Consider the following 141568-nt stretch of genomic DNA (forward strand, 5'->3'; position numbering starts at 1 on the left):
CTGACATAATGATTTTAAGGGACAATGGAGCCCCTAAGGTGGATATATCTTGCCTTCCCTAGGAATTAGGTCTTTGCCACAACTTTTGCTCGAGCTTCTCCTCAGAGATCCAGCAGACTTTCCCCATTGCCAGAGGACAGTGGTCTGGTAGGAGGTGGGAATCTCTCCCTTTACATTGATTTCCCTTGGGTTCTGGGTTCTACCTCCAAGGAAGCCCTGAGATCTCACTTTTGAGATTTTGTTTCTCCCTCAGTATAGGGGCAGGGGAGGTAGAGTGGCCTTCCTGATGGTGTGCTTCTCATTAACCTCATAAAATCTCAAGTGTCTGCAGCAACACCTCCACCCAGGACTCTTGCCCCTAGTTCACAGCACATTGGCCTCTAGTAAATTGATCTCAGCAGGGCACTAGGGAGTGGACTCCAGCCTGGGCCAGCAGGTCTGCCCCAATCTTCAGGTCATTGCCCAGCTCTGAAAAGCTCCCAGAGGCCTTTGCTGGCCCTTTATCTTGCACTCAAACCTGGGAGTAGAAAGGCACCAAATACTGCACTGCTTTTGTACAGGATCTCTGGCCCCTTATGCTAGCTCACAGCCTAGGAATGCTTACAAAGCTTCCTTCAAAGGCCTCTTTCCTGAAGGACCTGAGCAGGGTGTGGAAACATGCTACTGTAACTTTGTTGCCCCGACCCAGGACTCCTTTTCCTTCACCTTGGCCATGCACAGAGCTTATGACACATCAGGGGAGCCTTTAGCCCAAGTGCTAATGGCAGGATTCAGTTGCTGAGAACTGGGGACTAATGGCTGGCCCTGGGCTGGCACCTTAACCGCAGTGATGGCAAATGATTTCCTAATATGTGGCTTTGACTCATCTGGCTATTAGGGGAGGTCTCTGAGAACCTGGTGAGATCTGGGAAGGCCAGGCAATGAGTGAGCAGCCAAGGTGCCTTGAACGTAGCATTTGCCAGCCAGAAAGGCTGATGTCCGTTTTTATAGGAGAATTTGAGAAGTCAGTACTTGAGTAGCAGGCATGAACTTCACAAGCCAACAATTCAGATGTGCAAAAATATCACTTTACTTTCCTATAACTAAACTTAATTTCTGACACAAGCCTATGACATTTTAAAGTAACCACAGCCCAATTTGGTGATTTGTGAGTGGCTTTGGGTTTATAGCTCAGTCACAGTCAGGATTTTGACCGGCCTTCCCTCCCTTCCCCACCACCCCCATCCAGTCTGGGACTGATTCTGAGTGCCACAGGATATTCAGTGGAGCAGCAGGTTCTGTCTCCCATTTGGTGTCTGCCTAATGCTGGTCCAGGGATGTGCCTATGACCCCACCTGTTGGGTCATCTACCACTTTTCTCAGCCAATTGCTGTGTCCTTACCTTGGGCACAAGCAGGTGGTGCAGCTCTTCCGGAACTTTCTCCTCATGAAATTTCCAGTGTCTGCAGCACCTTTCCACCCCTCCCCCGCCAATTCTTCACGCCTCGTGTACAGAATAGTGTCTGCTGACAAGGCGAGGAATGCAGGAGGTCTGGGGCAGCAGGCTGGGGAATCTGCACCTTTGTACTGAGAGTAGATAGGGACCAAATGCAAGGGATACACTGGATCCATCTGTAGTAGTCTCTCTCTGCCCTATCTCCCCCACCCCATCTTGTTGTGAGGCATTTCTATGAGCCTCTTGTCCCCCAGGGTTCCAGATGGGGTCCTTTCTACCTGTTTCTTTGCATTTGTGAACCTTAGGGACATGCTAGCTTCATACCCCACAACTGTTCTCTTTTCTGTGGCCATCTGCCCACCTCCCACTGAGGGATCTTCTCAAATTCTGTATGAGGGGAAGGGGGAAGGGAATGAGTCCCCTGCCTCCTGCCCCCATCTTGTTTGTTTCACACCTGGATGAGGCTTTTGAACCTAAAACCCAAGAATTAGATGTCTGGGGAGAGAGGAGGAGTCCCAGCTGGCTCCTGTGAGTGGGTTTCAGAGATGAAGACCTTCCCCTCTGCTTCTCCTCCCTTAATCATTCATTAAAGCCTGAAATGTCTTCTGGTGAACAGTTGGAAAATGCCACACTCCTGGCCCCTCCTCTGCTTCATCCCTTCCTCCCTCCCATCTTCTGCTTTCCTGCCTTTCCCAGAAGCTTCTCTTTTTAACGCTTGCTTTTTCTTCCTTCTTTTCTTTTCTTCTTCTTTTCCCACTAACCTCCTTTTATAATTTTCCACACTTACTTTTGTTGCCTTGAGGGCTAGGGAAGTAGGGGCCCTGTGTTGTGTTCTAGGTGACCCGAGGTAGGTCCTAGGAGTCAGTGTTGCCTGCCAATAAGGGGTGTGGGAACCTCAGAATCTCCTTCAGCAGGCTGCACACTGCTCTCCAGAGCAGATTCCCAGGACACAGGTCTAAAAGCTAAGAAGCCATGGTGGCCTTTCTTCCCTGGGGTCCAGTCAAAACTGTCCCCACTCCCAGTACCCTGTGCTGCCTCTGTGGCCCAAAAAAAAGCAATCTCCATTTTTTCTCTGTTAGATCAAAGAGAACACAAACAGGGAAACTTGTATTTTAGCAAGATCATGAAAAACTGAAAACATTCTCAATCGGGTTTTCTGGGGTTCAGAACCATGTAAACAGCTATGTTAGTGCCTTATTAATGGCCTTCTACACTGATACCAGAAGAATTTAAAATAATGGCAGAAAAGCCAACTGTGGGCTTAAGAAAAGAAGGTCATACTTTCACTGTGGCTTCTCAGGAGGCAACAGTAAACCACATACAGTGCAAACTCTGTAGGGGTGAGGTGAGTTTTGAAAGGAGGCAGGAGATGGGGAAAGGGAGTTGGGAAAGGAAGGATGTCCTGCGTGGGTCCCAGGATGCCCACTGAGGCTGTTCCTTTGTGTGAAGGAAGCCTGTGCCTGGATGCCCAGCCACCCTGAGGGGTTCTGGTGCCTTCTCCATCATGTCCCTAGTTACTGCCTGCTGGTTGCAAACTGGCTTTCAGGCTAAATCTGGGACTTGTGCTTCCAGAGCCCATGACTCAGGAATGATGTTGACATTTTAAAAGTCTGCTGGATAACAAAATCAAAGGAAAAAATCATGTTTAATGACATGAAGACTATATGGAATGCACATTGTGTCCATAAATAAAGCTTAAATTGGTAAAGAGCCACACCCATCATTTACATATCATCTGTTTTCTTTCCTCCCACAAAGGCAGAACTGAGTAGTTGTGACAGAGAATTTCTCCCACAAAGCCTAAAGTGTTCACCACCTTGCCGTGTGCAGAAAAAGCTGGCTCACCTACGGGTAGCCCACCAACACGAGGCTCAGACCGCATAGTGTTGGCCCACAGAGTGTTTTAACTTTGAATTAGCTGCTAATTAAACAAAATTTCAGGTTATGGTCATTCTGGATTTCTAACTGAGTAGGGACTGCCTCTTTTAGAAGGGCACATACTCTCTGGCTCCCCACCCCAGCCCTCTCAGCTGCCCATAGCTAAGGTGGAGCATTGGTTGGTCATCACCTATTCCAGTGGTTCTTCATACAGCTTATTCTGTGCCCCTACTTCAGACATATGGCCTGGAGGTATTTTGGGAGGGTGATGCTGGCATCTAGTGGATAGAAGTGAGCTACCTCTTCCCACTCAACATTCATAGGTGTTCCCACCTTTTTTTTTTTTTTTTTGTAAATTTAAATTTTGTTTTGGACTCTACTATGCCAACATCAACAACAACAAAAATCTCTTAATACCAATTATTTGTGTCATTCTTAATTCCTTCCTGATACGATCTGCATATACTTATATACGTGTTCATCTAATTGAATGTCATACATTGATTCTATTGTATTTTCCTTTAGTTTCATGTACTATTTCATGTTTAAAATTTCATGCATGAACATGGTTCATTGTGGTAGTATTTTGAATGGACACTCAGAACTCCATGGTGTGCCTGAATATTATGGTTTGCCAAGGACCCTTTCTTGTTAGGATTGTTTTAAATGTCTTCTTTGTATAGAGACCACCTTCACTAAATTCTGTTCTTTGTACATTTTCTTTTCCTACCTTTGTCCTAACTCCTTGGGGACTCTTTCTAAAGGTGGAATTTCTGGGTCACAGTTTTATGGTTATTGTCATATATTGCACATCTGTGACCCCCTTAAAGGCTGCACTGATATTTTCAATATATCCAGGGGTATCTGGGGCATCCTTTGTCCTTGCTATTGATAATCAACTGTTTATTGCTGTAAGCTTGGTTTTGTCAATTTAATGGATATGGTTACTGACACTTCATAGTTATTTGTGTTGCTTAAGTCATTGTGAAGGTAAGCTTGTCCCATGTATATTTATAGTCTGCATGTCTACCTGTTGACATTATATAGTGTTCTACATCCAAGCCACTGGGGCATTGAGAGACCAGCTGAGCTGCTAGACATGAGAGGCACTTAGCAGGACTTTACAAAATTGATCAACTTCGTCATTTGGCTGACTATTGAAAATATGTGGGTTTTATAGGACATTTTAAAAGAAACACCACATTGATGTCTTTCCTGAATTAGTGACAAGGCCTATTTGTAATCACAATATGTGGCATTATTGGTGTCTTGCACTCTTGGAGGGAGGGTGCCTGGACTGATTATGACAATGTCATTAGCAGTTCTTGTCCCTCTGCAGCTTTTACTGGACACTGGAGTCAGCAGAGAGAGCATTGACTCAAAAGCAGAAACATCCCCAGTCCATGTTGGCGAAAACCTGGAGATGCCCGCATCTGGCTGCTGAGAAAGGTGTGGGAGAAACGCCAAGGGAGGAAGTCCTCAAAAGCACGAAGCCAGCAGTCAGCAAGCCTCAGATGGTTAGTCAAGGCAGTCTAGGCGCACCTACTACTGATTTCGTTTTTAGGAGCGGGATTCTCTTTTCTGTCCAACTTCACTACATATGTGGGGTAAAATAACCCGAGGCCTGGACTTTGAAATGGAAGTCAAAATGTGCAAAGCAGAACAGACGCGCAGAAAACTCTGAATGATTATAATAATGCAGAAGACTGGACTTGTGTACCAAGAGAACCATCTCTCTGTATACTGTGCATGCTGTCTCTTCCACATATTGTTCATAAAGCCATACAGTATATAATGCATGTGCATGGCAGTTCTGGCCTCCTAAGCAGAGTATGAAAGCAGGGTTACTATAGTGAGAATAGCCTTTAAAACGCTTTACCGTAAATGCATTGGTATTTCTGTCTTTCAGGTAATAAAGCTGTAATACCATTTTCATGTAAAGCTATACTTCTAAAGTTGTACCCACTCAGGTATTTAAAATGAGACTTCAAAATGCAAATATCCAACTTTGTTAGAGATCGAGGGAGTCTCTTGGTTATGGGACACACAGAACAGCTACAGGTGACCAGGAATCAGACTTAGGGAGTTATTTTTGCCAACATAGCTTCCGCTAGGGATGCAGCTGGGCCTCACACCTGAGTTCTCTTCGATCTCTCATGGCAGAATTTTTTGTTTTGAAGTTTATTTATTTTTGAAAGAGACAGAGACAGCATGAGTAAGGGAGGGACAGAGAGAGAGATAGAGACAGGGAGGCAAGTAGGGAGGGAGAATCCTAAGCAGGTTCCGTGCTGTCAGTGCAGAGCCAGATGTGGGGTTTGACCTCACGAACCGTGAGATATGACCTGAGCCGAAACCAAGAGTCATTCGCTTAACTCACTGAGCCACCCAGGTGCCTTTCATGGCAGCAGTTTCAACCTCCCAGCTCCTCAAACTCCTTCAGAGTACTCTCAGCAGATGAGGTGGCCCCCCCTTCATGGAGGATGCACCTCCCGCCCATCTCTCTTCTCTTCAGGTCAGACTTGGGGAAGGTCTCTGAGGCAGAGGTGGCCCTGCTCTTATATTATACATCCCTCCCCACTGGCTCTCTTGTTCTTTCAACTTCTCCCTCCTGAGAGATTCCTTCCCATCATCTTCTAAACATGCTCAGGTCACTTCCATGTTAAAAGAGCACAAAGTATTCTCCTTGATCATCCTCTCCCTCTGGCTGCCTGCTGGCTGTCCCCATGGATCTGCCTGTGGTTTCAGGGTAGAGTGGGCCATATCCCTTGTAGCAGTAGGGAGGAAATGACCAATGCTGAAACCTCTAGGACATTCAAAGACTGGAAGCCTCGTTTCCCCAGGTCACATTCTTGTGGGATTAGGACAAAGGCCCAGTAACAAAGCAGGCATTCTCTGGTTTATTCTCACCATTGAGACTCCAGAACCCAGGCAGCAAAGCTCTCTTTTCTAGGGTTATGTGGCTACCTGGTTCTCCCTCCTGCCATCTGCTGTGTCCCCAGCTCCTGAGGGGCTATGTGGAGCCACAGTTGTGGTTAGAGTGCCCAATTGTGTGGGACTGAGGCATTTTCCAGGACATGGGCCCTGCTGTGATAAAACCCCAGAGTATCAGGTAAACCAGAATAGTGTGATCCTATACTGCAGCTCTGGGCCTGTTCCTTCTTTTAAAGTTATGTACTTGTGCTGGTGTTTATCTTCATTTTGATGGGTCCACTTGCCCCCAGACTCTCATCCAGCTTGTGCTCTTTGACAATACCCTCAGGGAATCCTCTAACTGGAACATAAGCTGGCGGTATATGAGTGGCCATTCCTCCCCATTCCTTGGCAGGCTTGCTCCTGACGTTCATCACCCTCCAGTAAGGCTCCAGTGTCTCCGACTCCCCGACCCATTTCCATAATGCTCCTTGTGACCCCAGCTGCCCCCTTCAGTATACCTGGTCATGTCATAGAAAATTGCCCCTTGACACATTGATTCCTTTTTTAAAATTATTACAACAGCAGTGAAATGAGCTGTCTTCTGGCTTCACCCCTGTAGCCAGTGTCCATTTTGACCTATTTTTGCCATTAAGCCACCTGGGTGTGGGACCACAGACCTCAGTGTTTGCTCTGTTCCATCTCCTAGGATGACCTGGGCCCCACATCCTCTCTGAAGGGCACTCGTATCACAGAAGCATTTGCTCCTCCCAAAGGACCAGAGCCCTGCCAAGCCTTTGGCAAAGCCTTCTGTGTACAACCTTGTTCTCACTTGGAGGCTCTGACCAGCCCCCTCAAATGAAATTGGTGAAATGTCCCCTCCCCTGTAATACAATGAAGAATAGGGTGATTTCTGGCTGGTCAACTGCCAGAACTGTGGTTCAGGAGTTGGAGAATGTTGATTGGGATGATATATGTGCTAAAAACTGGACCCCCTGAGAGCTTTCATAGACCCTAGAGAGCCTATATACTGTCAAATATATTGAAATTTCCACATTTCACATTAATTATAGTATCTTTACCTAAAAATTTTGTAAGGGTTTTTATGTTTTGTTTTTGAAATTATTTGACTATTGTAACTTTATGATTTAACTTCTCAGCAGTCAGCCTGAGAATCTTTAGGGAATCTTTAGGGATTCTTGTGACTTGAGAAAATTCATCTATTCTAATCTAATTTGCAGATTTTTTACCAACATATATTTTTTGGAATTGATTTTTTTTAAGTTTTTATCTTTTTTCCAGTTAGTTAACATACAGTATTATATTAGTTTCAGGTGTACAATGTAGTGATTCAACAATTCCATATATCACTGGTGCTTGTCACAACAAGTGCACTCCTTAATCCCCATCACCTATTTTACCCAACCCTCCACCCACTTCCCCTCTGCTAACCATCAGTTTGTTCTCTGTACTGAAGAGTCTGTTTGTTTCTTGGTTTGCTTTACTCCTTTTTTCCTTTTGCTCATTTGTTTTCTTTCTTAAATTCCACTTATGAATGAAATCATACAGTATTTGTCTTTCTCTGATTGACATATTTTGTTTAGCATTATACTTCAGCTCCAGACATGTTGTTACTAATGGCAAGATTTCATTCTTTGTATGACTGAATAATATTTCGTTGTATGTATGTGTGTATATAAATGTATGAATATATAAATATATGTGCATGTATATTTATAAATATGAATATGAATATAAATATAAATATATACACACATACCACATCTTCTTTTTAAAAAAATTTTTTTTAACATTTATTTATTTTTTTGAGAGACAGGGACAGAGCATGAGCTGGGAAGGGGACACAGAGAGAGGGGGAGTCACAGATTCTGAAGCAGGTTCCAGGCTCCGAGCTGTCAGCATAGAGCCTGATGTGGGGCTTGAACCCACGAACCATGAGATCACGACTTGAACCGAAGTTGGCCGCCCAACCGACTGAGCCACCCAGAAGCCCCTATACCACATCTTCTTTATTCCTCAATGGATGGATATTTGGGTTGCTTCCATTTCTTGGCTATCGTAAGTAATATTGCTATAAACATGCAGGAACATGTACACCTTTGAATTTGTGTTTTTGTATTCTTTGGATAAATACCAAGTAGTATGATGGCTGGATCATTGGGTAGTTCTACTTTTAACTTGTTGAGAAACCGCCCTGTTTTCCACAGTAACTGCATCAATTTGTATTCCCATCAGCTTTGCAAGAGGGTTTCTTTTTCTACATATATTCACCAATATTTGCTGTTTCTTGTGGGTTTTTTTGTAGACACTGACAGGTGTGAGGTGATAGATCATTGTAGTTTTGATTTGCATTTCTCTGATGATAAGTCATGATGGTATCTTTCCATGTGTCTATTGGCCATCTGGATATCTTCTTTGGAGCAATGTCTCTTCATGTCTTCTGCCCATTTTTAAATTGGATTATTTATTTTTTGGGTGTTAAGTTGTATCAGTTCTTGATATATTTTGGATACTAACCCTTTATGGGTATTATGCAAATATCTTCTCCTGTTGCATAGGTTGCCTTTTAGTTTTGTTGATTGTTTACTTCACTGTGCAGAAGCTTTTTGTCTTGATGGAGTTCCAATAGTTTATTTTTGCTTTCGTTTCCCTTGCCTTAGGGGACCTATCTAGTAAAAAGCTGATATGGCTTGTGTCAGAGAGATTATTCCCTGTGCTCTTTTCTAGGATTTTTACAATGTCTCACATTTAGGCATTTAATCCATTTTGAATTTATTTTTGTGTGTGTAAGAAAGTGGTCCAGATTCATTCTTTTGTATGTTGCTGTCCAGTTTTCCCAACACCATTTGTTGAAGAGGCTGTATTTTGCCCATTGGATATTCATTCCTTCTTTGTCGAACAATAAGTGGCCATATAATTTTGAGTATATTTCTGGATTTTCTCTCCTGTTCTGTTGATCTGTGTGTCTGTTTTTGTGCCATTAACATACTGTTTTGATTATAACAGCTTTGTAATATAACTTGAAGTCTGGAATTGTGATGCCTCCAGCTTTGCTTTTCTTTTTCAAGGTTGCTTTGGCTATTTGGGGTCTTTTGTGGCTCCATACAAATTGTAGGATTGTTTGTTTTAGTTCTAGAAAAATGTTGGTCTTTTGATACGGATTGCATTAAGTTTGTAGATTACTTTGGGTAGTACAGACATTAAATAGTATTTGTGCTTCCAGTCCATGAGCATGGAATGTCTTTCCATTTCTTTGTGTCATCTTCAGTTTCTTTCATTAGTGTTTTATAGTTTTCAAAGCACAGGTATTTCACCTCTTTGTTTAGGTTTATTCCTAGGTATCTTACTATCTTTGGTGCAGTTGTAAATGAGGTTACTTTCTTAATTTCTTTCTGCTGCTCCATTATTGGTGTATAGAAATGCAACAGATGTCTGTACATTGATTTTATATCTTATGACTTTACTGAATTCATTGATCAGTTTTTGCAGTTTTTTGGTGGAGTCTTTCGGGTTTTCTATATGTAGTATCATGTCATCTGAAAATAGTAAAAGTTTTACTTCTTCCATACTGATTTTGGTGTCTTTATTCCTTCATCTTTTCTGGTTGCCATTGGTAGGACTTCTAATAGTATGTCAAATAATAGTGGTGAGAATGGACATTGCTGCCTTATTCCTAACCTTAGGGGAAATACTCTCAGTTTTTCTCCATTGAGTAGGATGTTAATTGGGTTTTTCATATATGGACTTCATTGTATTGTGTATATTCCCTCTAAACCTACTTTGTTGAGGGTTTTTATCATGAATGGGTTACGCTTTGTTAAATGCTTTTTCTGCATCTATTGAAATGATCATATGGTTTTTATCCTTTGTCTTACTGATGTGATGTGTCATGTTCATTTGCGAGTACCGAACCACACTTGTAACCCAGGAATAAAAGGCACTTGATTGTGGTAAATGATTTTTTTTAATGTATAGTTGGATTCAGTTTGCTAATATTTTGTTGAGGATTTTTACATCTATATTCATCAGAGATAGTGGCCTATGGTTTTTTTTTTTTTTGTGTGGTGTCTCTGTCTGGTTTTGTTATCCAGGTAAGGCTAGCTTCATAGAATGAATTTGGAAGGTTTTCTTCCTTTTCTATTTTTTATAATAGTTTAAGAAGAATAGGTATTAACTCTTATTTAAATGTTTGATAGAATTCTCCCATGAAGTCATTTGGTCCTGGGCTTTTGTTTGTTGGGAGGTTTTTTTTGTTTGTTTTTTGTTTTTTTTTTTTTTTACTGGCTTAATTTCTTTGCTTGTTATCAGTCTGTTAAAATTTTTTTATTTATGCTTGTTTCAATTTTGGTAGGTTATAGGTTTCTAGGAATTTGTTTCTTCTAGGCTGTCCAATTTGTTGGCATATAGTTTTTAATAATATTCTATGACAAGTTTTGTATTTCTGTGGTATTGGTTGTGGTCTCTCCTCTTTTATTTGTGGTTTTATTTATTTTACAAAGAACCAGCTCCTGGTTTCATTGGTCTGTTTTTTTTTTTTTTAATTTTCTATAGTATTTATTTCTGCTTGAATCTTTATTATTTCCTTCCTTCTGCTGGCTTTAGGTTTTGTTTAGTTCTTTTTTCTAGCTCCTTTAGGTGTAAAGTTAGGTTGTTTATTTGAGATTTTTCTTCTTGTGCTAGGCCAGTGTTACTATAACCTTGCCTCTTGATTTGCTTTTGCTGTATTTTGTTCAAAGGTTTTGAGCCATTGTATTTTCATTTGTTTCCATGTACTTTTTTATTTCTTCTTTTATTTCCTGGTTGACCCATTCATTGTTTAGTAGCATGTTCTTTAACTTCCATGTATTTGTGGTCTTGCTAGATTTTTTTCTTGTTCTTGACTTGTAGTTTCATAGTGTTGTGGTCAGAAAAGATGCCTACTATGACTTCAATCTTTTTTAATGTGTTGAGGCCTGTTTTGTGGCCTAATATGAGATCTGTTCTGGATAATGTTCCATGTGTACTTGCAAAGAGTATATATTCCACTGTTTCAGGATGGAATGTTCTGAATATATCTTTAAATCCATCTGGTCTAATGTATCATTCAAAGCCATTGTTTCTGTTGATTTTCTGTTTAGATGATCTATCCATTGATATAAGTAGGGTGTTAAAAGTCCCTTACTATTATTTTATTATTATGGATTATTTCCTTTATGTTTGTTACCTACTTTAATGTATTTGGCTGCTTCCATGTTGGGTACTTAATATTTACAGTTGTTATATCTTCTTGTTGGACTGTCACTTTATAATTATATAGTGTCCTGCTTTGTCTCTTATTGCAATCTTTGTTTTGAAATCTCTGGGAAATGTGGTGTGAACAGGGGTTTTTGCTGGTCTTCTGGGGGCGGGGCTGCTGTATTGTGACTGAGGCAAGCATGACTGAGAAGGGCAGTCCCAGCAGAGCACACGGTCTGGTGCATGCAGGTGACTCTGTGTTTGTATTGAGGGGCAGAGGAAAGAAATGGTGCTGGCCAACTCCTTTGCTCCTGGAGAGGTGTCTCTGTGAACTCTGATCCTCAGAGACATGCTCAGAGAAGAGCTAATAATCTCCCCATTCTGTACCAGGTATTCTTCAGATCGCTGATTCCAGGCTGTCTGCCCCAGGATTGTTTGCCTGCCTTCTCTCCAGGAGGAGCGCAATGCCCTTCTAGGTTTATTCTAGCCAAACCTAGAATAAACTAGGTTTTTTCTAGTTTATTCTAGACCTTTAAAACTCTAGGCTTTAAGCCCTGATGGTTATAACTCAAGAAATTCAGCCCCTCTCTTTTTCCAAGCCAATGGCTTTGGGGACACATTCTCCTTGTGTGTTCCTATGTGTGCTCCTCTAGCTCTTGCCCTTCTCTGTGACCCTGGTTCCCTCCTTTGGGAAGGAAGATAGTTCCCTATCTATTTGTCTCCAGATATTTTTTTATTTCCTTTTTAATTTTTTCATTGACCATTGGTTATTTAGTAGCATATTATTTAGCTTCCATATACTTGTGTTTTTTTCTTTGTTTTTCTTGTAATTATTTCTAGTTGGTTCATACCATTGTGGTTGGAAAAAAAATGCTTGGTATCATTTCAGTCTGCTTAAATTTATTGAGACTTGTTATATGGCCTAACATAGGATTTATCCTGGAAAATGTTCCATATGCTTTTGATCAGAATGTGTACTATGCTGTTTTTGGATGCATTGTTCTTTATATGTGTTAGATCCATCTAGTATAACTTGCCATTCAAAGCCACTGTTTTCTTTTTGATTTTTCTATCTGAATGTTAGTGAGTAAAAATCCACTTCTGTACTACTGTCACTTTCTCCCTTTATGTCTACTTCTCCTTTTCTGTATTTAAGTGCTCCTCTGTTGGGTTTATAGACACTTAAAAGTATTATATCCTCTTGTTGGATTGATCCCCTTATCATTATGCAATGCCCTTTATTGTCTATTTTTACAGTCTTTGTTTTATTTTATTTTAATTTTTTTTTCAACGTTTTTTTATTTTTGGGACAGAGAGAGACAGAGCATGAACGGGGAAGGGGCAGAGAGAGAGGGAGACACAGAATCGAAAACAGGCTCCAGGCTCTGAGCCATCAGCCCAGAGCCTGACGCGGGGCTCGAACTCACGGACCGCGAGATCGTGACCTGGCTGAAGTCGGACGCTTAACCGACTGCGCCACCCAGGCGCCCCTACAGTCTTTGTTTTAAAGTCCATTTGTCTGATACAAGTCTTGATACCCCAGCATTTTTTTTTTCAATTTGAATAAAATATCTTTTTCCTTTCCTTCACTTTTAGTCTTTATTTGTCTTTAGGTCTAAAGTGAGTTTCTTGTAGGCAGCATATCGGTGGGCTTCTTTTTTTTTAAATCCATTCTATCAATCTATGTCTTTTGACTGTGACTGGAGTATTTACACCATTTACGTTTAAAGTAATCATTAATTGTTATGCACTTAATGCCATTTCATTAATTGTTTTCTGGTTGTTTTTGTAGTTCTGTTCAATGTCCCTCTTTTCTCTCTTAATTTGTGATTGATAACTATCTGCAGTGTTATTCTTGGCTTTCTTTTTATTTTGTGTATCTGTTTACAGGTTTGTTTTGTAGTTAACCATGTTCATATATTACGTCCTAAGTGTATAAGATGTCTATATTAAGTTGATGGTCACTTAAATTTGAACACATTATGAAAGCAATACATTTTTACTCCTCTCTCTCCACACTATTTGTGTAGAATATCACATTACATACTTTTGTTGAATCTCCTGATTTTTTTTGAAAAATTGATTTTACTATTTTTATATTATAACCTTCATACTAGCTTTATTAGTAATCAGTCTTCTACCTTTATCATATATTTGTATTTCCCAGTGAAGTTTTTTCCTTTCATAATTTTCTTAATTCTAATTAGGGTTGTTTCTTTTTGGTTAAAGTAGTCCATTTATAGTTCTTAGAAGGCTTGTCTAGTGGTGATGAATGAACTCCTTTAACTTTTGTTTGTCTGGGAAACTATCTGCCCTTCAATTTTGAATGACCCTCTTGCCAGTTAGACTATTCTTGGTTGTTGGTTTTTGCCTTTTGCATTCTGAATATATCATGCTACTCTGTTCTGGACTGAAAAATTTCTGCTGAAAAATCAGCAGACAGCCTTCTGGGGCTTCCCTTGTATATGACCAGTTGCTTTTCTCTTGATTTTAAGATTTTCTTTCTTTAATTTGTACCATTTTAATGATAATGTGTCTTGGTGTCACTCTTCTTGGGTTCATCTTGTTTGGGGCTCACTGTCCTTCTTGTATCTGAATGTCTGTTTCCTTCCCTAGATTAGGGAAGTTTTCAGCTATTATTTTTTTCAAATAAGTTTTCTGCCCCTTTGTCTTTTTCTTCTCCCTCTGGGACCCCTATAATGTGAATGTTTACTTGCTTGATACTGTCCCAGAGTTCCTTTACTCTGTCATCATTTTTTAAAATTCTTTTTTTTTTTTTTTTTTACCATTTAGTTTAGGTGCTTTCTACTATTCCCTATTTTTCAGGTTACTCATCTGTTCTGCATTTTATAATCTGCTGTTGATTCCTTTTAGTGCATTCTTCATTTCAGTTATTATATTCTTTAACACTGGATGGTTCCTTTTTATATTTTCTATCCCTTTTTTGAAGTTCTCACTGAGATCATCCACTCTTCTCTCAAGTTGAGCAAGTATCTTTATGACCATACTTTCAACTCTTTGTCAGGTAGATTGTTTATCTCCATTTCATTGAGTTCTTTTTCTGAAGTTTTTTGTTCTTTTGTTTGTAGCTTATTTCTCTGTCTCTTCATTTTGTTTGACTTTGTTCCTATGAAATAGGTGAAACATCTGTCTCTTTGTCTTGAAGGATTGGGCTTGTGTAGGAATTCCCTTGTGTAGACTGCATATGCCTGGCAGCTTTGATTGATTGGCTGGATCTAGGCAAATGTGGGCCAGGGTCTCTCCATGCTGGGACCACCCTGCTAGGATGACAAGAGCTATAACCAAGCATGGGCTGAGGCATTCCTCATAGGGGCTGTTATGTTGGGATGGCTGGAGCTGAAATGGGTGTGACCTGGCAGATCCTAGGGTGCTCCATGCCAGGCCCACCCGAGAAGGATGGCTGGGGACACGGCAGGCACTGGCCAAGGCCCTTTTTGCGAGACACCTGGAAGGATGGATGGAGTTCTAGTGGGTGTAGGCTGAAGATTTCCCACTGTGTACCTGCACCAGGGCAGCCTTAGTGGGATGGCTACAGCTTGGTGGCATGGGTGAGGGTGTTGCCTTGAGGAGATGGCTGGGGCTGGTATGGGCTAAGCGACTGGAGCTCACTGAGGCAGAAAGCTAGCTAGAGTGCTTGGACCTTACTTCCATCTGCATTGTCAAGGTGGAGGGGAAATGTAAACAGTATGCTCACCAGCACCTCCAACTCTGAAGAAAGTTGCAGCAGCTCTCACACTATTTAGAGGATGATCCAGGGTTGTAAACTGGTTTCCTTCACTTATACTGTACTTGCCCTTTAAACATATGTTTGTTTGTTTGTTTGTTTGTTGTGCCCCAGGTCAGATGAATCTGTGTGTGAGCCCCTCAGTGATATCTCTCCCTACTGCACTTTGTGGCATTGGGGCTGGGGGTACTGTCATTATTGCGTCCCCATGTCTCCTATTGCTCTCTGTGTAGTCTGTCTGTCCTTTGTTATACAGAAGCTGTTCATTCAGCCCTGAGTTCTTAGGGAGAAGTTTCTCTATATATGTGTATATTTGGTGAGTCTGTTGGAGGAGGTCAAGGTCTTGTTACACTGGCATCTTGGACCCTTCTTAATATGGACACTTTAACAATATTCTTCCAATCCATGAGCGTAGAATATCTTTCCATTTATTTGTGTCTTCTGTATCTTTCATTAGTGTGTTACAGTTTTCATAGAACAGGTCTTACAGCTCTTTGGTTAAATTTATTTATAGCAATTGTAAATGGAATTATTTTCTTAATTTCTTCTAGTTTGTTATTAGTGTGTAGGCATGCAACAGATTTTTTAGATTGATTTTTGTATACTGTAGCTTTGCTCAATTTGTTTAAGAGTTTTTTGATAGTCTTTAGGGTTTTCTTTATATAGATTTATGTCATCTCAAATAGTGATGGTTTTACTTCTTACTTTTTTATTTGAATGCCTTTGATTTCTTTTTCTTGCCTAATTGTTCTGGCTAGGACTTCCAGTACCTTTTGAATAAAAATGGCAAGAGTGGACATCCTTGTCTTACTCCTGAAGAAAAAAAAACTTTCACATTTTCACTGTTGAGTATGATATTAGCTGGGAACTTGTCATATATGGCCTTAATTATTTTGAGGTATGTTCCCTCTATTCCCATTTGTTGAGAGTTTCTTTTAAGTAGATGTTGACTTTTGTCAAAATATTGATCCTTCTGGCATCTTTGGATGCCCACTCAATCCCACTCAATCATGGTGTATGATTTTTTAATGTATTATTAAATTCAATTTGGTAATATTTTATTGAAGATATTTTTAAAAATTTTATTTAAATTCAACTTAATATGCTAATTCACCATCTCTCCCATTCAAGGACTACCCAGGCTGGACCCTGTTTAGCTTCTGAGATCAGACAAGATTGGGCTCATTCAAGGTGGCATAGCTACAGACTTGTGGGGGATTTTTGTATCTATGTTCATCAGGGATATTGGCCTGTAATTTTCTTGTAATGTTGTCATGTGGTTTTGGTTTCAGGGTAATACTGGCCTAGTGAAATAAGTTTGGAAGTGCTCCCTCCACTTCTGAGAAGGATTGGTATTCTTTGAATGATTTATAAGATTTATTAGGGAAGCCATCTTGTCCTGGACTTGAGTGTTTTGGGAGGTTTTTGATTACGGACTCAATCTTCTTACTACGAATCAGTCTGTTAAGATTTTCTCTTCGTGATTTGGTCTTGGTAGGTTTTATGTTTCTAGGAATTTATCCATGTCTTATATGTTGTCCAATTGGTTGGTGTATGCTTATTGTTATTATAGATAAGGTAAATGAGGGTTGTAGAAGTGGTACAAAGTTAGTGTGCCTCTGAAGCCCATGCTGATTCTAATGGATCTTGCATCATTTGTTCATTTCTGTGTGGGTCTATCTGTGTAACTGGGGATGGCTAAATTTGGGTGTGGTGTGAACCTGGCTGTTACTGAAAGCCTGGGGAGCAGCTAGGCAGGCATCCCACATTTTCCTATCTCCTATCACTACCATCTTCCTTGATGCTTTCCACAAACAACTTCAGATGAGGCCTGCAGTCTCAGAGCAGTGTTCTTGAAGGTTATGCAGTTAACACTGGAACATAGGAAGGAGGGATAAAGGCAGATAGTGATTGGGCAGGGGTATTGAATACAATTGTCTTAAAAAAGGAAATGAGCTCTTTATTAGCTCTTTGCCATTAGTGGTTGCCTGTAGACACCTTTGGGTGAAAGTGAGGTGTCATCTCACCTTTGTGAGGTTCCCTATCTAGTCATACCCAGGAAACCCTTCCTGCCTGTTGGCTTCATCCTCCCCAACTAGTGGGAACAGCCAGAGCTATGGCATAGACATAAAACCCCTGAAATAAAAAAAAATTGACTCCCCAAGACAGAAACCTGCCTGCACTAAAGAGGGGAGACAGGGCTTGGTGTCATAAGCCAGGGACCTAGAGCCTTAGGCTTCCCTCATTATCTTCAGTATGTTTCTCTTTAGACACATCATCCATAGCGTTAAAAGGACTGCAACCTGTCCTTCACCTCCTTGGCTCATTTACCCAGATGTACTTCCTTTCCCTCTTTTCTGCTAGGCAATGTGGCTTCTGGGATGTTTCATGAGCTGTCTTTGCCTTCTTGTTGTTCTCCAGGACTAAGCCCCTGTCAGTCTTCATCAACATCAATGAAATTTTCCATAACAGTTTCCCATCCCAAGCTTTACCCTCTCTTGTCCATTCCTTGGTCAAATGCTAGAATAATCTCCTCACAGTAATTCCACTTTACCAGTTGGGGAGCCTGAAATGCTCCCAGTCTCGTGTGATGACAGAAAACCCAGAGCTATCAAGCAGGGCAGTGACAAGGGAGACACCTGTTCAAGCCCAGGATCACGTACGTGCACTGAATGCCTCTTTTACTTACATGTCACGATGGCCTCCTTTTAGCCCCAGGCCTGTCACCAACTCCTGTCTTTCCTACTCAGTTTATTTCTAACTCTTTGTGCTGTGGGAGGCCCTAGGGAGGCTGCCTGATATCTTGAAATCCTGACACTTGGATTATGGCATCAGGAGAGACTCTCACCTGCAGAATTATTTGCACAGAGCCTTGTTGCTTGGAAATGGGACTGGTTTGCTTTCCATGATTCTGTTGGAGAAGAGAGAATTCTGTTCAAATTTTGCTTCAAATTCAGTAAAAAATTTTGCAGGTAGGTACCAGTCTTGAACCTTCCTCCATTGAGGTTAGAGATCTGTGATTACAAGGCATACCTGTTTCTGTCCTGGGAGTAGAAAAAGTGCAGGATAATCTCTCCCTCACATGTGACTCTGGACTGAAGATCGGTTTGACTGTGGCCAGCTTGGGAGTAATGGAGATATGACAATAAGGGTCTTTGATTGCTTGAGAAAATCACACTTTGGCTGTCAGCAGGAAGTAGGACCCACAATAATACCTGCATGCTAGAGAGGTCAACAAAATTCCTTTTGTCCAGCTTTGAAATTTAAATCTTATATGACAGATTTATAGTCGAGTCTGACCGTAGCAGTGAGGCAGCATTACCTTGAGAACAGTGTGCATATACGTGTCCCTCTCTAACTCGTCCATGCCCATAACTTCTTCAGAGTTTTATAGGGAGTTTTTTTCTTCCAGCAAGGCATGCCTGATGAACAGATTTTTGCCTGAATATAAAATGAGTGTTTTCCTGAAAATAATTTCCCAGAAAAGTGTCTCTTATTACAGATTATCTCTCAATTACTTTGAAAATAAGAGTGTTTGGGAAAGACCCATTCACCAAAATGACCTCAATCATGCTTAGTTCGGGAGTTTTGGTGGAGATCACCGGAAGAATTGCCATAAAAGGAGCCAGAAGCAGGGGCGCCTGGGTGGCGCAGTCGGTTAAGCGTCCGACTTCAGCCAGGTCACGATCTCGCGGTCCGTGGGTTCGAGCCCCGTGTCGGGCTCTGGGCTGATGGCTCAGAGCCTGGAGCCTGTTTCCGATTCTGTGTCTCCCTCTCTCTCTGCCCCTCCCCCGTTCATGCTCTGTCTCCTTTGGTATGATATCACTATTAAATATATTTGATTTAAATTTAAACAAGTTTATTAAAGACCCTTTTATTTTTTTTTTTTTTATTTTTTTTTCAACGTTTATTTATTTTTGGGACAGAGAGAGACAGAGCATGAACGGGGGAGGGGCAGAGAGAGAGGGAGACACAGCATCAGAAACAGGCTCCAGGCTCTGAGCCATCAGCCCAGAGCCTGACGCGGGGCTCCAACTCACGGACCGCGAGATCGTGACCTGGCTGAAGTCGGACGCTTAACCGACTGCGCCACCCAGGCGCCCCTTAAAGACCCTTTTAAAAAGCAAATGGTAAGCAGTTACCTTACAGAGATGATACATATGCACATCTGAGATAATTGGGTAACTGTTAATATTAACACAAGTGGAAACTTAAGACTTAGCAAACTGTTTCCAATGACAGCTTCATCACACTGTGTCTCAGACAACTACGTGGAAGTGACAAAGATGAGCCCTGGAAAACCATGCTGATGATTCAAAAAGAGTTACTGGTGATGACAAGGAAAACTATTATCCATGAGCATGCAAAGATGTGGATAGAGTTATTTTATGAGTGAAAAAGTCAATATTTTATATTCCTGTTTTGGATATTGTCTAATTTAAAACAGCAACTATAGGTAGACATCCAGCTCTTTAATCAACATTTATAAAATTTATACATTCATGTTCAAAAATGTTCTTTAGATCTCACTGAAAAATAGGGAGATCATTCTATTTGGGGCTGCACTATATTCAAGCCCTGAGGTAACTAAGAACCTGGTTTACTCAACCCCCACTTACTCTTTTTTAAGGCTAAGGCTAATCCTAAGTGTTTATTTCATCTTCCTCTCCAGAAAATAATTTCTTAGGACAGGGCTATTGTCTTTTTCTGCTATAACCCTTCCAAATTGAGTTTTTCCCTCTTGTGGTGTGGGAACATTCACTTGTCTGTTTTCTCATGGTCCTCGTCTGTGGAATGAGGAGATAGAACAAGATGTTTATAAGGATCCATCTTGAGTTTTTGTTTTTCAACTCGCTGAGTGTATATGTTACTTTAAAAAAGTTTTTAAGCCCTTGGTGGATAAGAATGGGAATTATTATTATTTTTTTTTATATGAAGTTTATTGACAAATTGGTTTCCATACAACACCCAGTGCTCATCCCAAAAGGTGCCCTCCTCAATACCCATCACCCACCCTCCCCTCCCTCCCACCCCCCATCAACCCTCAGTTTGTTCTCAGTTTTTTTTTTAAAATTTTTTTTTTTCAACATTTATTTATTTTTGGGACAGAGAGAGACAGAGCATGAACGGGGGAGGGGCAGAGAGAGACGGAGACACAGAATCGGAAACAGGCTCCAGGCTCTGAGCCATCAGCCCAGAGCCCGACGCGGGGCTCGAACTCACGGACCGCGAGATCGTGACCTGGCTGAAGTCGGACGCTTAACCGACTGCGCCACCCAGGCGCCCCTGTTCTCAGTTTTTAACAGTCTCTTATGCTTTGGCTCTCTCCCACTCTAACGTCCTTTTCTTTTTTTTTTTTTTTTCCTTCCCCTCCCCCATGGGTTCCTGTTAAGTTTCTCAGGGTCCACATAAGAGTGAAACCATATGGTATCTGTCTTTCTCTGTATGGCTTATTTCACTTAGCATCACACTCTCCAGTTCCATCCACGTTGCTACAAAAGGCCATATTTCATTTTTTCTCATTGCCACATAGTATTCCATTGTGTATATAAACCACAATTTCTTTATCCATTCATCAGTTGATGGACATTTAGGCTCTTTCCATAATTTGGCTATTGTTGAGAGTGCTGCTATGAACATTGGGGTACAAGTGCCCCTATGCATCAGTACTCCTGTATCCCTTGGGTAGATTCCTAGCAGTGCTATTGCTGGGTCATAGGGTAGGTCTATTTTTAATTTTCTGAGGAACCTCCACACTGCTTTCCAGAGCGGCTGCACCAATTTGCATTCCCACCAACAGTGCAAGAGGGTTCCCGTTTCTCCACATCCTCGCCAGCATCTATAGTCTCCTGATTTGTTCATTTTGGCCACTCTGACTGGCGTGAGGTGATACCTGAGTGTGGTTTTGATTTGTATTTCCCTGATAAGGAGCGACGCTGAACATCTTTTCATGTGCCTGTTGGCCATCTGGATGTCTTCTTTAGAGAAGTGTCTATTCATGTTTTCTGCCCATTTCTTCACTGGGTTATTTGTTTTTCGGGTGTGGAGTTTGGTGAGCTCTTTATAGATTTTAGATACTAGCCCTTTGTCCGATATGTCATTTGCAAATATCTTTTCCCATTCCGTTGGTTGCCTTTTAGTTTTGTTGGTTGTTTCCTTTGCTGTGCAGAAGCTTTTTATCTTCATAAGGTCCCAGTAATTCACTTTTGCTTTTAATTCCCTTGCCTTTGGGGATGTGTCGAGTAAGAGATTGCTACGGCTGAGGTCAGAGAGGTCTTTTCCTGCTTTCTCCTCTAAGGTTCTGATGGTTTCCTGTCTCACATTTAGGTCCTTTATCCATTTTGAGTTTATTTTTGTAAATGGTGTGAGAAAGTGGTCTAGTTTCAACCTTCTGCATGTTGCTGTCCAGTTCTCCCAGCACCATTTGTTAAAGAGGCTTTTTTCCATTGGATGTTCTTTCCTGCTTTGTCAAAGATGAGTTGGCCATATGTTTGTGGGTCTAGTTCTGGGGTTTCTATTCTATTCCATTGGTCTGTGTGTCTGTTTTTGTGCCAATACCATGGTGTCTTGATGATGACAGCTTTGTAGTAGAGGCTGAAGTCTGGGATTGTGATGCCTCCTGCTTTGGTCTTCTTCTTCAAAATTCCTTTGGCTATTCGGGGCCTTTTGTGGTTCCATATGAATTTTAGGATTGCTTGTTCTAGTTTCGAGAAGAATGCTGGTGCAATTTTGATTGGGATTGCATTGAATGTGTAGATAGCTTTGGGTAGTATTGACATTTTGACAATATTTATTTTTCCAATCCATGAGCAGGGAATGTCTTTCCATTTCTTTAAATCTTCTTCAATTGCCTTCATAAGCTTTCTATAGTTTTCAGCATACAGATCCTTTACATCTTTGGTTAGATTTATTCCTAGGTATTTTATGCTTCTTGGTGCAATTGTGAATGGGATCAGTTTCTTTATTTGTCTTTCTGTTGCTTCATTGTTAGTGTATAAGAATGCAACTGATTTCTGTACATTGATTTTGTATCCTGCAACTTTGCTGAATTCATATATCAGTTCTAGCAGACTTTTGGTGGAGTCTATCGGATTTTCCATGTATAATATCATGTCATCTGCAAAAAGCGAAAGCTTGACTTCATCTTTGCCAATTTTGATGCCTTTGATTTCCTTTTGTTGTCTGATTGCTGATGCTAGAACTTCCAGCACTATGTTAAACAACAACGGTGAGAGTGGGCATCCCTGTCGTGTTCCTGATCTCAGGGAAAAAGCTCTCAGTTTTTCCCCGTTGAGGATGATGTTAGCTGTGGGCTTTTCATAAATGGCTTTTATGATCTTTAAGTATGTTCCTTCTATCCCGACTTTCTCAAGGGTTTTTATTAAGAAAGGGTGCTGGATTTTGTCAAAGGCCTTTTCTGCATCGATTGACAGGATCATATGGTTCTTCTCTTTTTTTTTGTTAATGTGATGTATCACGTTGATTGATTTGCGAATGTTGAACCAGCCCTGCATCCCAGGAATGAATCCCACTTGATCATGGTGAATAATTCTTTTTATATGCTGTTGAATTCGATTTGCTAGTATCTTATTGAGAATTTTGGCATCCATATTCATCAGGGATATTGGCCTGTAGTTCTCTTTTTTTACTGGGTCTCTGTCTGGTTTAGGAATCAAAGTAATACTGGCTTCATAGAATGAGTCTGGAAGTTTTCCTTCCCTTTCTATTTCTTGGAATAGCTTGAGAAGGATAGGTATTATCTCTGCTTTAAACGTCTGGTAGAACTCCCCTGGGAAGCCATCTGGTCCTGGACTCTTATTTGTTGGGAGATTTTTGATAACTGATTCAATTTCTTCGCTGGTTATGGGTCTGTTCAAGCTTTCTATTTCCTCCTGATTGAGTTTTGGAAGAGTGTGGGTGTTCAGGAATTTGTCCATTTCTTCCAGGTTGTCCAATTTGTTGGCATATAATTTTTCATAGTATTCCCTGATAATTGTTTGTATCTCTGAGGGATTGGTTGTAATCATTCCATTTTCATTCATGATTTTATCTATTTGGGTCATCTCCCTTTTCTTTTTGAGAAGCCTGGCTAGAGGTTTGTCAATTTTGTTTATTTTTTCAAAAAACCAACTCTTGGTTTCGTTGATCTGCTCTACAGTTTTTTTAGATTCTATATTGTTTATTTCTGCTCTGATCTTTATTATTTCTCTTCTTCTGCTGGGTTTAGGCTGCCTTTGCTGTTCTGCTTCTATTTCCTTTAGGTGTGCTGTTAGATTTTGTATTTGGGATTTTTCTTGTTTCTTGAGATAGGCCTGGATTGCAATGTATTTTCCTCTCAGGACTGCCTTCGCTGCGTCCCAAAGCGTTTGGATTGTTGTATTTTCATTTTCGTTTGTTTCCATATATTTTTTGATTTCTTCTCTAATTGCCTGGTTGACCCACTCATTCGTTAGTAGGGTGTTCTTTAACCTCCATGCTTTTGGAGGTTTTCCAGACTTTTTCCTGTGGTTGATTTCAAGCTTCATAGCATTGTGGTCTGAAAGTATGCATGGTATAATTTCAATTCTTGTAAACTTATGAAGGGCTGTTTTGTGACCCAGTATATGATCTATCTTGGAGAATGTTCCATGTGCACTCGAGAAGAAAGTATATTCTGTTGCTTTGGGATGCAGAGTTCTAAATAGATCTGTCAAGTCCATCTGATCCAGTGTCTCATTCAGGGCCCTTGTTTCTTTATTGACCGTGTGTCTAGATGATCTATCCATTTCTGTAAGTGGGGTGTTAAAGTCCCCAGCAATTACCACATTCTTATCAATAAGGTTGCTTCTGTTTATGAGTAATTGTTTTATATATTTGGGGGCTCCGGTATTCGGCGCATAGACATTTATAATTGTTAGCTCTTCCTGATGGATAGACCCTGTAACTATTATATAATGTCCTTCTTCATCTCTTGTTACAGCCTTTAATTTAAAGTCTAGTTTGTCTGATATAAGTATGGCTACTCCAGCTTTCTTCTGGCTTCCAGTAGCATGATAAATAGTTCTCCATCCCCTCACTCTGAATCTAAAGGTGTCCTCAGGTCTAAAATGAGTCTCTTGTAGACAGCAAATAGATGGTTCTTGTTTTTTTATCCATTCTGATACCCTATGTCTTTTGGTTGGCGCATTTAATCCATTTACATTCAGTGTTATTATAGAAAGATACGGGTTTAGAGTCATTGTGATGTCTGTATGTTTTATGCTTGTAGTGATGTCTCTGGTACTTTGTCTCACAGGGTCCCCCTTAGGATCTCTTGTAGGGCTGGTTTAGTGGTGACAAATTCCTTCAGTTTTTGTTTGTTTGGGAAGACCTTTATCTCTCCTTCTATTCTAAATGACAGACTTGCTGGATAAAGGATTCTTGGCTGCATATTTTTGCTGTCTAGCACCCTGAAAATCTCGTGCCAATTCTTTCTGGCCTGCCAAGTTTCAAAAGAGAGATCAGTCACGAGTCTTATAGGTCTCCCTTTATATGTGAGGGCACGTTTACCCCTTGCTGCTTTCAGAATTTTCTCTTTATCCTTGTATTTTGCCAGTTTCACTATGATATGTCATGCAGAAGATCGATTCAAGTTACGTCTGAAGGGAGTTCTCTGTGCCTCTTGGATTTCAATGCCTTTTTCCTTCCCCAGTTCAGGGAAGTTCTCAGCTATTATTTCTTCAAGTACCCCTTCAGCACCTTTCCCTCTCTCTTCCTCCTCTGGGATACCAATTATGCGTATATTATTTCTTTTTAGTGTATCACTTAGTTCTCTAATTTTCCCCTCATACTCCTGGATTTTTTTATCTCTCTTTTTCTCAGCTTCCTCTTTTTCCATAACTTTATCTTCTAGTTCACCTATTCTCTCCTCTGCCTCTTCCATCCGAGCCGTGGTGGTTTGCATTTTGTTTTCCATTTCCTTTAAAGCGTTTTTCAGCTCCTCGTGACTGTTCCTTAGTCCCCTGATGTCTGTAGCAAGAGATTCTCTGCTGTCCTGTATGCTGTTTTCCAGCCCAGCGATTAATTTTATGACTATTATTCTAAATTCACTTTCTGTTATATTATTTAAATCCTTTTTGATCAGCTCATTAGCTGTTGTTATTTCCTGGAGATTCTTCTGAGGGGAATTCTTCCGCTTGGTCATTTTGGATAGTCCCTGGTGTGGTGAGGGCCTGCAGGGCACTTCCCCTGTGCTGTGGTGTATAACTGGAGTTGGTGGGCGGGGCCGCAGTCCGACCTGATGTCTGCCCCCAGCCCACCGCTGGGGCCACAGTCAGACTGGTGTGTGCCTTCTCTTCCCCTCTCCTAGGGGCGGGATTCACTGTGGGGTGGCGTGGCCCGTCTGGGCTACTTGCACACTGCCAGGCTTGTGATGCTGGGGATCTGGCGTATTAGCTGGGGTGGGAAGGCAAGGTGCACGGCGGCAGGGGGGGCAGGCTTAGCTCGCTTCTCCTTAGGTGATCCACTTCAGGAGGGGCCCTGTGGCAGCCGGAGGGAGTCAGATCGCTGCCGGAGGTTTGGCTCCGCAGAAGCACAGAGTTGGGTGTTCGCGCGGAGCGAGCAATTTCCCTGGCCGGAGCCGGTTCCCTTTGGGATTTTGGCTGGGGGATGGGCGGGGGAGATGGCGCTGGCTAGCGCCTTTGTTCCCCGCCAAACTGAGCTCTGTCGTCCGGGGGCTCCGCAGCTCACCCTCCCTTTGTCCTCCAGCCTTCCCGCTTTCCGAGCAGAGCTGTTAACTTATGACCTCGCAGACGCTAAGTCGCGCTTGCTGTCGGAACACAGTCCGTCAGGCCCCTCCGCTTTTGCAAGCCGGACTCGGGGGCTCTGCTTGGCCGGCGAGCCGCCCCTCCGCCCCGGCTCCCTCCCGCCAGTCCGTGGAGCGCGCACCGCCTCGCCGCCCTTCCTACCCTCTTCCGTGGGCCTCTCGTCTGCACTTGGGTCCGGTGACTCTGTTCTGCTAATCCTCTGGCGGTTTTCTGGGTTATTTAGGCAGGTGTAGGTGGAATCTAAGTGATCAGCAGGACGCGCGGTGAGCCCAGCGTCCTCCTACGCCGCCATCTTCCCAGAATCCCAAGAATGGGAATTAGAAGATGCTTTCATGTTGGAGGTAGAGAAGAGGGCAAATCTCAACCCGAGACAGGTGGTAAAAAAAAAAAAAAAATCATTAACAAATTTGGAAATCTCTTCTACTCATGCCCTCATTTCTTCTTCTAAGCAAGATTTACCAAGCACCTATATCTCCCTAGCATACTAGGTGCCAGAGACTCAGAGATGAAAACAAACAAAAAAAACAGGGAAACTTCCTCCAGGGGATGTGGATCCTAGGTCAGAGAGAGACAAAAACTGGCCATCAGTGTGGTCTCAGGAAACAGAAGGCCCTTAAGTCTGGGAAGAAGGAGGAGATGAACAAATGGTCTCACTCAGGAGGATCCGTTTGAGTCTCTTCTTCATTAAGAAGAATTTTCTCACTAAGCAAAGGACTGGAACTAGAACATTTGAGAAGAAATCACAGGGTGGGAGGTAAGAGAAAACAGTGTGTTCCAGCAACTGGAGAGTGTATATCTAGAGAAGAGCCTACACGAAGCTGGAAATAGAGGCACGGCAGACCAGGTAAGACGATGGAGCCAGAAAACCAAATGTTGGCCATTGGGTCAGAATAGTTGGACAGCAGCAAGCCTTTCATGTTGCCAGTGATGCCCCCTAGTGGATCAGCAGGAGATGGATGGGAGCAGCTGGAAGCCACCCTGAAGGAGAGGCCCCAGAGGTAGACAAATGCGGATGGTTATGTGCACATGGTGGCTGATGTGGGCAGTCTATAGCAGAATGGCGTGGGATAGGAGGAGTGTGAGCTGAGCACCCAGGAAAGGTGTCTTGTCTCCTTTTGTCACTAGCTGCAGGGGGCCAGATTCCACCATTGGATGACTTTTTCTTTGGCCACGTGAAACTGTAGGAGTTTTGTTGAAATGCATTCTGCTGAGGAAAGAGGGACACATGTCCCTCCCATTTGTTTCATTTCATTTCATTTCCTTTCATAAGTTTTTATTTAAATTCCAGTACATTGATCTTCCTTTTAGGTATTGCTTTATGGGTTTAGAGCAAATGCATGAGCAGGGAGTGGGGGAAGGCTGGCTTCAGAGCTAACTCAGATGAGGACTTAAAAGGATCCTGATTGAGAAACATTGCTCTGGGCTAAGGGCTGGGGAGGGGGAAGCTTGAGGGCGATAGTTGGTGATGAGAAGGCAGGGATGAGGAAAAGGGAGAGAAACTCAGAAGAGTTAGCAAGGTTTAAGAAGCAAGTGAGTCACTGTGCAAGCCAGCAACGGGCATGCTGATCATCAAGGTTTTCACTAAAAGCATTTGGGGACAGTTGGTATACACAGCAAAGAATCTGGGCTTTGGGGTCAGTTAGAGTTGGGACCCCATTCTGCTTTTTGTCTAGCATACAACCCTGAGCAAGTTGTTAAACCTGAGACTGTGTCTGTCAATAATGTTGATACTTACCTTTTTTTTTTTTTAATGTTTACTTTTGAGAGAGCACGCATGCCTGAAAGGGGGGAAGAGCAGAGAGAGAAGGAGACACAGAATCTGAAGCAGGCTCCAGGCTCTGAACTGTCAGCCATGAGCCCGATGTGGGGCCCGAACCCATAAACGGTGAGATCATGACCTGAGCTGCAGTCAGATGCTTAACCCACTTAGCCACCCAGGTGCTCCTTACCTTGTGAGAGTTTTTAAGGATTTAATGACCCCAAATGAGTATTTTATAGATGGTATGTATTTGATCGAGTTTATATGCCCGCAGCAGCCTGTGGCACAGTAGGTAATGAGAAATGTCTTGGGTGTGCAGGGAATGTGCACCCCAGCAACATGAGGAGCCAACGATTTCTAGTCAAAATTGTAAATTTGGAAGTTTGATTTTTTCATGGGTCGTTTTCTAGGCTCTGATTTCAGCTGGGTAGCCTAGGTGTTTGTAAGTCTAGATTGAAGAAGGGGCCAAATCCACAGTGACTAAAGAGTGACTGCCCTTTTCATTCTTTGAATGCTCATGCTGAATTAGGTTTTCTGTTGTGAGAATCTCAGTGCCTTTGAGTGCCTTTTTACTTAAATATTGCTTTAGGCCATTAATTTAAAGACATGATCCCCTTCGTGGAAGCTTACAGAACCAAATTCCAGAGAAATTTGTATTCATTCATTTAAAAGCTATCACTGAACAATAGGCTTCTCCTGAATTTAGCCAAAACTGCATGGAAAAGAGTTTCCTATACGGACAGGATTCAAATGTACTTACTGGTTGTAGCACAGACAATTCATTAAGATTGTCCTAGCAAAGGGTGTCCAGTCTGAGTCCAAAGGTAGGTCTCTTGGGGAAAAATTGATGGCTGGGTTACTCTGCCTACTCTGTCTCTAAAGGATTGTATACAGCCCTGGATAAGGCGGTGGGAGAGACACTTCATCTGAGGTAGTTTTTTTTTTTTCCCCTGTTACTTTTGTGTGTGTGAGGATTCCTATGATATATTCCATCATGTTATCCCAGTAAGATTCCAGTTTCATACAAATGCATAAGTGGATACAGAAATACCATTAAGTGGGAGAGAATTCTCACTAAAACACGTTCAGGAATAATACCCTTCTAGTTAGACCTTTCTGGCATGTTGACATAACCATAGTGACAAAGGATAAATGTAAAAGAATCAGATTTTGAATGTCCACAGATTTCTGAAACCAAGCTATGCCACATAATTTGTTTAAAATCTGTAACAGTTGGGAGAGAATAATTATAAAAATAAATGTTGAACTTTGAATTTAAAGACCTATTTTTCTCCTCAGTGGACATAGAACCATTTTAAGCTATTGAGACTCCAAGCAGCAACAGGAACAAGGGCCTGGATTTGGTGGCTTGCACTTCCCTCTGCTTCCCTGCACTCTTCTTTTCCTACCTCTGTTCAGCTTTCATCCTGCTCTTCTGCTTACTTGGACTAACTAGCCAAAGCATAGGACTTAAATGTGTATGTAAAAGTGCATTCATAGTTGTACTAAGTTTTAGATTTGTATTTTGAAACTGGAAGGCGTGTTTTATATTAACTTTAAAGAGAAAAAAGCTTAAACCAAAAGTTAAAGTTGTTTTCTGCCCCTGGGCTAGGGAAACAATGCTTTGAGGTAACTCTTTCTGGAAGCAGGATGTGTTGGATGCATAATATAAATTAGGATAAGACAAAAGGTACCACAAAGAAGTCAGGCTGAGCCTGGTAGAGCCAAATGAAGGATTTTAAACAAAGGAACACTTAGCTCAAAGCCAAGATATTATTTCTGTAACCTATAGTACACACATGAAAGGATGAAGTTAAGGGGTGAAGATGTACAAATCTAATTGTCCAGATTTTCTTCCAAGTGGAACTGTTCACTTAGTTTCACATACTACTACTCAACAATCTTGGGATGGCAGTGTGATGTATGTCTGCTGGCTTCAGGCCTCATTGTTAATAAGGATGAGACTCCAGCAGTGTGGCTACAGACTGGCCACTAGATGGCACATTACCTCTGTACTTGGTTGGTCCCTGGCACCCTAATAGAAAACAAAACAAAACAAAAAACAACCACTGGGAGGTGGCAGGATATTGGGATTCCAGAACTCATCTTGGAAAATTCATTTACCAGTTTTCCAAATTTACAATCTCTCAGTCCATACTTTGTTACTAAGACCAAGACAGTGTATCAATTTTCTTCTAAAACCTATTCCATTATGCTAAATGAACATTTAAAAAGCCACAGAACCCTCTGAAGGCATCTAGTTTACACTAAGACCCTAGAGCAGTAGTGACAAATACTGTTATCTCAAACATTATGTGTAATGACATCCAATTGTAGTGATCATACACAGAAAAAAAATTTAAACAAGAATTTATTTCTTAAATTTAAAGGATTAGAGCGGATACATAGGCAACGTTTACAATAACATTTAGAGTTATGTCAACATATGACCAATAGCTATGGTAACAATTAGCACATGCAATTCACTGTAGAGGTAAAAATACTCTCTCTAGACAAGCCTTCTACACGAAGGTAGACTACGTAGGGGTAAAAGAGCGAGTGAACTTGAGAGGATTGCACTTACAAGTAAAAGGGACATAGCTAAGATATAAAGAGGATACATACCTAATGCTAATCACTGTATTGTAGTACTAGCAAATTGCACACTTATTTAGAGTATATTCAATAAACATGTTAAGACTAAAGAATTTTCAAATAACTGCCTTTAAAGTAACCATCTGACATCACATTTTGGTATTCATGTTACACCACTTGAAACATGTAGTTACCATACAGACAAAACTGGTCTTTAAGGGATAAAAGATGTAGAACATTTCTCTCCATGGTCTTCAATGCATTTTCATCATTAACTTTAAAGCACTTGATAATGAAGTTAAACTAGCCCACCTGAAGGAGCTACTGATGGCAAAAAGCTCTTAAAAATTTAGGAACAAATGGACAACACAAGAGCTCATCCCAGGTTGTCTTCTTTTTCTTTTTAACGAAATGTATAGTAGAATATCACACTACTGCATAATAGTAGCACATACAAAAAAAAGATTAATCCAAAAGTACATTTGGCTCTAGAAAGTTGTTTTGACTTGCATCCAAATTCTGTTTATAAATATTCTGAAAAGGAACTGCTGTCAAAGACCAGTCGCTACTTTATACCTTCTTTTAAAAATAAAATTGGGTCATTGTCATGGATTTCAAAGTTTTTTTTTTTTTTAGTTATGTCTTCTCTCAGCATAGGGCTTGCTTGAACCTATAACCCCAAGATCAAGAGTCACATGCTTTTCTGAGCCAGCCAGGCATCCCGACCATGACCAATTTTAGGTTAAACATAAATAGCTTGCCATTTTATGGCTCCATATTCTCATTTTATAGAAAAGTGCAATAATTTTTTTTAAAGCAATCTTGGGCAGTAGAATTGAACACGACCTGCAACAGAAAGCTATCCCAGTAATTTTTAACAACTGAACTTTAAAATTTTTATGTAGCTTATTATATTGACATTTTACCCATTTCAACAAAACAACAGAAGTGTATGGTTTAAAAATTTGTTCTTAAACCAAACATAGGAGAATGATGTGGAATATAACAGAACGGAGGAAGAGCTCCTCCACTTGAATTATGCTTGGTACAATATGTGCCAGTGAAAAGAAATATTTTAGGGAATCGTACAACAGGATTATTCTACTTCTACATTGGTCATGATTTTAATTAGTTAACTATGTGGATAGAAACTAACCATTTTTAAAAATTTGGTTTCTACTTACAAAGCTATTTTAGCTGTTCTACTTTAAGGATGAGCTTTCATAAATTAATGTTTTACAAGTATATTTCTACTTGATTAACCTTTAACTTCACAGTAAGCTAGGAAGACCAGGTAACTTCATGTGTAAAGTTGCAATTAAATGAACAGCTAGGTAGATGTGAACAGAGAATATATGAACGGTTTTGCTTTTTACCCTGCTTCTACTTACACAGTATGTTCTTGAGTGCCGTGACTGATCAGTGCTGGCTTGAAGTAGGGTACCAACATACCAGTAACTAATAGTCAAATTATAACAATACATGTGGCATATACGCTTATTTTTTAATCCTGTATGAGCGCATCAGAAGCAGTGAATTAGTTTTGTCTACAGAGAGGCTTTTTTTCTGATGTGCCAGTGTTACTTTAAAGGAAATTTTGGGATACTAAACATCTGAGTAACCCATCCACTGCTTATATATAGACTAATTTTCACATAAACCAATCCGCTTCTCTGCTTACCTAAAATACAATTTACATGCCTCAAAACAAATTATCCTAAGACATGGCTCAGGAAGTTTCATGAATGCTTGTCTTTATCTGGGCAAAAGATGTACATCACATACTGGTAATCCAATCTACATTTTCTGATTGGATTATCTGTATAGTAACAATCTAGTATGTGTAAAGTGCTCTTGCAGCTGGGAGGCATTCACTCAGGGTACCATTTTCTATGCAAGTTTTCCACCAATAGGGTTGCTTATATAATGTTCTTTCTTAAATGACTTCATTCTCCTCCCCCTTAGGAGTCTGCATATTCTAAGTGCTCCCCATGTACAAACTTCACACTCGAATTCTTTGTAACACTGCTGTTTATCATGAGGAAAGTTATAGCTGAACATGATGACAATAACATGACTACTTACTTGGAGGAAATGAAAAATATAACTGATAAAAACTTCTTGACAGATTCTTAGCAAGATAAATCCAATCCTGATTTGGATCAGGCTTTGACCAACTTAAATGGTGGCGGTGACATTATCTTAAAGTGTGACTTCTCTGTAGATTTCTCTGTGCCCAGTCTTCCTCATCTACTTCTCATCCTGTCTTTCTACCAATCTCATGTTGCACCTGCCCTGTATCACAAAGACCCTGTGTATGAAAGAACTCTGAAACACATCAAGCAAGAATACAAAGTATAAAATGTTAACAGGAAGTCTAATATGTACAGAATCATATATAATGAGCAGAATTAGATTTCAACTGTAAATGTAGAGCAACTTCTTTTAGCCTTTTATTCTTGAATAACGTCTATAAACCATTTTAAGTGGGCCTGGTTTTTGTGACTTAAATATGACAAAAAACTGTAACATACTTTCTGCAAAACTACTTGATAACACTAGTCAACTACTAATGACGTATCAAAAATTTTCACTTAGCCCCTGTCTTTAGCCCTTGCCTCCTATCAAATGTGGTGGGTAGGGTAGGGCATAAATGTGAAAGTGTGGTTAGTGCTAAACTCCGGAGCCCTGGCTCACTTCTCTCTGGGAAGAAGAGAACTTGTGGGAAGAGGTTTAAAGTCTCTTTAAATCACAATGTGGAACTAAGTTCCACCTACCTCAGACCTAGCAGGTGTTAAAATACTATCTCATCATTAAGTGCCTCCACAACAGGGTGTTCCCTGTGATATTAACTAACATCAATATGTACATTTTTGGATAGGGTTTTATTTTGGTAAGTAGTGCCCATGTGTTCTCAGTTTGCTTCGAACATCTAGAAAAAAAAAAACCTTCCAATCTTGGCCTACTTAAAAACAAAGCATATTAAAACACATTTTAAGTTGAAGATATATTGTATAAAGTGCTTCATCAACCAAATTCTCTAAAGTTTTAACAAAAAGGGTCAATGTTTATATATACAGAAAAATGGCGAGTCTATAAATGGCAAAGAATTTTTAAAATGGTTAAGCTACTTTGGCATTCATTGCTAGTTTTTTAACTGGGCACTCTTAACTGCTGAATTTGTGAAATGGATCTTCAAACAGATTGTGAATAACAACATAAAGCAAATTTTTGAAAATTTAGTTACTTACGATATAAATGTTCAAAAATATATTTTTTAATCTGCAAAATTAAAACTCTAGAATTCCATTTAGTAGCTGGCATCATTATACCAACAGAAGAGAATGTCTAATATTTCATGTTGGCAAGATTGTAATTCAACCCACTGTTTTTTTTTGCTTTTGGTCAGACAACAAAAACTGGGTTCATACAGTTATGCTACCTAATACTCTCCTTACGCTGTCAGCTAAAGTAGAGGGTCTAGACCTTGCTCATCTAATTTTTTATCTTAAGTCCATCTCAGCCACTTTATTTGGTGACTATTCTCATTAAAATCAGTAGAGCTGTGCTAAATACATCACTGCTTATTATTTAAAGACCATCTGTTGTCTAGCTACAGAAAATTTTACTTTATAAATTTCAGACAAGCTTTCTGTTTTTCTTCAGTGCAAACATCCTGAAACAGCACAAAATCATTCAGCTATTCAGAGGATGAAGTCAGTTTATGTAGTGCTTGAAAGTAGAATCCCAGATATTCTGGAAGGGAAACAGCCCATGTGGGAGGACAGTTTACTGTTGTCCTTAAGGGCAAATGATCATCTTCAGTGAGCGAAGATTATTTTTCTCTGAAATAACAGTTAAAGTTAGCTTTAGTTTACAGGTACTGGTGAAGTTTTAACAGGAACCAGTCTTTCACTGAGGCATGTAGCCACCTCGTCTGACAGTTTGTGGTAAGTAGCTTTTAGACATTCCTTCATCAACTGCAGCCTCCATCCCAACTGTTTCAAATCTCTCTACCTGTCCCTCAGTATGTAGACCAAAAGCATCTGCTACAGAAATTTCTTGAAACATTTTCATTTGCCCAGATCCACAGGACTGTGAAATATCTGAAATCTGCTGTTTGAGTCTAACAAAATCTTCTTCATTGACTGACGAAACTTGCTTTGACCTTTCAAAATGTGAAATATCTGGACTGGTTTCACGTTGACTGCAGTTTTGTTTGAAATACTGTTGCCTGGGCAAATTGCCAACACTGCTATCTGTGTTATCTACCAGCTGTAGATCTTCTGGCCGCTCTTCAGAATCTAACAAGGGCTGGGTGGACTCGGATCTTGAGAAGACTTGGACCGATGGAACCTGGTGTCTGTAGCCACTGTGCACCACTGTGGAATACTGGACGGTGCCTGAAGTGTTCTGGGCAGACTCATTTTCATCACTGCTAGAAATGCTTGGCCTAGAGGAGGACATGCACGATGAACCTCCAATACCACTGCTGTGTCCTTCAGTACTGATTTTTTCCTTCTTGAATAAGTCCAGTGATTTCAGATCTTCTGGAAAAGGCTTTTTGTCATTTGCTGCTTCTATCTCCACGACACTTACATCAGTGAAATTGCCATCTGAGTAAATCTGATCTTTTGAATTAAAATTATGCTAAGAAAGAAAGAAAAAAATTTATTATTACCTATGGCATAGGTTCATTTAGAAACTATGAAATATATATGGCAAATTCTAGTTAAAGCCACAGAGAAATGCATCTCTGAAACTTCTCAGTAATTTGGTGTGGACATAATCTGTATCACTAAGCACTGTCAACTAGCTCAACTACAGATACTGTGAAATGATTCTAAGAAGTATGAATCAGAGTGGACTTCCTCAGAATTCCCAATCAACTGTTAAATTTTGATAAGCTACTGGTGTATATACAGTATTTCATTACTAGACTACAGAGCTGAGGATTGACTAAAAAGTAGAAAACATGAAGAGTTCAAAGAATTTAGTCTAGGTTTCTAGAAATCACTGCAACAGTATGAAACTGGTAGACTGTTAAATTTGATTTTAATATCCAATACAAAATGTTTGCCTTACAACATTTACCATATAGGAGTATTTACATATTAAGTTTTCAATTTGCAAGTTCAATGAAGTATTTTTCATGTTTACTGAATAGAATAAGGAATATAAGAATATGCTATGATAATATTTTATCATTTACTTTTCAATTTGGTCTTATCATTTGGTTCAACTCTATAAAAATACCCTGAAATGTCCATGTATAAACAACTCAGAAACACTTTATCTTACCCTAGGAGGTGTATGAGGTGACCACTGGGCAATATGACTCTTTGAAGGATCTGGAACATTAGGCCAGATATGTTTTTTAATTCTGGAGAGAAAAAGAAATAAAGTATCTGTGGAACCACATGTAATAAATAATGAACAGTCCCTAATTCCAAACATGAGCTTAATCTAGTCATAATGAAAAACTACTAATAAGGCTAGTAATCAGCATTCAATTTAAAAAACTGAAATAAAATTCTACAATAGAAACCAATCAAAAAGTGGAATAAAGTCACAAAACCTTAAAGTACACCCCCCTCCCAACAACAAAAGAAGCAAATACGTTCAATTTCCAACTAAAACCACATAACACATTTTCACATAGCCACCAGGTAAAATATGATAAATTTGATTTTTTCACAAGAATATTTACCTCAGTATAGTTCCTAGTCCAAAGTTAGAGGTCCCTAAGTGTGTATAAGTATACAGGAAGTGGGTCATCTTGAGAGTAAGTTCAAATACAAAAACAAAACGGAGTAATAAGATCCTAACAGACTGACTCTCCTGTGCAAACAACTATAAAATCTACGTGTAATGTAAAAAATAATGAAGTTAACAACCTAAACAAAAGACCAACTAATGGATGAATTCCATGAAAGAGACTTAAAAAAATTTCAGTTGTTTTTCATAAAGAAATTGAGTTAAAATTTTTTTAATGTTTATTTTTGAGAGAGAGAGAGAGAGAGCAGGGTAGGGGCAGAGAGAGGGAGCCACAGAATCTGAAACAGTCTCCAGGCTCTCAGCTATCAGCACAGAGCCCGATGAGGGAGGGGCTTGAACCCACGAGCCTTGAGATCACGACCTAAGCCAAAGTCAGAAGCTTAACTGACTAAGCCACCCAGGCACCGCAAGAAACTGAATTTTTAAATTAACATTCTTCTCACAAAGAAAATCTCAGGCTCAAACTGGCTTTGTGAATTCTAGCAAACACTTCAACAGAAATACTATGAATACTATATAAACTCTCCTAGAAAATAGAGAAGGTAAGGTGTCCCCATTAATTTGAGGAGACCGTTCATTTTATGAGGTAATCAGTATCCCCTTGATTTCAAAAGTAAATGAACACACCACCAAAAAGAACCAATATCACTCATGAAGCATAAATGCAAAAATTAACATACTGAATCCAGACAGTCTAAGAAATGCAAGGACAGTTTAACATGTGGAAAAAAACCAATGAATAAAATTCACCATATACATGTAGGAAAGAGAAAAATCGTATGATCATCTCAACAGATGACAAAAAAGCATCTGACAAAATTGACCCAATCATGACAAAAACTCTCAGGAAAAAAATATAAGAGAACTTCCTCAACTTAAAATCAACATCACATGCAATGGTCAGAGACTGAATGCTTTCTCCCTTAAAATTGGGAATAATGCAAAGTTACTACTTAACCAGTATAGTAAGAAAAATAACTGAAAGGATAAACATCAGAATAACCATCTTTACTAAGCAGTATGACTATGTATGTGGAAAATGCTTAGGGACCCAAAAAGGTACTAGAGTAAATGAACTTACCAAGGTCTTAGTATACAAGGTCATTATATTAAAACAAAATTAATTGCATTTCTATTTCTAGCAATGAACAATTAGAAAATAAAAATTTCTAAAAATGCCATTTACAGTTGTATAAAATACATTTAGGAATAAATTTAACATAGTACAAGGCCTACCCACTGAAAACCATAGAACAGTGCAAAAGAAAAAGAAAACCTAGACAAAGAGAAATTAACAAGGGTGACTGGGTGGCTCAGCTGGTTAAGCATCATCTGACTTTTGATTTCAGCTCAGGTCATGATCTCGGAGTTGTGAGTTTGAGCCCTACACAGGGCTCCATGCTGACAGGATGGAGCCTGCTTAAGATTCTCTCTCTCCCTCTTTCGGCCCCTTCCCCCCTCAAAATAAATAAATAAACTTAAAAACAAAAGAGATTAACATGTTCATGGACTGACCCATGTGACATAAATGTTGTGAACTCATGTTCAGATTGTATTTTTTGCCCTAATTTTATTGAGTCGATAAAATCTCAATTAGCACCGTACTCAGTTTTTTTAAAAAAGACTTTCCTTTTCATGCAAATAATATCAGCTTACCAAATAACCTAGTCAAAATAATTTTGAAAAACAACTTATTAAAAGAATTCTAACTGCTCTCAAAACTTACAGAGCTATAAAAATCAAGACTGTGTGGTACTGGCACGAATAGACATATAGAACAGAACTGAGAGTCCACAAATAAATCCAGACTTACATGGACAATTGATTTTGACAAAGATATCTAGGCAATACAATGGGAAAAAAAGTATTTTCAGTAAATAATGCTCGAACAACTAGTAATCTATGGAAAAAAAAATTCCCTGACCTCACACCATGCACAAAAATTAATTCTGAATAGATCACAGACATAGAGCTAAAATGATTAAGTTACAGAGGAAAATAAAGGAGAACACAATTGTGACAATGACTTAGGCAAGAATCACAAACTGATAACATGCACCTCATCAAAATTAAAAACGTGCATTTTCTAAAGTCACAGTGAAGAAAACGAGAAGCCAAAGCCACAAGACCAGACTTTCCACAACATATTTGACAAAAATTTTGTCACTAGAATATATAAAGAACTCTTACAGCTCAATATTACAGCAAACAACTCAATTTAAAAACGGGCAAAAGATTTCAGAACATCTATCACAAAAGAATATAGATAAATGGCACATGGAAGGATCCATTACTATTTACTAGGGAAATAGAAATTAAAACCACAGTGAGATAAAATTACACACTGATAACAAGGGGCTAAAATAAAAACCCTGATAGTGCCAAGTAACAGTGCCATGTAACAACTGGAACTCTCACGGTGCTGGGGAGAATACATGATGGTACACCTGCTTTGAAAAACAGTTTCTTATGAAGTTATATATGTGCTTCCTATGTTACCCAGCAATACCAATACTAGGTATGTACTTACACAAGATAAATGATAACATATACCTACACAAAGATCTGTAGATGAATGTTCATGGCAACATTATTCATAATAGCCCCAAATTAAAGACACAACCTGAATTTCCATAACAGATGAACAAATTTTGATGTATCTACACTGCAGACTACTATTCAATAGATAGAAAAATATTAGTATATGCAACATGGATGAGTCTCAAAAACATGCTAAATGAAAGACATCCTATAAAAAGACTACATATTATCTATTTATATGAAATCTCAGAAAAGGCAAAACTACAGTCACAGAAAGCATATCAGTGAATACCTTGGGGCCAGGGGTTGAGGGAGAGGAGAGACGATAAAATAGAATGAGGAAACTTTTTAGGGTAATAGAAATAGTATCTAACTTGATTGTGGTGGTAGTTATATATCCGTATGCAGCTATTAAAATTCATCAAACCATACACTTAAAATGAATGAATTTCACTGCATGTAAATTATAGCTCAATAAACCTGGAAGGAAGAACTGCAAAAACACAAATAGGGGTACTTACAGGTCTCGCTTATTAAAGCAGAACAATACTCCCAAAAGGGTTGTCAATAGAAATGCTAGGCAAACAGGAACAACTATGGCTTCAATTTCTCCTTGAGCTAAAAATCAGGGGTAAGAAGTAAAATAAATGTCAACTCATGTGCTAAGAGAAATAATGAAACTTCCCAACCAAATGGCTGTTGAAAAGATGAAATACCATCCCATTTTTATAGCCTTTTCAAACTTAAAGATTGTTTTCTGCCACCCCTGCGCCCCTTGGTAAATCATATCCTAGCTGCTTATACCTGACACAGTAACCTGGCCACAGAGAAAGCATAAACTCTATGTTGGTTAGGGGAATAAAATGACTAGTTCAGTTTTCTGGACAGATAATCTATCCAATAAGTTAGAAATTTCAAACCTAACCACTTATTACATTTATGATCTGCACCCAGCAGAATCTTAACAAATGCTTATCTTTGCGATCTGTGAGTGCTGGGCACAAGTGGAAATATGGAATCCTGTATAAGGAATAAAAATAAAAGGTTCAAGCAAAATTTTTCATAGATTTTCAAAAAGATAGCATATCTGGTATACAGCTAAGAATTTGTAAGAATCTTAAGTACAAGGAGTGGCAGAAATAGGAATATTATCACCTAAAATCAACAAGCCTAAGATTTCTAGATAATTCCCAACCTGCATTTAAAAGAGGGCTTTGAGCAAATGAATCACTAATTGGACAGTTTATGTTGGAGATATTTTTTAATGATTTACCTTATGGCTGTCTCTACTTAACTCCTCCAGCCTCCTTATAAGTAGAGGGAAAAATTTATAAAAGTAATACTGCAGTCATATACTATTTACTCAGTCTAATCTTTGCACCACATATATCCCTTTACAAGTAACTTTATATTCTACAAAGCCTAATAGAAATCAGTAAATCAGATCAATGCTCGGAAATAAACTGGAGGCTGGCAAATATTCACTCTTGAACACTGAGGTTTTCATATAGGTGCCAAATCAAATTCAGGCAGACCCTGTTATTACTCTTGCCAAACTTACTATGTTTTCAAGTCTTGGGCCTTTGCTTATCTGTCCTAAGATGCCTTCTTCTTCCTTTTTATCCACATCCTAACTTTTGGGGACTCAAGTACTGACTCCTCTATATAATCTATGAAGATGAAATTCCCCCCTATAAATTATCTTTAAATTCCTACTCTATTTACTGTCTACATGGCCCAAATGCCTTTCCATTTAATTACTTTACTTATGTTGTATTTCTTCAAATAAAGTCCTTTGGGAGCAAGGCCCATGCCATATGAAGAAGCCATAATATGTCCATAAAACAATAAACAGATCAGTGAAAAAAGCAGATAATTAAGTAATCCTAACAAGTATGATCTAATTTGGGGGGAAAAATGTATGTATAGAAAATAATAGAAGGATATACAAATATGTTAAGAGATTATTCTGGATGAGGGATTAGGAGTGGTTTTTCTTCTGCTCTGTACTGTATAGTCTAAAGGCCTATATAGTACACAATCTACTCTTATAATGAATATCACTTTCATTAGTTGAATATTTTAAAGGTTTATTTTTTTCTAAAGATCAATTTCAAGTATTACTTGTTAGATATTTATTTTACTAACATGTCACCACAAAATCTTATTCCAAAAACTGTATTCATTTTTGGCAATCACAGCAAAGTTCAGGATCTTTTATTATCTATTTTAGGTAGTCACTCATTCATTTTCTCATTCACCCATCATTCAATAACAAGGAATATAGCTTACTATTTAGCATTCACTGTGTTGGTACCTGGGGATGGGGGTTAAAAATAAATGACAAAATAAGGTAATTTCTATTATGATTCAAAATGCAGGAAGAACAAGAAAGAATGCAGCTTAAGAATGCTTTAGGGAGGTTAGAGGAACTAGAAAAAGTGAGGACTTAATGTAGGGCTACACACTGGGAAAAGATGGAGAAAATAATGAGAAGCATATGACCAAAGAAAGAGATTACAAAAGGGCATGCAAAAGCAGTAATTAGAAGGCATGATCAATAGGATTTTACACTTGGCTCATGTAAGCAAAAAAGACTCATGAAAACAAAAAATTTATCACATCCTTATCTAAATTTGTGGGTTTGGCAAAGAGTTGGATGGCTGTGGCAGGGAACAAAGAGAAATGTATTTGGGAAAGAGGATGAAGTCACGGACAGAGAGTTTAAATAGGCAGATAAAATACAGGGCTGAGAAGAGTGATATGGAAAATACAAACCATTTTTTAAAAAAGTGAAAAGAGAAAAAGAGATCAAGAAGGAAGTATGAGAAAGGGAGAAGACTCAGGAGAGTGTTGTTATTATACACACACACACACACACACGTGAGAAGAACCAATGGAAGGGGCAGTTTCAAGGATGGAGAAGCTGAGTCAAATGCTGAGAAGTATAAAAATAAGGAGACTAAAAAGCATGTACTGGATATGATAACTAAAAGGCCTTCCCTGAGTGACATTAGGGAGGTTTCAGTGGATTGGTGGGTTGGAAGCCTGATTTCAGTGGGTTAAAGACTAAGCTGGAGGAAGGGAAGTGGAGCTCGAGAAGGTGAACTAGTCTTTCCAATAACCTGCCTACAAAAGAAGGAGTAAGACAAGAAGGTAAGAGACCACATTTGACTTTTGCCAGTGAAAAGATGAACCCATTTAGAAAGATACACAAATTCTTTTGGCATTTATAGAGTACAGACGAAATCAGTCAGAAGCAGTTAATAACAGAGCTGAGTTTTGATAGTTTAAAGAAACAATCCAAATCAGATAAACAATACAATACCAACAATTCATTTCTATGGATCCAAAGATGCACTTTTAACAAAATTTTAGCTTATTAACTAAGTCCATATTTAGTCTGATTAAAAAAAAGAAGAAGAAAAGAGCAAATGTCATTATTTCTTACCAAACTTCGGTGTAGTAAAAGTGAATTCTGGGCCATCCTTTCCACCTTCGTCTGTGTATGCTGCCATTCGTACCATGTACAAGGTGTCACTGGTCAAAGAGGACAGTGTATATTCTGTGTGGGAGGAATCCACATTCACAGCTGGAAGAAATCAATAAGTCTGCTTTATTTAACTACTCAATGTTTCTGCTTGATTTGGCTTTTGACACTGCAAAAGTATTAAAAAGGAACATATTTTCCAGAAAATAATTTTCTTATCTCTGCCAGAATTTTCTTCTATAAGCACAACACAGTATTTTTTTTTCCACAGTATTTTTTTAATAGGCATATTCTCAGGTGTCTCTTTTCTGAGAATAATATACTACACTTAAGATGTATAACATAAAAAGGTGAGACAACATTTAAAAGCTTAAGAAAAAAACCAATGATTCTTAATAACTGATAGAATTTATTACCAGTTTCATTTCCAATGATGGTTCTATAAAATATAGTATAATTTCGGATAAATCCGTTCTGAACATCAACAGGAAGTTGGTCCCACTCTAAGACAGCTTCATTTTTCCCCACTTTTTTCGTCCGAACAGTAGGTCCTTTGGAAGGTGCTAAAACAGAATAAAAGTATTTGATAACTAAAAATTACTATGATTTAGTGAGTCACTAGGATTTACTAAAATTTAATTATATTATTTGAACATTATGAGACATACCCTTATTTTAAAAAGAAAAAAATGTCTTTGTTAATACAAAACTCAACATATTTCAAAGAAAATGAATTTGGACTTACGAGCTTGTTTAAGGTATGCCTTTATAGACTCAGGGCTTCCTGGTCCATCAGTATATACTGGAGTAACTGTTATCAAATAACATTTGCTCTCTGCTAGGTTCCCTAAAGAAATAATGGGAGAGTAAGCATTTTTCCCCACATAACAAAAAAGTCTACATTCCATTATTAACTTTACATTATAAATTTCATGACTATTGAACTTTCTTTTCTTTTAAAACTACAGCTTTTTAAGCAAGCATTGCCTTTTGTGTACTGGATTCAAGCTTAATTGAATAAAGCTTTTCATTAAAGTAAAAGCTTACTTTTATTGCCAATACAGTAGATTAAAAAATATATTGTTAGTAAAAGTACTTATTATATTTATATTCAGGACTTATAAAACTCTGATCTCAAATTATCATTGGTCTTATAGTTTGACATTGTACATCTTAACTACTTCTCTGAGAACTGCCTAATGACCCATTTATAAGAGCCAGGGAAAGCATTAATGGCCCTGGTTTGTCAAACCAGGGAAAAAAAGAATTAGTGCCATTTCCCCCAGAAAGTAATATATATTATTTTTTTTATTTACTATATGAAATTTATTGTCAAATTGGTTTCCATACAACACTCAGTGCTCATCCCAAAAGATGCCCTCTTCGATACCCATCACCTACCCTCCCCTTGCTCCCACCCCCCATCAACCCTCAGTTTGTTCTCAGTTTTTAAGAGTCTCTTATGCTTTGGCTCTCTCCCACTCTAACCTCTTTTTTTTTTTTTCTCTTCCCCTCCCCCATGGGTTTCTGTTAAGTTTCTCAGGATCCACATAAGAGTGAAAACATATGGTATCTGTCTTTTTCTGTATGGCTTATTCCACTTAGCATCACACTCTCCAGTTCCATCCATGTTGCTACAAAGGGCCATATTTCATTCTTTCTCATTGCCACATAGTACTCCCTTGTGTATATAAACCACAATTTCTTTATCTATTCATCAGTTGATGGACATTTAGGCTAAGAAAGTAATATTAAAAAGCCATCTTGAATACCTCTTTTATTTATAATCTCTCCATATTAAATCTTTTTTATACAGCCACTTTATCTGCCCACAACAGAAAATAAGGTATTTGTTATACCAAAGTTTATACTTTTAACAAGAACTTTTATTTCCTTAACTTAATTCACAAAGTTATATACGACAGCTCCTTTGCTTTCTTAAACAGAATAATTTTACTTTTTCTTGATGACTCAATATTATCAAGAAGATAAAGAATTTTTAGACTCTGTTGTAATACAGCGATGTTATCAGGACTACTGAGCCACTGGATCTACCTGTGCAACCTGAAGGTCTCTAGAGATTATGCGAGGCTTAATTAAAAACATTTCTATTGTCCAGTTACTATCAACGTGTCTTCTCTCTAGCTCCACCTTTCTTTTAATTTGATAAGGCTAGTAGACTAGACAACCAAATTTATTAAAACTTTTTTTTTTAAGTTTATTTATGTATTTTTGAGAAAGAAAGAAAACAGCGTGAGGTGGGAGGGGCATAGAGAGGGAGAGAAAGAATTCCAAGCAGGCTCTGCATTGTCAGCACAGAGCCCAATGCAGGGCTCAAACTCAGGAAACAGTGAGATCATGACCTGAGCTGAAACCATGAGTCAGATGTTTAACTGAGTGAGCCACCCAAGTGCCCCTATTGTTTTTTTAAATGATAGGTTAATGAGGGCCAAACAGCCTATTTCATAAATAAAGCTCACAAAATTTTATGGCAGATATGTCTTTGCTTAGAGCTTTTCTTTCAGCAATCATATTATTCATAATTGAATTCTAACGGTTATCCTTCTTTACTAAATAAAACACATAAAAGCTGAGTGTTTTGTCTTTAAAGTTGTTCTCTTCAAAGCCACATAAAAAGTTGTACCTTAAAATGCAGAGCAATCTACCACTTTGGAGCTCTACGGTATCATTAGAACTTCCAGTTAAAAGATGTAAGGAAATCTGAATTCTAGTTCTGCTTCCCCTATTCAACAACTTTAAGAGGTTAACAAGTCATTCATATGCTATAGGAAAATATCTTCTCACTGAAGGATGAGGAAGTTAAATCAGGTAAAGAACCATTCAACTAATTACCAGCAGCGATCAGATTATCTTAGATTTGTCTTTTACTTTACAGTTTTGTTAGTGCTCCTTTGATGATCAAAACACTGAACCATAAACAGAAGATACTATTAACTCTGCTTTGTCCATAAACAGATCCTGTAGTTCATTCAGTGAGATTAAATGTGACTTGATGAGAGTCACACATCGACAAAACTATATGTAACTTTTAACTATCATAAACTGAAACTCTTCAATAGACCACAATATCTGTAAAACAGACAAAAATATGTAAAAGAAAAATCTGTCTGAAGAGTTACACTAAGGATTTCAAGTTAAGTTTTTTCTAGCTAGGAATACCTCTTAGAAAGGTGCGGTGTACAGTGCCATCTTCTTGTTGCCAGTCTGGGATGCACGGCGATTTATCTGATAATACACACCACTCAAGTATATACTTGTTTACAGATTCATTTGGAGCAGTCCATTCTACCCAAAGCATATTATCTTTGGGAAATGCTTTAAGATCCGTGACCGGGCGAGTAGCTTTAAAACAAAATTTGAAAACTGGTGTGATAAATGAACATTAAAAAATTTCAAATTTTGATGTTTTACATTTCCAAACTTGCTATCAGTTTTTGTAGTATATAATATTAATATGTATTTCCATTAACAAAAACACTTTATTATAATTTACAAATAGACAGTAAATTTATTTTGAAACTAAAATTCTTCCTTTCCCCAAATTCTTCAAATGTTTTGTGTACGTAAATGGAAATATTTTCTTCTTTGAAAACCATAAACAATATATTTAAGTCATATTCATATATGGCTCCCAAAGCTTTTAAATAATAAAGAAAACGAGATAATTAGAAAATGAGTAAATAAATAAGTAGTTTACTTCAAAGTTTAAGTGAGCCACATGATAATGGAATGAATTATTTCATTGCTGACTGATTTCTAAAACTATTATAATCGATACTGAAGAGGCAGTCTCAGAATAATTATGTATTAGGTATTAGAATATGTATTATGTATATGTATTATGAACCACTTTTCCCATCTCACAGATACAAACCTTGAAAATTATAGGCAGGGATAGTTAAAACAGCTGCATCTGATTTGCCAACCAGATTTCTTGCTGTCAGAGTTGCTATGTAACGATCATTTGTGAGGTTTACTGTCCATTTTGTGTCATTCACTGTATAATTCTGTAAACGTGATTTCCATCTTATGAGAGTCACTTCATAATCCAAAATTTTTCCATTGGCTTCAAAAGGAGGCAACGTCTATAATAAAATAATTTTAAAAATGTATTTAACAAATCTTTAATCATTTTTTTTCATGTTCACAAATTCTGCTGTTACGTCAAACCTCCATGTTTAACTGAAAGGCACTGGCAACCTTATTTTCAACTCACAACCTTAAGTAAAACTACTATATAGTGAATGAAGAGTAAACACATGACTTTGACTAACAGGGAAAGTAAAGTAGCACCATTCTGTTAGCTTTTAGTTCTGTAAACTATTGTGCACTGTGACTATCTGGCCCTAAATCATCTTAGGCTGGAGTACTTTTCTCTCTACCATTTCTTAGTATGGTACACTTTAACACTTATAGACTTGACAGTCATTGTGTAATTCCTATTATTGGCATACAGTTTGATTACCCAAAACCTTTATTAACTATTTTCTATGAGGCACTCAGGAAAGTTCAAGGACAGACAGGATCCTTCTTACAAACTTTCATAGAACTGTGCAGTATCTGTGAACTGCAGTTCATGATCCTTTTATGTAGTATATATAAAACTCTGTTTCTATTAAATGCTTTGCTGATATTAAGATGAATAAAAATGTAAGTTAAAAAAACTACACTCATAATGCCAAAAAAATGTACTATGTAAGCAATAAAAGAATATAAACATGCATTTTTTTTCTTTACCTTCCATATGAGTTGCACAGATCTATAGCCGTGAGTATGGGATGGCTCTATCTTATACCAGAAACTTGGTGCCTTGGATGGTCCTAAAGAAATGATATAAACTTTTTAAAATAAAAGTTTTTATCATAGCAGTAAAATATAATCCTGGAAATTATTCTCTTATTCTCTTACTTTGTTCTTATTCTTGCCATTCAATCAAATGATGTATCTTTTTTTACATGTTTATGTATTTTGAGAGAGAGAAGAGAGACAAAGGGAGAATGGGGGAGGGGCAGAGAGAGTGGAAGAGAAAATCCCAAGCAGATCCTGTGTGGTTAGCATGGAGCCGGATGCAGGGCTTGAATGCATGAACCGTGAGATCACAACCTGAGCTGAAATCAAGAGTCAGAAGCTCAACCGACAGCTCCACCCAGGAACCCCTAAACTAGCATTTTTCCCATTGCAGCACACCATGCCTGGGTCTTCCTTTATAGAGGAAGATAGCTTGATGATATAGATTAGAATGCTTTTTTTAAAATTGTAAAGCTACAAATATATCCTAAGGTATACCAAAAATGCATCACCATTTCTTACTGCTAAAAATTAAACCGAAAAACCGTATTTAAATATACACTTAAAACCCCTAAATGTGGGGCACCTGGGTGCCTCAGTCGGTTGAGACTCTGACTTCGACTCAGGTCATGGGTTTAAGCCTCATGCTGGGCTTTTCATAGACAGCACAAGTCTTTGGATTCTTTGTCTCCCTCTCTGCACCCTCCGCCCACCAATCACATTCTCTCCCTCTCTCTCTCTCAAAAATAAATACACATTAAGAAAAAAAAACCCTAAATGTACATATATGAGAATACAAAAAATAATAAATTGAATAAATATGGGCTAAGTTTATTATCTTACGGTGGGATGACTGTTAACAGGGTATAATAAAAATGAATTCATAGTACTGTTGCGATAATCACCAAACATGTGAAAAATGAAAAAGCACTTTACAGGATCAGGGCACATGGGTGGCTCAGTCGTTTGAGCACCTGATTCTTGATTTCGGCTCAGGTCATGATCTCACGGGTTCATGAGATCAAGTCCAACGTCTGGCTCTGTGCTGACAGTACGGAGGCTGCTAGGGATTCTCTCCCTCCTTCTCTCACTACCCCTCCCCAGCTTATATGTGCATGTGTGTGCTCTACCTCAAAATAAATAAATAAACTTATAAAACCAAATATCAAATGCCAGTAATTAGGTTTTCAAAATTCCTATAGGATCAACTGATTTTTCAAAAAAGGATCTGAGTAACATCTAAACTGTGATGTGCTCATTATAAAGAGGTAATTACAGAGGACAAAACAAAGAGGAAAGACAGACAAGGGAGGCTGGGGAAAAGACTGCCAGTATAAGGGGTTCAAATAGATACACACGCATCAGTATACAAGAAATTATAAAAAAAAATGTTATAGGCCAGAAAGATTTCCTAACATGAAAAGAACCTGGAGGCATCATTCATTAAGTTGAAGAAATGCTTATCTAAATGGCTCATAATTTTCTGGGTATCTGTCTGATTTGACAAAGGTTATGTACCATCTCCCCAGAAAATGCACACAGGCACTAACTACAATATTTTGTCCACATTTTAAAGTAGTTCAGCAACCCCTGCCCCCCAAACTGACCCAACCAGTTTTCAAGACCTCTATGATGCCAGTTTAAGAATTCCTGGGGGCACCTGGGTGGCTCAGTTGGTTAAGTATCTGACTCTCAGTTTCGGCTCAGGTAATGATCTCACGGTTTTGAGTTCGGGCCCCACATTGGGCTCTGTGCTGACAGTGTGGAGTCTGCTTGGGATTCTCTCTCTGCCTCTCCCCCACTTGCGCTGTCTCTGTCTCTCTCTAAATAAATAAATAAACTTAAATTAAAAATAAAAAAAAAAGAATTCCCAGCCAAGACAAAGGAATCTGGTTGAGGACCCAACTCAGGACCCAATTCAGCAACAGCAGGATTGCTTTCTTTCATGTCATTTATGAGAATAAGAGAAAATTCTTAGTGGAGAGGGGTAGTTTACTATTCTGCCTTTTGAGATTGTCACTTCACCTATCTAAACTGCTAGTAGAGCTGGAAATGAAGGGATATAGGTGGTACAGAAGGTTTTAAAGCCATAGTTGTTGCTATTGACATCTAAAGGGTGAAACTAGAATGAAAAATGTTCAGAAAGAAAAATCTCTATGCCACAGGACTACTTCTTGATTGTTATACAATAAATAAGTAATGTTAGGTGTTTTGGGGAGGGGATCTTACCTTATAACATACACCCTTTTATAACTTTTGGATTGTGCACTATATGCCCTATATGATCGTGGAGAGGAAAAAGGGAAAATGATAATAAACTAACCAACCTAAACTTTAGGATCCTTTTCTAGGGGTTTATTAAGTGATGGTAGGGAAAAAAATGAATAAAAATATAGTACAAATATATTTCTGATAGTGAGAGTCTATGGTATATTTTGTTAACGTTATTTTAATGACTCAGGATATGATTCTCTAGTTAGGGATACTGTGAAACATTCCCTTTTAATAAAACGTTTTGGATTTAACTGTTATGTCAATGGTTTTCTCAAGGTATCTAAAAAAAATTCCATGGTAATCTTCTTTCATTAGTAATCAAATAGAGTTATACAATCAATAATGCACATTTTATATCTTTATGTCCTTAAAAATAAAAGTGTAAAATATAAGTTTGAACAGAATGATCACAAAGTAAGAAGCAATGAGGTTTATACTATTAAGACCTGACACAAGTCATAGCCATAATTCCAAACCTTTACTTCTTCATGGATCTTAATTACTTACTGTCTTCATATGTGATCCCACTGGCTTCTTCACTCCAGTCACTCCAGAATCCTTTACCATCTTCCTTCATACAACGAATCCTAAACACATATTCTGTGAAAGGCTTAAGGTCCTGGACAGTGAAAGAAGTTCTACTGGATGCTGTATCTTCAGGAGGAATCTGAAATCAAAGCAAACCAATCAACAAAAAAAAACCATGGAATTTATTATAAGTGTCCTAAATTCCATTAAGATCTTAGAAATTGATTTAATAAAAGAAAACTAACAAACAAACGCTGGAAAGAAATAAATGCAAGTCAAAAAGCAGTCAGAGTCAGTAAGTTAACAGATTTGGGAAGTATGGAACTATCTATTATTAATCCTTCCTTCCTTTTCTTGATTTTTATATCATCCTTCCATGAAGCCTGTAACACATAGGGTCTCAGCAGGAAAGAGATGGCGTATTCCAATTAGACTTTAATTCAAGAAGGGTTTACTAAAGGAAATATGGGTAGAGTGTAGGGAAAACTTAGGCAGTGGTCAGTACTCTGGGGCTTGTCACTGTTACCACCCCTAGCCCCAAAGGGACGAGGGGAAGTAGCAGAAACTGGGAGAGGAGGGTGAGACAGGGTTAACTTGACAGGACCAGTGACCTTAGGCTGAGAGACAGCAGCTCCAGGGAGGAAGCAGGGAAAATAATATGCTCACTTCACTGCACTTCTCTCCTCTCTTGTGCTAGGCCCTCTTCCCCCTCCTCCCATTAATCACATTCACTAGGAAACCAGAGACAATGTGAACCCACAGATGAAATTCATACAGGTCAGCATTCCAAGACAAAGAGTAGGGTAGAGAAGAACAGAGTGTAACTCTGGATAGGCAAAATGAAGCCCAATCAAGAAAAATAAAAACTATCATTGCATATAAACTTGGTTTTCAGGAAACGAGAGAATAAAGATAAATGATTCTTTCTACTACTATGGGATTCCAATATTGAATACAAAAATAGGGGCCTTTTTTTCTATCAGTGAATTAAGATTCTATGTTATTAAAAATATTTTGAAGTTTAGGTATGTATCCTCTCTGTACAACATGAAGCATTAATCCATTTTTGTTTGTTGCTTTTTCTGGTTTTATTTTGAGCCCTTTAAGTGGAATGGAGAGCAGAAGTAGTAAGGTCATGGGCTCAAATCCCTTATGAACTCATTACTGCAATAAGAGACAGCAAAAGCATACTGTTAGTGATAAATGAAATTACAACAAAGAATATTATGGGGAACACAAAGCTATGGTGACAGACATCCTTTTAAAAAGTTCTAAGTACTCTGGGTACACTATTCTTTTCCTTTTCAGGCTTAGAAGTTCCCCAATAATTCCTTCCTCTACTAAGAGGTTGACAAGCTTTCTAAAAAGGACTAGATAGTAAATATTTTAGGTTGTGGGCCAGATACTCTCTGTTCCAAGTCAACTCGTCCACTGTGGCACAAAGTAGCCAAAGACAATATTAAAAAAAATGAGTGTGGCTTTGTTTATAAGAACAGATGGCAGGATGAAATTGGCCTCCAGATTTAGTTAAACCCTGCTCTCTACCTTTGCTATATAATCTCTTCATATACTCCCCCACTTAATTCTTATTTTTTGTGTTCCTTTCACCTCCCACCAAAAATACTATTTCTTGCCACCCTACATCCCTTCCATACTTCATGTAAAGGCTACTGTACTCAGCAAGACTATATTTTCTATCCGAATGTCTTCCTGTTTGCCCTTGCATGAAATACAGATCAAGAAGAGGTGTGAAACAAAATATTACATATATTCACAACCTTAGTATACTGAGACTTTTAGGTTAGAGGGTTCTAAGACTATCTGCGTAAACAGTAACTTGCAAGTTACCTGGCTCCAGATTGAGGCATCTCTGGTCCTATATTGAATGTTATATTTCAGTCTTATAAAACTCTGAATACTTGAGTTGATCCATGTCAATTTTAAGATACTAGACAGTTCTTCTGAGTTGCTGACTGATAAATTATGTGGTGGATTGGGCTTCACTGAAGAATAAAATAAATCCGAATTTTTATCATTTTTACAACTTCTTATACAGACTCAAAATATACTTATATTTCACTATATTGATTTACTCATCCCATATGAACTAATTTTTCTGAAAACAGTACTTATGTCATACTATTATAATGAAAAGATAACGTTTCTGAAGAAATTTTAGTTTTCTTTGTCAATTTATTATGCTTGTTAATTTTTTCAGGTTCCAATATCAAAAGACAAATATTTATAGGCAAAGAAAAACACAATAAAAATGGACCCCACGTACCATGATTACTATGCTATAAATACTGTTTGGTAACTGCACAAATACCAGCAGATAACATTCAAAATAAAAACTGCTATGAGTGCAGTTGGATTATGGATATTTTTCTTTTTCCAAATTATTTTTAATGTTGATAAAATGAATTTGTAAAAGTCACTAAGATAATAAGTGGTTGTTTCCACATTAAAATTGAAAAACTAATTAATAAGCCATTAAATCTAATAAATTCTCAAATTCAGTGTTATAACTACCTTTATCTACAGGATCAAAATTTATATGATCTGATGTAACCTTCCCAAGGGCATTCTCTGCTTCTACCCAGACTTCAATGTTGACAAAATACACAGGAGAATAATCAACAGTGCATGAGGTGGGGATGTCACGTTTTGTTTTACAATCAGCAAACTTCTCCGTTGCCCTAAATACAAAAATCGAAGAACCGGTCATTAAAAATAGATTTCAAAACATTAGAGTGAAAAATGTTATTTGATGAGACCCAGATTATTACTGCTTAAAATAAATGAATTATAAGTATGAAATAAATTGATCATTAAAAACAAATAAATTTTCTCTAAAACTTGAGTTTGATTTATACCTTACAACACAAAATTATTTTCAAATTTTTACTCCAAGGACATTACATTTATAATACCATGCTCTATCTTCAGTGACCTGTCTCTAAAAATCTATTTCTTGTAATCTTACTACCGTTTCTTTCCATTTCTGAAACAGGATCCTTACTGTACCTGTGATGTCTTTCTTCAAGCACAGTATGCCTTTTCTAAGCACAATATGTTATGAGGTGACAGGAGGATAGGCATAAGAATTTCTGTCACCCCAGAAAATTCCCTTAGCCTCTTTACAGTCAAACCCAGGCAACCACTTTCTAATTTTTATCACCAAAGTTTAAATGATACTATAATATTTACTCACCTATGTTTAAGTTATACATCAATTAAACACACACACACACACACACACTTTTTTTTTTTTAAATAGAAGGGTAAGTGAAATCCAAAACAAAACAGGTAACTTCTATGAATTACTGAGGTATACCTCCAACAGGATACTGTATATTATGTCAGTTAAAAAAATTCCTAAAAATCAAAAGCAAAATGAAATACATGAACTATGACGTTGAGTTGGTGCTGTAACACAGAGAAAATTATTTTAAGTAACTTTAAGACAGCAATTTAACTATATCCTTAATGAAAGAAAAATAATCTTATAATGCTTAGTATTCCTATTGTTGGTGCTGATATTGGCATTGTTATTCTGCAGCTCTTGTGTTTACTGTGAGTTAAAGCAAATGAATAATTATATTGGTGTTGTTGGAAACTAAGGTTTTCAGCAGCGAAGAAAGGAGATGTAGATGTCAGATGAATGAAATTACGTAAAAACAGTCCAGATTTTAAATCGGAAACACTGGTATTAGTTCATGATGTATTTTACCTTAAAGACACTTCCCAGTTCTTTCTGCCAAAAAAGCCAAGAAACAACAACCCAGTACCAGTAAGTTCCCCTAGCACCCAGACTGTAGTCCTGAAATGGTATTTCCTACTAAATGGAAACATGGCTACTTGGGAAATGGCTGATTCTAGGTCTGAGGCACAACATATGAACTTAGAAAATGAACTTGGAAAATCACATCATATCAGAAATGAAGAAAGCTGTCAAAGACTAATGAGTAAAGTCAAAGGAAGAGCCAACCTGAGGAAGTTCCTCTGAACCAAAATGGGACAATGTGAGTACCAAGAAAAATGGTAATGGACCGAAACACATCAAATATATTTAAATATGAATTCATAATGAAGGGATAAACCCTTCATTATTTACCTTTGGAGGATGCCAGGGAACTAAGTCATCATAAAACTAGTTGTAAAGGGAAAAATACCAATACCATTTTCCTTCTAAGAACTGTGTACCTAAGGGTAACCAATGATTGATCAAAGGAAGTTTTGAGTATATCCACTTTAAAAAAAAGATGGAATACCACTATTTTGTACCTCATGTACAAACAATGATCACTGATGATGGCTCAAACCTTTAAGTGAAACACTAACGGGAAGCAACACGGTTTAATTGCCAAAACATCCTGCTGAGTCATAAAAACCATTCACAGAAGAGTACATACTGTATGATTACATGACATTCAGAACAAGCAAAAATCTACAGTGAAGAAAATCTGACAGGTAGCTGCCCTGTGGGATGGGGTGAGACAGGGTGGTGGCTAGGACTGACTGGGAAGGAGCATAAGTGAACTTTCTGGGGGTATGATTATGTTTTAAATCTTGATATGAGTCTGAGTTACATAGCTGTATGTAGTAGCCAAAACTCACTGACTAATAATAAAGTATGTATTTTTAAGATGCACATAAATTTTATGAAAACACAAAAGCTATGGGTGACTGTCTAGTTAATTACATTTAATTAATGATGTAAACACTGAAGCGTGTAAGGGTGAAGTATACTAATTTCTGCAACTCACTTTGAAATGCATTAAAAAAGGTGAAAAGAAGGATGCATAGATACACATTTGTGTGATAAAACAAATACAGTAAAATGCTAATTGCAGGATCTAGGTGATGGGTCTGTATAAACGTTCACTGCAAAGTTCTTCCAGCTTTGATAAAAACTGCTGTCAAGAACAGTTTGTTTATAATCAATTTTTACTTGTGTCTGCAGAGTGTGTCAGTCATGTCAAAGCCAGGTCCAGTACACAAAACCTGTCTTTGCAAAAAAAAAAAAAAAAAAAAAAGAAAAAGAAAAAAAGAATGGGAAATTTTATAATCAATGGATTGAGCTGACAACACACCTGAAACCACTGTTCAATCTTGGTATCAGAAAAGCAAAAATCCTCAACCAAAACATCTGTTAGATCTAATCAAGGAATTCAGTAAAGTTGTAGGATTCAAAATTAAAACACAAAAATCAGTAGCGGTATTTTTACACTTACAAAGAATTTTCTGAAAAAGAAATAAATTTATCCCATTTACAATAGCATCAAAAAAATAAAATAGAAATAAATTTAACTAGGGAGGTGAAAGATCTCTACTCTGAAAACTACAAGATACTAATGAAAGAAATCAAAGAAGACACAATAAGAAAGGTATTCTGTGTTTATGAATTCAAAGAATATTGTTAAAATGTTATCACCACCAAAAGCCATCTGTAGATTCAATGCAATCGTTATCAAAATTCCAATGGCTTTTTTCTTTATACAAAAGTAGAGGAAAACACTCCTAAAATTTATGTGGAAACAGAAAAGACTTTGAATAGTCAAAGAAATCGACTTTTTTTTTCAAATAAGTCTCAATTTTAATAAGATCCTCTACATACACATTTGCTACTGAAAACTGAACTACCACAAAAAGTTTTTATTGTAATTCCAATTTTTGAAAACCAGAAAATCTAGCCTATGCACCCTGCCCTAATTATAATTATGCTCTAGCCAAACCACCCAATATTCTCTATATATTCCTCCTGTGCAAGTTACTTGGCTTCCAATTTGATGTTAGGTTTTCTTGTTGTTTTTTTTCTTTAAATGTTTTTATTTTTGAGAGAGAGTGTGTGAGCAGGGGAAGGGCACACACACACACGCACACACACACACACAATCTGAAGCGGCTCCCAGCTGCCAGCAGAGTCCTACTCTAGAAAGCTCTAGTCTGATTCCTAACCCAAATGAGCCACCCCGGAGCCCCATGTTAGATTAACCTATCTTAATGACTTCAGGCTTCTCAAACACATAAGCAACACTCAAAACCTATTAGTGCTTCCTTGGGTCATATCAAAAAGTGAAACTAAAGTATATTTAAGTCATTCAAATGCAAACTACAGGATTCCTCTCAAATTACAGGTATCAAGGTAGAAAAGACAAGACAGAGCTAATATCATAGATTGTCAAAATCAACTAATTATGCTAACTAATACTTGAGTAGGAAGCCAAGAATACCTGACAGAGAAGACCCTCTTCACAATAAATAGTGCTGGAATAACTGGATATTCACATACAAAAGAATGAAATTATACCCTTATCCTATACCATTCACAAAAATTAACAAAAAATTGAAGACTTAAACGTATGACCTCAAACCATGAAACTCTTAAAAGAAAACACAAGAATGAAGCTGCTTGACATGGATCTTGGAAAAGATTTTTTTGGATACAACACTCAAAGCCCAAGCAAAAATAAAAAATAGGTAGGCGGAACTACATAAACTAAAAATCTTCTGCACAGAAACCATCAACAGAGTGAAAAGACAACCTAAAGAACAGGAAAAAAATACGTGGAAACCACAAATCTGATAAGGGGTTAATATTCTTAATATATAAAGAACTCATCCAACTCAACAGCAAAAAACCAAATAACCCAAATAAAAAATTGACAAAAGACCTGACTAGATTTTTCTCAAAAGATGATAAATGGAAGGGCGGCAGGTACATTAAAAGATGCTCAACATCACTTGTTATGAGAAGAATTTTAATTAAAACCATAATAAGATATCACCACATGCCTATTAGAAGGGCCATCTTCAAAAAGGTAAGAGATAATAAATGCTGGCCTGCATGTGGAGAAAAGGGAACTCATATGCACTGTTGGTGAAACTGAAAATTGCTACAGCCGCTATGAAAAACATTATGTAGGATCTTAAAAAAATTAAAAATAAAACTACCACACATGATCCAGCAATTTCACTTCTGGGAATACATCCAAATGAATAAAAACTGCTAACTTGAAAAGATATCTGCACACCCTGTTCACAGAAGCATTATTTGTAACAGCCAAAGTATGGAAACAACGTACGGGTCCATCAATGGATGAATGGATAAAGAAAGTGTGGTTTATATATACAATGGAATATTATTCACCCATGAAAAACAAGGATCCCACTGACACATCATTTTCTTTCCTTTATTCACAATGCAACTCAAATTTTAAAGTTTTTTTCTGGATGCAATAAAAGGGAAAAATCAGCAATTTTCAAAAACTTTTGTAACCACAAATAACATATAATTTGCATACTATCCAAGACATTTACAATCTAAATTAGATGACAAATAACAAACCCAAGCAAAAAGTATGGACATGGACATAATAAAAGACTGGTGACTAAAAAATTAATCTTTTCCTTGTCTGCGACAACAGGGATAGACCTTGAAGGCATTATGCTAAGTGACATAAGAGAAAGAAAAATACTTATTATTTCACTTGTTTGTGGAATCTAAAACAAACAAACAAGATAAAACTCACACAAAAAAGAGATCAAATCTGTGGTTACCAAAGGCGGTGGGAGGAGCGAGGGGAAATTGGAGGAAGGTAGTCAAAAGGTACAAACTTCTAGTTTTAAGATACTAAGTACTAGGGATATAATGTACAACATGACCATAGCCAACACTACTGTATGATACACAGGGAAGATGTTGAATAAATCTTATAAGTTACCACAAGGAGAAATTTTTTTTCCTCTTTAAAAAAATTATACCAATATGAAAAGTTGGATGTTAGATAAACCTATTGTGGTAATCATTTCACAGTACATGTAAATCAAACCACCACGCTATGCGCCTTAAACTTACACAGTGATGTATATCAATTATTTCACAATAGGATTGGAAAAGATAAAAATGACTGTCAGAAAGAGTAGACATAAATTGTCTAACTGCTTATTACTCCAGTTTAAATCAAGATAAAAGGTGGTGTGTACCTTTAGGAAAAAAAACAAAGAGGAAAAAGAGAAAAAGAGTCAAACACTATGTGGTGGTTCCTGACTGGAGGTATATACCACCCTTACAAATTACTTTTGAAAAAAAAAAAAAGAAAGAAAAAGGTACCACACACAAATCTGATTGTCTAGATGTAACAGCAATTTTTAGGATGGCACAAAGGAACATGTTAAACAATGTGTAACTGCAACTTTAACAACTGAATTGCAAAGAAGAAGAAAGAAGAGAAAACCAGGTGGAACCTATGGTAAAGACAAACTTATAAAACGTTATTAATTTGCAATGCATAGAGATTATTTAGATTGTGATTTGAACACATGTAAAAATATATAGGTATATTCATGACAGAGCACAGGTAATACAGTCAATGATAATGTCATAGTGTATGACAGATGGTAGCTATGCTTATGGTGAGCACTGCACAAGGTATACAGAATTTGAATCACTATATTGTACAGCTCAAACTATTTTAAAACTGTGTCAACTATACTAAAAAAATATTAAAAAGATGTATATACTTATATATCATGAGACATGATACTAACTGAAAATGCAACGATATACTGAAGTATTTTCAATTCTATTGCAGTATAATAATGGTATGTAGTTATGGGTACTTTAAAAAAAAAAAGTTTACTCAGTTTTGAGAGACAGAGCGTGAAAAGGGGAAAGGGAGAAAGGGAGAGGGAGACACAGAATTGGAAGCAGGCTCCAGGCTCTGAGCTGTCAGTGCAGAGCCCAACACGGGGCTCAAACTCATGAACAGTGAGATCATAACCTGAGCTGAAGTTGGCTGCTTAAACTGACTGGGCTACCCAGGTGCCCCGGTAGTTATGGGTCTTAAAAAAGGGTCCTTATCTTTTAGAGATATGTACTGAAATATTTATGGATGAGATGATATGATGTCTGAGATTTTAAGATAATCTGGGGTGGGATATATATAAGATTGGTCATGAGCTCATCATTACTAAAGCTGGATGATAAACACAATGGGGATTTATTATACTATTCTTTCCACTTTTAAATGTTTCAGATGTCCTAAAATAAAAGCTTAAACAAATGTCTAAAAATCTGAGACACCTGGGTGGCTCAGTGGGTTAAGTGTCCGACTCTTGACTTTGGCTCAGGTGAGAAGTTCGAGTCTCACATAGGGCTCTATGCTGACAATATAAAGCCTGCTTGGCTCTCCCTCTTTCTCTGCCCCTTCCCTGCTTGTGCTCTCGCTTGCTGACTCTCAAAACAAACAAATAAATAAACAAACAAGCATTAAAATGAAAAAATGTTTAGAATTTTGCATTTAATATTTCTACTTGAAGAAATAAAAACTCCAGCACAAATGACTAATTTACTAAATTTAACATAAAAAAAACAAGAACAACTTGCCATTCAGATTTTAAAGTGAAGTTTGTTTCCAGGTATGTTTCCCTTCCAGGATCCCACTGACACATCATTTTCTTTCCTTCATTTACAATGCAACTCAAGTTTTTAGGTTTTTCTGGAGGCACTAATAGGGAAAAATCAGCAAATTTCAAAAAGCTTTTTGACCACAAATAACATACAATTTATATACTACCCAAGATATTTAAAACCTAAATGAGATGATAAATTAACAAACCTAAGCAAAAAGTATAGAAGACTGATGACTAAAAAACGAATCTTTTCTATTTGCACTCATACTTTTTAGATTAAATAATACATATTTTCTATACTAACTGTCATAACTCATGTTTCAAATTGTCTACACAAAATCAATTTTCATTTATAACTGGATGTCAATATTAACTGATTTCTCCATGAAGTTTATTTTAATAATACTGCATATGTTATTAAAGGCAATTAAATGGAAACAAAAATAATTATATTTCTCTTCCTATTACTTTCCAAAACTCTGCTGGAGGAAAAGCAAATCCCAAAATTATGGTTTTGGGTATCCATAAATTTGATAATCCACTCTTGGGTCACACTAAGTTTATTTACTCTGACATAGGACTTTCTCCAGTATTTCTTCACTTTCGCCAGTTAGTTGCTTTATATGTGCATCTTCTCGGCAATTAAGGGATACTGAAAGTTACTATGACTACATTCATAAACTTCAACAATGTTTTGTGGGTCTCATGTCAAAACATTTTTTTAGAAAACTGATGGATACCTGACTTTCATAAAAGAGAAAACTTACGTTACTCTTCAGGCTTTTTGTATATTATTAATGCAAATATAGTTCCGCTTCAAAACATTTTTTTTAATTAATTATGTCCAAAAGTCACTAAGCCAACAGACTGCCACATTTCATAAAATCCAACAGACATTACAAATGTAATTCAACAGTCATAACAAAGTCTGAAATAAGGCAAAAACAAAACTTACAGCCTGAAATTATTCTGATTCCATAAACATTCTGATCAATCTGTCCAAATGTACGAATGTTGCAAGTGAGTTGAATATTTAATAAAGATATATCTGTAAATGTGACACTAGATGCTGTTCTGTTTATGATGGTATATTGTTCTTTAGGAACAGTAACATGGTTTGTTTTCCAGAAAATGTAATTAGCATTTACATGAAAATAATCCATGCATTTTTCCTTTAGCACACAAACTGCAGTGAAATTAGAACCAAGTTGTACAACTGGAGATTCAGGTTTGATATGACCACATGGCTCTAGAAGTTCACCTGAAAAGGAACAACAGAAAATATAAAAATGGACTGAATTATTCTGGTACAAAATGGTATTTTATATCAAAGCAGTCCCTCAATATTGAATAAATTATCTCTAAAGACAGGAAAAAAGGAACACACAGTAAAAAACAAAACAAAACATGGCCAGAATTCAATGCCTAAATTTGTAAAGAAATACACAAATTATAAGGCTAATGAAAAGAAAAATGTATGTAAGCTTCAGCCCTTTTGATAGTTATTCCAACTTTACTTTAGGAAACACAGACTGCCTGCAGCATGATTCAGACTTATTCCACCACCAATCCTGTTCCTTGATTCAGACCCAAGGTCTAAATTAAACCCTCCAGAAAAGAGGCAGTGGTAGGTTCTGCTCTCCAGTCCTGAATGGTGTTGGGCGGGTAGATGGGGGCAGGGAAGATAGTATGCATGTTCATTTAACAAAATTCAGACAACAAAGTAAACAGCAAGGGAACAAAAAAACCATGGAGACTAGAACAAGATGACCAAATACATGTTTTAGCAGTAAGTATATGGGATAAAATCCCATATTAAAAAACAAAAAAATCAGACCGCATGAAAAAATAACTATACCACAACTATATGCTTTAACTATACTCAATTCCACGCGGATGAAAACTAAATCCCTATCTCCAGCTCTAACTTCCTACTGTTTTCAATAGCTTGAAATACATACCCATGTGAGATTTTCTGTAAGTACTCTAAGGTGAACATATCTAAATATATATGTACCACAGTTCCCTTTAAACTTATTATTTCTCTATCTCTGCTCAGAGCACCATGTGCATCCAGTGATCTAGGCCAGATACCCTGCAGTCACCTTCAATGTCTCTAATTAGATTCCTCCAACTTCCAACTTAACAACACTGCATTGAGTCTTGTTGGCTCCAGATTCTTAATATGTTTATCAACCACTTTCTTACCAGCCCTATTTTGTCTGCTGAAGCTCAGGCCATTACACCACGGCCTGACCTCCTTCCAGTTTATCCTGCATACTACTACCCGAGTTACTATTCAAAATGATCATGTTATTTCCCTATTTTAAATTATTTAATGGTTTCCTGCTACCATCAACATAAAATTCCCAACTACTTGGCATGATTCTAGCCTCACTGCCCAGAAATGTAAGGCAGCTTTCCCTAGAAAATCCCATTTGCCAATGGGTTCTCGGGTGGTTACCTATCCTAACTGAGCTTCAGTTTTTTTCACCTGGAAAATGAAGTTACTAAACAAGTGTTTCTGAGATTAAAAATTACTTATGTAAAACATCTATCTCAATGCCTGATATTCAACAGTCTACCAATAAATGGCAGCCTATCATCATTATTATTAATCTCCAGAGACAATCAAGTCACACTGATAGGGTCTGGAAGGTTCTCTCAAAGTCATCAGGAAGAATTAAAAACAGTTTTTTGCAGTCAAAACTGTACTCCAAAATGGAATCCTGGACTCTCATAAAGCCTATAATGCCCAGAGTAGGAATGTGTATTTCTTTGTTTCAAAACTCATAATGTGGGATGTTTACATGACCTTGCTATTATTTATTTATGTTTACAGTAAATCCCAGTGCATTACTCTAAACTTCCAATTGTATGGAACTTCATCTTGTGGGGTACTAACAAGTTACTCTGATAGTGGGCCAGTCCTTACAAATCCCTAGACCTCACTTTATTCCTTGGTAAAATCGCTCCTATTTTACTTTCTCTAAAGTAATTATAAGGAACAGTAAGTATACAATACACTTTACAGAACTACATGAGACACAACTACAGGCTCAGTATTAATACTTTTTAAACACACAAAATAAGAGAAATACCAAAAATGAACAAATGTTCCAAAGTGAAATACAGGTTCATTAAAATCATCCTATGCTAAATTAATACCATTTTTACAGGGCTACCAGGTTATTTGAGATTAAATTGTTTAGAAAGAAAGCATTTTAATTTTTAAGCATCTGAGAAAGTTAGTTGGGGTAATTACATAGACAAGATGAAGAAATGTGGATTAGAATATACTATAACATGTAATATAGCATGAACATTACAAAACTGTTATTTGGTTGTTCCTGAGTTACAAAAACAGAAATTCCATTGGTTCAAACTAAATTGAATCTTAATTGGTTGATTACTCAAATATAAAAAATACCACAAGAAAAGTCAGCGTGAGAAAGGTCTTGAGTTGAGTAGGCTCAAGTGCCTGCTCTTAGCCCTTGTGCCAGATTGTATTTTCCAAACATGGTCACACCTATATATTTATCCCATCCCACGTGCTCTTCTTACAATGTGACTGATACTCCTTCCACAAAGAAATGGGGTCAACTCCTGCCCTCAGATCTGTGTGGGTACTAATGGCCCTCCGATCTGCCTCAGCTAATGGAGTGTACTATGTGACTTCCAAGGCTAGATCATTAAATGAATACAACTTTTGACTAGCTCTCTTTTTCTCTTTTAGAACATTTGTCCTTGGAACCCAGCCACATGTTGCGGGTGAGCCAAGGTCACATGGGGAGACTACATGCACTGTTCTGGCCAACAAGCCCAGCAAAGTCCTCAAACTACAGCCAGCAACAACACCAGACATATAAATGAATGTGCCTTCACATGATTCTAGTTCCCAATCTTAGAATACTCCAACTGAGGTCCCAGATATCATACAGCAAAGATGAACAGTCCAGCTATTTTATTCATGACACACAAACCGTGAGAAATAATAATGATTGCCATTTTAAGCCTAAAGTTTTAGAGTAATTTGTGAAACAGCAATAACGTGGTCCTGTTATTCTGAACATATTTATTGATAACTTGGCAGAAAACAGAGAGACATCCACACTTATCAAATTAGCAAAGGACAAGACTATGAAGGATTGACAACACTTTGGATCATAATGTTAGGATTAAAATTATATTGAAAAAATAGACCAGTAGGCTAAAACCAAGATAATGAACTATGCCAGAGAGGAAAATACCTCCCATTCAGGCTGATATGAAATAAATACAGGGTAAGGGAGAAATGGCTTAAAAGTAATTCATGTGAAAATAACTTAAGAATTTTCACTGGCTAGTAGCTTAACATGAAACTACAGTCCATCTTAGCTGGAAAAAACTATGTTGATTGAATAAAAATGATATTTAGATCAAAGTAAATTATAAAATTACTATACTCAGACCAAGTCCAGTTTTGGTACATTAAATTCACTTTTTTAAGTGTATTTTATTCAAACCTCAGTAATAATTATATAATTACTATCCTTTTTATAATGTTTACTATGGGCCAGGCACCGTCCAGATGCCTTCTGTATAATAATTCATTTAATCTCCATAATAACCCTAGGAGTTAGGAACCATTATTATTCCCATCTCATAGATCAGGAAACTGAGGCACAGATTAAGCAACTGGCCAAAGTCCTACAGCTGGTAAGTGTGAGAGGTGGGATGGTCTAGTATTTTGAAGGTGCTATGGGCAACCAAAGGAAGAATGAGAAGTGTAATCAGCATGTACAGGGTTAGAAGCCAAGGCTGTAAAAAATAATTAGGATAACTGCGTAAGTTCAATTTGGGGAAGAGAGGCCTCAAGAGACACATAAACACAGTTCTTCAATATGTGAAGAGTTGAACAGTGGGAAGAGAAAGTGGGAGTAGTCTAGAACTAGGGTTAATGGGAAAACATTTCAAGGAGAAAAATTTGGGCTTCAGAATAAGGAAAGATTTCTCAAATAGCAACAATTTTCAAAATAAGCTTTATGTCACTTAAAGTGTTCAAAAAGAGCTGCATTCCTAGATTTAGAAAGGGGATGATTTATAGCAGTGCTTCTCAAACTATCTGTGGTGAAAAGATCAGTATGGCTTTTTCTTCCCCCCAGTCTTTCACAATCTTTGCTCTGTACCATTTTTGATGAGACAAGTCCAGGGATCACATGCTTGGGTATCATGGCTATGTCAAATTGTTAAGAACTTCTAACATTTATTCTTAATTTCTGTACTTAAGGGGACCAGTAACAACAACCAGTTCTCAGATGGGCATCACGTTGTGGTCTAGTTTGAGCAGTACTGCTCCAAGTGACCTCTTTATTCTGGTATCACAATAACACTCCTGCTCAGTGATACCTTTGGCCACTAAATGTAACAGACTTTCCCCTATGTATTAATTGAAAAAAAAAAAAACAAAACCAAAACCCAACAAAACCAACAATATATTTTTTCCCCTCCCCACCTTAAAGTTATTGCCAGTATACAGAAACAGCATTTAGGATTACTGGGTGACTGTTTCAACTCAAATTATAATTTACCAGGAGTATTTTTACATTTCAAAATCATTTTTAACAGCATTATTCTCTCAATAATGATCCTAGAAAAAAAATAAAAATAATTATATAATTATGAAACATAAGATTAATTATAAAATTACATAAAAATATATAAACCTAATTTGTGATGCTGGGAGGAAGGGTATTTCATGAATCTTACCTACAGATTCAGTGGTGAAGAAAATAAACAATGCTTGCACTATCCAAGTTTTCAATGTCAACATCTTGCATTAGATATTTCTGTAAAAGACATAGAATGGTATTATCTTTAATATTTTTTCTCTTACAACACATAATAACACAATTTCTGAAGCTCTTGCTTCCACTGTATAATCATCTTCTAAACGGTGATAAAATTTTATGAGGATGCAGAAAACAAATTTAAGTCTTCAAAACATTTTTCTTTATTCCCACTGGAGTTATGGCTAATAAAATAGTGATGGAAAACAACTTACACTTTAAGATCAATTAAAAAAGCAATCCTGTTTCCTTTGATGTGTAGACTTGTACTATTAGTAAACACTATGTGAGACAATACTTCAGAGAGACAAATTTCTTCATGGCAAAACCCACCAAAACCAACCTCAAAAGATATTTGCCAAAATGGAAAAAAAAAAAAAAGTTTGTAATTCATACCATGACCAAAAATATCCCCTGATATATGAAGAATGCCTACAAATCACTAAAAAATTCCAACACCTAGAAGAAAAACAAGCAAGATGAGCTGAACAGACAATTTATAGAAAAGGAAATACAAGTAATTTAAACATATGAAATGATACTCTCAACTTCACTCATAATGAGAGATGCAAATTAAAACTACCCCAGACAGGAATACAAGATAAAAGAGACACGCTGGAAAACAATTTGGCAGTTCTTTACCAAGTTAAAAGCACATAATAACACTGGGCATTTCCACTCCTAAGAATGTATCCAAGAGAACTAAAAATACATGTCAACATGAAGACTTTTACTCAAATGTTCATAGCAGCTTTAGTCATAATAGTCCCCAACTAAAAAAAATGTCTATCAACTGGTGAATGGATATACAAATACCCAAACAATCGTATATCCATACAATAGCATACCACTCAGCAATACAAGGGAATGAACTAGTGATACATGCAATAGCATGAATGAATCTCAAAACATGTGGAACGAAGGAAGCCAGACACAACAGGCTATGTACTGTATAATTCCATTTACAGGATATTCAACAAATGGCAAAATTAAGGTGACAGAAGGCAGATAAAGGGCTAACTGGGGCTGAAGTGGGGAAGGGGAATAAATGTAAAGAGGCACAAAGGAACTTTCTGGGGTGATGGGAATGTTCTATGACCTGAGTGTGGTGGTGACAAGACTACACATTTAATATTCAAATAGTCAATAGTCAAAATTCACTGAATTGTGTTAAGAATAGTGAAAGCTCTAAGATTTTACCCTACTTGCAAGCTAACAAGTTAGCCTGCCAGTTCTATGGATACTGGCAGAAGACCTGAAACTCCTGTTGTCAGAGACAAAGGACCTGATTACTCACACCAGGAGCAGCATTTTCAGATTATCAGCATTTTCTTGCGCCAGTTGCCTGAGCCCCAATTCCGACACAGCATTGTGAAGAGAGTCAGGTAACACCTGTACACACAGTGGGTTATGTTACAGGAGAGAAGACTGAGCTTAAAAACCCAGATCTTTTCAAACGTCAGTAAGCATGCTTGCCTTTTACTCTGGAGGAAAACATTACCCCTATTTTTCAAGGTTGTAAGCAAACCTTCAAGAGACCTATGAGGAATTGTATCCTAACAAACTGTACAGTAAAAATTGATAAATTTTATTCTTTATAAATTAAAACTCAATTTAAAAAACCCAGCAAAATCTACTTGGACAAGGTGTATACCCAAAAGACATCAGTGCCTCACTCCTCTAAAAGACACGTACAGGAATGTTCATACAAGTTTTAATCATAAATAGTGAAAAGTAGAAGCCCAAAACCAGAGAAATGGTGGAACAGAAAAATTCAAGTAACTAAATCACAGTAATGAAAAAGAATTACAGGTACTCAAAACAAAATGACTGAATCTCACATACAATAGAGAAGAAAGCAATCAGACACAAAAAGTATACATGATTCCCTTTATACAAAGCTCAAAATCAGGCAAATGTAATATGTGGTGATAGAGATCAGAATAGGAGTTATCTTTTTTGGGGGGTGGAGAAGAGGACAGTAGAGAGCAATCTGGGATGCTGGACATGTTCTCTATTTTGGACTATGGTTATGGTCTGTGGACTTCATTGCATGTAAGTTGCACAGTAAAAATAGTAAAAAAATAAAACAAGAACTACCCAATATCATTTCTAGTTTTGGTCAAAAAATAAAAACTAAAAAATTATCAACAGTGTTATGACTGTTGAGAGGTTGAGACTATGAGACTACGACATAAAGGCCGTCTCATACACTGCACATTACAGCATAAAATGGCATAACCTTCCCAATAAACTGTACACTTAAATCTGTGAATTTTATTATTTGTAAAGTAGAACTCAGTTATAAACCAAGAAAAGAACCTATGCACAAAAGGCATATGCTCAGTTTTGCATTATCCATCAAAATTAAAACACCTATGTTTGAATCTAATGATTATATTTCTAGTATTTTATACTACAGATATGAGCAAAATGACACATATAGAAGATTATCAACTACAGCATAGTAAAAGGCTGAAGCAACCTAAATATTCGTGAATCGGGGAGCAGTTAAATTATAGCACATCCAAATAGAGCATACATGTACCTACAAAAATGAGAAAGCTCTAGATCCACAGATATGTAATGATATCTAAAATACTGTTAATGTAGGGGTGCCTGGGTGGCTCAGTCAGTTGAGCACCCGACTTCCACTCAGGTCATGATCTCGCAGTCTGTGGGTTCGAGCCCCGCGTCGGGCTCTGTGCTGACAGCTCAGAGCCTGGAGCCTGCTTGGGATTCTGTGTCTCCCTCTCTCTCTGCCCCTCCCCTGCTCATGCTCTGTCTGTCAAAAATAAACATTAAAAAAAATTTTTAAATACTGTTAATGTAGAGAACAGTATATTTTTGTTATTTGTGGGAAGAAACCACAAAAAGGTAAAACACACAATCATTTCCTTATATATGCACAAAACACCTCCAGAAGGATAAAAATTCAAATACTGGCTGCCACGAGGTAAGACACCTAGGTAGGAGGGAGACTCTCTACCATATACTAGTTGCACCTTCTATGTGACTTTAGTACTTAATCAAAAAAACTAAATTAAAAATTTTTTTATGTTTATTTATTTTTGAGAGAGAGGGAGAGACAGAGCGTGAGCAGGGGAGGGGCAGAGAGAGAGGGAGACACAGACTCCCAAGCAGGCTTCAGGCTCTGAGCTGTCAGCACAGAGCCTGACGCGGGGCTCGAACTCACAAACGGTGAGATCGTGACCTGAGCCAAAGTTGGACGCTCAGCTGACTGAGCCACCAGGCGCCCCCAAAAAACTAAATTTAAATTAAAAAATTCTTGATGCATAAACTCTCCCAAATAACACTATTACTTCTTGGTGAGGGCTTCACAGTACTATATTTGGAACAAAGTATTCTTTTATTAAATAGTAATACTAACTTGATTTTATGCACTCCCTTACCATGTAACAGTCACTCCATAAACAATATGTTCATGAACTATTTAGATTCTCCCAAGGTAAAGGTATAAAAAAAGTTAAGGCGCAGGAACCATTTTCCTCCACCTGTTGTATCTCTTATTTGCCAACTTTAAATAGTCCCATATGAGAAAACTCCACATCACTCAAGTGTTCATCAAAACAAAATAAAATATCAAGGCATGTTAGGAGAACAATATGTGGTCATGCCATCCTGACCACCCCCACTAAGTACCTTGTTCACACTGTGCAGAGGATTCTCTATGGTTCCTGGAAACGGGCAATCTTTCTACTTTTGCACTATATTCTTACAACAAAACTCCAAAAGAAGAGGTCCCATGAAGGTATTTATAGTTACCACAAAGCAACTAGATTTATCTAAGCGGGGCCACAAACACATTAAGTAAAGGAAAACAGGCAAAGTTAGGTTTCACATTTTTTAGTTAGAAAACAATGTTTCCTAATTTTTAAAGGATTGTCATTGAGATGTGATGAAGATACATGCATTACGGAACTTAATTTCATAATTCAAACCTAAGAGATGGAAACACAGTAGCACTAGCTAAAATATTAAATGCAATACCGCCAACTTAATTTTGGGGCTTATCTTGTTTTAAAATGGACAGAATTGACAGTATCCTGCTTATTGTTCCTGTCCTTTCAGTTTGTTGACAAGACATATTCAATTTACAGTTCTATTATTAGCATTATCCTCCTTCATCTCTTGCAGAATTTTCTACACATATATTATAACCACATTGCAAACAATGATTTTCCTTGATATTTGCATGTTATTTTGGAAGATTTTATGGAGCTAAAACATAACTACTAACCACAGATACTACTAAACACAGAATGTTTATTCCAAGCAATGAGTGCTTCTTCTGCAGTGGCAATTCCTCAACTGTGGTGGTTCAACACAGTAATGCGTTGAAAGGTGCTATAAGATGCATCACAAGTAATTCACAACTATTAAAGTAATAAAGTTAATAAATGATGTAAAAAATAAAATAAATTCAACACTGTCTCTATAGTTGATTGTTCTTATTCACTTTGATTCCCATGGATTTTCTCAAGTGGGAGAATGCATGGGAATTATAATGGATAAATATTTAATAGCTTTGTTCTTTATAATTATTTTTTATAATTATTTTTGTTATTTGTGGATTGTGATTTTTGAGTCTCTTGTTCATTTCACTTTGAACCAAGGACAGAATAAAGAAGCATGAATAATATGTATAGATATAGATTTCATGGGAGGAAGAATGTCAATATAAACTTAGTTACTACAGTAACATTACTACTATAATTGCAGAATAGATGAACTACAGTTGCCAAATAGAAGGCAAAGTAATGTTTGTTGAGTAAGCTGGGCAGGGATGAAGATGGGAAAAATTTCAGTATGGTATCATGTATACATAGTACAGTGTTACTCTGAAAAATCTGCAAAAAATCCATCAAACTTATATTAGCTAATTATTATTTTATTTATTTTTTAAAGTTTATTTTTGAGAGAAAGAGAAAGAGAGCACATGCAAGCAAACGGGGGACGGGAAGCAGACTCCAGGCTCTGAGCTGTCAGCACAGAGCCCAATGAGGGGCTCAAACTCACAAACCATGAGATCATGACCTGAGCAGAAGTCGGAAGCTTAACTGACTGAAACACCTAGGCACCCCTAACTAATTATTATTTTAAAAATTATCTGGCTCTGCTCTATTCCATTAGTACTAATTACTAATTCCTTTTTTTTTATTTTAAATTTAATTTTATTTATTTATATTTTTATGAAATTGTCAAATTGGTTTCCATAACTAATTACTAATTCATAACTTTTTTATACTACTGTTTTACATTATAACAAGTGCTTTTATGTAAATTATTTCACTTGACTCTCCTAATATCCTAGAGAAGCAGGTAGGTAGGGCAGGGGTTACTATTTTTTTATTTTTTTATGAGTTTATATTTTTAGAACAGGTTTACATTTAAACCAAAATTGAGAGGAAGGTACAAAGAATTCCCCCATACCCTTGGCCTCCATACAGGCATAGCCTCTCTCATTATAAACGTCACTCACCAGAATGGTGCATTCTACCAAAGTTGAACCTACATGACACACTATAAGCAACTTAAGTCTATAGTTTACCTTAGGGTTCACTCATGATATTGAATTCAGTGGGTTTCAAATGGCAAGGATTAACTACTGGAACTTCACAAAAGAAAAACAAGACAGGCTAAGTTACTTACCCAAATCACAAAATTAGGAAGTGAAGTAGGGATGTGAAACTAAGTCTTCTGCCTCCAAAAGTCATGTCCTTTTCATTGATTCTCACTATAAAGAGAGGAAAGCCTTATAGAGAAAGCTGGCTTTGATAATATTTATCATATGCTTACTTCTTAAATCCTTGCCTAGTATAAGGCTTTCTGAAAGTATTCCATTGTAGATACCTTCTGACTTTCAGTATAAAACAATCCCATAAACACCTGTATAACAATATTTAAACATCCCTTTTTTTTTCACGTTTATTCATTTTTGAGAGACAGAGACAGAGCATGAGTAGGGGAGGGGCAGAAAGAGGGAGACAGAATCCTAAGCAGGCTTCAGGCTCTGAGCTGTCAGCACAGAGCCTGACGGTGGGCTCGAACTCACAAACTGCAAAACCATGATCTGAGCCAAAGTCAGACACTTAACCAACTGGGCCACTCAGGCTCCCCCATCCTACTGTTTTAATACATACTTGGAAACATTATCAGCCCCTCTGTGCCTAGTCCAAACTTCCCTGATTTTCATGTAATGTCACAGAAACATGAAAGGGACATTTTGTTGAATTTGACAAAAGCAGTTAAAACAAATCTTTAACAGAATCATACCTTTTAACCTTTCACTAACAGTTAAGACTACTAACTCTTCAACTGCCAAACTATTTTATGCACACAAATAAAAACTCAGTTTAAAATTCAAAGCTAGGTTAAATCTGGTGTAAAAGTAATGGCAGTTCTTCTTTGAAATGTAAAGGATAACTTCAAACTTAGGAAAGGAGTTGAATCTTCCATTATTGTTTCACAAATATTAACACTTTGATATAATTTAATAATATATAAGAAACTGAATTTATAACAATGATATATTAAAATATAAAGGAAATAATTATTTTAAAATTTTCAAGTGAACAGCAGTTGAAAATGTCATGTACAAGTCCTCTATAATCCCCAGAGAACTACTGTCAACAATTTGATGGAAACTCTTGCAAAATTTTTATTTGTATATTCTAAAATTATACTGTATAAATACACTTTATTTCACAAAAATGTTCTATAACTTGCTTTTTTCCCTTACTAAAGTCAATACATAAAGATTATTACATTTGCTCAAATTCACCTTCTCATACAGGTTTTCCCTGGCCACCCAGTATTGCTTATCCTCCTTTCCTGTGTTTTTTTTTTTTTTTTTCTCAATGGCACTTAATACTTTTTAAAACAGCTTGGCAAATATTTCTTATAAAGAACCAAATAATAATTATTTTAGGTTTTGTGTGTGTTAAGGTCTTTGTTGCAACTAGTTAACTCTGTTATAGATAATATGTAAACAAATGGGCACACTATATGTTAACTAACTTGGATTTAAATTAAAAAAACAAGGGATGGCTGAATTCTAATAAAACCTTATTTAATAAAATAGGATGCAGGTTAGATTAGGTCTGTGGACCATAGTATGCCAACACTTCAGAAAGTGTGCCAAAATAGTATTTAATTTACTTATTTTGTTTATTGGCTGTTATGGGTTGAATTGTGTTTTCCTCCTGAACGACATGTTGATCTCCTAACCCCCAGTATCTCATAATATGACCCTATTTAGAAATAGGGCTGTGGCAGATATAAATAGTTAACATATCATAATGGAGTGGCCCTTAATACTGGTTGCTTGTCATTATAAGACAAAACACACAAGCACAATGCCATGTGACAACACAGGCAGGGATTGGCTACCACCAGAAGCTACGAAGAGGGAAGAGGCAAAGATTTTATCGAGAGTTTCAGAAGGACTTCTGGCCTCCAGAACCGTAAGAGAATAAACTTCTCTTACGAGAATAACTTAATAAACTTTTATTGTTTTTTAAGTCATCCAGCTTGTCCCATTTTGTTACAGCAGCCCTGGGAAACTAATACACTGTGCACCTAAAATAGAAAGCAAGCAAATTAGGCAAGAAATTCTGTGTGTTTTGTTCTCAACTATGCTCCTAGCAACAAGAATCATACCTAGAATGGTAAGTACCTCAATATATTTGTTGGATGGATAAACTGACTTCCTTGTTGTAAGCTGGTACATAATATATTAGTGGAAAAAATATACTATAATATAACCAGTCCCAAGTCTGGTGGGACAAAGCTTTCATTTCTCTTTGGAAAATAGCTAGTTTAATAGCTAGGTCATATATATGGTAGGTATATATTTATTCATATTCTTCTTTGGTGATGTGTCCGAATATTTTGCTCATTTTTAAATTGCATTTGTTGTTTTTTCATTACTATGTTTACAAAGTTTTAAAAATATATTCTAGGGGTGCCTTGGTGGCTCAGTCGGTTAAGCATCTGACTTCACCTCAGGTCACGATCTCACAGTTCACGGGTTCAAGCCCAGCGTCGGGCTGTGTGTTGACGGCTCAGAGCCTGGAGCCTACTTCAGATTCTGTGTCTCCGGCTCTCTGCCCCTCCCCCACTCACACTCTTTCAAAAATAAACATTACAAAAAAAACCCCATCTATATATATGAATATATATATAGATGCCTGGGTGGCTCAGTCAGTTAAGTGTCTGACTTTGACTAGGTCATGATCTCACAGTTCATGGGTTTGAGCACCACGTTGGGCTCTGTGCTGATAGCTCAGAGCCTGGAGTCTGCTTCGGATTCTGTCTCCCTCCCTCTGCCCCTCCTCTGCTCAAGTTCTGTCTCTCAAAAATAAATAAATGTTAAAAAAATTAAAAAATATATACATATTCTACATATACGGTCTTTATTAGAAAATTCTTTTAAGTATATTCTCCCAATCTGTGGCTTATCTTTCCATTCTATTAATTCTTTTTAAAGATCAGAAATATTCATTCTAATGAAGTCCAATTTATGAACTAGTGTTTTTGGTATCTAAGCACTAATCTTTTGGTATCTAATTACTGTATCTAAGAAATCTTTGCCTACCTCAAAGTCCCAAAGGTTTTTTCCTATGTTTTCTAGCTAAAAGTTTGATAGTTTTAGGTTTTATATTCAGGTCTATCAACTATTTCAAAATAATTTCTATATATGGTATAAAGTAGGTATTCAAGTTATTTTCTTTACATATGAATAGCCAATACATCCGAACTGTATGTAGAAAAACTACCCTTTCTCAAGTGAATTACCTTTATACTTTCATCAAAAATCAACTGTCAATATATGTGTGAGTCTGTTTCGGTAATCTTTATTCCATGGCTGGGTAAACATTTTATGTAAAGGGCCAGAGAGAATAAATGTTTTAGGGTTTGTAGATCACAAGATATCTGCTGGAACTACCCAATCTGTTGTTGTGGCACAAAAGCAGCCATAGGTAATACATAAACAAATGGGTGTGGCTGTATTCTAATAATACTTTATTAAAAAAAGGAGGCAGCCTAGATTTCCCCTGTGAGCGCTAATTATCCAATTCCTGCTCTATTCTGTGGCATGATGTATTTGCTTATCTTTATACAACTATTCCAGTCTTGATGACCGTAGCTTTAAGTCTTGATATCAGTGTTCTGGGTGTACTTAAAAAGCAATGCTTTTGCTGGATGGAGTGTTATATAAACGTCAATCTCATTGACAGTATTATTCAAATCTTCTATATCTTTAGTAATTTTCTACTTCCTCTATCAATTATTGAAAAGGGGGTATTGATATCCCCAAACAGAACTCTGACTTTATTTCTTCTTGCAGTTCTTTCAGATTTTGTCCTATATATTTTGAAGCTACATTATTAGGCACATAAATATAAGGTCTTCCTGATGAATTGACTCTTCCATCATTGTGCAATGATGTTCTTTACCAATGGTAATATTCTTTGCTCTGAAATCTACCTTGACATTATAGACAATCTAACCTTCTCTTCATTAGTGTTATGGTATATCTTTCCCCATTCTTTTATATTTAACCTGTTTGTTTCTTCATATTTAAAGAGCACCGTTTGTCTTTTGTTGCATTTTATTTGTTTTGGTAACCAGGATACAGTTGTATCTAATCTGACAACCTCTGCCTTTATTGGGTATCTAGGCCACTTACATTTAATATCATTATTGAAACAGTTGGGCTGAAAGCTATCATCTTTGTATTTGTTTTTTACTTATTTAACCTCTTGTTTCCCTTTTCTTCTTTTACTGTCATGTGTTCACTTAATTACTTTTTTTTTTTATCATTTCCATTTTGTCTTCCTTGTTAGCTTATAAGCTATTAAATCTTTGTTTTGTTATCTTAGTGGTTACTTTAAGGTTTATAGTACACACAGTATAGTATAGACAACTTATTAGTCTACAAGTGATATTACAGCACCTCATGCACAGTAAAGTATAAAACAGCATACATCCATTTCTCTCCTCTTGATCTTTATACTATTTTTGCCATACAACTTACTTTTGTATATTTTATAAACTTCACATGTAGTTTACAAATATTATAAACCATGCTGTCACTATTTTTTAAAATAATTATTGTAAGAGAAGACTAAATAATATAAAAATCTTGTATATTTATCCATATCACTACCATTTCCAGAGTTTTTCATCCTTTGTCTGGGTCCACATTTCATCTGATACTTTCATTCTGCCTGAAAGACTGTGTGTGTGTGTGTGTGTGTGTGTGTGTGTGTGTGTGTGTGTGTGTATATGGCAGCAGACCCCCACTTGTAGTGGGTCTTGTAGTGTGAGTCTGCTTGTAGTCACACTTGTAGTGTGGGTCTCTTGGTGATTAAGTCTTTATATATCTAAAAAGCATTGCATTATTACTTTTCATAGATATTTTCACTGGGTATAGATTCTCAATTGATAGTTTTTTCTTTCAGTACTTAAAAATGTAGCTATTAACTTCTTGCATGCACTGTTTCTAATGAGAAATCTACTATCATCCTTGTCTTTCTTCTTTTGGATGAGAAGTCTCTTATTTTCCGCTGGACGAATCTAAGTTTTTTGTAACTAGTTTATCACTAACTTTGAGCAACTGGACTATAACATACCTTGGTATAGTTTTCTTCGTGTTTCTTATGCTTAGAGTTGAATAAGCTTATTAGATCTGCTGGTTTATAGTTTTCATCAAATCTAGAAAAAATGTGGCCATTACTTCTTTGAAGATATTTATCTCTGACCCTCCTGCTCCCATCCTTAAGGATTCTAACGTTTTTTATTTATTATTGAGAGACAGAGAAAGACGGCATGAGCATGAGAGGGGCAGAGAGAGGAAGGAGACACAGAATCTGAAGCAGGCTCCAGGCTCTGAGCTTTCAGCACAGAGCCTGACACAGGGATGGAACCCACCAAACACGAGATCATTACCTGAGCTGACACTGGATGCCCAACCAACCAAGCCACCCAGGCGCCCCGATCCTTAAGGATTCTAATAACATGTATTATCAGGATACTTGAAGTAGTCCCACAGCTCAGTGATGTGAGCTGTAAGTCCATTTTTTTCTTTCTTTCTAGGTTTTATAATTTCTACCGCTATGTCTTTAAGTTTACTAATTTCTTCCTCTGCAATGTCCAATCTGCCATTAATCCTAACTTATGTATTTTCCATCTTACACAATGTTATTTGTCATCTCTAGAAGTTCAATAGGGTCTTTTTCATATTTTCTATAACCTTACTTAGATTTTTAAACATACAGAACATAGTCATATAATTATTCTAATTTCTTTGGTAATTTTATCTGTGTGAGCCCTGGGTGAGCTTTAATTTTTCTTATTATATAATGTACTTTCATGCTTCTTTGCATGCCTGATAATTTTTGACTGTATGCCACTGAATTTCACCTTATTTGCTATTGGATTTTTTTGTATTTCTACAGTGTTAAGAAAAAAAATTTTTTTTAACGTTTATTTATTTTTGACAGAGAGAGAGACAGAGCATGAGCGGGAAAGGGGCAGAGAGAGAGGGAGACAGAGAATCCAAAGCAGGCTCCAGGCTCTGAGCTGTCAGCACAGAGCCCCAACACAGGGCTCAAACTCACAGACCGCGAGATCATGACCTGAGCCGAAGTCGGATGATCAATTGACTGAGCCACCCTGGTGCCCCTAGAAAAAAATTTTTTTAATGTTTATTTATTTTTTGAGAGATACAGAGAATGAGCACAAGCCAGAGGTGGGGCGGACAAAGAGAGGGAGACACAGAATCCAAAGCAGGCCCCAGGCTCTGAGCTGTCAGCACAGAACTCGAGGTGGGGCTCGAACCAATGAACTGTGAGATCATGACCTGAGCAGAAGTCAGATGCTTAACCGACTGAGCCACCCAGGTACCCCCTGTACTTCTATACTCTTGAGCTTTGTTCCATGACACAGTTAAGTTACTTGGAAACAGTTTGGTCCTTTCACATCTTGCTTTTAAGATGCACGGGTATCTACGTATTTACCCAAACAATAAAAAAAAAAAAGATTAATACAAAGGAATACATGCACCCCAATGTTTATAGCAGCATTATCTATAATACCCAAATTATGAAATAGCTTAAGGGTCCACTAACTGATGAATAAAGAAGATGTGGTATATATACACATCAGAATATTACTCAGCCATCAAAAAGAATGAAATCTTGCCATTTGCAACAGCATGGATGGAGCTAAAGAGTATTATGCTAAGCAAGATTAAGTCAGTCAGAGAAAGACAAATACTGTGTGATTTCACTCATGTGGAATTTAAGAAAGAAAACAAATGAGAAAGGGGGAGAAAAAGAGAGGTAAACCAAGAAATAGACTCTAGCTAATAAACTGACAATTACTAGAAGGGAGGTAGGTGTGGAGACAGGTGAAAATGGGGATTAAGAAGTGTACCTGTGATGACTTCCAGGTGTTGTATGTAAGTGCTGAATCACTATATTGTACACCTGAAAGTAATATTATACTGTATTTTAACTAACTGGAATTTAAATAAAAATTAAAAAAAAATACACTGGGTAGTATGGGAGCAGTGCTTATTCTAGGGCGATTTATTCCCTACTACTGAGGCAGGATCCTTCTGTGTACTCTCCAATGTCCCAGGAATTAGGGTTGGTTCCCAACCTGGCTGGTGAGGACAGCTACCATTCCTGTCTCTATGGAAGGATCAACCCTGTTACCTTTACCGTCTCCAGGAGGTTCTTTCCCTGGCATGTTTCTTTACACGCATGCGCTGGTCAGTACTCAGCTGAACAGCTGAATGGGACATCTGAAGCTTTCAAGAGTTCTCTAGTATTCTGTTCTGTCAACTCTAGCACCTTTGTTATTCCAGGCCATTTCTGGAAATCCAAGAGAATCCACATCCATGGGACTTACCCTGCATTCCTACCTATGCCATGGCCTGGAAAGTTTCTCAACGTACTAGGATAGTGCAGTCATAGGGTTCATTTTATTTGTTTCCAATCTATCAAGATCACTGCCTTTCATTATCCAGTGTCAAGTGTCTTATCATTGCTTCATGTGTTTTTCCTATTCTATGGCTGTTTCAGGCAGGAGGGTAAATCTTATCCTTATTATCCTACTTTGGCCGTGAGTCCAAGGTGCACAGTCACTTGGATAACAAATCAAACAAGGATTACATAATAAAACTATTATCAAACTATGATGAATACTGGTGTGAAAAATCCTAATTAAAGCATTGCAAGTTTATTCTAGCAATGTACATGAACACAAAACAAAACAAAAACCATAAATACTAACAAGTATTTAGCCTAAAAATATAAGTATAGTCCAATATGCAAAAAGATTACAAGGCTATCCATCATATTTATTAAAAGAAGAAAACTATATAATCATTCCAATAGATGCTTGAAAAGCATCTGATAATATTCAAAAGCTTCACTTAAAATTTAAAAATAACAACAAAGTGTCAGAAAACTAAGACTGAAAGAGACCATCCACTTGATGAAGTATAATAAAGAAGAGGATGGATTCTGGAATCCGACCACCTATGTTCAAATTCCAGCTCCTTAATTTTGTATAACATCTTAGCCAAGTTATTTGATATCCCTCACTTTCATTTTCCTTACCTGTAAAATAAGGATAACACTACCACCTACCCACATACTACCTAGGACTTTTGGGAAGACTAAGCAAGTCAATAAATGTGAAGTGCTTAAAACTTACCTGGCTGACAAGTATGTACTCAATAAATGGTCATCTGTGGTAGCACAGTACTTTATCAGAAGCCTACAATAAACATCATATTTAAAAATAAGAATTAGAGGGCTGCCTGGGTGGCTCACATGGTTAAGCATCCGACTCCTGATTTCCTCTCAGGTCATGATCTCAGGGTTCATGAGATTGAGCTATGCACTGGCTCTGTGCTCGCATAAGGGAGCCTTCTTGGGATTCTCTCTCTCTCTCTGCCCCTCACATGCTCTCAAATTAAATAAACTTAAAAAAAAATTAGATGCATTCTTGTCAAAGTCAGAATTCAAACAAGATGCTTGGAGTCATCACTTATTCAATACTGTTCTAGAGGGCTTAACTAAAAATAGAACAAATAAATATGATATAAAAATGGAAAAAGAAAAACGTATAAATACCATCTATTAAGAAAAAGAATGAGAACCAAATGACAAACTACCACAACTACTGAGAGTTTAATAAACAAAAGATCATCAAAAAACATAGACAGCTCTCCTATACATCACTAATAACCAATTAGAAATGTAAAAGAAAAAATCCTATTCACAACACCATCAAAAACTATAATATATCTAAGAAAAAAAAATCTAATAAGAACTATGTAAAAAAAAAAACCAACTATGTAATAACTTTATACAGAAAAGTATAAAACCTTACTAAACAGCTCATTAGGAAGACTTAAATATCATGGAATGAAAAACAAAATATATATAATAGAGACATCAGTTCTTCACAAATTAACATATTAATGCAATACAATTTTAATCCAAATTGCAAAGTGGCTTATTATGGAAATTTACAAACCAATTTAAAATTTCATATGAAATATTAGATAATAGCCAAAAACCTACTTTCAAAAAGAAAAATAAACAGAATATTGCTGTATCATCTGTTAAGACATACTATGTTATAGTAATCAAAGCATGGCATTGGCATATGAAAAATTCTACCAATGGTACAAAACAAAAAATCCAGAAATAACCCATGTACATTTAAGAATTTAATTATCTGATTAAAAAAAAAGCATCTCTTATCACTGGGGAAATAAAGGACTATTTAATAAATAGTATTGGGACAGCTGGCTCCACAAGCAAAAAGATAAAGAGCTCTACTTCATCACAGATACATACACTCCAAATTGATTACGGACCCAAATGCAAAAGCAAAATTTAAGAGTATTGGAAGAAAATACAGAGTATGTTTATGACCTTAGAGAAGAAGGCCTCTTACAAATTACCACTGTTTTAGACATATGAAAAGGCCTAAAGAGTATTGTGACAACCATCCATGCTCTCACTACAGCCTAAGAAATAAAACTTAACAAATAATAGCTGAAGACAAATAAACAACCTTAAGAAGTTCAAAGTTTACAGGGTAGACTATGCACCCAATGCTACAGAAGCATATAGAAGAACTCAATTCAGAAAGGGCCCAGGAAGGCCCAAATATGAAATATGAATAAAGGTTTTTCTAAACAGAGAAAACAGCATACACATTAGCTATGCCATCTTTGACTCTAAATGTCAAATGAAGATTATCAATGGCAAAATTTCAGCACATGCCAGTGTACAAACCAGAGCTGTACTATCTGAAACATAGCTGTGATGAGTTTACTTTGTGTTAGGGAATAGAGGTGAGGGAATATATACTAGAGAACATCCAACAAAAAACAGATTGTGCAGACAACCTATATGAAATGCACTATTCAGAAGTAAATATACAAATCTACCTCAAAGCAGAGGATGAAACTGAGTAAACAGAAAATGAAAATTTGGAGGTAGAACACCCAAATTTTAACCGGACAACAGATTTATTGTGCTGAAAGGAATAAAGCTCCTGCTCTGGGTATGCTTACATACACAGCTTTGAAATGATAATCTATACTATAGGCACATTTCAACAGATGAAGCTCTCAAGTCATGATCAAGTAGCTAACTTCTCATTAAATCTCATTAAGATATACTAGTCAGACAGAATAAAAGAGACTGTAACCATTGTGACAATATCAAAAGTGTTTCTGAAACATTCCATATTGTTGACTATCTTTGCTTCCTGAATTTCTTTTATCTCCTGGTTTCTATGTAACAATATTATGTTGTTGAAATCTTTCCTTTGTCTATTTTACTGTCTCCTTCATTGAATTCTCTGCTAGGTTTTATCTCCTGGCTATGAATGGAGCCAAGACTATTTAGGATCTACTACTTATTTTTTAAGTTTATTTATCTATTTGTGGGGGGGCAGAGAGGGAGAGAGAATCCCAAGCAGGGGTCCCGCCCTGTCAGTGCCCCAACGCAGGCCTTGAACCCACGAACTATGAGATCATGACCTGAGCGGAAATCAAGACACAGTCACTGAACTGACTGAGCCACCCAGGCAGCCCTAGGATCTACTATTTTTAAAAAATACTAACTTCTTTGAAGATGTATGACTTGAACTATCATCTTCAAACAAAGTAATTTCAAGAATTCTGGCTGGAAACTTTCTTTTGATTCCAGTTATATATCACTGTCTTGGATATTCTGCTTCTGACTCAAATAGAAAGGTCTAAAAACAATACACACATATTGTATACATACATACATACATAAATGCACCTGCTTTTTACAAAAGTCACAGTACTCATCTTTTTACCCCATCTAAGACCACCCTCCTTGAACTGCCTAAGTCAATGGGGTCCATTGTTGTCCCTTATCTATTAAATTCTAGCTTGTCCAGTCTTCTTTCATGATGTCTTTCTCATTTGTCTCTTCTTTTCTACCCACTACCATGACCCATGTAATCTAGGCACTGACCATCTTAGTACTTATCACTGCCTTCCTGCTTCCAGTCTCTTTCCATCCTCCAAATCATTCTAACATTATAGGTGGATGAATCTATTTATGACATTACTTTAAACTTGTCATTCTTTTCCTTAAAAGAGGAAACTTAAATGGTGAATATTAATGCCAAATATTTTAGCTATTTAAGAGTCTAAATATTTGGCTTCATGTGCCTGTCTCACTTATCTTCTCCAATATTTAAAATCTATTCTGGAGAGGCCTGGCTGACTCAGCCATAGAGCATGTGACTCTTGATCTAGGGGTTATGAGTTCAAACTCCATGTTGAATGTAGAGATTAAAGAATAAATAAATAAATAGTAAAGTCTCTTCTAAAAACCCCCTCTACTCAGACTTTCCTTAAGCTATCCCACCATGATAGACCTAAAGAGAAGAGCAAACAATCTAATGAAGCTTTCATTTTACTTGACCTCATCTTGCCATTCACAATGTGATCTACATTTTATCACTCCCAACTAGCCACTCCTAGCCACTAAGTTCAAGCCACTGCAAACTACTAGACTTTCTCTAACACAGTTATTTCAGAGTTTTTACATCTACATATCCTATTCCCTGCCTCTAGAATGTCTTTTCCAGATTCTGCTTTGTACTGTGTATAACTCAGATGAAACTTCATCTCTCCTGTGGAATTTCCCCCCACTCCCACAAACATCTTTGCTCCCAATGCACTCGAGTACCGATCAGTAACAGGACTAATAACACTGTACTTCGTATGCCTTGATATTCTCAGAATCTAAGATACTTTGAGGCACATAGAGAACAATTAAGAGTGGGTTTTAAAAGACTTTCTGGTATGGTCATATTATTCTAGTCACTGACATTCAAGTATACTACATGAAGAGACAGTATACGCATCACAGTTAAGAGCTCAGATTCCGAAGCCAGGCTGTCTAGGTATGAATTTTGGATCTACCTCTTATTAACTCTGTGGCATTAGACAAATTAACCTCTCTTTGCTTTAGCTGCCCTCCTTGTAAAAGGAAGATAATAACATTTACCTCCCAAGGCTATAAAGAATAAAAGAATTAATATGGGCAAAGAGCTCAGAAAAGTGACTGGCATAAAGTAAGCATTACATATGTGCTGGATACAATATAGCTTGGTTATTTCTGACCCTTTCTACACAGACCTCTATTTGGAATGGGTTTCCTTCATTTTTCTCCTTATCCAAATTTTACAAAGTTTTCAAGTCTGACCTCTGCTCAGTCTTTTGTGATCATTCCAAACCTTAAATAATCACTCCCGAATTTATATATCTACAGCATTTTCTGTATCATCTTGCATCTAATTAAAACTGCCTTGCACCCTTGCAATTTTTCATACATTTGTCAGCTCAATTTCTGTAAACTCTATCAATGTCCTGATGATATTTCCTGCATCTTTGTGAATTCCTGGAGCCAGTTGTGTTTAGTATTTGTTGTGTAAAATAATAGACTAGAAACTTCAACTCTGATCATACTGCCTTTGCAATCAAAGAAATGGAGAAGGCTATGAGAACATTCCACACATTTCTCTAGGAGCCAAGCTGTATTAGGGCCAGGGAATCCTGACTCCTGTTAAAATAAGAAGCACTCAAATAAGTTTTTTTTTTTTGGGGGGGGGGGAGGATGGGGAACCCTCTCTGCAGAACAGTTATGGGGGAGTCCAAAATTCTCAAACTGTAGTAGTGGACCCTCCATGAGAAATGTGTCAGCATGACAAAATGACCAACAGCGAGTACAGGACCTGCAATTACATAGATCTAGGTTTCAACGGACCCTGAGCCTCTGTTTCCTTCTTTATAAAGTGGGTACTGCAACATCTCCTTCATAGGTATACAATAATCGAAATTGCCCTAACATTTAACTCCAGTGCAAATTCCCTTAGGAAAATGTTGAAATAAAGTGAAAACACTGCAACTCATAGATAAAAATGAGAACACTGTACACATTTTTCATTACATAAGAAAATATCTTAAGTTAGCTGGCAGCAGTACTGTAATATTCTAAATTACCTCTGAGAAAATTAAACGTGCATAATATTGTCAATTAATACAGACATACAAAGAGTGAAAAATTCCACTACAAAACTTATTCTCCTTTTCTCACACTTTCTCCATCCTGTAATTTTTTTCTTCCACTTGTGATTAAAAACAAGTGTTCAAAATTATCCCCCCCCAAAAAAAGCTGGAAAGCATGATTTAACTTAATATCAAGTTGGTTCTATAAATGTAAAATTCCATTTACAGTCCAAAAATACTTCCAAATGGGAATTATCATGAATTTAAGAAATTAAGATAATGGCGAACAGCTCATATGATGATCTGAGTCAGGAATTTCAAATTAAGAGTTGTCCAACTTGAAGCTGGCACTCACACAGTCTAAAGGGTTTGTTTACAGCACTGACTTAACCAAAGGCTTCAATCTTTTAGAAGAGTCACCCTGGCATTCTAATCACTACTTATTTTAAAGCAGTGTAATCGGTGAAATGACCCCATACCAACTACACAAATTAAACCGAAATGGGTGTCCTTTCTTAAGGTAAAAAGAACAAAAGTGGCAAGTCTTACTTCTAACCTGATATTTTTTTCAAAGAAAAAATAGTTATGAATAAAATGCTGTCCATCTCCTAAAAAACAGAACCTTGCTGCGTGGAATAACCTTTAAGCTTGGTGAGGAGGGGTGAAATTTTAAAGACGAATTTGGTGCTTTTTCAGATACAGCGTTAGGTGGGCTTCGTTAGAACTGGTACACGTTAGAGATAAAAAGAATAAAGACGTCAGTTTAAAATGTTTTAAGATGAACTTCCAACAGTGTTGAAACATTACAATTTCAGGATGAAAAGACGGCTTTGGGGAAGAGAAATTAACCTCCAGGTAGAAAATGAAGAGTCAAATGCGGGGCTAGAGGAATTAAAGGGGCAAAAAGTGGGGATTTGGGGGCGAGGGCCTGAGAAGGGTAGGCGTGTGTGTGTGTGTGTGTGTGTGTGTGTGTGTGTGTGTCCGCCCGCGCGCTGGAGGTAAGGTATGCACTTAGGGTTGAGAAATGTAGGTGACAAAGTTGTAGAGATCAAATTCGGAGGTGTGCGAACAGGGAAAGGAACGAGGAATGTGGGGATTTCCAGACTGGGATTAACAAATTTAGGGCTCGCGCGCTGTTGGGGCGCCCCTCTCGCGAGGGAGGGTGGCCCTCTCCAATGCCAGGTCTCCGGGCCCGAACGCCCGGACCTATAGCCCTCACCCTTCCCGCTACACGGCCCTTCACTTGGCCACGGAACCTCCTCACCTCAGGCCGCGGCGCCTCGCTCCTCCGCTTCTGTACAGCGCACGACTCCCTCGGTGCCAGGCCGGGCCCGTGGGCCGCGCAGCCGCGGCCTCCGGCTCAGCTACGCCCGGGCGTTCCCCGCGCGGCTCCACGGGCCTCTCGGTTCCTCGCCTCGGCTCCGGCTCGCTCCCGGCTCCTTCCCGCAGACGCGGCACGCGGCCCTCCTCCCACCGCGGGGCGCTGCGCCCCCTGACCCCGCCCCGCAGCGCCCTCGCCGCGCCCCGCCTCCGGACTTAGGGACTGTATGCTGATTGGCCCCAGAGAGACCCTGCGCGCCCGGGCATTGGGTCGGCTGCAGCCCGACGGCGAAGGGGCGGGACACCAGGCAGCTGCGATTCCCGTAACGAGGCTCCCGGCGTCCGGGATTCCGGTGGCTGCGCCCGCGTCGCCTCTCCTAGACCAGATCGAAGGGTTCCCCCCACCTCCCCTCTGCGGGCGGAAAGAGCGGAATGTTCCATTTTTCCGTGGAATAACGGGGTCGTGAACTGAAGCCCGGGTGCTTTTTATGCCTGCCGCCATCCCTTCTCGCCGCGGTTTCTTCGGCCTTCCTTCTCAGCCTTCCCTGAGGGACTCTGTGCCGCGAGGGACCGCCGGCCACCCTTAGGGACAGAGGAGGTGTGGGAACTCCCCGGGGAAAATGAAGAGTCTGATGGTCGTGACTGGACACCAGATTACCGCAGATCGTGGGGGCGCCGGCCTTGGTCCAACTCTTACACAAACGAACCTTGCCATGATATATATTTTTAACTTACTAAATGAGTTGGTTGTGATTGATCAGTGAACCCCAGAGCTGGTGACACACCAAGAAACTAGTTTTTCTTTGCGGTTTGCACCTCCTAATCTGTGATAAAAATACCTAGCAAAAACTAATTTCATTACATTCCTCCCCCGCCTGGGAAATGGGCCTTCAGGCTCACCGTGATTTTTTTTTTTTTTTTTTCATTTAAGACAGGGAATACTTTATTCAAACCCATCAGAGAAATGGACAGCTTGGATCTATAACAAAGAGTTGTGTTTTAAAGTATAGGTCAGTAATTGCATATGAGAGTATACACTGCTACATACAAAGTAACTGATCAGAGCACAACTTTTCAGTATTCAAAACAGAATAAGCTTCCCTGTAAAAGCAGCACCTTTGTGACATTTTTAACTTTAGTTTTCCTCTCCTTCCTCTTCACCCTCTCCTTCAACAGAATCCACACTAACCTCCTCATAATCCTCAAGGGCAGCCATGTCCTCATGGGCCTCAGAAAACTTTCTTTTCCTGCATGCCCTCACCCACATACCAGTGAACAAAGGCACGCTTGGCATACATCAGGTCAAACTTGTGGTCCAGGCGAGCCCAGGCCTCAGCAATGGCTGCGGTATTGCTCAGCATGCACACAGCTCGCTGTACTTTGGCCAGGTCTCCACCAGGTACCACAGTGGGAGGCTGGTAATTAATACCAACTTTGAAGCCAGTGGGACACCAGTCCACAAACTGGATGGTACGCTTGGTCTTGATGGTGGCAATGGCAGCACTGACATCTTTGGGAACCACATCACCACAGTACAACAGGCAGCAAGCCATGTATTTACGATGGCAAGGGTCACATTTCACCATCTGGTTGGCTGGCTCAAAGGATGCATTGGTGATCTCTGCTACAGAAAGCTGTTCATGGTAGGCTTTCTCAGCAGAGATGACAGGGGCATATGTGGCCAGAGGGAAGTGGATGCAGGGATAGGGCACCAGGTTGGTCTGGATTCTGTCAAATCAACATTCAGGGCTCCATCAAATCTGAGGGAAGCAGTGATGGAAGACACAATTTGACCTATCAACCTATTTAGGTTAGTGTAGGTTGGGCGTTCAATATCGAGGTTTCTACAACAGATGTCATAGATGGCCTCATTGTCTACCATGAAGGCACAATCAGAGTGCTCCAGGGTAGTGTGGGTAGTGAGGATGGAGTTGTAGGGCTCAACTACAGTGGAAACCTGGGGAGCTGGGTAAATGGAGAACTCCAGCTTGGACTTCTTGCCATATTCGACAAAGAAACATTCCATCAGCAGGGAGGTGAACCCGGAACCAGCTCCCCCTCCAAAGCTGTGGAAAAACAAGAAGCCCTGAAGACCCATGCACTGGTCGCCAGTTTTGAATTCAGTCCAAGACAAGGTCAATGATCTCCTTGCCAAGGGTGTAGTGCCCTCAGGCATAGTTATTGGCAGCATCTTCCTTGCCTGTGATAAGCTGCTCAGGATGGAAGAGCTGGCGGTAGGTGCCAGTGCGAACTTCATCAATGACTGTAGGTTCCAGGTCTACAAACACTGCCCTGGGCACATGCTTACCAGCACCCGTCTCACTGAAGAAGGTGTTGAAGGAGTCATCTCCTCCCCCAACGGTCTTGTCACTTGGCATCTGGCCATCAGGCTGGAAGCCGTGTTCCAGGCAATAGAGCTCCCAGCAGGCATTGCCGATCTGAACACCAGCCTGGCCAGCGTGGATAGAGATGCATTCACACATGGTTGCTGCTTTGCAGCTGCCGAGCAGATGGCAGAAAGGAGGAGAGGTTGTTGCTTCTTATAGTGAGACTCTTAGGCAGTCGATGTAAGAGAACCTTCAGATTTTTTTTTTCCTAAAGCAAGATGAGGAACTTAAAAGATAAGCTGTGTGTGTGTGTGTGTGTGTGTGTGTGTGTGTGTGTGTGTGTGTGTAAAGAAACACATGAGAGGCCAGGGCCTTTTGCAGAAAAATGACAGTCTGTAGGAGGGCAATATACCTATAAATTAACAATTATAAAGTTTTTCATTACATTGAAGATCCAGAGTAAAACGCAGGATATACTATGATCTTTTTGTTGTTCAGATAATTTTTAAAAGACAGAGAAGTAGGTCTAGTGTTAAGGGAGTCCCAAGCAAACTTGGAGATGGCACTCTGACATAGACAAGGCTTCAGTGTGTTCAGCTTGCTGCTCCTCATCATCCCATGGCTAATTTACAGAGTGTGGCTGGATTGTATTCTAGTTCTGCCATTTATAGGGGTGTTTAAAACAAACATATAACATCTACTTAAGTTAAAATTTTTATTTAGATCTAGCAAACATTTATTTAGAGGCAATGTGTAGTGGTTAAGTGTACCTTCTGCTTCCAGATGACCTGAGGTTGCATCCTGGTGCTGTCCCTTACCATGTCTGTAACCTTTGGCAGGTCATCTTGGTTTCTTTATCTGCAAAATGAGAATAAGGGTACCAACCTAATAGGGTTGCTGTAGAGGTTAAATGAGTTAAAATAGATGAGGTGCTTTGTATATAGTAGGTGCTAAATAAATTTGTAGTCATTAAATGTCTGTTATGTCAATGCTTCCTAAATCTTTCACATCACAGCATATATTGAAAATGATATTTCTCTGGCACAGGAAATAAAGTCAGAAGGAAAAAGTATCTCACAGCACAGTAGTCTGCCTTGTGCACTGGTCAAAAAAGCAAAAGACTGAGTTAGTCCCTTTGTGGGTATCTCTGTACTGCCTTAGTCCAGTCCTAACCTCTAAGAAACTCACATTTTGTGGGGATAAACTCCTGGGCTAAAAGAATGAATCAATATTGGAGAAATATTTTTCAGAACAGGAAGAGCCCTTCTGCCTTGGCTGGAATTCTAGGACTTTGCAAACATCTCCTTAGGGTAGTGGCCCAAAATGACCACTTTTACATTAAGGATTTGTCATGAGAAAGCCCTGTAAAAATTCAGTAATAAGTGGGATAAAGTGACATATCAATTAAGAACTTTCCAAGTATGCCTTAGGATCATGTGAGATTTCACATGTATCAAAAGTGGAGAGTTGGGAAGTGTACAGTGAGAGAGCAACACGAGGACAATGAGGTGACTTGAGAGTAGGTGAACAAAGCTAGGAAAAAATGCTATGTGACAAAGGTAATATATGTCTGAGAGAAATTTTGCCTGCTTGCTATTTGCATACAGTTGGCCCTCATCAAGATAGCCATTTACTTCCTTGCCTGTGCCCAAGTGTGTTTCCGAAACTCTGTGTCAGCCTTGGAACTATCCCCATGTCCTGCCCCAGCCTAATGATTTCAGCAAACATGATAATGACTCAGCACCCTGACCTCACAATTTCTCATCTTTCTTTGTTCCAATCATCTTCAACTTCACTCTATCAGAAACCCACAGATGTAGCCACTCCTTGAATCCAGTCATCAGATGAAATTACTCCACCTGCAAAATTTTCAATTGTTAAGTTTCTTTCTACCCACAGCCACCTACTCTTGGGCCTCTCTTACTCCCTCACTCCCACTTACTCTGTGATTTGTCCTCATTGTGACCTTTAGTCTTGGTTCTCAAAGTTTATTAGTTATTTCCTACCTTTACTTTATCTCCCTAAACTGTGGGAACCCTTTTAGCAACTTTCTTAACTGCATTCTTACTAGTATCTTCAATCCCCTTGACCTTCAGCCATATTTACCTTATCAATACTATTTCCTAACTATCCCTTGTGCTTGAACTACCAGCCCCACCCTGACATTTATTCCTAGCATGGAATCTTATTTCATTATTCCCTGGGAAAAACCAATACCATCATTTGTGAGCAATCTTATCTTTTCCCCAATTTAGGAGGCAACTGTATATCCTTTTCTTCTTTTCCCACTGCCTTATTCCTTTAAAAGTTTTCCTCCTTCTGTGTTCTGGGTCCTACTCTTACCAATTTCAGTCCCCTAGTTTAATGTTTTTCATTATTAGCATAAAATACTTTAGAAAGTTTAAAAATTAAATATTTAATTCAAACTATTAAATTAAAATTTTTTTATTAAATTATTAAATTTTAAAAAATTAAATATTTAATCAATGGTGAGTTGGGGACATCTTGGGGACTCCAAATCTTTGTAACCTAATAGCATGTGATTCACCAAGAAAAATGAAAAGTAATTCAAAATAAGTTTAAAAATGGAGCAGTTTCAGCCACACTGTAATCTACTTAATAAGTCTGGGATGAAATATGAACTTAAATCAAGTTGCAACCAAATTTGCAAGCTCAAAAACATGACAAATTCGTTTCATAGCAACAAAACTAAGCATGAATGTGACTTCATTTCAAAAATTTTACTGAAGAATAATATATAATCACTGGGCATTCTGTAAGAGCACAACTTGATAGTTTTTCACAAACTGAGCAGAGTCATATAATGTGCATGTAGATCAAGAAAAAGAACATGACCAACACCCGCAAAAGGACCCTTCTGGTTATTGGAAAGTCACTGGTGACCACTATTCTAACTTCTAACACCACAGTTTTATGGCTATCGTTTTAAAATTGAGAATTTAGCAGAAACTTCTTAATTTATTAGTATTTGCTTATTTTATTTCATTTTAATGAATAACTATAGTAGATCAAGAGAGTTAGAAATGAAATAAATAGGGGCACCAGGGTGGCTGAATCGGTTGAGTGTCCACCTTTGGCTCAGGTCATGATCTTGCAGTCCGTGATTTGGAGTCACACTGGGCTCCCTGCTGTCAGCCTGTCAGTGCAGAGCCCGCTTTGGATCCTCTTTCCCCCTCCCCTGCTTCTGCTGTACCCACAATGAATAAATAGTTTAAAAAAAAAAGAAATGAAATAAATACTGCTCTGTATAAAGGTTAAACACAAATGCAAATCGAAACAGAGGGAGTCTAGCATCTTGTTACTCTAGACCTCTGGATAACTATCAAATAGTTCTGGGTTTGTCAATGATCTTGCACTACCCTCTTTCACAGGGAGAATGAAAGGCCAGTGCAGAAGTGTGAGCAACAGTCAGGTGTATCCTATTCCCAGACAAATACACAGGATAAGGAAGTCTGTTATTAGGACTACAGCTTTGCAGTGGCCCAGACTAGCTTTAAAATATCACCTTAAGGATTTTCACCATACTTTGCTTTTGTTAATGTTGACACAACACTTGGAGAAGCAAAGGTTTTTTCGCTGTTGACCCTCATATGCAAGAATACTTTTCAGTTACAAAACAGATTCCTTGGCTAGAAGTTTGATACTTAGTACTAAAACCAGATAAATAAGAAAGTACCAACATGAATGTTTTAAAAAAAATATTTTATTTTATGGGTTTGTATGGCCAAGAATTTCCAGCCCTTTGCCTAGAATTTGGATAAAGTTTCAGTACTAACTGTATTAAATAATGGCTGAGGCAAATGTGTGTCTGTCTCCTCAAGGGAAGCTGGTGCACTGGTGCCTACTGAAAAGGCAAAAATTAAATGAATATACTTGTAGGAATAGCTGGAATGTTTTGAAAATGGTCCTGAATTTTCTTTAGAATTTTAGGGTTAGATCATTTTCTGGGATTGACAAATAAATGGAATTTAGTGTTGAGTCAAATAAGAATGGGAACAAAGCTAATCTAGCTTGTATTTCAAATTATGAGAATCACTATTTTGCTGTAGGTGGGCATGATACACAGACACTTAGTGTAAATTCTATGTATGATCTCTTGCTTCCCAGTGTTCTTTGTGTGATTTCCTCTCCGTGAGAGAAGGGCTGTAAAGAACTATGCTATGTAAGATTACAGTGACCATCTTGCTAGTGTCTCTCTGTTGTGGCTTTGAAAACTCAAACTGCCATATTGTGGCCTCTATGTTATATGAAACTGAAATACTTGTCTTGTGAGGAGACTCTTTCTTGCTGGCTTTGATGAAGCAAACTGCCATTCTGTGGGCAGTCATATGGAGAGATCCATGTATCAAGGAATGGAAGATGGCCTCTGGCCAACAGCTAGTAAGTAACTGAAGCCTTCAGTCTTACAACCTCAAGGAACTTAATTCTGCCAACAAAAGCAGATCCTGCCCAAGTGAAGCCTTGGATAAGACAGCATCCTCAGCCACCAAACTGACTGCAGCCTTGTGAGACCCAAAGCAGAGAATTCAGTCAAGTTGTGCTCAGACTCTTGACCCATAACTGTGAGATAATAAATGTGTGTTGTTTAAGATAAGTTTATAGTAATTTGTGCAGCAATAGAAAACTAACATAGCAGGCAAAAGTTTAAAGCTATTTACATATATGTATATACTGAATGTTATTTTTACATATTCAAATCTGGCATTTCTTAAGTCAATAAAAAGAGCTGGATCGAGAGAAGGGAATTATATTAAATAGGAGCTTGCTCTGGTATTCCAAAGACCCAGGAATTAAGGGGATACCAACTGTTCCAGTTTATTCAATTCATTTATTCCATAAACATTTACTGAACATTCACTATGTGACAGGCACTGAGATATGGATCTGAATAAGAGACATGTGTTGTTCTTGAGACTCTCAAAGTCTAATGAGAAAGGTAAACAAACCAGCAATTACAGCTACGTCATAGTGCTGTGAGAAAGGTGTTAAGAGAACATTTGGGCACTTTTTGGGATGAATACTGGGTGTCAAATGTAAGAGATGAATCACTGGGTTCTGTTCCTGAAACAGACTACACTGTATGTTAACTAACTTGAATTTAAATAAAATAAAGAAATAGACAACATCTGGAAGTGCTCATGCAAGAATACTTAATGAACTGGGGATTATAATAACTCTGTACTTCTCTCTACCTCCAATCTCACCTCCTCAGACTCTGTGGTGGCTTAAAGATGGTTACAAATTCCATGATATCCCCTGTGGAAGGGTGAGGTCTATTTTTCTTCCTATTGAATTTAGGGAAGCTTGAGTATGGCATGGATCAATACAATACAGAAAAAGTGCCTCTATGCCAGTTCAGAGGCAGCTTCTTCTTCTCCTCCTTCTCCTTCTTCTTCCTCTCCTTATTCTTCCTCTTCCTCTTCTTCCTCTTCTTCTCCTTCTCCTCCTCCTCCTCCTTCTCCTCCTTCTTTTCTTTTTCCTCTCCCTCTTCTTCTCTTCCTCTTCTTCCTCCTCTTCTTCTCCTTCTCCTTCTTCTCCTTCCTCCTCCTCCTCCTCCCTCTCCCTCCCCTTCTTCTTCTCCTTCTCCTTCCTCTTTCTTCTTCTTCTTCTCCTTCTCCTTCTTCTTTTCCTTTTAATTAAGAAGCCCAACATCACAACCCTGAGATCAAGACCTGAGCCACATCAAGTGTAAGACACTTAGGCAACTGAGCCACCTACGCACCCAGGGGCTAACCTTTAAGAAAAGCTTTCACCTTGGTATCTGGAAATCTTGAGCCCCTATGTCAGAAGTCTAATTTCCTTCTTAGACCATATGAAGAGGGCTGAGATGACATGGAGAGGGACAGTGGCCCACCTGCCCAGTTACCAAAAGTAAAACCATCTTGTAACATCCATACCAGATTAGCTGCCAGATGCATACTACCATGATGCCAATCAGTGCCAAAGAGAGCAGAAGAATTGCCTAGCTAGTCCTGCCCAATTCCTGACCTCCAAAACTGTGACATGTAATAAAATGTTATTTTAAATTACTAAGTTTTGTTAGGGAGGAATAAACAACCAGAATGAAACCCTCAAATCCATCATGCACAATGCTGAAAATGTGACCATCTCTTTCAAAGCCTTTTTATCACCAAGCCACTTTTGTGTGTCTTAAAAGTCTTCCATTGCCTGACCTCTCCTTACTTCTCCAGCCTTATCTTTAATATAACCTCCAACACCAGGCTGTCACATTACCAATTTGCTAATGGTTCCTGGGCCAACTTCCAATACACTGTTTCCTGCTTCCATGCCAAGAAAAGACAGCGTATGCTGTTCCCTTGCCCTATCATTGCCTGCTTCATTTTCTTTGCCCAACTTGATTACCATCTTTCAATATTCATTCTAGGAGTTACTGTCTCCTCCCAGAAATATATCTGACTTTTCCCTGCTCTAGGCCATGAGAAACTTACAACAAAGAATGCAAATGACTCCAGATGATCTCTTCTACTTCCTTTTCTCCAGTGTTAGCTAACTTCTGGGTCAGCAGGAAAGGGCTTCTGTCCTTAGTCTTGACATGGCCTGGCATCTGTTGAGATGACCAATAGCCCCATGTGGTTCTTGGGTGCTACATTAGGAACCTGTGGAGATAATTTTGACACACCTGGACTCATGATGTGCACGTCGTATGCCACTTTCCACTTTTGTGATGCACTGTTATGGCTATTGGACCCCTTGGGCCCTTTGTCAGCTAAATGTTGTGCCCTTATTGAGAGTCTAGGAGCAATTTAGCTCTTCATCTGTGCCTCTCTGGGGCTGCTAGAGATTCAGAGGGGCTGCCTTAAGCTTTCCCTATCCATGGCACTCTATGTGACCATTTTTACCTTACTATGTCACAACATTGTGTGCTAGGAAACACCGTTAGGCTGTTGCCTCCCAGGATTTTACATGGTAACAGATCCCCAACATCATCATGAGCCTCCATCATCTTTCCCCACCGTAGAGCTAACCTCAAGGTAAAGGGCATGGTAAAAGAGCCTTTCTTATAACTCTAATACCTCTATTTCTCTTGCTTACACTCATTTCTCTACTTTTGTTCTCCCCAACTTGGGAAGTCTTTATCGGCCTGGAAGTGGGTGTGGGTGGGAGGTTGATGCTAAATGTTTGTTATCACAGCAGAAGGGAGAATTAAAACTGGGCAGCAAACCCTGTTCTCAAACCCTTCTGTCTTATACTAGACCAAGGCTTTTGAATTTGAAAGCCAAGAGTTTGACACCTTTATTCCCTATTAATGCTGTGATGAGTTTTCTAAAGCAATGGGGAGAGTTAGTAAATGGGGAGTACAAAGAGAAAAAACATAATCTGGGATGAATTTTACTAAAATATCTTGACATATCAGAAGAAAATTTTTAGCTCTTCCAAGTCTATGCTCCCTCTTCTCACATCTGCCATGAGAGTCATAGGCAAGACACCCCAAATTAGAATACAGCATATCTGCTGTCCTTAATGTGATTTTTGCTGTGTAGGGAATGAGATGAGGAGTGAGATCAACCATATGAAAACTTGCTTTCAAGTACCCAGGGCCAGAGCTTAAAATGAGGCATTTTCCCAAGGGTTGACTGACTTGGGAACTGAGCCTCAGAGGTCACGTAGAAAATTTCCAGGGACATTCAAGGCAGCTCACACTCTTGATTGTGGTAAATAAAGGGAAAAACGAAAAAAAACCCGCCTGGGACTGAACTTTTTGTGTCCAGCTCTGATTCTGTCTATGGAGCTCTGTGAAAGAGGACCGCCAATGCCCCAATGTGCCATCACACATCTCCCTTCCCTGGCTCTTTCTGCATACCTTCCTTTCTCCCCTTTTACCTCTTAACATCATTATCATGGATGTTTTTTCACACACCACCTTTTTCTGCATGCATGAAGGCAGAGCAAGAAATGAAAGAATGGACAATACATCCCATGTGTTTATCTGTAATGATAGGAGGAGGGAGAAGGGAAACCCAGTATATCTTTAAACCTCTAGCACCTAGCCACTCATGGACTAACTGATCCAACCTTATATCCACAAAATGATTCTAAACCATTTAAACTGTGATTTTGATTTTAAAAAGAAGAGAAAGTTATTTTTTCCAAGTAGGAATAAGTTACACTGTTTTCTCTAACTGATCAGAGACAAATTTTCAATGCCTGAATAACTAGTCATCTTAACTACCCTTCGAGTGCCAGCCAACTGACTCTACTAGGCACTTAATATCCCAAATAATCTTTCCAATGTGGAAGGTGTTCTCATTCACATTTTACATAAGGGGAAGCAAAAGCTCTGAGAATTTAAATAACTATCCAAGGCCACACAGCTAAAAATTTGTTTGTGGGGACTGGAACCCAAGTCTTCAGTGATCGCAAAATCACGCTCTCTCACGATGCCACCTTGTCACCTCACCACATATTTCACAAATACCTTCTAGTGATTTTCATTATTTCGAGCTTGTCAAAAATGTAATGGGATAGAGACGTTTGGAAGAAAAATCTTTTCTATCCCCAATGCTCTGCCATGCAGCTTCCTTTGGGGATTACTTTGTGTGGAAATCAAAGTGATAACAAACAGTGTTTACCATGTGCTGGACATTTTTCTAAGTGCTTTATATCTTAATTATCAATCCTCATAAAAATTCTGTGCAGTAAGTATTATTATACACCTTTTAAAGATGGAAAAACTGAGTCCAGAGTGGTAAAGCTACTATCCCAAGGTCTCATTGCTATTAAATAGAGACTCTGGGATTTGAATCCAGAGACTGTGTTCTTAAACACAATGGGAATGGCTATTCATAAATTACAGAGTGAAAAATGACTTTCATAATTTAAAATACAGTATCAATTTCTGTATCAGTTATAGGGCTCCTTACACTGCAAGTGACAAAATAACCCAATACCACTTCTGACAAGTCCAGAGGCTCTAGGCAAGCTTTGATCCAATGGCTCAAATGATGTCACAAAGGACCTGGCTTCTCTCTATCTCTTTACTTGGATTGGACAGTATGTCTGGAGCCTTGGACTCTACTCTGTGGTCACCTGAGTCATTACCATGCTTTCACTCTATGGTGACAAATGACTGTAGCAGTTTGAAACTTAGCATCATACACCATTTCAATAGAAGAGTGAAAGCTTCCTTTCCACCAAAGTCTAGTAGTAAACATTTCCTCATGTCTCATTGGCTCTAATTAGGCTACATGTCCATGCACAGACTATGGCAGGGGAATGAGATAAGAGATGATTAGCTTTAGTGCACTGGGTTCCACATCTGTAGCTTCACCCAGGACACTTGTCTGAGAATGAGGGGAAGGTGATTCACCAAAGCAAATACAGGGGATTATTTCCTGAAGGGAGAATGTTCACTGCGCAGGATAGAGCAGTAGTCCTGAGTACTTCCAGCCTAGAAGTGTCAATATTTTGGTGTATTTTTTTCAAATCTTATTTTCTAAGCATTTTTTTTACTTGTATATGCCCTTGGTTTTGTTTCTTATGGCCTAAGCAATTTTCCATGTTGTTAAAAGCTCATTTTATTGACTATACTCCTAATGCTTTTATTAGCTCAATGAAATCTTCCAGTAGATTCCACAGATACACATCTTGACAGTAGACATAGCTAGAGGGTATGGGACTTCAAATTAGCCTGGGTCTGGTCTTGGAAGGGAGCATATAACATACTGCTCCATAACTCTTGCCTCTCCTACAGCCACACCTCAAGCTCCTCTTGGCATGGTTTCTGGGATATGGCTTATAAGGGAGAGGAAGAGGGGAAGGGAGGCTCGAACTTCCTAGAAGCCTCTGGCCCACTTGGCCCTATCCTCATATTCTCTATGAGAAAAATTTTAGACACCAACACATACTCCATCATGACCTGAGAAACTTGCTACGTAGGGCAAAAAGACCAAACAGTGGGGAAAAAACTGATTAGAAGTATGACAGATCCTGGGTAGGAAGAGTTACCATTGCATGACTCTGAAAACCCTCAGCATGGCCTTGGCCCTGTCTCTGAAAGTATACAGTATTGCCTCTGTGCAAGGTGTTTTTCATTTTGGTTGGAATTTTCACTTGTAAGACGGCCAATTTCTTTAGAATTTGGCCAGAATATTTAGATCCTGAATTTGTGGATCTAAACTCATTTGTGCTTATTCTAAGTAGAACAGTCAGGTTGAACTTGTGGATCAACAGTCCACATTGTGCCAAACAAAATATTTTCTTCTTTGAGACAAGTAATGAGTTCCAATATTCTTGAGCCTTTCTCACATAAGGAAATGGGTCACATCATTAAAGCTGCCTTAAAGGAAAATCTATGATAGCATTTGTAAAACTAACATTCTAGAAGAAAAGGAACAACACCAATATAGAGAATTATTAGTTGCTGTTTCGTGCCTTCTGATGACTTCACATTTTGTGTTAGTCTCTCAGTGAAGTTCCCAGGTGTCACATTATGTATAAGGGTGCAAAGCACTGTTCATGGGGTAGGGCGCTGCTGGTTCAGGTTTCTGTTCTGCCAGGCCTTGGTGGGAGCAACCAGTTAGGCAAATTGAGGCAGGCACAACACCTTTTACAAACTGCACAATTGGTCATGGTTTACCGTGTAAGATGATGGGTTGGAGAGGAATCATAAGGTGAGGGGACAGAAGACCACATGGTTCTGCCACTTACTAGCTCTATAACCTTAGGCAGGTTACTTGTCTCATCTGAACCTCCATTTCCTTATCTGTAAAATAGGAATATAGCCTATTTCAGCAAGTCATTATGAAATCAAAATTATATATATGTATAGTATATTATATATATGTATATTATATATGTATAGTATATTATATATATAGTAATTATATATATAGTTGCTTTATGTGCAAAAATATTTATAAATGTAAAGGTATGTTATTATTGCTTTATGATTATTATTACTATGATTATTACATGGAAAGACTTACATGCTGACTAGTAAACTGTGATAGCTTAGTAGCAGTCTATAGTTTAGGGTCTCAAAATAACAAAAACATAAATGTCAGATCTTTACACACACACACACACACACACACACACACACCAATTTGTTTAGTAGATAACCCCTTGGTGAAGATGAGGTAGATTTTTTTCATTTTTCTAATTCTTGCTACCCATTTGCCCAGTAGTCAAGGTAGGATTTGTTCTAGATTCCAGAGTCACAGCTTTAAAGAATTGGTAGAGACTCCAGAAAATTGACTATATGTCCAAACTTCTTTGCAGATGAGGAAATTGGGATCTGCCAGTGAGTTCCAATTAGTCCTTGGTTCAAACAAATAGTTCATGGCAGAATTGGGATGGCATCAGGCTTTTCCACTGTCTCAAGTAAAGGTGATACAGCACTTAATGACTTGGAACAACCTGGATCTGACGTTAAAACCCAGTGATCTCCTCATACGGAGATGCAGAATCTTTCCTCTACAAATAATTGAGGCTCTTGAGTAACTAGTTGAACCCCTGGGAGGCCAGAGAGGGACTGTTCAGGCTGAGAATCACCAATGGATTTTGTCATTTTGCTATTTTCATTAAATTATATTATCTATAAGGATACTGTTTAGAAAACACGGCCATGGCATAATTCTTAATTGCTTAAAAAAAGAACTCATACCTACCATTTATTAATCGTCCATTACGTGCCAGATATTCTATTTAAATTGGATAACTTAATCCTCCCACCAACTTGGAAAGTTGGTACTACTCTACGATTTTACAGATGACACCTAACTTCAGAGAGGCTAGGGAAGTTACCTAAGGTCACAGAACTGGTAAATGTCAGAGGCAGGATTCTAAGCTAGGTCTGTAAGATCGTGAAGCCCAGGCTCTTTATACTCTTTATACTTACAGTAGTGGGTATGGATGGCTCAGAGACTAAGACTGGTTGTTCCAATGGTGGCAGTATCTTCAGTTCCTAGCCAGTCTGAGAATAAGACTTCTGCACAAAATTAGCTGCCCCAAACCAGAGTTGCTTGCTTAACATGATTCACACTAAGATTCTCTGTTTCAGGGGTGCCTGGGTGGCTCAGTCAGTTAACCATCTGACTCTTGATATCAACTCAGGTCATGATCTCATGGTTCATGAGATCAAGCTTCCCCCTCTCCCATGTTGGGCTCTGTGTTGGCAGCATGGGGCCTGCTTGGGATTCTCTCTCTCCTGCTCTCTCCCTGCCTTTCTACTAGCGTGTGCATGCACATTCTGTCAAAATAAATAAATCAATGTTAAAAAAAATTCCTATTTCACACAAGTGCTTAGAATCCTTCCCTTTTGCAGTGAATTCCCACTATTTTGACCCCAGGTCTCCAGATCTTTTCATTCGATTTTGTCCTCTTTTTGCAATTTCCATAAACACTTCAGGTTCCTTCCCTGAATGTTGAAAGGAAGGAAGAGGATCATGATATATGGACAAATATGGGAACTTTGGTTTGAATTAGCATAAGAGGTAGAGATTTGGGCAAACACTCAAGTGACATAGGATTTGGTTACTGCTTAGGGTTCAGGCATGACAGTAAATACTTTCTGCATAACTAACAGAAAACAGACCTTTCCTCTCTTTTTCCTGGGAACCATACACATACTTGAACATGAAGCAAAGGATCCTGAAGAAAGAGGTGAAGAAGTTTTTCACCATTTGACACTTTGGCTGAAATAAACTTACATGTAGAATATACAAATTGTGCTTTTCTTTGGAAAACGTTTCTCCATGAGCTGGGCATAGGGGCCATGAAGAGGAGGGCAGATGACTAAGATGGAGTCAGAACATCTTTCAGTCCTGGCTCTGTAACTTCTGACTGTGCAGCCTTTGGCAAGTCACATAATCAATCACTCTGATTCCTATTGGGTAAAATGGGGCTTATAGGGGTTACCCTTGGTTACAGCACAAGCAAGGTATGAGGGCCAAATGAGACAAAAGATGGGACAGGGCTTTCTAAACTGTAAAGGTGCTGGGCAAATGCAAGGAGTTAATATCAACCACAAAACTTCCCTGCTTCCCTGAGGGCGGTGGCTAGGGAAGGTGGGGTGAAAAAAGTGTTGTGCTAAGGAGGACATTTTCCATTCATATGCTAAACCACAGCTGCTGGGCAGGCAGAAAGCCAGGGCAAAGCCTGCTCTCTAGAGCTGCACTTGAGATTCTAATTTCCTCCCTTCTCTCTTCATTCACTGACCTGTCTATGAATAGGCAAGTATCAGGCCCTCCTCCTCCCACATCCACAGGAAGGAAGGAAACCAGCACTGAGCCACAGAGAGGTTGAGTCACTAACAATCACTACTATTTACTGAGTGTTTACTATGTTCCAGGCATGATGCTGAGTGTTTTACATACATGATCTTATTTATTTCTCCTATAAGAAAATGACACATGATTAGTATCCCCATTTTACAGATGAGGACACTGGGAGTCAGAGAAGTCAAATAACATGCTCAAGATTGTAAGGAGACGGAACACTCCATCAAGGATCAAATCCAGGTGGTCTGATTCTAAAACCCACATCCTCTAACCCTAAGCTATGCTGCCTTCTTAGGAGCCAGAGTAATCTCTGGCTCACATCCATCCTCATTCAGCTTCCTGCCACCAACATAACTCCATTGGTGGTATCCAGCTTTTGAAGAGAGTAAACATGGAGAGGGGTACTAATGATGGTCTGGCAACTCCGTTCCCTACTTATTGCATAGACCCAGTTCAGTGCTGTGAAGTCCTGTTCTGTGCAGGGGGCCAAGCTTTGACCTGTTAGCCTGTCTCTTTTTGCTCCTGGAGTTTCTGGCTCATAGATGCCAAAAAGGTGTCTAACTCTAGTTTTGGACCAAGGGAGGATTAGAGTTGTAATTAAGGCAGGGTTTGACATCGGGGTCATAGCTGAGGAACACCTGTGACCTGGGGATGGGGGCCGTTGCTAACAGCGGCAGCAAGTGGTGCCACACCAAATCCCTTACCTCCGTGATCTACCACATCTACAACAAGATCCCTAATCTCCATCTACAGCAAATATTTCCTGAGCATCTTAGAGTGCCACACCCAGTGCCAATGCCAGGCGCCAGGTACTTGTATGTGTACTTGTACCCTCAGGAGACAAAGCAGTAGGAGGCATTATATGATGAAAACAGATCAGTGGTTCAGAAAGCAAGGGAAACCGAATTCTGACAAAGAGACAAGTTGGGGTAGAGCAGTCAGAACGGCCTTTATGAGGGAAGGAGTGAAATGGACTGAAAGAGGGGTGAGATCCGACTATGAGAAAAGGGGTGGGGAGGGAAGGGAGAAAAGTGAGAGAAGATAATAGTGCAAAGGCAGGTTCAAGACAAGTGGGAATGGGTGCTGGTGTGGAAGGATGCTTTCAGCTGGTTGAAACAGAAATGGCTTCAACAAATGGATCCTTTCACATAGTGCAGAGGTTGGATGGACTTCTGCAGAGGTTTGGCTGATCCAGCAGCCAAACAGTGCTAGTGTCTTTCAAGTGAACTCTGTCTATAGTTCACAGAGTCATTTGTCTTCAGTAAGGCAATATATTCCCTTGTTCAACAAGAGAGAGATTGATTTATCTTTCCCAGAAATTCCCAGCTAGCCTCATTTTATATTTCATTGGCTCAAACTGGCTTTAGGTCTGCCTGATCCTAAACCCATCACTGATGAAGGAAATGAATATTATGATTGGCTTACAGCAGTGGATCTCAAACTTTAACCTTCCTTGGAATCAACTGGGAACCTTCTAAAAAACACATATTGCTGCCCAGCCTACTTTAGAGTTTCTGATGCCATAGGTCTGGGGCCAGAATTTGCAATTCTAACAAGCTGCCAATTAGAATTTGCAATTCTAACAAGTACTGCTGGTCTGGGACCACACTTTGAGGACTACTATCTTAGAATAGTCATTTGGGGTGGAATAGAGGTTGGGGCATCAACCACAATGTCTTCTGTGATATGGCCACCAAATATCCTGGTTTGCATGGCACAGTTTCTGCTTATGTCTGTTAAGCCAGTGTAATTATGTCCCCTTTCACTTTCAAAAGTGATCATTTTCACATATAAATCACATGATTGCCTTACTGTAGGGAGCTATGAGTTCAAGTTCAAGTCAAAGACCCTTATTTACAAGTCAGCACAGGCTGATGGACTGGGATTCATCAATAAAATGTGTTCCAATTTGAAGATCTCTTCTTTGCCCTGTGTCCAATGATGTAAGAGAGACAGAGAGAGAGAGAGAGACAGAGAGAGAGAGAGAGAGAGAAAAGCCATCATTATGAACTATATTTTATGCTTTTGGATCCTGACTGATCTGTGTTGGAAGCTTTGCTCTTAATTTGTATGGAAACTATTCTCTACTCATCATAAATACAGCTGCTGATATCCTTTTTGCTGAACATTCTTAACAGTGTAACTCATTTTACTTAGTAATAAGGCATCAACAGAAACTAACTCATTTTGTCTTATGTTAACATAATTTTTAGGGAAATATGAAACATATTTTATATGAAGCTAAACTATCGTATTTTTAAAACTTTGACCATAATGCAGCTCACAGTAAAACAGAGTTCAGAATTAATAAATAGTGTTGGTTGCCAAGTATTTTGGTTCATCCAGAACTAAAGTTTTTTACTGAAAATTTACTACATCTGGCAGTCATACCAGGAGGCCATGTAATTTCTGGAATAAAAGTAGTGAAAGAATATTCCTATTTTTCTTTCTTAATCTAGTTTCTCTCTCTTGGCTTTTTCTACCTAGAGGTTATCAAACACTAGGTATGGAATGATATTACATATTAGACACCTCCAATCTTATTCATGGAATCCAGTGTGGCCTCTTCAAGATTCTTAAGAAACTGATAACACATAGTGTTTGGGATGCAGTTTAAGAATTTACTTAAACCACTTCCTCCCAAGCCCACACAAAGTCATAAACCCAAGCAAATCCAGATGAGAATCATAGACATATCATTGCTCTCTGCAAAACCAAGAATTGTGAAATTTTACTTAATCCAAAATTGTTTGAATTCTGTTGTTTTAAGCCTTTTACTAAACTTTAGTTATGCCAAAATAACCACATATGGTTTTAATCCTTCGAGAGGACAGTTTTGGGTGAATCTGGTGGAAAAGCAACATTTAAAAAGTTTAAATATGGTAGAATCTTTGAGTTGGTGAGACCCTAGCAGTCTTCTGTTCTAAACTTCCATTCACTGTAGTAATCTCCTCCCCAACATCACTCAGAGAATGGTCCTTTTAACTGAATTGAGACTTCCAGGGATAGAAAGGCCACAGCTTCAGGGGGTGGGCAATTGGTTTCATGGTTGAACAGCTTCAGCTAGAAAGTTTTCTCACAATGGGTTACAGCATACCTCCCAAAGTATTTCCTTTAGAGGGCTACAGACTGTTCTGTGGACTAAACCGTGTCCCCCCAAAATTTGTATGTTAGAGCCCTAACCCCCAAAGTGATTGTATTTGGAGACAGGGATTTTAGGAGGTAATTAAGATTAAATGATGTGATGTGGGTGGGGTCCTAATCTGATAGGGTTGGTGTCCTTATAAGAAAAGGGAGAGAAAGAGCTCTCTCCATTCCAAGCAGTGAGAAAAAAAGGCCACGTGAGCACACAGTGAGCATATGGTCATCTGCAAGCCAGAGAGAGAACTCTCCCCAGAAACCAAATAGGCTGGCACCTTCATGTTGGCCTCCTAGCCCCTGGAACCATGAGAGATAAATTCCTGTTAATTAAACCACCTCATCTGTGGCATTTTCTAGAAGCCTGAGCTAAGACTATGTGTACTGCCTTTTCTATACCAGAGCTCTCAGCTATCATGCCCATTTAACACTTAACAGTCTTTAAAATGTAAACTCATGTGAGTTCCAATTTTCTTTACCTGATAAAATTTCCAGATTGCGTCTAGACTGCCCATTTTGAGATCACTCCAGCTTGTGTCTGTCTTGTCAAAATAATGTTGTCTAGAATGGAACATAGAGTATTCTACATTCAATCTGCCCAAGTAGTATACACTGAAACATTATTTTCTATGAGCTAGGTTCCATAGGTTCTTATGGGCTGTATATAATATAATGTTGGTTTTGGTTTTTCAGAAACACATCGTATGCCAGTTTAACTTGAGGTCACCTAAAATTGCATTTTTTTTTTTCTTTTTAGATGAGCTTCTTTCTGGGCCCTGTAATCCAGGAGGCTCTTAGTTTACCGAGTATGAGATCATACAGAAAAATGTAGAAGATTAAGGAAAACTGATATTTCACTATACAAATGTGAACTCCAAGGACTGGTTCATTGACGGAATGTAAAGTCAGTTATACACTATGTTGGCAGGTGCTAAATGCTGTGAAAAACATGAAAAAGTAGCAATTGGTAGGGGGTGTTGGGCCTACATTCTTCTGGTATCCACAGAGGAGGAATCACTGGATCTCATCAACATGGTTGTTGCTTTTTCAGTTTCTGCTGCCTCAGTTCTAAATATGTGACCCTGACCATACACCCAAGCCATGAGTAAATTGATTAACTTGAAAATTTATTACATATTTTACATATTTAATATTTCTAATGTAGAGTTGTTGGAGACAATGGTAATTAATTCAGCTTAGGAAGTATTCACCGAGTTAGAATTTAGAATACTAGCCTGTGATTTTATTTATTAGTGGTATATATGATTTTGAAAGTGCCTTCATTTAATCAACTGATTAATTACCCATCATCTCGTCAACAAATTTTTATGGGCTGCTTGTTATGCAGAGGTGTGGATCATATGTACATATATTAAAATGAGTGCTACAGAATTACTAGTTCTAGAATTCCTGGGTGTTTATAAAGTTTGAATGAGACACCTAGAAATATTATTAAATTTATTTATTTATTTATTTATTTATTTATTTATTTATTTAATGTTTATTTATTTTTGAGAGAGAGAGAGAAAGACAGAGCACTAGCAGGGGAGGGGCAGAGAGAGAGGGAGACACAGAATCTGAAGCAGGCTCCAGGCTCTGAGCTGTCAGCACAGAGCTGATGCAGGGCTTGAACTCACAACCTGTGAGATCATGACCTGAGCCAAAGTCGGACACAAATGACTGAGCCACCCAGGCACCCCAGAAATATTAAATTTAAAAAGGCAGTATTTTCTAATCAAAAGAATATAACTGTGGTATGAACATTTTTCTTTTCTTGCTTTATGATTATGTAAGAACATGTTAGTTGATTTTATAATACCTCTCTACTAGATAAATTAGCATGTTTTCCTAACCGTATATGTGGGGAAACTTGAGATTACAGGAAGATAGATGGCTTACCCTTAGTCACTTAGGGAGTGTTAACATTGGAACGGAAACCTTAGATTTAAGTGTCATTGTCTAGCAACATCTAATCTTGATCCAATTAGTGTAAGAGGTTGCACACCTTTGGCTCCAGACCTCTCTGTGATCCAGGGGGCCTTAACTGTAATAACTCACTCAGACCTTGCTTATTTTGGGGGTCCACATCCTTGGTGTCAAAAGGCCTCAGGTCTGAGAAGTTCTCAGGGTGCTATAGGCTATCTGTCTTAGCCAGTAGGGTTCAGGCCTCCTTCTGGTCCAGGTATCAGCAAGCACAGAAGAAGGTATGTGGGTAAAAGTTGGGGCAGGGGAAGAGGCCAAAAGAAGGAATCAACCATGTTTATTTCAGCTCCTTTATCTTACTGCAGCTCCCGACTTTCTATGTAGCCTTGTCCCATGCAGTTAGAGGTGGGAGAAAAAAGGAAAATGATAATCACAAAAGAATTCTAGATATGTGACCCTGACCATTTCGCTTTTGGGAATGCCATGTCCAGGCTTTAACTTTAGGACATTTTTATCTGGGGATTTTCAGCCTAGTTACAAAATGGGCAGAAGGAGTATTACTCCATGGAAATTTATCATAAATATGTGAGGGAAGGGTGTGGAAACATGATTTTCTGCCTCTTACCCCTGCCCCCCACCCCACATCCACCCCCGCAAAAGGATCTCATGCAGGCAGTTTCTTAAACCTGGCTACATGTTAAAATTACTTGTGGAATTAAAAAAAATTACCCAGCCCTGGGTCCCACCTCCAGGCACTCTGAGGTCTTTGGTCTGAGGTACAATCTTGATATATTTTTTTAAAGCTCTACGTGTTTTGTCTTTTTAAAAAAGTTTGAGATAGAGAGAATGTGAGCAGGGGAGGAGCAAAGAGAGAGGGGTAGGGAGAGAATCCAAGAAAGCTCCATGATCTCAAGAAACCAAACCATGAGATCATGACCTGAACAGAGGTCAAGAGTTGGATGCTTAACCGACTGAGCCACCCAGGCACTCCTTAAATCTCCATGTGCTTTAATTCTTTTATTTTTAAAAATTATTTGTTTTTAATGGTTTTTTTTTTTTTTTTTTTTTTTTTTTTTTTTTTTTTTTTTTTTTTTTGAGAGAGAGAGAGAGAGAAAGAGCATGAGTGGGGCAGGGGCAGAGAGATAGGGAGACAAAATCTGAAGCAGGCTCCAGCTCTGAACTGTCAGTACAGAGCCTGACACGGGTCTCAAACCCACAAACTGTGAGATCATGACCTGTGCCAAAGTCGGACACTTAACCAACTGAGCCACCCAGGCATTCCTCCATGTGCTTTTAATATGCAGCTAGGATCACTGCCTGGTGATCCCCTGTTACTGACAGGAGAGGGTCCCATCCCCAGCATCTTGCCACCTAGAGTGTTAATGTGGAGAAGAAAGCATGAGAGCGATCCAGCCAGTCATGCTCAAAGTGTTTCACACACCACCAGCATCAGCATCACCTGGGAACTTCTTAGAAATTTAAATTCTCAGGCTTCACTCCAGACATATTCTCAAGGGTATAGTCGACAAATCTATGTTTTAAAAGGCCATCCAGGTGATTCTGACACATAGTAAAATTTGTGATCCATTGTCCTAACTTAACCTAGAGCATTCTGAACTTGTAACTTGAATATAACCAAGTTAAATACTTGTCCTTTATGATAAAGAGAAAATTCTAGTTATAAACATGAGCATAGATAGGGCTTTGTTTAGCTAAAGATATTAAGTGTAGCACAGAAATGTCAGACATTAACTAGGGAGGACTCTGGGTATAAGGGCAGAGGTTGTGTGTGTGTGTATATATATATATATACACACACACACATACACACACAGTTTGTTTGTTTTGAGATATTAGCTCCTTCTCAGGAAATCACATCATATGGGCAGCCATCTTTTCACCTTGAGCTAAAGCTCTTTTTGCATTGACTATGAGTTTATATTTTAACCTAACCTGGGCAGGCTCTTCCCCATAATCAAATAGTGTTTTCAAAGGCAATGAAGATCAGCAAACAAGGCCCAACACTAGACAAAGGGACTGGCAAACACCCAAAGCCACCTCACCCAAGATGTCTCATGGGAATCTCTTTGGTTTTTTTACTACAACAATAACATAGATGATGTCATACCAGAATCCTGTGGTCATGAGAGTCAGGGCAGAAGAGTGAGGTGGTGTCATCTACCATGCCCCTCAGTGACCCCTGTGGCTTTGAGAGAACCTTTAGATATGAGGCTGTGGGGGAGGGATGACATGTGGTTTTGGATATCCCTCATATCATCTTATTTCCAGCTTTCAATCACATCGATGAGGATGTGAGCAATGTCCGAAAGTAGGAGAACTGTGGCATCGTAAGAAAAGCCTCCTGGTTGGCAAACGCAAATGCAGGTTCACAATTCTTTCTTATGGAGGAATCCATTATAATATCAGAGACTCAAGGGTTAGATTGCTTCAGAGCTCACTTGTTTCAAAGATCTCATACATTCCTGAGGGATAAATCACTCTTACTGGGACTGAAGACATGCTTAAAGTAAGAATGTGATAGTAATGATTCACTCTGAGATTTCATATCAAAGCCACAGGAACTAAAAATGCAAGTATATTTCCCAATGTGAAACGTGGCCTGCAATCTTAATCCATGTTACTTCCTCATATTGCTGTCTTACTCAAAACAGCCTATTTCTTCATTGAACACAGATGAATTTCTTCTCTGGCAACTGTCACCATTTGACCCACGGATATGTCCATGCTCTCCTCTCCACCTGTGTGTTCTCCTTTAAGGAAAAGTCATCAAGGAAGCAGAATAAGTCTGGTTAAGAGCATGTGCTTGGGACCAGACTACCTGTGTTCAACTCTGCCAACATAGCTTGTTGGGGGTGTATATTTGGACGGATTTCTTCACCTTCCTAAAGTACTGTTTCTCCACCTGTAAAATGGGGAAATAACACTACCAACCTCATAGTATTAGCAAAAGTACAGGATTTGATATACAGGGAGTGCTCAATAAATACTAGCTCTTATTTGAGGAGGCTATAGCATAATGGTCAAGAGCAGGATTTGTCTGGTTCAAATACTTAGACAAGTTTCCTAATCTGTGTTTCTCTGTCCTTGTGTGTAAAATGAAGATAGTAATATTATTACACAGGTTGCTGGATCAAATGAGGTAATCTGTGTAAAGTGCTTAGAACAGTAATTGGCACATGGCAAGCCTGGATTAAGTATTAGTTATTATTGTGATATAAGAATCATGACATAGAATTCCTGTCAGGAATAGTAGTGAGTCAAGAACCTGATTGCAGGTAGAATCAGACTAATATTACAGTCCTTAACTTCACTACCTGGTTAACACTGGCTAATTCATCAGAGCTGGAGTTTGAAAAGGAGTCCAGGGACACCTGGGTGGCTCAGTAGGTTAAGCATCGGACTCTTGATTTTGGCTCAGGTCATGATCTTATGGTTCACGAGTTTGGGCAGCATAGAGCCTGCCTGGGATTCTCTCTCTCTCCCTCTCTCTCTCCGCCTCCCCCAGGCTCTCTGTCTCTCTCTAAAATAAATAAACATTTAAATTAAAAAAAAAAAAAAAGAAATAGGGCCTCTAAGAAATAAGTAGTGTTGAATAAGGTACTGAGGTGGGGCCCTGATCTGATGGGATTAGTGTCCTTATGAAAAGAGACAACAGAAAACTTGCTCTCTCCATCTCTCTGCATGGAGGAAAGGCCATGTGAAGACATAGATGGAAGGTGGCCAACTGCAAGCCAGAAATAGAGTTCTCACCCAAAACCATCCACACTGGCACATCACTGATCTCAGACTGCTAGTCTCCAGAACTATGAAAAAATAAATTTCTGTTGTTTAAGCAACCCTGAGTCTGTGGTATTTTGTTATGATAGTCCAAGCTGACTAACACAGGGGGTGTGGTATGGACTCCTGTGGCAGGGTGGAGGGGTTGTATAGGGTGCATCCTTGGCTTGGCCTGCAGGCTCCTTGATCTGTGTGGAGGAAAGGCAACCAGAGAAAAGCTAAAGGCCCTCTAAAGAGACAGCCTTAGGGCAGGGATCCCCTTGGGCTCCAAGGATGGTACCTTTCCCCAAAGGAGCTCAGGAAAAAGTAGAGAGACTGAATTTTATTGTACTGGTCTAGATAGACTCAGTGTGGGAATTTAGGCCAAAAAATAAGTGGCCCTTGACAGTTACGGTTATGGTCTATTCTGCTAGAAATTACCCTAAGGGTCATCTAGCCCTCATTTTACAGATGGGGAAACTGAGGTCTACAGACTTTCTTCAGTTTACATAAAACCTTGCTAAGACCTTGGCTGTCTGGAATCTTAGGCATATAGCTTTTTCTTTGTTAGGTTAAGCTTTCCAATTTGTGCATTAACTGCCAGAGTCCTCCTGAATTTGCTAGGACAACTATGGAGAATGCTTTAAGAATTCTCGCCTTATTGCAGCCTAGAACCTGTTTTGCCTGGGCTTGATAAAGCAAAACCATTTGGTCAAAAACATACATTGGTGCCTCATAAGTATGTTCTCTCAAACTTATTAACTAAAGAAAAAGTGGATAATAACACTTTTTGGGTGAGGCTTTGAATATTTACAGACTGTTATTTACCCCAATCAAACAAACATATGACTAACAGCAAATATAGTCCTATGAGGTTCAAACGTAATGTTTGTTAGTATTAAAAGTGTATTCAGGTCACATGAAGGAAGCACTCTGAAATGGGGCAGAGGTGGCCAAGCTGTAGTTCAGTAATGGAGCTCATATTTTCTCACATTCCTGGGGGCCTAGGGTACTGGGAGAAGGGATGGCGGGCTTCAAAAGATCACAGTGTAAGGCAGTAGACTTAGACTACTTAGTAGTGTTGGTATCTAACACACCTGTCGTTCTCTGCAGCTTCTGTGCTTCCTTTGACAATAGAGGATCTATTCTACAATGACAGTTCTTCCAGGCAGGGACAAAGGTCTAATTATAATATAATTTCCCTTTATCTGGGTATTTTCAATTTCAAATGACTCCTACGCATTTGAACACACTTGAGTTGACCGGCCATGCACTTTTATTGTTCCTATGTGAGAAGTGACAATATTAAGATTCAGAGAGCCTAATTAAACTATTGGCCCAAAGTCATACAGCTGATAAAACAAGAGTTGAATTCATGTCTTCTGGCTACAATTCCTCTGTAGTAAGCTTTAAAAATAAAACAGTCAGAATATGAATCTATCTTATTAAGACGTTGGCTGTACTTACGGAATAAAATTATTTTCTCTCAGTAGGGCTCTAAGTGTGAACATCCTTTGCTCAGAGCTTGGGCAGTCCAGGTGGTTGCCAGCTCTCTCTCTTTGATTTCCAGAAGGAGAGAGTAGTGACCCCTTTCCCTGTGAAGCTCTGCCTTTCATGGAAATGATCAAGGGCTGCAGCTGATGCTCTTAGGTTTGAACAGATGAGACTGGGGGCGTACCTCAACCAGTATCCAGCTTATCTCTTGAAAGTAATAAAAATCATCCCAAATAATCCTGCTAAAACAAGTAATTCTTGTAATTCTGCTAAGTAATTCTGCTTTTATTTAATGTCCATTGCCTTTTTCCTGGTTGTAAAAAAAAAATCTTAGAGATTTCTATGTGGAAAATGTATACAGTGAAGAAAAGTGTAAAGAGAAAACCAGGTTTACCTGTAATTTTACCTCTCTGAGATAATCACTGGAAGAATCTTGATGTGTTTCCTCAAGTCTTTCTGTCCTATATTTAGAACACTTTGATCATACTACAGATACAATATTTTAGGGGCGCCTGGGTGGCGCAGTCGGTTAAGCGTCCGACTTCAGCCAGGTCACGATCTCGCGGTCCGTGAGTTCGAGCCCCGCGTCGGGCTCTGGGCTGATGGCTCAGAGCCTGGAGCCTGTTTCCGATTCTGTGTCTCCCTCTCTCTCTGCCCCTCCCCCGTTCATGCTCTGTCTCTCTCTGTCCCAAAAATAAATAAACGTTGAAAAAAAAAAAATTAAAAAAAAAAAAAGATACAATATTTTATAGCTTGCTTTTTTTTGTCATTTAGCATATTTTATTGCATTTTCCCATGTCATTTGGAATTTTAAAAGACATGTCTATTTTATGGTTGTACTACCATTTAATGGCATATTAAATAAAATCACTTAATTTAAGTGATTTTCTGTTCTTGGACACTTGGGTTTGTTCCCAATTGTTCAATTTTATAAATAATTCTGTTATAAATACTCTTAACATGATTTTTTATTTCTATCTTTACTATCCTCAGAGTTGAATCATGGAAGTAGAGTTACTGGATCAAAGACTACAAATCTTTTTAAGATTTTTGATACTTGGAGTCAAATTGCTTTTCAAAGAGGCATTACCCATTTATTCTACCACTGGTGGCGTAAAAAGTGCCTTTCATTACCTCCTCTCGACAGTGATTCCTGCCTGATGGTTCATCCCTGGTATCAGGCTCCGGAACTAAACTGTTTATAACTGAATCCCAACCGGACCGCTTCCTAGCTGTGTGGACCAGGAGAACTTGCTTAGCTGCTCTGCAACGTGGTTTCCCTTCTATTACATGGGCATAACAATACTACTTAATTTGTAGAATTAAATTACAAGTAAATATTACAAATATATTTTACAAGTAAATATATTATTTACTTGTAAATATATAAATATATTTTACAAGTAAATACTTAGAAGTGCCTATCATACAGTAAGTACTTGGTGCTGTAAGTGCTGGTTTATTATCATAAATAAACTTCTCTTCCAATTTGATAAAAGAAAAACTATCTCGGTGCTGCATGACACTACATGCTTTTACTAGGGATGATAAAGGTTTTTTAGGCTTAATGGCCAATTTGTATGTGTATATGTAAATTATCTATTCCTGCCTATTGACTCCTCTCAATTGTGGTTGGTGTTTTCTTGTTCTAAACTTGTTAGAGACCTTTGTATATTGAGTATTAACCTTATGCATGTCATCTATACTGCAAATATTACTCACTGTGTATGATTTGTGCTTACATTTCTATGTGGCCAAATACAATCTTTTCTTTGGTATTTTATTCTACTGCTTTTGTGCTTAGAAATCCAGCTCTCCTCCCACATTGGTTTGTAATACATATTTATCATTCATAAATTGAGTTTTTATATGTTCTAAGGTCTGTTTTGAGATTCACTAAAAGATTTCATTTTTTTTGCATGAACACAAGTGTTTTAACTATTCTAGCTTTATAATACGTTTTAATACTTGATAGCTTTTCTCTTTCAAAATGTTTTAAGGAATTTTTGAATGCTTATTCTTTTAGTTTAACATTGTGTTGTCAAGTTCCCATGCATAAAAAATCCTTTTAATTAAATTTGTATTAAGCCTATGAGTTAATTCTATTTTAGGAACATGGAATATTTCATTGATTACAATTTTATTTTTAAAATTTTACACATTTGCTGTTTTGGTTTTTGTGATTGTTTTCATAAAGGCCTATGCATTTCTTGCCAGGATTATTTCTATAGTGTGTGATATTTTTGTATTATAAATGGACTTGTTTCCCACTCTATATTATCTAACATTCCCAGTATATTGGGCATATACAAATTTCTGGATACTTTGTATTTGACAACTCTGAAGAACTTTCTTAGGAATCTAAAAGGTTGATTGTTGAGTCAGTTGGGTATTCTAAGTACATAATTGGACCATATGGAAATAATGCTAATTTTTTTCAAATAATCTTGTCTCCTATTTCTATTTCATGGATATTATCAGTTGCTGAAAATGTGTGGAAGATGTAATGTCTAAAGTAATCTCTCCTTCCTTTTTCTCTCCACGCCCACAACAACGAGAGTGGAGGATGAGTGGGGGCCAGCAGGAGAGAGTGGGGAGAGACAGTACTTATCTGAGAACAGGTAAAGGAGGCCCCTGGGGAGCAGTTTCTGTGGCTCCGAGCTGTGGCTCCAGATGGACTGTGATCAGTCATCTGCCACCTTCCTACTCTCCCTTCCCTCTGCCTGAGCCCACTCCTCTCTCCCCCTCCTCCCTCTGTGACGATCTGGCAGCACTAACCAGTGCTCTGCACTGAGGACAGAAGTTGCTAACGGTAGGAACTTGTTCATCTTCGGCCGGAAGATTGGACTCCAGGTCACATGCAAGAGGCCTTTGTGCACCTGCCCTCATGCATGTCCTCCCTCCTCTCCATCCTTACTCCCTCCCTTCCCTACTCGCACCTTCCTCTGAGGAGCTAGCAACTCCCACTTTGATTCCTACAAGAGGTTTCTAAATGGCTCCCCACCAATCCCTTCTCCTCATAGGCTGATATTTTATTTTTTTGTTTTTTTTTTAAGTGTACTTATTTTGAGACGGGGTGGGGGGCGAGTGAATGAACGCACGAGCAGGGGAGGGGCAGAGAGAAGAGACAGAACCCCAAGCAGGCTCCGCACCATCAGCACAGAGTCCCCCCACCCCCCCATGTGGGGCTCATACTCACAAACTGTGAGATCATGACCCTAGTTGAGATGAAGAGGTGGATGCTTAACCGACTGAGCCACCCAGGCACCCAGGCTGATATTTTAAAAACCAAAATCGGAATGCACTCCCTTATTAAACCCCTTTCTGTCGCTTCCTGTACCACTTAGGAAAAAAAAAAAAACAAACAAAAACTCCTTAACATGGTTTGGTCACGTACTGTCCCCAATACATTATACCATGTCTCTTTCCCTGATTCTCTGGGCTCCCACCACTCTGCCTTCATTTGTGTCCCTAACACACATCAAGAGCAATCTGCCTAAGATTCTTACTCCAACCCTGGCATGTGTTCACTTCCTCATTATTCAGGCCTTGTATCCAAGTTCCAAATCCCTACTCTCCCCAAGCCAGAGCATCTCGTTTGTGCTCTTCATGGCACTCATCACAATCTAAAAATTTAGTTGTTTCCTTATTTGCTGTGTTTGCCACCTGGAAAATAAACTCTACAATAGCAGGAGATTCTGTTGTGTTTATATCTGAATCCCTGCTATCTACAACTGTGGCATGGAAGGGACTAGAAAAACACTGCTTTAGCCTGAGTTCCTCCTAGAAAATGGAGTCTGCTTCCAGGGTTTGCATGCATTTTGGGAAATGAGCCCCATGGAGGAGGAATGGAAATACTAATACCCATTCTTATGTGGTCACTACAGTGGACCACTCAAGATGGGGGGTCATGGTGCTGGGCATCTTCTGTGCAACTATGTAGACTCTATCTCAGAACTGTCCATTTAAGGGACAGAGGAAGCAGGTACCTACCCACCAGATTTGTTCTGCAGCTCTAGTCAAGAGCTCACCTTTCCATGGGCACAGGCAGGATCAAATATACAAACTGGGAGCCCCAGTGCAAAATAAAACAACAGATCCTTGTTTTAAAAAAGTATTAAGAGGGGCACTTGGGTGGCTCAGTCAGTTAAGCGTCCAACTCTTGGTTTCAGCTCTGGTCATGATCTCGCATTTGGTGAGTTCAAGCCCCATGTCGGGCTCTGTGCTGACAGGATGGAGCCTGCTTGGGATTCTCTCTCTCCCTCTTTCTGTCCCTCCCCTGCCTGTACTCTCTCTTTCTCAAATAAATAAATAAATAAATAAACAAACATTTAAAAAAAGTATTAAGAAATTCCAGACAGTGATAGCAGAGCCTTAAACCAAGTGTGGGGCCATTTTGAGCACAGGCCCTGTGCCATTGCACAGGTCTCATGACCAAGCCCTCAAGCCTTCAGTACCAAGCCTTGGGGGCCAAGCAGTTGCCTGCAGGCATCCCACTGTGCGTCAGGCTGTGGAGAAGATCCGGGAGTGGATGAGCTCATGATGAGTTACAGCTGAAGCAGGACCTTGCACAGGTTTCTTATGCAAGCAGGTTGCTCAGCAGAGCCTGGGGCAAACGGTAGGCAAAGACGGTGTCAGGCTGGGCCACCAGACTTATCAGATCTGCGAAAGAGTCAATGAGTTCATTGTTGATGCTGCTCACTGAAATATGTCTAAAGTTCCAGAAAACCTAAATGATAATTTGGACATTAAGAATTCTTTTATTTTTGATGGTAATGGATATGTCTCTTTCACTTCACTATTAAATATGATCTTGGCATTGGTTTAAATGAGATTATGCTCAATGGGAGAAAACACCCTATTTGTAGCATTCTGTGCAATTCATTGTTAAAATATTAAATAATAAAATAGTGTTGTTCTCTTCTATTCTGGTTACTTATTGCTATGTTACAAAAGGACCCAAAATTTAGTGGTGTCAAACAACTCCCTTTTACTGTAGTTCATGATCTTGTGGTCAGGAATTTGGGCAGGGCTTGGTTAGGTCTTTCTTCTCCTCTATGAGGTATCAATGGAGTCACTTGATGCTATTCACCTGTTGTGTAGGCTGGTAGGGGGAGAACCTAGGGTTTGCTTCCATGTCTGGTGTCTTGGCAGGGTTGACTAGAAGTCTGGGCTCATCAGGGACTGTTAACCAGAGAATCTACACATGTCCTTTCTAGCACAGTGGTCACAGGGTAGCTGAATCTCTTACATGGTGATTCAGAGCTTCTAGAGAGAGGGTTCAAAGGAACCCAGGTGGCAACTGCAAGACTTTTTGTGACCTAGCTTCAGAAATTACAGAATGAAGGGCACCTGGGTGGCTCAGTCGGCTAAGCATCTAGCTCTTGACTTCGGCTCAGGTTATGATCTCACAGTTTGTGGGCTCAAGCTCCACATTGGGCTGTATGCTGGCAGTGTGGAGCCTGCTTGGGATTCTCTCTCTCCCAATCTCTCTGCCCCTCCCCCACTCATATGCTCCATCTCCCTCTCTCTCTCTCTCTCAAAACAAATAAACTTAAAAAAAAAAAGAAATTATAGAATGTAACTTTGACACATTCTATTTGTCAAGGGAGTCACTTAGGCCAGCCTAGATTCAAAAGGAGGGAAATTCTTAATGGGAGGAAAAGCAAAGAATTTGTGGCCATTTTTAACTTAGCATACTCCCATTAAAATTTCCTATAAGTCACAAGATAGGATGACTGATCCCTTTAGTGTGGAACTACTGGTATCTTTAGTTAGGGTTGTCAGATAAAACACAAATATTACATGAGATGTATTTATACTAAAAAACTATTTGTTGCTTATCTGAAAGCCAATGTGACTGGACATCTGTTTTTTCTTTCTAAATGCAGCAACACTGTTTTCATCATTCCTACATATACTGTAGATGTATCAAAGTCTACAGTACACATGGTAGCAATTCCTCAGCTTAGACAAGGGAGATGAGCCCCTAAGAAGATCAAAGAGAGAGGAAGTCTACTATATAGCAATCCCAGAGCAAAGTGCATGGCAGGAAGGGCTGGTTTACTTTTCTGACCAACTGAGAATTAGCTAGAATGCTTCTGTTTTTAGACCTAGTTTCTGCAAAATGTCTTCAGGAAGGATAGCATTCAGCAATAGATAAAGGTCCAGGTTATGGAGTTAAGCACATTTGGACTCAAGTGCCAGCTTGCCCTTGACCAGCTGTGCCACTCCAGAAAACAAGTTAACTCCTCTGCATGCTGTTGCCTTATTTATAAAAGAAGGATAACAGCACCTTACAGGGTTGTTTTCAGGGTTACATGAATGCACGGAAAGTACATAGCATGGTGCACATAATGAGTACTGAACCTGCTATTATTATTATTTTAAATCTTAATAAGCAGAATAGGCTGTATAACACAATTTTTCTAATTATTGAAATTTGGATGAAAGTCTATTTAGGCAAGACTTATAATTGTTTTAAAAAACTCTTAGTATTTTCATGGAGTTAGGCACAGAGCTCAACAAATACTTGCTTATCAGCCTCACTCACTTATACATACATTTTAAAGAGAAAGGGGAGTTAATGGTTCCAGTGAGTTCACTATGAGGTAAATGAGAGACTTTTCAATCTTTAGAAAAATGCCTCTATAGCATTGGTTAGTGCTATTGGTCATGTGTCAGTTTTTAGCTCTCAAACCCCAAACACCTACTCAGCCTCAAATGACTGCTTCCTTTTAATGCTTGCAAGAAGATAAGAGAGTTAATCTTCTGATTTTCCTCTTTCTGAGCTTTATTCCCCAGGGCATGAAACCAACCATAGTGTGGTCAACCATTGAGCCTGCTTTAAATATCAACTGGCTAGCACAGAGACAGTTCAACACATTATTCTTCAAGGATTAAAAAGCGTGCGCACAAGGGGCACCTGGGTGGCACAGTTGGTTAGGCGTACGACTCTTGATCTCAGCTCAGGTCATAATCTCAGTTAGTGGGTTCAAGCTCTGCATCAGGCTCTGTGTTGATGGTGCGGAGCCTGCTTAGGATTCTGTCACTCCTCTCTGCCCCTTCCCTGCTTGTGTACGCTCTCTCTCAAAATAAATAACTAAACCAAAAAAAGAAAAAGTGTGCACAAAAACACAAAACAAAACAAAAACAGTGGGCCACTAAATGAACAAATTTGCAAAATAACCAGTACTGTGGATTACATATAAGTGTAAGTACTTTAATAAGCATTAGCACAATTTTCTGATTCCTAGATGGCACTCTGTCCAACAGAACTTTCCAAGATGATGATAATGGTCTAGGTCTGTGCTGCCCATTAGGGTAGCCAACAGCACATGTGGCTACCAAGCACTTAAAATATGAGGAACTGTATTATACACTTCATTTAGTTTTCAAGTTTGTTTGTTTATTTATTAGTAATCTCAACGTGGGGCTCAAAATTACAACCTGAGATCAAGAGTTGCATGCTTTACTGACTGATCCAGCCAAGTGCCCCAAATTTCATTTAGTTTTGATGAATTCAAACTGCTACATGTTGCTAGTGGCTCCTCTATTGCAATGCAGTGACTGACAGTAAATGACATTTGGATATTCTACCAATGTTAAAGTCATCAAAACTTCACTTCAGCTTCTCTATGAACTTCATTGACTAAGTTATTACAAGCTTGCTTAAGTTTAAGGCATTAGACTCTAGATCCACAACAAGAAGTTCCATTTCTCTATCTTGAACCCAAGGTGACATGGAACATGGCATTTTTTGCCTCTGAGCTCAGAAGGAGCTTTATAATCTTTCTCACTATTAGGCTCTGGAAAGCCATTAGTCATTGAGAGAAGTTAACAATAAGCTAATACTTACTGAGGGCCTACTATGCGCTGAACAGTTTATCACAGGTCACTCAGGATTAAATACTGATCATTCCAACCACAGATCTGCACCTTTTTCTTTGTGTCAGGAACCAAGATGTTCCTCCTCATTTTTTCCACTACTCTAAGAAACATTAAGTACTGTAGGGACTTATTCTCAGAATGAATAAAAAAGATCAGTAGGTATTTACTGAATCTGCCCCAATAAGTTTATAAGCATACAAAGGAAAAGAGATTAAGTATATATTCAACATACATTTGCACAAAATGATTAAAATCTGCTAAAAAGGTATGAAGGCACCAAGCTTACACCTCTGAATTCAAAAAGCTGGGGGAGGGTCAGACTTGGTGAGAAAAAGCATAATTATGAATTTAAGCTGTACTGCTTGAGGGAGAACTGCAAGACTTATACAAAGCCATCAGAAAAAAAGGAGCCACTGTGCTCTTTCATATCTTGTTCTTAAAAAACATAAGTGATCATTCCTGGAACTCTGATAAGAAAGGTTCCAGTAGGCAGGTCAGCTGAGGTTCAGCCAGGAAGGCTATTTACTTAACATTGTGCTGCTGGGATTGAAGGGAAAGAGACACTCTTAGTTTCAAACTCAGACTAAGCTATAACCCACGGGAAAAGGATTCCCACATTTTCTAGGGAGAAGTATATGTTAATAATAATAATAATCAACCCTGCATAGTTATCACTATTTAAAAATTCATGTATGAGAACTCTTATCATATTCATATATGATAAATGACATTTTCTTTACATAAAAGGTAATAACACATTTTCTAATTATCAAATAGCTAAAAAATATCTGATTTGTCAAAGCCTAAGTTAGGAAATGAATTCTCTGGGGCTAACAGGTACCTGTTTGAGGCTCTTACATGTACAGGTTTCATTTCATTGCAACAAATACTCATCAAGTGAGTGTCAGGCACGGTGCCAGATGTACACTGGGGGACGAAAGAGACACAGTCCTTATACTCATTGTGCTTAGAGTCTAGTGGGGAACCACACCTAAAAAATAAATACTATAATAAATATCTAATTAATGTCGTAAAGGAAAACAACAGCATTTATAGGAGACAAAAAGGAGAAGAATCTAATTTGGGTTTAACAGCCAGGGAAGTATAGATTCTGGCTGCTCTTTCATTTCCAGTTAAACAGACCCCATTCAACTGTCTACCAGGGATTTCTCTAAATAAAATAAAATAAGTATTATTGCAGGCTTTTGTGGTCAGAAGCATTATTAAACTTCCACGCTTGACATGTGAGTCAAAAACTTTTTTTACTCCCGAACCACATAAAAATAACAACATAACCCACATGTCATTCCCTTCAGATCTAGATAAGGTTCCTAAAACCTCCCTCACTCCATGCTCTGCAGAAGTCAAAGCCCATTCCAATACTTCTGTAAATTCCTAAGGAGTTTATGGTCGCATGGTCATCTCTGGCCTTGAACTCCTGTTTTGCAAACAGGTTTAGATTATGGAATATGTTGCTTCCTGCAAATGTGGTTTCTTTCTTTTTTTTTTTAATATATATATATGTATATATACATATATATATTATTGTCAATTTGGTTTCCATACAACACCCAGTGCTCATCCCAACAGGTGCCCTCCTCAATGCCCATCACCCACTTTCCCCTCACCCGCACCCCCGATCAACCCTCAGTTTGTTCTCAGCATTTGAGTCTCTATGATTTGCCTACTTCCCTCTCTGTAACTTTTTTCCCCCCGTTCCCCTCCCCCATGGTCTTCTGTTAAGTTTCTCAGGATCCACATATGAGTGAAAACATATGGTATCTGTCTTTCTCTGCCTGACTTATTTTACTTAGCATAATACTCTCCAGTTCCTTCCATGTTGCTACAAATGGCCATATTTCATTCTTTCTCATTGCCCAGTAGTATTCCATTGTGTATATAAACCACAATTTCTTTATCCATTCATCAGTTGATGGACATTTAGGCTATTTCCATAATTTGGCTATTGTTGAAAGTGCTGCTATAAACATTGGGGTACAAGTGCCCCTATGCATCGGCACTCCTGTATCCCTTGGGTAAATTCCTAGCAGTGCTATTGCTGGGTCATAGGGTATTTCTATTTTTAATTTTTTGAGGAACCTCCACACTGTTTTCCAGAGTGGCTGCACCAGTTTGCATTCCCACCAACAGCTTCTGTTCCATGCCACGCTAACCCAGACATGAAAGTCGGTGTCCTTTATGATTGCCACAGAATTCCCACTCTTATAGCACATTTGTATGTATAGTAGACATTTTTGAAAGTCTGAGAAGGGAGTGGGGGAAGAAGTTTGCATTGGTCAGGATAAATCAAGTGCTATAACAAACAAGCCTCTCCTGTAATAACTTAACAAAAGCAAAAGGATATTTTCTTACTCATATCATAGTCCAATGGAAGTAGCAAGGGGCTTGATCCATACAGTCCTTCATAGACAGAGGCTTCTTTCATCTAGTGGCTCCATCATCTGCTGGGATCATGGAGTCCTTCACCTGACCCTATGCAGCCAGCCTGCAGGAGAGGGAAGAGTGTGGGAGTTGGATAAGCCAGGCCTGGAGGTGGTGGTGTCATTCCTGACAACTTTCCATTGGTAAGAACCAGTCACATATGAATGTACCTAACTGCAAGGGAGGCTGGGAAACATAGTTTAGTTGTGACCCCAGGAGGCAAAGAAGATGGGTTTTGTAGAACACCTAATCTGTCTCTGTCATAGGATCTAAACCACAGAAACATCAACAACTTCAACTTTACTGTTACATCTCCTAATTTTAGGAACCCTTTGGCCTTCTCACTACTGGGGATTTTTACGTAATGTCCAGGCTCACGACGACCCTTTCTTCTCTCTCACTTTACTCCTTCCATCCTTTTTCCTCTTTCTGTAACCCAACACTCTGGTTATTTTTTCTAAAAAGGGTTTTTAACTCTCTCTCATTGTCTTGTATCCCACAGATTCCTAAGGCTCTCACTGTCCATCAATAGTCCTATCAGAGAACAAAGATAGTCTTTCACTAGGGAATTCTTCACACGCCATCAAATTTGAGGCTGTCTGAGATACCATATGACATATGTCTGTGCTTCTCAAACTGACGTAAATGTATTCCGAAGAATATGAAGTCTCAAGATAAAAATAATATGTTTCTGGCTCAGAACAATTCCCACAGGAGACACGTCTGTGCTCTCCATCTTCTTTTGGGAGAAGAGTTCCTTTATGCCCCATTGCTCCAATATGTCGTCTAAATCTTCCAAATAAAATTGGTGTGTATGTGTGCGTGAATGTTACCTTCTTTCTTTCCTCTTTTCTGGTCAAACTGAACTGTGGGTCCCCAAATTCTGCCATGTCCTTCACTTGCAGAGAAAAGCAGAAGCAAAAGGCAGAGAGGAAAAGTGTACGAGGGGTCTCAGGCCCTTGAGTCACTCTTTCCCTCATCCATCCTGGTTATATGAGCCAATAGATGCCTTTCTCTCTCTGACCTAGTTCACTTATGGTCTGTCACTTACACACAAAAGAATTCTGACTTATATAGCATACATGGCAATTTTCCTGAAGAATCATTGTTTACTATCAAATTTGTGCAACTCCCAACATCATTTTAAAATCATACACATGCCCACACACATAAATTGAATAGAACACCTGCCTGCAGCTAGGTCCCCAGATCTGTACATACTCCTCCCTACTTAGAGGAGCTTAGGTGGCAAAGATAAAGAAACACTCCCTATTCTTACTTAGAGGAAGGATCAAAGTCCTTCTCCATGGAGGGAGAAGGTCCCCCCAGGGACCCGTGAAATAATGAGTTTTTTATGCACCTCCTAGCTGGATGTCCTTTTGGGATTTGGGGCAATAGAAGCAGGGATGTGCAATAGAGTAGCAACATCTGAAAAGTCTGCTAAGCCATCTGGCATCAGGAGAATTTGTCCAGCTTGCTTCCTGGAGGTTGTGATAAAATTTATAAATAATTTATAACACAAGGATTTCAAGAGAGGCTTATAGGAAAGAAAACTCAGTGCTATCTCAAGCTGTTGGAAGCAAGCTGCTAGTCCTCAGCTACCTCCCCCACTACAAAAAAGGGCCAGTTTTGAGTGGAAAGGAAACACTTGTAGCTCCATTTCCTCCCTCTCGGGCACAAGCAGCTCTAAAAAAAGAAGCAATGTGAACAGAACGCCTCAGAGAGAGCTGTAGCGATGGTTTGCAAAATGATGAGGAAGAAATAGTGTTAGAAGTAGTTTGAGATTAGGGCAAGCAAAGAAAAGTGCAACCTAGAAAATAAACTCTACAGGGACAGAAACATCAGATATGATCTACCTCACTACATGTTTTGTTTTGTGGTGTCTTTCCCGCCTTTGTCTCACGGTTGAAATTAGCATTATCTTCAAATCTAACCAATACCTACTTCTTCTCGCTTCTTCTTATACCTGGGAGTTTCTATTTGTATTTTACCCACCTTGAGTAGATGATCAGCCACAGCAGGATATAGCTTTTTTTTTTTTTTTTTTAAGTGCAATTGAGCTCAAGGCTAGCCCCGCAACTAATCGGTCTGGTTTCCAACAGAAACATCTCCCTGTGATTTTCATTTGTTTTCCGTAGTTTTTCACAATAAAGGGATCCAGACTCTGTGAGGAGCCGACTGTCAAGTATGTCATTCATTCACTTTGGATCTTGTTTTCCTTCATGTACAACAGGTACCAAATTTTAGGAAAATAACCAAAATGACCTATCCTGGAGTTGGTTAGGATCAATGGATTTATCATAACAAAACTTGTTTTTGATTTCTGATTTGGGGTTGATTTTAAAAATAATTTGTTAAGGGGCACCTGGGTGGCTTGGTCAGTTAAGCGTCAACTTCGGCTCAGGTCATGATCTCACGGTCCGTGAGTTCAAGCCCCGCGTCGGGCTCTGTGCTGACAGCTCAGAGCCTGGAGCCTGTTTCAGATTCTGTGTCTCCCTCTCTCTCTGACCCTCCCCTGTTCATGCTCTGTCTCTGTCTCAAAAATAAATAAACGTTAAAAAAAACACAATAATTTGTTAAATGTGACGTTTTGTCGAACATGATGTTTCAGCTGTTAAACATGACGTTTTTGGGAAATCCATAGGTTGTATTCTAATCCCCATTACTGGAAATGATTTCCATATTATTCTGATTACAATTAATCTAAGAGATGAAGTATAACTCATATTTTTAAAGAAAGTCCTAAAGTCGCCACATTTGAAGTGGTGGTTTTAGTCTGACAAACCCTGAACACCACTACCACACGGCCCGTGTCCTGGGATCTGTCACATGTTCCAGGGCACAGCGGGTTCCTCCTGTACTTCTAGTCTGCAGAAATGTCCATATGCTGTGACGAAAACCAGGGAAATAGTAATGGTAAGTTGGCTAGTCCCAGGTGTCCAAAGTGCAACTCAAATGGGTTATAGAGTAACTAGGTTGTCCAGCATTATCTATGTACTGGTCTCTCAAACAGGCCACACATCATAAACACCCAAAGGGGTTTAAAATGTTTCCCAATTTATTTTTAAATTTAAGTAGATTAAAATTCACTTTTAGGTGTCAAGTTCTATGCACTTGGACAGACGCCTGTTACCAACATCACAGGCAAGATGCAAACCTGTTTCCTCATCCCTCCCCAAATCCCTTGTGCGACCTCTTTTTACCCCCAACCTGCCCCCACCCTTAAACTCGAAAAATCACTAATCTGCATTTTCCATAATGTAATATAAATGGAAAACGTATGGAAAGTGGATTCCTTCACTTTGTGTAATGGACTAAAGACTCATCCTTGTTTTTTTATCAAAAATTTATTCCTTTTAGTTGAGTACTATTCCATTATAGGGATATACCACAGTTGGTGTTTATATGTATAATTGAGAGATATTAAGTTATTCCTAAGTCTGGATGATGAATAAAGTTGCTATAATCATTCACATATATCTCTGGTGGACATACATTTTCATTTCTTTGGGGACAAGAATAGCAAGGAAAGGGATACTTGGAAACTTGTGGAAAACTTTTGTATGTTCACTGAATTACAATATCTCAGGTGTAGGACCTTGGAATATGTACTTTGTTATTATTTTTTTTAAGTGTATTTATTTTTGAGAGACAGGGAGACACAGCGTGAGCGGGGGAGGCACAGAGAGGAAGATACAAAATCTGAAGCAGGCTCAAGGTGCTGAGCTGTCAGTATAGAGCCTAATGCGGGGCTCAAAGCCATGAAATGTGAGACCATGGCCTGAACCAAAGTCGGACACTTAACATACGGAGCTACCCAGGCACTACTTTTAAAAAATGGTTATTTATTTATTTTGAGGAGTGGGGGGAGGGGCAGAGAGGAGACAGAGTATTCCAATAGATGTCGGCACAGAGCCTGATACAGGTGGGGCTCAATCTCATGAACTGCGAGATCATGACCTGAGTCAACATCAAGAGTCGGATGCTTAACTGACTGAGCCACCCAGGTGCCCCAGAATATGTACTTTTAAAATGCTCCCCAAGTATGACTTCTTAATGGGTACAGAGTATCCTTTTAGAGTAATTAAAATGTCTTAGTATGGATACACAACACTGTGAATGTATGAAATGCCATTGAATTGTACACTTTAAAATTATTAATGGTTTACCTCAACTTAAAAAAAAAATGTTCCCCAGGTGATTCTGATGTTTGGAAGTCCAGATCTTGGGAGGTTGTATCTAGGTGGGTTTCATGTTCATGATGTCTGTACTTGTTGGAGGCTGGTCTCAGGATAATGGACTTGGTCTTGGGACCTATCTTCAACTCATGAATCTGTAACAAACTGAATTTTCTTTAGAAAGTTTTGGAAGTCTTAACAATTCTTAGTGGTTAAAAGGTAAACCTGTAGTTTAAGCACCCTCTTGGAGGTTGCTTCTGGCTTGAGCAAACCCAGAATTCTAGGTCATCACAATTCTGCTCTGGTCTAACCCGAGCTCTAAGGAATCAGCATTAAGCCTGCGTCCGGCTTCTGGAATAGAGCATTGTGGCTGAGATTCTTCTTACGTAGGATTACCAAGGACATGCCAGCCCTAGAGTCTGTGGAGACATTTTACATAACCATTTTGGATGCTTGGGATTGGCTGGCTATCAGTTCCCATTACTCTGGTGTTTTTACTTTTCACCAGTAGAGAGACACCTGTTTACTGCAACATTTGAATAGATCACACATTACTTTGGCACAAGATATGCCATACATGACTATATTCATAACCCTGACTGTACCTGAGTATGACTAGCACCGCAGATGTGAGCCAAACTAGTCAGACAGGGTTGTGAGATTTAAAAAAGCATAGGACAATGCACTGAGTGACCTTAGTTCTGGAATTACTGTTCTCTGTAAAGATTAAAGCAGAGGCACAGAGAGAAGTCTCTTCTGGGTCTGTCCAGTAACCCATCCCTTACTCAAATCTTGCTTTAGACTGTTTCCCTAGATATCCCTATATCTTTATGCTTCCTGCTTTTGTCTTTCCTGTATAACTTGTATTTCTAGCTACCTTTGAAACCAGAAGATCCTACATGAACACCTTCTTGTGGGATTTGTGTTCCTGGCTGCTTTGTGAATGAGGGAACAAGCCAACAAAAGAAGATAGCTGCGAACTGGAGCTCAGAGTCAAGCTCAGTCGCTGATGGTTTCCCTAAGCTACCACTGCAGTGGGCTATGGGAAGTCCCTCTGAAAGGCAGGCATCATCCCAAGCTCCAGGCATCTCAAGGAACAACTGAGTCTTATTATCTGAAAGAGACACACTTTGGCCTTCTTATTACTTGCTCCAGAGGACCCTGTCCTAGTATTCCAGGGGAGTCTTTTCTCTACCTTCTCCTTTCTCCCTTGAATGGAAGCCTCTTTAGATAGATTGGTATGAGTATTACAGAATTTTTGACACTTGTCTTCTCCACTTGCCTGGCCATTGTTGCCTTTTACTCATTAGGTTTCATGAACTGAAACATGAAGAGGAGAAAGGCAGACAAGACTGCATTCAAAATAAAGCAGAGGCAGAAGGCCCAGAGGAAAGGTATTTTGTAAGATGTGGGGGAGGGGTAAGGAGACGTGTGAGATCACATGCAGGTTACATGTTAGACCTAAACCAGTGAAGAGGGGATCAATACTAAACTTCCTGTCCTCCTAGACTGCATGTGACAATGAACAAAAAGGAATTTATAGCCCTCTGCATACACCTTGCCTTTCCCGCCGGCTCAGGAGTAATTCCTACAGACTTACAACCTTGACAGACAACCAGGCAAACTTACAGGGAAGGTAACTTGTTTGCCTGCCTCTTTATCTTCCTTTCTGGATGTCCTCCCTCAGAACTTGTCCTTTTTTTTTTTGTTTTTTTTTGTTTATTTATTTTTGAGGGCAGGGAAGGGACAGATAGAGAGGGAGACAGAGGATCTGAAGCAGGCTCTGCACAGAGAGCAGAGAGCCTGATGCAGGACTTGAACTCACAAACTGTGAGATCATGACCTGAACCAAAGTCAGATGCTTTAATGACTGAGCCACCAGGTGCCCCAGAACTTGGTGTCTTTATAGACTCCCAGGGTGGAGAGTTTTGTGGCTGTCTACCTCAGCAAGACTTTATGTACTTGACCTTTTTTGACTACTCCTCTGTCCCTAATCTTACTTTTCTTGTATCCTATCTTCCCTTTAGAACTAGTGTGAAATTGGGCAGAATCTAGTGTGAATGGCAGAATCTTAACATGTTCACTCTCTCTCTATCCTTGCTATCACCTGAAGTGTGAGGAAACATGGTAGAGTGGTTGGCGGAGATGTATTTTTGGATGGGAGAACATAATGCATAATACATAGGAAATTGACTTGACTGTACTGACTTGCATATACGAAAGGTCAAAATTCCAGAGCAATATATGGAAGCAGAAAGTTAACATGCTTATCCATCCATTCAAAATAATTATGTAGCCCTCCTATGCACATACTATTGTTCTATATGATTACTATATTATATGCTGGGGAGGAGAGGGGGAAGAGACAAAGATAAGAAAGATAAATGACTGTCTTAAGGCAGTTATTGTCTGGGATTTATCATGTGAGAGAGAATTTTGAAAATCTTGGCATATACAATGATGATCCCTAAGGAAAACAATACAAGTGCTTCACCAGCTGTAAGGGAGACCAAGAAAGTAAATAATGACATCTTGGCAAATTGTACCTCAAGGCACATTTCCCACAAGGTTGTGGTTATCTGGGTCCACACACCCCTTAGTTGTAAGAGTGGCGAGCAGGCCATGTTGTATCATTAGTAAAAGCTTTTTTTGTGGGAATAGTGGTGTACTTGTGGACAGAAGTTCATGCTGAGTTCTATTTATAGCTTCTGATGACTCATTAATATGTTACCTTAGCAAAGGCTAGCTCCAGAGCCAGGCTTCTTGAGTCAAAAATATTCTCACTGGAATATTCTGATGACATAAAAAACAAATTGTCTGTAAAACACCCGAAGCAATTTGCATGTCAGCTTTTTAATTGGTATAATATTAGCCACACTTAGACTCACTACTGCAAAACTACAGCTGTCAAAGGTACCTGCATCTCCCAGTGTTTACCAACATGTAGATTTTGTGTTAAGGAAAAAAAAAAAAAAAGAATTCACTGGTAGTCTTCTGAGGAGTTAAACCAGTAGTTGATCTGGAAAATATGTCAACCAACCTTCAAAAGTATTTCCGTTCCCGGAAGTCTTCACACCCTTTGTGACTATGCCCTTTGTGACATTTCCACACATGTGACCTTCACAACTCACCACTTTGATTCCAACAGACAAGTCGTGGTCAGGGCTTTATAGAGACGTTAAGGTAGGCTTTGAAGCTGCTGTACTTCATCAATTCAGTTTGAAAAACAATCTCTGTGGTTTAGTATGTTAAATCCCCCTTTGCTTTCATAGGAGCTGGCTGAAGGTTGTCGCTAGGAAGGCTTGCAGGGGGAGACCAGGCACTCTCATGGAAATGAATTCAAAGGAGTTACTTATATTCTGTGCATTGATTGATTGATTTCAAATAATTATTTAAATTCTACTTAACATATATGGTAAAACTGATTTCAGGTGTAGAAGTGAGTGATTTATCACCTACATAAAACACCCAGGGCTCATCACAACAAGTGTCCTTCTTAATGCCCATCACTTATTTAGCTCATCTCCCACCTCCCTCCCTCCAGGAACCCTCAGTTTGTCTCTAAGAGTCTCTTATGTTTTGTTCTTCTATGCATTTTAGCATAACCTCATAATTAGATATCACTCTATGCTTTGTTAAAACTACAGCACATAATGAAGACTACCAATGCCAAGTGCTAGCAAGGACTTGAAGAAACTGGGACTTTCATACACTGCCATATAGTATTGGTACAGCTACTTCGGAAAACAACTGGGCAGTTTCTTATAAAGTTAAACATACACTTAACATGTAAAGTAACAATCTCACTCCTACGTATTTACCCAAGAGAAATGATAACATATAACCCTGGCAGGGAGTGGTGTATGTGGTGGAAACAGAGCTTTCCAACAGAGGAAGTGGCACCTTTGAGAACATGACAAGTTGGAGGAACTAAGGACGTGCCGGATGGAGGGCTAGGGCAGGTGACAGTAGTGAAGCCAGAGACCTAGTCAGTGTGGGGCTTTGTGGGCTGTGGTAGGCAGTTTGGTGTTTATTCTGAGATTGATAAAGACTATTAAAACGTTTTGTGCAGGAGGGAGACATAATCAGATAGGACTTTCAGAAAGATGAGTCTGGCTGCAGTGTGGAGAAGAGACTGGAGGCAGGCATGTATGACTGTGGGGAGGCTGATGTATTGCCAGAGAGGATTCTCGATGGGCCATGGGCTGGCTTGTGGCCTTGGTGATGTTCTCATTTATCCCCAAACACCCTTGAGATAGTTTGCACTTATGCCTTTTATAACATAATATTTCTTTTTTTTTTTTTAATTTTTTTTAACGTTTATTTATTTTTGAGACAGAGAGAGAGCATGAACGGGGGAGGGGCAGAGAGAGAGGGAGACACAGAATCGGAAGCAGGCTCCAGGCTCTGAGCCATCAGCCCAGAGCCCGACACGGGGCTCGAACTCCCGGACCGGGAGATCGTGACCTGGCTGAAGTCGGACGCTTAACCGACTGAGCCACCCAGGCGCCCCTATAACATAATATTTCTAATAGAAACAAAAATGATGAGTTGTTCCTCTTAAAATTTGTTATTATAAAAATGCTCATTAAAAAGAATTCATGTTAACATTAAGGTAGATGACATAAGAAAAAGTATTCAGTCATCTCCTTATTTCAAGACTACAATGTTATCATTTTGAAAACCTTTACACAAGACTCTGCTCAATTTTAAAAAGCAACTGAGAACTTTCCTTGGAATGCAGTGATATCAGGACTTTCTAACAATCAGAGCTTTTACACAATAGGAGAGGCTGTCTCTGGAGGCCACGGGAGGCCAAAATGCTGTCTGTTTAAGGGTGTGGAGGAAGAAATCCCAAAACGGGAGGAAAATTGGTAGTGACTTGGCAAAGATGCCCATCCCAAAATTTTCTGCCACAATGCAACAAATAGAATAAATACATTAAGAGCAAAGCTTTCCAGGGGCATTTAAAACCCTGGGATGTTGGCTTCTTAAAGTTAAATGTGAAACTGCAGCTACTTTTTTGGTAATCCTTTGATATTTGGAATAAGATGGAACTGTGTGCATACATACATTCATATACATAGCAATACATATGGCTGATGTATTTTGAGTTCCTGAGCTCTCAAAGCAGTGGATTAGGAGCAAGATGAGGAGTTACATGGTCTTTTTGAATTTAAAGAAACAGTTGGAGTAACTCCAATTTCTATTCTGTAGCACAGACTGGCAGGCAACTGCTTTTGAGCCAAATACTGCTTGTTTTTCTATGACCCATGAGCTAAGAATGGGTCTAATTGACCCATTTTGTCTGACTGACTCAACTTTTATTTATTTTTATTATTTTTTAATTTTGTAAATGTTTTTTTTTAATTTTTAATTTCTTATTTTAGACAGAGAGATGAAAAAGGGCAGAGGGAAAGAGGGAGAGAGAGAGAGGAAAGAGAGAGAATCTTAAGCAGGCTCTGCACTCAGCATGGAGCCTGACATGGGGCTTGATCTGATGTTCTGGGACTCAAACCTATGACCTTGGGCTTGACTCTGAGCAATGGATCATGTCTTGAGCCAAAATCAACAGTTTGATATTCAACCAACCAAGCCAGAGCCACCCAGGGACCCCCAATTGACTCAACTTTTAAATCTGAGTTAACTGTAGAGTCACATGCAGTTAGAAGAATACAGAAAAAAGTTAATAAACTGGTTTTATTAAAATTAAAAACTTTTGTGCATCAAAGGACTATAAAGAGAGTGAAAAGGCAACTCACAGAAATGGAGAAAATATTTGCAAATCATATACTTGATAAGTTATTAACATCCAAAAAATATATTTTTAACCAACAACAAAACTCCCCAAACAATCCTATTAAAAAATGGGCAAAGGATTTGAATGGACATTTCTCCAGAGAAGATATAAAAGTGGCCAATAAGTACTTGAAAAGATGCCCAACATCCATAATAGTTAGGGAAATACAAATCTAATCCACAGCAAGAGACTCTCTTACACTCATTTGGATGGCTACTGAGGAAAAAAATCAGAATATAACAAGTGTTTCCAAGGATATGAAGAAATTTAAACTCTTGTGCACTACTGGTGGGAATGTAGAATAGTGTAGCTGCTATGGAAAACCTTATGGTGGCTTTTTTTAATGTTTATTTATTTGAGACCAATAGAAGAGAGCTGAGGAGGGCGAGAGGGCGAGAGGGCGAGAGGGCGAGAGAGAGAGAGAGAGAGAGAGAGAGAGAGAGAGAGAGAGAATCAGAAGCAGATTCTATGCTGCAGCACAGGGCCCGACTCAAGGCTCTAAGTCACGAACTGTGAGATCATAGCCTGAGCATAAATCAAGAGTCAGACGCTTAACTGACTGAGCCACCCAGGCACCCCATGGTGGTTCTTCTAAAAATTAAAAATATAGTTACCACATGATCCAACAATTGCACTTTGATATCCAAAAGAATGGGAAACAAGGACTTGAACATATATTAGCACACTTAGTATCATAGCAGTTTTATTCACAATAGCCAAGACAACTCAAAAGTCCATCAGTGGATGAAAAGATAAACAAAATGTGGTATATACATATAATGGAACATTATTCAGCTTTAAAAAGGAGGGAAATTCTGATATATGTTAGAACACGGATAAACCTAAAAAAACATTTCATTTAAATAAATCAGACACAAAAGGACACACATTGCATGACTCCACTTATTCTAAGATATTTAGAATAGTGAAATTGATAAGGTCTAAAAAGGAGCTGCAGGAAGGGAGGAATGAGGAATTTTTTTAAGTGGATATAGTTTCATTTTGGAACGATGAAGTTTTGGAGATGGATAGTGGTGATAATTGTACAACACTGTGACATACTAAATGTCATTCAATTATAAACCTAAAAATGGTGAAAATGATACATTTTATATTATGTGTATTTTATCAAGATAAAAAAAAAAGGAATTCAAAGAGATCCCATGTATACTCCAGTTTCCCCCAGTGGTAACATCTTACTAAACTCTACATTATATAACCAGGAAGTTGACATTGATATAATCCACTGATTGTGTTCAGATTTCCCCAGTTTTACATGCACTCATTTGTGTGTTTTTTATATTTTTTAATGTTCAAAAACAATCAAAAGAATAATATTGTGTGACAAGTGAAAATTATATGAAATTCAAATTTCAGCATTCATAAATAAAGTGTGATTGGAATATAGCCACACTCCTTAATTTGTGTAATGTCTACTTTTGTAGCTCTAGTGGCAGTTAAGAAGTTGTGACAGAGACATATGGCCTAAAAAGCATAAAATGTTTACTATCTGGCCCTTCACAGAAAAAGTTTACTGACCTCTGTTCTACAGTATAATTAGATGCCCCTTAACCCTCCCTCCCCCCCCCCAAAAAAAAGCAGTGATCATAAAATAACTTGGGGAAAACTACTGAAAAATATGTATCACTTTAGACAAATGAAGCATAATGAAAATGGTAGACTGTCAAGGGTGGCATTTATAAAAAATAAATAGGTACTACTTGGCTTTGCTGGGAATCTTAATTGTTCCCAACAAGCATACTCTTACCTCTTCTCACCAGGATGAGTACTGATTTTTTGGTTCTTATATTTTTGGTCATTATACCAATGAATATGCTTTTGATTTAAGAAACAGAAAATAAAACTGAATGTCATCTAAATAATAGGAAAATTGTATTACCTTTCATTAAAATTTGAGAAGCAAGGGTACTCCAGAGTTGACTAGTTCAGTCGCTCAAAGATGTAATCAAGGACCCAGGTTCTTTCCACTTTTCTGCTGGGCCATCCTCAATTTATTCTCAGGCACACCCCCTCATGTTCTCAAATGGCTTCCATAGCTCACTGTGTCCTAAGGTTGGAAGAGGGAAAGAGGCATGTCCCTTCCTCATGTGTCATGGTGAAAATGATCAAAACTCTTCCAGAAGCCCCCTGAAAGACTCTCTTCCTGAATTGCTTCCAAATCCTATACTAGCCTTGATAAGAGGAAAAGGATACCATGACCAGACTAATCTAATCAGGATCTGTCCCTGGAATAGGGAAGAGCACTATGTTCTGAAACACATGGTCATCTAATGTGAACAAAAGTGGGACTTTGTTAGCAAAGAAAAATGTGGGGGAATGAATACTGGAAGGTAAAAAATAAGTGTGTCATAGACACAGTTTGGATGGCTGCAACCTTAATTGTGGAGTGGATGAACCAGAAAGTGGGCTTTCACCAGACATCAAATCTGCCAACACCTTGATCTTGGACTTCCCAGCCTTTAGAACTGTGAGAAATGAATTTCCATTGTTTATAAGCCACTGTGTCTATGAAACTTTGTTATAGTAGCCCAAACTGACTAAGACACCATTCACTGTTGCTCTTCATCTGAGTCTTAGAGTATTTCTGAATGCTGACTTTCCTTTCTTAGATGACAAAACTCAATAGTAGTCCTCTCAATTTGTGGGTGGAAATAAAACACTCACATCATCCTGATTCATGTAGGATTTCAAATTTACCCACAGTCAACCCACACCCTCTTTTTACAAATAGGAGGAAAAGTATGAGAAAGGTATCTCTGATTGAAATTGAGTACAGAGGTCAGCAGTATCAATGAGAGGGCTTCTAGGAAAGGGAAGTATGAAGGGTGGGGAATGCTACAGGAGGCAATCTGGGAGCCACACACCTAATGGTAGGGACATCGGGGGGGGGGGGAAAGGACATTAGAACTAGAAATTTGGAGTAATGGTAAGTGTTTCTCCTTTAGAATCAGTTGTCATTCTGACCTGAATCTGAAATCCTGAGTGATTAGAAACTTAAAATGGGGGGCGCCTGGGTGGCGCAGTCGGTTAAGCGTCCGACTTCAGCCAGGTCACGATCTCGCGGTCCGTGAGTTCGAGCCCCGCGTCGGGCTCTGGGCTGATGGCTCAGAGCCTGGAGCCTGTTTCCGATTCTGTGTCTCCCTCTCTCTCTGCCCCTCCCCCATTCATGCTCTGTCTCTCTCTGTCCCAAAAATAAATAAACGTTGAAAAAAAAAAATTTAAAAAGAAACTTAAAATGGGGGTTATTAAATTCAGACAAGCCCAGAGGAAGACTTTCCCGGCTAGGGTTCATCCTAGCCAAGTTGACCCTTGTTCCTGGTAAGCAGGGTAAGGTTGTCCCCATCTTCAGGCCATGTGGGCCTATCAGCCCTTGCCTGCTTCTTCTAGGAGGCCCAGTGCCGCTGAGATGATAGCTCAAGTCTTGCCAAGTGTTCTGGGAGGTTGGGCCTACTGCTCCCACAGATTTCTTTTCTGTCTAAATTTACTTGTGATGGCATTCGTAGGGCCAGAATGCCCTCATCCTCTTTTGCAGACTTCTGAGAACCTTCCCTGAAACTTCTTTTGTATCCATCTGTCCTGAGTGCATTTGATTGAAATCCTGAGTACAATTTCAATCTTGGTAACTACTCTCAGAGCATCAGGGACTTTTCAGAAACGAGGGTGCAGAGAGATGGGGGAAGGACAAATTTGGAGTGTGGCTATGAGGAGTCAGAAGGAAAGGCCACCATTAGTGCCCCTTGACATTAAGGAACAGAACACTGGGATGATGCAAAAGGCACACCTAACACTCTTGGTGAGAAAGCACAAGTATGAGCGCGAAGACAGGAAAGTGGGAACAAACAAGAAGGATGCTTCGTAACTCAATTACTTTCCCTTCAAAATCTTTTGTTTGGTGTGGTAAGTAGAGAATTTTTGCTTCTAATTCATATACCTAAGATAAAACTATAACCAGAATGCTCTGGAAAGAATGTTTTATGAATTCATATGCCTATTCTCTCAAGAAAGGAGACATAAAATCCAATAGTAGAGCATGAATAATTACTAGAAATAAAGGGGAAAAAAGACAATCTAAAATGGAGCCAGGAACGTAACTATAAGAGCATGCCCTGAGCACTAGGCATGACTCAGCTGCACGCTGAACCCCAGGCTTACCAGCAGCCAGCTCAAAGTGGAGAGTACCACTCACAGGTGTTCACATAGCTGTTAACATAAAAAGGCCATGGGGCGCCTGGGTGGCACAGTCGGTTAAGCGTCCGACTTCAGCCAGGTCACGATCTCGCGGTCTGTGAGTTCGAGCCCCGCGTCGGGCTCTGGGCTGATGGCTCGGAGCCTGGAGCCTGTTTCCGGTTCTGTGTCTCCCTCTCTCTCTGCCCCTCCCCCATTCGTGCTCTGTCTCTCTCTGTCCCAAAAATAAATAAACGTTGAAAAAATTAAAAAAAAAAAAAAAAAAGATAAAAAGGCCAGCGGCCAAAAATAAGTCAATCATTCTTGGTACTGTTGGAGAAATGGATAAAGTACACCAAAGATGGCTGATTGGACTAAAACAAACTCTAGCTTAGAGACCCCCTCCTCCAGGTTCTTCTTCCTTTGTTTGCTGCATGCAAGAAAACCACCTTCCCTCCCACAAATTTGGAGGCTGATAACTATAAATTACCCTTTCCACTCACATTTGGGGCTCACATCTTTGGAGAAACGGTCTCCTCTGAGCCCGCTGGTGTTAAATAAATCTCCAATCCACCAAGGTCTCCGAGTGCTACTTGGTTTTTCTGCCAGTGTTCCAGCCTGATTCTGTAACAGTACTAAGACCAGACAAATGCTTTGGAGAGTCCCTTGGAATAGGACAAGGTGAAATGCTGAACAATGTGGTCAACCACATCTATAGGAGATCCAATGATAAGCTCTTTCTAATAGCATCCTTCATTACAGCAAATTCTACTGAGGGGAAGGGTGGGTGGTGGTGGCAGTTACTTTGAAATAACATGTGTTCTTAACATTGGAAAGTCAGAAACGTATTGCCAGTTTAGGACATTTCAATGTTTCAGAGAGAAAAAACACTAATAAGAATTCATCTTCAAGAAAAACAAAGTCCTATCTTTGGAAGCCCTCCTATCACTGTTCTCTTTCTCCACTGACAGACAGACAGACAGACACACACACACACACACACACACACACACACACACACACTTCTCTTAATTCTTATTCCATGGTTTTGCTGAATAAAGGAAAGATTATACTACAATAACTGTTTTAAAATTAGGAAGCCACCAATTTAAGAAACCAGGCAATAAATTAGAGTGAAAAATTATTGATTCTTATATAATAGTAGTAGAACCAGATTTTGTGGGCCCTGAAGCTTATACAATTTGAGGCCCTCTCTTTAAGGACAATAATAGAAAATTATGAATATAAAAATTGTATGAACATAAAGACAAAATAAATCACAACAAATTACTGGCGCCATGGAGATTTGAGTCCTTTTCTTCTGAGATTAGGCAATTTACCAGAAATGCTTACAAAGAAAAGCTTCCTGATTGCAACCTGCCCTCTCCTTCCCACCAGCAATGAACTCCCAGATCTCACAGGGGCCTGGGCAAGTGAGGGGCCCTGCAGCTTAACCTTCATTAATTCATGGCTTTATAGAAAATCATCTGAGTTCCCGTCACTAAGTCTACCAGCTTTTCCTAGAAGAGGAAGCTTCTCTCTTCCTTTGATAATGCAAAATTTGAACTGTTATTGACAAGACCCCAAAGAAATCAATGTCTTTATTTCTTTGAAAATGACTCCCTACCCATCTGGAAGAAATAATAGCTTCTAGTCTTGTTCTTTTTAAAATGATCGTTTGCCCTCACTCATATGTCAGGCTCTAAATAAGGGGTATCCTTGGCCGTCATGCAAGAGAATTTCCAGAGAAGTGTTTGGGGCCAAAGAGAAGGAATGTGAGATCTGTTCTCTGAGAGGCAAACAGCAGGAAGTTGGGAAAGTCTGATATTTCTGAATGTATTTTCTGTACATCTTGTCCTTTACTCAAATTAATTTTACTTTGCTTGCTTGGATGAAGATCTGGGACAATTTTGACTTCAGCTTTATAACTAATGAATGTGAAAGTAGAAAAGCCAGATGGAAAAACCATCTCCAATCTAAAAAGAAAAATTTACTTCTAGAAAAATATTGCATGTGACTCAGAAAAATTAGTATTATTTAAAAATGAAACCTCAAGGACACAGGTTTTGCTGAGAGTGTTTCCTCTTTGCTTATTGTAATTTTACTCTGGAATTTGAGCAGTGTTAGCATTTTTGGTACACAATGGATTTCCTGTAGTGAGAGGAAAGAGTCATAGGTTGAGTTTAACTGAAGGAAGGCAAGGCCCTTTGATGATTAACACAAGATGTAAAGTGGTCAAATTTTTAAAAAGTCAACAAATGGTTTAACACAGCAAGATTCCCTTACATGCATGCTAAGGTGCTTTTGACTAACTGAGCTCCAGGCAGTTGCTTAATGGCAGTGATTTCCTCCAGGTCCCTGGAAGGTGGTGTGTGATGGGAAACTGGGTGAGTGGGAGTGCCCAGGGGGAGGCCCGGCTCTGAGCCAGGCCTGGAAAGCAAAGCCTGGGGTTCTCAGAGCAATTATTCAACCTCCTGGCCCAGGGGGCTCTGGAGAAATTAGGGAAGCCTTTTAGAATTGATGTCTTTGCGTAGGAGGCTGTAGAGCCAGTGAGAACCTATCAAGTTGACCCACAGGATCCCTGTGCACAGGAAAGGAGTGGGAAATGATGCATAAGAAGAAACAAAGGCAAGAAAAGAAAGCAAATATAAGTTCAAGCCTCCTGTATGGAGAACAAACACTGACAGACTGTTCTGAGGCATATGACTACAACGAACTCTCAGTGACAAGAATAGTGTCAAAGGGGTCTGATGTGGATGAAAAGAAACTATAAGTTAATTTTTAAAGGAAACAGAAATTTATGATTTTAAGGCATATTGTTTCATAGTTAAATAGCTGAGGAGGCAGGCAGAAATCCTCCTGGGAGTGTTTACATGCTTAAAAGGGGGGGAAAAGAGTAACTGGGTCAATTAATTGTTACTAAACAGATGTTGCTAAGATTACTTAAAGTACTTGAACACGGTTTGTTTCCTTCAGAAGGCTAAACATGATTTCAGTGTTTCACAAATCCTGTTTTTCAAAATATTGCTTTGATGGAGTCTATCTCTTGAACTTATTCTATACTCTTCAGCAGGTGAGAAAGAATGTGGTCTTATCCTGGGTGGAATACATTAGTGTATTGCAGCAATAATAATATAACAATTTATTTTGTATATACTATATACCATGCTCTCTACAGATCTCTTTCTGCATGTGCTTTTTGAAATTTTATTTTAAAATTCTTTTAAATTTCTTTATTTGTTTTGAGAGCAAGAGAGTGAAAGAGTGAGAGAGAGAGAGAGAGAGAGAGTGTGTGTGTGTGCATGAGCAGGGGAGGGGCAGAGAGAAAGGAAGAAAGAGAGAATCCCAAGCAGGCTCTGAGTGGGGAGCCTGATGTGGGCCTCAAACTCAAGAACCACAAGATTATGACTTGAGTCAAAGTCAGACACTTAACCGACTGAGCCACACAGGTGTCCCTGAGAATTTTTTAAATTGATAACCTCCACCCACTAAAAATTTTTAAAGAAATTTAAGGGCACAGAGTGAGATGTACATAAGGTTAAGTCTTCAATTCTGGTTCCCTAAACATTCAGGCCAGAGTCACCACAGTTCACTAGTTTCATATGCTTGCCTTCCAAGACAGTGTGCTGAGCATTAAAAAATGCTCACCTCATGGGATGGCTGGGTGGCTCAGTGAGTCAAGCATCTGACTTCCGCTCACGTTATGATCTAGTAGTTCATGAGTTTGAGCCCCGCATCGGGCTCTGTGCTGACAGCTCAGAACCTAGAGCCTGCTTCATTCAGATTCTGTGTCTCCCTCTCTAGCTGCCCCTCCCCTCCCCCTCTCTTTCAGATTCTGTGTCTACCTCTCTAGCTGTCCCTCCCCCGCTCTCTCTCAAAAGTAAACATTAAGAAAATTTTTAAAAAACACACACATCACCTCATTTACTCCTCACTACAACCCTACATGGTGACTACTATTATTATTTTTGTTAACAGCTGAGGAAACTGCAGCACAGAGTGTCCTTGCCCTAAATCACAAGATAATAAGAGAACCGGGATCAGAACTCACATCCGTTTTATCACTGCTGTACTTCCTTCCCATTATCCTCACTGCAGATGGCCTCCATGCCTGGACTCTATTCTCTCCCCCATTTGTTTGTCTAAACCCTACCCATTCTCCAGGGCCTTGCTCAGGATACTACTATTAGCATTCATTGAGTGCTTGCTGTGTGCCAGGCACTTGCACACGTGGTCTTACTTAATCCTGACAGAAGTTCTACAAGGTATGTTGCTATTATTATCCTCATTAACAGAAGTGAAACCGAGACTTCAAAAGTCATACAACAGAGGCAACACTCAGCCAGGACAGTCTCATCTGAGGCCCCTGCCTCCCAGCTGGGACACACCCACTCTGCAAAGCCCTCCCAGACCCCCCAGCTTGCAGGGATTTCACTCCTCTGGGGACAGCCTTCACACTTCTCACCAACCAAGGTGGCATCTATCTGCTTGCAATTCATCCTGGCAATTCAGCATTCTAGATTCTTCCAACTTTGCTGTCACTCTCAGAAAGCAAAGACTCTATTTTTAATGCTTGGTCCTAATGCTTTGTAACTGCTTGGCAAACATGAAGTGTGCAATAAACAATTGGCTTACTGTAAAAAAAATTTTTTAGCTCCATGTGAGCATTTGCAGAAATCCTAGTGAGACTTTACAAAGTGGAACAAGAAACTGGACTAATGAAAATCGAACTCTTTAAACTTCTGTCTGGAATTATGTCATCAGCATATTTAACTTCTGAAAAATCAAATATATGTGCACTAGGAAAAATGAAAGAGGAAAAGGGCAATTGAATGGTGTGGTGATATTGCCTTCCACTGCTCTCCCGGCACTCTGGCCTCCATGTGGGCATGCTGCTGGGTGCTGTGAATCTTCCAGTAAAGCAGGGAACCTGCATGGTTCCCCCTATAGCTGCCAGCACAGCCACATGAAGCCTGGAGCCCATAAAACATACTGAGGAAACATAGTGATGAAAGCAGGGGGTGTGAGCTAGAAATCCTGAGGTATAGTTTCCTCCAGTCCAATATGAATGTTGGGGTTCTGACTCTTCATTATGGGTAGTAAGCAACCAGAAGCCACCGTTTTTAATGCAATTAAAACACTCTCCTAACTTCCATGAACTCAACAGCCTGTCAGATTTATCCCAGAAAAACAACCTGTGTTCCAAGTGATGGAAGGTCCAGCAGCACCAGCCCCCAACCCTCTTGCCCCAGACAGACAGTCTGTCTCCAGGCAGTAAATCGTTCACCCCGGCTGCTCCTGCCAGCAAACAAACAAAGTAGAAGAAAAGAAAGAAGTCATTTCCATTGATTCAACTGAGAAATAGGTGGGATTTTGGCCACAGTCTCTGCCATAATGTCTACAGGGAATTGTCTTGGCTGAGACACTCCAGCCAATCAGTGAGGAAGAGCGGGAGCTACTTCTCATTTCAGAGGGAGGGGAAGAGGTGGGCAGCTTGGGGCAGGGAGAGAATGGAGTTGGTGGCACATTGTGGAACAGCTGTGTGTTTAAATCAGAGGCCCTGGGCCAAAGGCAGTCAGAGAACATGAAAATTCCAGGCACAGAGAGGATTCCTAAAAGGGTCAACCCCTCTTTAGGCAAAGAGAGAACTGGAGGAGTAGTGATGAAAGCAGGGGGTGTGAGCTAGAAATCCTGAGGGATAGTTTCCTCCATTCCGATATGAATGTTGACTTTGGTACAATGGATTTCCGTGTGTGTGTGTGTGTGTGTGTGTGTGTGTGTGTGTGTGTTTTAAACAAGGAAAAATCCAATACCTACATTTCTAGTGCTGCAGTTGGTCCCATTTCATTCTTCCCAAACATGGTAAAATGTCTGATGGGTAATAAAGGGGAGAAAAGAGAGGACTTAATACTTTCATACAAAATTCTTAAATTAGGGGTCAGTTAAATGTTTTTTGTTTCTTCCTCTAAATAATTGTTTCCTGTTTTCCCTTTTGTCCTTGGGGCTCTCCTCTTTGCATCTCCCCTGCCCCCATTTCCCACCCACTTCCACTCTCTTTCTCTACTTTCACTTCAGTGGCTGACAAAACCAGAACGTTATTTGGCTTTGAAATAGTCACTGTGGAAGTTTATGAAATCTTTTTATCCAGAGGTTTTACTAAGACAGGCATTAGCTTCTCTTTTTTGAAATAGCTTAGGGAGAGTATGCATG

At 38.8% G+C, this 141568-nt stretch overlaps 1 protein-coding gene and 1 pseudogene across 7 annotated transcripts; both read right to left on the reverse strand.

Moving 5' to 3' along the window:
• Positions 1-30100: 30100 nt before the first annotated feature.
• On the reverse strand, positions 30101-85091 carry IL6ST (interleukin 6 cytokine family signal transducer). Of its 7 annotated transcripts, XM_047086681.1 has the most exons (19): positions 84887-85091; positions 78762-78824; positions 70680-70764; positions 66304-66398; positions 64927-65006; positions 60134-60439; positions 59153-59273; positions 52294-52460; positions 51610-51764; positions 49741-49900; positions 46909-46991; positions 46046-46256; positions 45331-45513; positions 42896-42997; positions 42567-42713; positions 42112-42252; positions 39182-39278; positions 35643-35724; positions 30101-34991 (listed from the first exon to the last, which is right to left on the reverse strand). In XM_047086681.1, the coding sequence occupies exons 5-19, from the start codon at positions 64988-64990 to the stop codon at positions 34254-34256; spliced, it is 2757 nt and encodes a 918-aa protein (XP_046942637.1). In that variant the 5' UTR covers positions 64991-65006; positions 66304-66398; positions 70680-70764; positions 78762-78824; positions 84887-85091; the 3' UTR covers positions 30101-34253. The 7 variants fall into 7 exon arrangements, with proteins under 7 accessions (XP_046942637.1, XP_046942608.1, XP_046942614.1 ...); XM_047086652.1 differs by lacking the exon at positions 78762-78824; XM_047086658.1 differs by lacking the exons at positions 78762-78824; positions 84887-85091 and adding an exon at positions 75668-75861.
• Positions 85092-86008: 917 nt separating this feature from the next.
• Positions 86009-87425, reverse strand: LOC124517319 (tubulin alpha-1A chain-like; annotated as a pseudogene).
• Positions 87426-141568: the final 54143 nt, after the last annotated feature.

Source organism: Lynx rufus, unplaced genomic scaffold (genome assembly GCF_022079265.1).
Source record: "Lynx rufus isolate CCGP_SWC_20201006 ecotype Redwood Valley unplaced genomic scaffold, mLynRuf1.p SCAF_1, whole genome shotgun sequence".
NCBI lineage: Eukaryota > Metazoa > Chordata > Mammalia > Carnivora > Felidae > Lynx > Lynx rufus.

Bases quoted from the DNA above. Each gene is read 5' to 3' on its own strand.
- IL6ST (XM_047086691.1), bottom strand. From the start codon at position 64,990: ATGTTGACATTGAAAACTTGGATAGTGCAAGCATTGTTTATTTTCTTC. The intron at 52,461-59,152 runs GCAAGTTGTTCT...TTTTGTATTTAG, and splicing joins TTCACTTTAAAATCTGAATG to GGCAACGGAGAAGTTTGCTG. The intron at 34,992-35,642 runs GTAAGATAAAGT...TTTCTTTCTTAG, and splicing joins CACCTCATACACCTCCTAGG to CATAATTTTAATTCAAAAGA.